We start from the raw sequence: 135,520 nt of genomic DNA on the forward strand, positions 1-135,520 counted from the left end.
GGGGGGAGAGTGAGGGGGGGGGGAGTCAGGAGATTGGGTGGCAGGACCCTGAGAATAAAACACAGACTGACACACACACACACACACACACACACAGACTGACACACACACACAGACAGACTGACACACACGCACTAAATCACACTGTGACACATACACACACACTGACACAAACACAGACTCACACACAGACACACAAACACGCACACACACTGACTGACACTGACACACACACATAAGGAATTCAGTTACTATAAATATAGGAGTGCAAATAGCTAAACCACGCTTTCTAAGTCAAACTTCTTTGCGTTTTGGCACTGAAATTGTGTTTTGATTAATTAAAAACCTTACCATTACAATTACAATTTCTGTGACAAAAGACAAAGAAGTTTCACTTAAAAAGGGGCGTGATCAGCACACACACAATTTTTTTTTTTTTTACCAAAGGATTCAAGCTTCCAACTGGGGTGTCCTTAAGAGGTCAATGTCACGGTAGACCAAACTTATTAACACTTTACCATCTGGATCCTTTGATTGAATAAAGCATGAAATAAAATAAATTTTATTTATTCACATAAAGAACACACACAGCTTGAATTACCAAATTGTCACAAATAAACACTTACTGTGATAGGCAAAACGAAATAAAATGTCCACGGAATGAAATCCACAGAAATCAAGTCTCTAGGCATCAATTCCCAAACGCGGGGTGATGCGCAAAAAGAGCCATGTTACCGTCCTTGGCTAGTGGCGCTGCCTGAAACCACTCTTACTCCGCCGAAGGTAATATTTTCGTTCCCCCAATGCAGCATTAGTTAGCAAATCCTTAGTCCTTACGACTACTGGAAGCTGGATAAAAATCTTTAGCTGCGATGAAATAGTCTCTGTACCCTCCGCTGCAGCAGATGAATCAGATGGAACTTCTTACAAGATGGAACCGAATCTGTTACATGATGGAACTAACTCCTCACTGGCTGCACAAACTTTTAAAACTTTCACATGTCCTATCTTTTCAGTCTGCAGCGAATCAATGCGTGGGAACTAAACCTCCCACCTCTGGCAAGGTTTTGCCAGGCTCTACAAAACCTGGCGGAGGGCTTCAGTATAGCCACTGAGCATGAGTGACCTCCTCCATCTTCCCTCACTTATCACTTAGCATATGGCACCCTGCTCTCTCACCGGGTGCCGCTCAGTCTCCTTCACCCCTGCGTGCCAACAAAAGGTTCAACACCTCTACTTCCTTGCTTTTGAACTGACTCTTTGAAGCTGAGAGGTGGAGCAGCTCTCTCTGCTTCCTATGCAAATGGGGTTCTTAGCCATGCTCAATGACTTCCTCTGACCTTACTTCAAACATATAAATCTTGGGGGATGGTTAAAACCCATTCTCTTTTCCCCCTTATTCAGAAAACATTGTTACCATAATTCACACAGTTAACACAATATGATTTCCTCCTGAACTCCTATACTGTATTCAGGGTACCTGGGCATTACTTGGGATGGGTCTCTTTAATCTAAGGACCCTGTGTAGAGTGTGGGGATATACATTAACCCCATATGCCCCGTGTAGGTTGTGGGTATTCATTAACCCTTAATACGGTGATATGGCCCTCTTATTCCTAGTAGGGCGCATATAGACAGTTTATACGTCTTCACAGGACTGCAGTATGACACTATACGCTTTAACTTAAAATTCAATCCCTACAACTCTCTCCACCTTATCCCTGGTGAGAGAGTTACGGAACCCCTCACTGGGTCCTGGGATTCGGGCATATCCCTGGACCTGGAATGTAAACCAGTTCCCTGCCGTTCGTACTGCTCTGGTTTGTGCTGAAGAAGGGTGATTTGGCGGTGAGATGCAAACTGCATTCAAGGGGGGATTTTATCCGGTGGTCGGTGTTCCTCATGTCTCGGGTAACCCGCAACATGGGCCCCCTTCTACCCAAACACACCTTGACAACATTTTCCCGTAAAATCATACCTGACGCTCACTCCTGGCGCATCCCTGGTGGTTGGCACTCCAGGAACAGTAAAACCACATACATCTTTATTATACAAGCAGTAATATACCACAATTGGGTTGAAGAGCTGACATTCACAATTCCTCAATATAGCTCAGGGGCACCCAACTGGGCATAATACCTTTATTTATGGCGTTGGTACCCATTCACCGTCACAGTGATGTAACTACTGCCCGGGATGCCCAGGCACATGCTGGGAGCCTCAGCTCGAGCGAGGGGCCAGAAGGGAGTCGGGACCCTTCTTCCGGACTTGAGATAAACCCCTCCCCCCCCTAGCGGTTACAGAGGCCCCTCGCTCTTCCCCACAGCAATTAAACTGATTTGCCAGGGGAAAGCGGGGCCTCTGTAAGACAGCAGCCCTCCGTCGACATCGCAGTGCCAAGTGACGCTATGACGTCATGTGACACAGCAATGTCACATGGCGACACATTGCCATGACAACGCATTGTCACGTGACTCAGCGATGTCATGTGACACAGCGATGTCACATGGTTACACGTTGGCATGACAACGCATTGTCACATGACACAGCGACGTCATGACGTCGCAGGACGAAGGCCGGCAGGTAGGTGAACTGCCCAATGGCTCCTTACACTGAAGTTATGCCATTGAGCAGAACCGTTATTTTCAGTTTGGGTTCCTGAAATATAGCTTTAGGTTTCGGTATAAAACCCCCAGGAATGTGGCGAGGTGGATCATCCAATAGGAAGCCGCAACAGCGGTTTGATTTTCCCCGGCATGGGAGGAGACCATAAAACATACGCTCTCAGGAACCCCAGGAGCTGCGTCACATCATAGTGACTGGGGGCCATTGTGTCAATGTCTGGTTGCTACTAGTTTATCTGATACACACAAAAACAAGACTTGCTTTGTCCCCAAAGCTCTTGTACAACTATGTGAATGTGAAAAAGCTGGGGCACTAACGTGAAATATCTCAAACAATGGAAATAGTATGTAGCCCTGATAGGTTTGGGGCTATAGGTCTGTCCTCCACCTGGCAAATAATTCCTAGTAAGGGTAGGTTTGCCAGGAGTAATCTTGGGTTTAACCCACACATTATCTTCTCTGACTCACTGCACTGCAATCAGGCCTTGTGTCCAATTAGAAGCACAGGGGTGGTTCCTACTGGATCTGTACTTAATGCACTGTACTTTCTGTATTTAGTCAGTTGTCTCTACATACAGGTTTACCTTAACCAAGCTGTCAGGGCTCTGGCAGTTTGAGGCCCTCCCTTAGGGGAGAGGAGGGAAACCGTTTCCTCTTATTCCACCAGGGGATAAATGAAGAGCTGGGACCGCTCCTGGTGGCCAGTGGCTGGGAGTGAGGTCCAGGGAACTCCTGAGGGTGGACACTGTAGAGGGAGAGGGGGGTTGGCCCGGTATTAAAGGGGTTGCACCCCATATGGCCACCCCCTGACCTCACCAGGGAGGCACCAGTCCTAATTGGTTTTGATTGTGTTGATGTAAAAAGTGATATGATACATTGTGTGTTAACAGGCCATTGGAACTTTTTCCATACACATTTGGAGAGAATAAGCTCTATGTACATATACCTTTTCCAGTTCTATCTTCATACAGAGAAGAATTGCATTTCCAACAAGTATAGGACATTCGAGTGTTTTGTGGTTTATATATTGATTACGCTTAATCAAGGTTCAGGCTATACACACGTGTTTTATGTTATATTTTGTATTTTAATAAATGTGTATTTTATCATTTATATTCATGATTCATATGCTTTGTCATTAGGTATCTCGGTATAGCACTTGGGTCAGTAAGTATTAACATTTAATAGCCTTTCGATTTCATGCACCAGAGTTTTTCTTCCTTCCCATCTTGTGCAACTATGTCCATGAAGAACTATCACGTTGTTCCATGTAAGGCAGCAATACTACATCCCTCCCTTTTGTTTTCTTCTTATTTTAATACGTAAAGCATATCACAATGTATAATTCTACATTCTGACCTGAGCTGGCAATCGTTTGGTGCTCCTGTTATAAATCTGTCAAAATCCTGATTGTGTGCCTAACAAAATGGCCACCTTCTAACTTTGTGCTACAGTCTGTAAAATGCTGCCGCTGATATGTAACATTATATTACTATGTGTAACACATTATTGTTACAGCTTTCAGAGTAATAGCAGACTGTCTATTTGGAACACAGCAACAGATCTGTTTGTGATACTTTGTTGCCAAAGGGCAAAGCTCAAAAAGGTGTGTGTGAGAGGAAGTGAATATGACTTTATAAATGGTTGCTCAGATGATCAGTACATTAAAAAAATCATTAGAAATTGCATTAGAAGTTGAAAAAATATGCAGACAGTATTATCTAATACTACTTAACTGATTCACTTACATAAAATATATAGGATTTTTCACGTTTTGCTTTAAAGCCAAATAACCAACAAGACGCCTGCACATGGCTCTCACAAGTAGGGCCCTCATTACCTTGTGCATTCATTCCCCCCTCCCAACCCACCCACCACATTGTACCGCACTGCTGAATATGTTGGTGCTTTATAAATAAACAATGCTAATTATAGCATTGAATACATAGCAAATCAGCGGCAATCTGTTTTCCATCGGCAGGGGACAGCAAAGGACGCCTCAATCCCCTACCCGAGCCCTTCCGAAGTGTGCCGAACCTTTCCTCATGGCCACTCCCCCTTCCACCGACCCGAGCATCCCCGTCCCTGTCGTGACTCCGCCCACTTGCTCCGAAGCCCCTCCCATCCCCGACTACTTCCGAAGCTTTCCGAAGTTTCCCGAGCGGCCGTCCTGCCGGGCTGCTGGAGGCGGACGCAGCGCCATGTTGGATGCTCCGCTCGCCGAGTGAGGGAAAATCCACCGGCATCATCACGATTCCCCCTTACCGAAAGCGGCTCCCGTTACCCCGGGGAGGGGGGTAGCGATATTCCCCGCCGCTCACCCATAAGGATTTCCTCCCCTGAAATCTCTGTGGTTCCCGCCTCACCTCTTCGTGTATCCCCTTTCTCTCCCCCCCCCCCCTGGCTCCGGTCCTCACCCCCCGGCTCCGGTCCTCACACCCCTCTCCTCCGGTCCTCCCCACCCTCTCCGGTCCTCCCTACCCCTCCGGTCCTCATCTCTCCACCCCCCCTCCGGTCCTCATCTCTTCCCCCCCCTCCGGTCCTCATCTCTCCTCCCCCCCCCTCCGGTCCTCACCTCCCCCCCCCCCCTCCGGTCCTCACCTCCCCTTCCTCCGGTCCCCCCTCCCCCCCGGCTCCGGTCCTTCCCCCCTCCCCTCTCTGGTTGTCACGGAGACCAGTCGGCCCTGGCTGCCATCCCTAGCCCCCGCCGGCTCGGCCTGGTCTGGTGGTCCCGCTCTCCGGCTCCGTCTCTCCTCTCCCCGCTTCCTCCTGCCCGCACAGGGGGGGGCGCCCTCTGCCATGAGTTTACCGCAGAAACCGGCTCTGAAATCGGCCGCACCGACTGGAGCCGGGACCGGGGCGGCGGTGGTGGTGGTGGGGGGGCCTCCGAGTGCCGGGCCTCCTCCTCCGTCGTCCTCCTCCGCCGCTTCCATCATCGCCTCCTCTCACCCCGGCGTCAGGGCCCTGCAGCCGCCGCCACAGTATCCTTTCCGCGGGGGCTCACACACAAACACACAACGTGACACACAGCCGCAGCCTGAAACAACTGTGAGCTGTCACATACGTTTGCCACCCTTGAGCTGTCACCATGCATGCACCTGACACATGTCACATACACATTGTCACACTCAAGTGGGAGCTAACACACACACACACACACATATACACACACGCTGGCTGACACAACTGGTAGCTGTCTCACACACTGCACTCACAAAGCCTTCCATAAAACCCTAGCATGTGTGTATGTAAGTGTGTATGCAGTACACACCCGGGTGGTTAATGCATTCTACCTGTGCTATAACTTGTGTGGTTAAGTACACAGTAGTACAACCAGCTTTCTGCACACAATTAGTGCATTGTTACATTACTGCACAGTTGTATTGACACTGCCCTGCCACACCGTTTCAGTGTATTGCCACACACAACCCAGGGTCACTGAATAACCTTTGTGCAAACAGTGCCACTGACACCGCTATACTGCAATCCGTCTCATTTTGCTGCTCTGCTACATCAACTTTGCAACCTGTCACATCACATGAGATTGTCCTTAGACGCATACAACATTGTCACATGCTCTCACACAGACTCTACAAGGACATTGTCACAAGAACTTTACATCCTGTCCCAAGCTCTGACACTGTCATGGGAACTCTACCACCTGCAACAAACTTTGACACAGGAACATTGCAACCTATTTAGAGCTCAGACAGGGTCGTAAGCACTGACACCGCAACTATACAGCCTGTGACACAGCAACTCTACGTGTCATAACAGTGTCATTTGTTTACCACCACTGTGCAGATTCTCTATGATAATCCCTGCCAGTGCAACACTGTGATCCATAAATGTGCTATCTGGCACATCGACTGTGACAACATACGATAGTAATGCAAATCTACAACAGCACTGCTGTTAAAAGACGCAAGACTGCAATGCAGTCTGCCATAACATTGCAACACAAACTGCTGAGGGCAGGTGCACTCATACACAACCAAGCACAGCATCACTGCTACACACGATCACTTCATTTTGATTTAAAGTTATTATTTTTTTCTGGTGTAATAATTCCTGATTTGGCTTTGGGGTATCCCAATCAAAGCATTGTTTTATCCCCATAAAAGTAATTGGGGACAAAAAACTTTGCTTCTGTGACTTTTTTATGTTTGGCATTTTGCATTGGTTAAGAAATCTTGTTTAAAGGTAAGTTAGATCTATTTCCCCCCCACCCCCCTCAACCCTCGCTCATTACGGTCTGGGTGCATAATGTGTTTTTCTGCGTTGTGAATTTATGGGATATTGCTTTGTCACTAAAATCACTGGATAATGCATTCTCAGTCTCTAATAAGTTGTCTTTTTCGTGTTCGGCCTAATACATAATGCTGAGTCCATGGTGTTGGAGACCGCGCGGACGCGTCCGCACGGGGCGCGATCAGATTGGCTTAAGGCAGTGATCGCGCCCATAGACCATGCTGGCGAAGGCTGGAAATAATTTATTAATTGTGTGCTGACATTCACATTATTCTCAACTTTCCTGCTAGAGGAGCAAGCTAGCTAACAATAAGTGCTTAGCGGGCCCATCCAACAGCAATGGAGTTGGTTACACAGGGGTGGGCAACTCCAGACTTCAAGGGACACCAACGGATTGGATTTTCAGGATATCCCTGCTTCAGCACAAGCTGGCTCAATCACTGGCTCAGTTAAATATTTAGCCACTGATTGAGCCACCTGTGCTAAAGCAGAGATATCCAGCAAACCTGACCTGTTGGTTGTCCTACCCCTGAGTTAGTAGGTATGGAAGCTTATTCTCTTTTATATCAAGGACTTGGTGCAAAAATAGATCCTAACTTTTGCACTAATCTGCATGATATACATGATTATTGTTCAGATTATCTCAACAAATTCTGAGGCAGTGAAAATGTAAACATTTTTGGGGACCAATTGACCTGTTTCCACGTTATACACTTCCTGTAGATACATGAGGTTCTGTAATATCGGTCTCCCGTCATTTGTAGTGCCATGGCCCGTGTATTTAAGTGCTTTTATTGTCCAAGTACAAGCAGTAATATACTAATATAATTGGCACTGACTATAAAATGAAATCTAGACTTGGTCTTAAGGTATTTATCATTAGAGAAGAAAGGGCTAATAAGAGACCAACAACTCTTGGCCCAATCTAGAACATATAAATCGTTTTTATATGGTCACACGGAGCAAATTCTTTGTAGATTGTGATACATGTTAGGCGACCTGCACAAGATTTCTACATACTGTAGTAATAATTATAGTGCACTGATCTTATAAACTCATACTGATTTACGCTCCCTTTTTGTATTTCTTTTGCCAAATTTAATGCAAATTGGTACAGTAGATTTAAGAAAGTAACTCATAGAAAGTAGTAACTCTCCCCCTGTGTGTGTTAGTAAATTGTGATGATACTGTAGGGATGTACCACGCTAATGATGTTTATTTGGGCGGTAGGGTATTAGCTGTAGCAGTCATGTGAAGAGGAGAGAACCATATTGTTGACATGCTTGTAACAGTTTGTTAAGCTGTAGAACATTTAAACACGATTTGAAGTTTCTGCACATAATTTCCTGTTGCCTACATTTAACAGGACTTTCATGTCCACCACTAAGCATTTCAGACTGGCCTCTCGTGTTGATTGTAATAGATGAGACGATCTGTCATTGTCCTCCAGTGCCTATTTGTGTTCTGTCATGCAATGCTCCTATAAAGTCCCATTCCCACATATTGTGACATTTTAATATAGTGAGGGCACCATAACATCTACCACTGCGCTATGCTTTCTAAAACCAATTTTAATGGCTACAAGTTTTGCAGATTTAGGCCCAGGCTCTGAAAAGCACAAGAACAAATCCCACAGATTGTACTAGTATGGAATATTTGCAGCATAGACAAACTGAGGGAAACCTGCAGCAGCAGTTCCAAGTTTGCTCTGTGTTAATATAAATTGGGACTTATTTTGTCTTGGACTGTGTCAAGTATCTGGGGAAAAGGGAGTTCCTGCTGACCTACAACCCAGTGTGTGTTTGCAGCTCTGCTGTTCCATTGGAGAGCCACATAACATTACTAGAGGGTAAAATACCGTACATTGAAGTATGATTCAGCCTTTACCCATGCTGCGTCACTTATTTTGCTCAGCATACAATAAAACCTGCTTTGGAATAGATGTCTCGTTAATAAAATGTGACTTTGTGCAAAACTGGCAAATCCAGTAGCATATTTCTAGGAAATAATGTCAAATATTTTTAGTTGGCCTGTTAAATATGGCAGACATTGTTCACATTTTGGCAAATGCCTTGTAACTCAGTCCAAATAACTACAACTTTGAAATTCCTGCGGCATTATTACCACATCTAGGTGTAAACCCTTTACGTAACCCCTAATAAACATTTTACGTAACCCCTAATAAACATTTTATGTAGTGTATCTTCCATGAAGGTGTTGTTTTTTGCTTATTGGGGATATATTTTTAGTCTCATTATAAACACTGACATTTCCATATGTTATATAGATATTTGTGTTGAAGTGGAACTGGTACGTTTAGAATATATCACGTCTTTTTCACAGGCCACACCAATGTTAAATTCCTTTGTTTTTTTGGTTTGGTTTTTTTTTTTACATATTTCAGAATGTTTGCTAATTTCATGCTCAAAAGTTATGGTAGTAGAGAAATGCTTATTTAAAAGGGTGAAAAGTGTATAGGATTTTAAAGAACAATATACATGGCATTGACGTCCAACTCGTCATGCCGATTTTATATCTTCATTGGAATCCTCATGAGGATTAGTGACCAGCTTGAACACTTTTTTACATATGCTAAATAGAGAGGGATTTGCACACTTGTTTGAATGCAACTTTCCCCACTTGGAGCCGTTAAAGTGCGATCATCGGTTCACAGTTTTCATTCTGTTTTAGCTGACTAAATCCTTTGTGGACCCTGCTTTGCATGTGGTTATGGTTTAGAAGGCCGCCCTTGGCTGCTTCTTTCCACTTGCTGTGGATTTCATGCCTTTTTGGTTTTTTGAAAGCCGGAATATCCTGTAGATTGTGCCATCAATTCGAAACCCTTGTGAAAGCAGAAATGTTAACCCTTTAACTGACATGAACATTAACACGCAGCATGAGGTGCTGGTGAATACATTTTGCTGGAACTATACCATAAAGTGCATTGCTGGTTTGTTTCCACTTCCTCTGTGTTCAGGTCATTAATTGTAATCCATTTTGTGCCTGATGGGCTTGTAATGTGTTGATGGCTTCTCTGGCCGTTTAAAGGTGAAATATACTGTAGACCAGAAAGCAATAATTATCATATAAAAAGCATCTAATACTTTGGCAATAAAGCATTGTATGTATTTGGCAATAGCAGCATATGCAACTGAAATGTGAGTGGATTGTTGGGAGTGCTCCATTGTTAAAATAAACTACGTAAGAATCAATGTAAGTGGTACAAAAACGGTTTGTTATGTGACATTTAACACAATTGTGTGTCTGGCGTTGTACTACAGTCCCATGCGTGAGTTTTTGCGTAGCGTTGTTTAGTGGTTCAGCTTTAAATAGTGTAGTGCTCTGGCTTTTTTGTAATATATTTCCGATGAGATGAAGTATCCTCTGACGCTGCATCGTTTTGATATCTAAGAGGACAGGCTTTTTCTACTGTTGAACCAATAGGAGGTTAGTTAGGGTGAACTGCTACTTAAACAGAACTGTGACAGTGCTCTTTGCAAGCAATGGTTTGTACACCTAAGGCTACACTTATATTGCCGACGACGTCGGGCTGCGGTCGCTGGAAAAATCAAATAGAGATGACTTCCAGCAATCGCGACCAAGCCGTCGCGCTGCGCTTACTAGAAGCGCACGCAATGGCGGCAATGCATTTGTTTTGACGCAACGTTGCGTCGCCGTCACTACAAGAGCAGCCTTATACTTCTTATTTCAAGTGCTGTATGCTTCGCCATAGAAATGTTTATTCGCCTTACTCCATGTGAAGTGTGCATTTCTGCGACATTGGCACTTTGTAACGGAGTCTACCCAGAAGATGCAAGAATAAAACTAAGCTCCTGTTCATCATCAGAGATGGCCTAACTCCAGTCAAGCGCCACCAACAGCTCAGGTTTTAAGAATATCCCTGCTTCAGCACAGGTGGCTCAGTCAAAATGACTGAGCCACTGATTGAGTCACCTGTGCCAAAGCCAGGATATCCTTAAAATCTGGCCTGTTGGTGGCCCTTGAAGACTGGAGTTGGCCACTCCTGCTATACAGTAACAGCAAGACAAACAAATGTTTCATGAAGGAATGACATTATACTAGTACCTGTATTATGCAACTTGTGTAAATTACTACATTTATTTTATTGGATGCAGCAAGGATAAATTCAACTTGTTTTCTGTTTGTATATTACATAGACGCTGCAGCATTGTTGTTGCATAAGTCGCTGTGGTTAAGGCCTCAGATGTGGGATTGCACACTGTGTTTTGCTTGACTTTAGGCACACTGTTAGTGTCTTTTGGAAGGCACTTATTGTTCCAGTATTCATTTGAGTATACACTGGGAATCTTGTAAATATAATTCCTTTTGGAGCCTGAAGGGTGTATTGTCCTAGTAGAGGTTGTTTTTATGTGCTTATTAGCTGCTCTCTGTACTTGCTATGTAGTTCTTGCATGGATCACGCATTGAGCAGATTCAGCCTTCTTTCAGATAGGTAAAGGGGGAGGAATGTGCAAGGAAACCCAGACACCGGGAAAGCCCCCAGTGTAAACTTGTTAAAGCTGATGATTTAGCACATAACACCGCATGTGATTCAACAACAGTCAGTCTCCTTCCCTATTTCGGGTGTGAGCTCATGTGCACAGAAAGGGTGCTTCATTCTTTCAGTGCTGGGAAGGCCACCAATATAATATAGGCCTATTCAGCAGCAAGGGTCACCCCTCCACTTAAAGGGGCAGCTGCCCCTGTATGTGTGTATGTATATCTTTATTTATATAGTGCCCACAGTGTAGTCGCTGCTTTACAAAGAGACAATACAGTACATGGAATTAAAAATATGTGCAACACAGTCGGACAATAGGAAAGGAAATCCCTGCCCTGGAGAGCTTAAAATCTTAAGTAGTATGATGGGCGACTTGGAGACAGCAGGTGAGGGAATAAGTGCAGTAGATGACAGTGCTCGGCCACAATGGTAGGTAGGAGTGATTGTGTGGGACAGCAGCCATGAGTCCAGGCCATTGTGATGCTTCATTTAATAGATTCGTTTTAAGGTTTGTCTTGAGCGTGAGGAGCGAAGGAGCTTGGCATGTTGACCATATTACAGAGGAAGACGTGACACATGTTAGCCATGCTGAGAATGTTAATGGAAAGAAAAAGGAAGTCAAATGTCTACTAAGCAACATGCTTTGACAATTCGTTCTAAAACGGCTTCTGTGATAAGATACTTTGTATTCTGCATGGTAAACAAGTCAGTGCTTCCCATTTCACCCACTTTCAAGAGCAGTCATTTTTGTGGGAAACCGCACCCTTTTGAACTATTGGCAGAAGTGAGGTACCCTAGTGCCGTGACCATTGTGGCACTGTGATCAGTTGGGCAGCGATCAAGACTTTTGCAAAGTGTGTGTGTGTGTGTGTCTTGGATCAATACCACATGGTTACATGAAGTCAGGATGGCAATACTAGATATTAATAAATGTGGCTGCTATTCCTCCCATCAAAAGGATTGTTTCAGAATTTGTGAAACCACTTTCTACTTTTTGCTAGACCTAGAGTGGGAAAGCATGAGAGAACATTTCCATTATGTGAGAACTTTCTGTGCCTGCTTTGGAGAGAGGCAGAGGCTTGTGACATGTTTTTGAAAAGCCTGAACCTATATACTTTTTTTGTATATATTAAAAAATAAAAACAAATGGCAGAGGAGATGTGTTTATAATGGACAATTGTTCTCATGTCTGAGAACAATTCCAGTGCAGCATGCATAGTAGGGTTGCAGATTTCATTAGTGAATAAGTCTTTGGAACTGGATATGTATGAATTTACACAGTACTCGAGCAGAGGCTTAGAGAGACAATGTTATATCTGTGTATGTGTAATCATTGATGTTTTGAGGGTAGGATGCTGATGGTACCATTTTCTAACTGCTAGTGAATCATGCTTTTGTTTCCTTTCTTGATAGAATGTTTAATGCTATTAAAATGGTACTCCTTACTATTTCTAATATTACTTTATGATTGAATTAAAAATATAGTAATCCCATCTCGGGGTTAAGAAGGTTTCTGTTGAGGTGGTTGCCTGAATCACTTATTTTGTTACTAGGTTTTTGCATAAATCTGTTATGCCCTTTGGATGTTGTCCGTTTTATTTTTTCTGCATCACGTTTCTGAGTTTGAGCTGTCATATTGCCTCCTTCCTGCCATGGTGCATTAGTGCTATACTGTAGGTAGATTATGTTGCCTGTTTATTGCTAAAAGTGATGCTGTAGAATTTTGTCTCTGTGCCATGGAGATATCAGAAAGCCTTGGCTGCTGCCTGCTGCGTACTGAGGTGATTTAAGGCCAATACAGCAATAGGAAAACAACCTTTCTTTTTTCTTTTTGTGGGGAGGAGGGGGGTTAAGGAACCCTATAATTACATTGTAAAATTCTGCGGAACCCCAACCCTCTGTAATAATGTGTCTGAGATCAGATGCATTGTAAGGAACCCCATCCCCTCTCAAATTTGCAAATGACCTTAAAATTGCTTGGAACGTTTTTAGGGATGCCCGCGGAACCCAAGGGTTCCTAGGAACCCTGGTTGAAAAACACTAGTTTGGAAGAACCATCATGATGGGAAGCCATGAGTTTGTTTGTAACTAGGGTACTGTATATGTGGAGACTTGCTCTCTGCACAAATCAAAATAAAGTATAGTTGGCAGAACACTTTTGTTGTGATGTTGTAGAAATGTATTTTGCTAGGGAAAGGTGTGTTTTAGATTGAGCATTCGGGAACACTGTGCTCTATATTAAATTTTAGGCCCCTCCAGTTATTCAGGGCTTGGTTAGGGTCCCTCTAATCCCGGACCAGTCGGAGTTTTCCAGAAAACAAATGTGCTTGTAAAACAGTAAATACAATAATCAGTGAAGCTTGCTTACCCATGGTTTGTCGCCAATAGAATGAAATAATTTATGAAACTATCTAATATATTTTACTTCCAAAATTCTTTATACCGGTGGTGCTTAACTCTAGTCCTCCAGGGCCACCAACAGGTACGTTTTTAAGGATATCCCTGCTTCAACACAGGTGGCTCAATCATTGGCTCTGTCATTTGGATTGAGCCGGCTGTACAGAAGCCGGGATATCCTTCAAACCGGACCTAGTGGTGGCCCGTGAGCACTGGAGGCACCGTTGATTTATACCATTTAGTGTTACTTGATTTTTATTCTCTTGTTCCTTTATAAAAAATATATATTTCCCCCAAAGTTACAATATCTTAAATATCGGTAAGAAACAATGCAATGGTTTTTCATACACACAAAGTGCCCTACCTTCCCAGGACAAGAATAAGATGCTACTTGTGGCAAGAAAGGCATACTGACACTCACTCTGGTTTAAAGCCACAACATCTATATCTGAGCCAGTCCTGGATTTCCAGCATATCCTGAGGTTTTAGGCTCAGGAGTACTGAGACCCATGTGTGCTAATTTCCTTGATTACGGGCAGAATATGCAGCCCTACAAAAATCCATGTTCAAGACACCCTCTGACCAACTGAAGGGCCCTTCTGTGTCTTCTTTCTTTTTTTCCTGAACGAATTGCTTTAAGTTGACTGCATTGCTGTCCTGTGCCTCACTGTGCCATGAGCCAACACCTATCACCATATAGGATCATTATATACATTAAATGGATCACACTGCTATTCAGTAGGGAGCTCAAATTTGTCTTTCTCCTTACCACGCCACTTAAAAGCTTGCAATGCATTACTAGCAGCGAAGGGGTTTCATTTGGGATTCATGTTCTTAGTATGCAGTCAAAGGAATTGATGAAGGGACTTAACTGCCTTTGACAACACCTAGAAATGTGAACACTGGGCAGAATTCCCGCCACTGGTTGTGCACCTGACTGGCTGCAGCACAGAGAGCAGCTAGATGAAGCCCCCTGACACAATACAGAAATGTGTGTTTCTGTTGTAGTCCCACTATTCATCCAGAAAGTGCTGCTGTCACAAGCTGGATATTCCAAAAAGCAACCCGCTGCCCCATTTACAGTAGGGCCCGCTTCTCGGTGATCCGCCAATACGGCGGCACCGAGAAGGGGGACGGCCGAGTTGCGCATGCGCAGAAGGGGGGACTGCAAGTGTGCGCATGCGCAGGGTAGGTGACGCCGAGAATCACTGGTTCAGCTGTTTGGCAATTTTCGCTTTGCGGTGGCGCCATGGAACGGAACCCGCTGTAAGAACGGGGCCCTCCTATGTAGCAAAAGGCCAAGGCTCATTTAGGCCTATTTTTTTTATTCTTTCAAAGACTGCTTTATAAAGTTGAGCTTGTTGCTGTCGACGGGCACTGGAGAGTATAGGTGGGGTTTTTACATACCACAATAAAAGTCAGATATTCTCTTTTTAGTCTACAACAGTGGAATCAATGTACAGTAGGTACAGTAATCGCTGTCCTATCAACTAATTTCACATTCAGCACTTTGTTTCACAGCACAAGAGTTTAGAAGACCAATTTATAGGAAGAAAAGCCTCTAGAATATGGGGAGGAGGGGAGCAAGAAGCACATGGTTTTGTATTGATTGTTTCTCTGGCATTTGTTTGGAGTTTTTCAGACCTGCAGCTTCTTGTTCACTGTGTTCTCCATTCACAATATTTGCTGAGGATGCGTGAGGCAGTTTCAAGGCCTTATCTCCATTATACAGAGCTGTTTCCTGCCCTGACGAAGCGTTGGTTTTAATGCGAAACAGTTGTTGGCTGATGTCTGCCTGATCCCTGGTCTCCCCTCAGCAGTGGAAAGTACTGTTTTGAAGATTTTTTTTACATGGCACATGGAGGTTGATTTATATTTGTATCTGTGTATTTTTTTTTATGCTGCTGCAGTTTTTACTTTGGTATGCATAAAATGATTTTTTTGGGAACTGATGCACCCATCCTCTCTTGCTTTCCTCTTTGCACTTTAATATGGATTTATTTGATGGTTGGCGCACAGAAGAGCGGGATTTCCCGTTAAATAATTGGATACAATTTTTTTAATTTCATGGGCAGTTTTTGGTGCCCCAAAGCAGTGTGCTCTGGTTCTTCATTAAGATCTTGTTTTAAAGATGATATTACCGTAATAAGAAAGCAGCAGCCCCTTCTGCAAAATGGCGCCGAGATGTTGAGCGTCAGGCTGTTGAATAGAAAGATCATGTATCACGAGACTGTCCTGCAGTTATCCCAACTCGAGGCTTCGTGTTGCAGTTTGTGAGCTCTGTGAGCTATCCCGGGAAAATGGCATACATTTCTTTTTTTTTCATTTTGTTTGGACGTTTACCTCACATACTGCAGTCCATCCAAGTCAGATTGTGTACAGACATACCCCGGTTTAAGGACACTCACTTTAAGTACACTCGCGAGTAAGTACATATTGCCCAATAGGCAAACAGCAGCTCACGCATGCGCCTGTCAGCACGTCCTGAACAGCAATACCGTCTCCCTACCTGTACTGAAGCTGTGAGCAAGCGGAGAGAGCCTGTTACACATGCGTTATTTACATCAGTTATGCACATATAGGACGATTGCAGTACAGTACATGCATCGATAAGTGGGGGGAAAGGTGGTGCTTCACTTTAAGTACATTTTCGTTTTACATACATGCTCCGGTCCCATTGCGTATGTTAATGCGGGGTATGCATGTATTGTTTTTTTCCTGTTCAAATGCTGCGATATGCGCATGTCGGCACAGTACTGAGGGGTAACTGGTTTATATATGTGGCGGTTGGGGTGCTCAAGTCATTGATGTGTGGTTTTGTTTATGCCAGGTGTGCTTATAACTGTGCAGTTGAAGGGAGAAAATCTTTAATGACGGACAATCTGTGTTCAAGGGGTCATTTGCCTACCTTCTGGAAATAAGCGTGCAGTAGCAGTTTGAAGTTTAACTTTACAACGAATGGCATATCCAACGCTTTACAATGCAGCCCAGAAGGCTGTTTTTTGACACCGGAATGTGTTATCCATCCAACGCTCACCGCTACTGATTTAACATTTATTTATTTATTTTTATTTATCAAATATTTTACCAGGAAGTAATTAACATGGGACTCACTTTACAACACTTTCACTATCCAACGCTACTTCCAGAACGGATTCCGTTGGATAACCGAGGACTGCTTGTACTACCCATGTGATCGGAGGCCACTTTTTGCATGAAAATATGCACTAGTTTAACTTGACTAGGTGATCTGGAAACATTTGTAGCCGTTAAGAATACTAAATTGATAATCTGGCATTAAATGCATGCCAGATGTCATAGATCTTGAAAATAGACCAAGTTATAATGTTTCTCATTGCTTAGTAAATTATATTTGAAGACAGCTCCCCTATCTCAACTTTATCTCCGAGCCAAGACGGTGCTGTTTTCTCTGAAAGAGCAATAGGGTAAGAAAGGAAACAAATCCCACTGTTTGGCAGTGCAACTGCTGTTGCCTAATCACTGACATGGAGCGTGACTCAAGCTTGTTACTTGCTTTCATTTTCCCTGTCTGACCTTTTTGAAAAGTACAGAGACTAGAAGGAAATACTTTATTTCCTTCTGTACACAGGATGCAGGAGACTTTGCAATAAAATGCTGCTACATATGCAACCCCAATAAGGAGCAACCAACATTTGTACCATTTGCTTCATGTAAAGGCACTACAGTAAATATCAAGAATTACAGACTATACAATACACATTGTGATGTGTTGGAGCAGGGGTGGGCAACTCCAGTCCTCAAGTGCCACCAGCAGTTAAGGTTTTCAGGATATCCCTGCTTCTGCACAGGTGGCTCAAAGACTGCCGCTGATTGAGCCCATCTGTGCTGAAGCAGGGATATCCTGAAAACCGGACCTGTTGGTGGCCCTTGAGGACTGGAGTTGCCCACCCCTGTCTGAGGTTTGTTAGGGACTCGTTCCAAATTGATTGTGGTAATTCTAAAGTTTTTTTTTTTTATTATTATTTTTTAATAAAATCCTGAGTGTTCGTTATTGAACTTCTAAGTTGTTTTACTTTTTGACCAAAATTAAACTCCACAAGAAATTAATAATTTGTGAAAAACAAAACTTTGCTCGGGTTGAACCATTCAGAGTTGGGCAAATTTGAAGCAGAACTCCCTTTTGGGGTTTTCAGTAGCTCTCCGAAATGTGCCACTTAGCAAAGTATATACGGCAGTTACTATAAATGAAAAGCATTCTGCAACATCAAATCTTCTGGCATTTTTACTTACATTTAAAAAGGAGCAGTCGGGATTGCAACTTAAATGTCCTCTGAAGTTGAACATTGTTGGTTTTAGTTCCAGATTCACAGTTTAAGGTGCCAGTGTTTTGGCAAATGAAAATGTCCACCAAATCTTACGGGTCCAATAGGAAGCTGCAACATCTGGGGGATGACGTGGCTTCCTATTGGAGGACTGTGAAAATGTCCCAGGAAGTATCTAGTGAACCAGGGGGGTCCTGGAGCTAAACATATCTCCTGAGGACCTCTCTGGATTGAATGATCAATATTGAAATTCGTCAGACTTGCTGCTTTAAGATACATTGAACCCCCCAGCTGCCACAGGGTGCTGTACTAAGCCCCTGTAGCAGACAAATGGCTAATGGCTTTGCTAATGGAGCTTTTCAGGCTTTTGGAGCTAATTTACAAATATTATAGAATATGTATACAGTATGCTGTTTTCTCAGGGGACTTGGTGCATAGCGGAGGGATGAATACAGCATTGAATTTTACCAATACAGTGATGAAGGCTGATTTATAAATCTTTTAATTTTTCGCGACCACAACAAAGATTATTTCATCGCAAAAATAGAAACCTACCACAGTATTTGACAGAGATGTGCTACATGATTAAAAAGAACAGGGTAGGCCAGTCCATTTAAAAACTAAGCTGTCCCACTACAATATTATTTTTACATGCGTAGGATAAGGGATGTCAGGAATACCGCAAAGTTAATAATAGATTTTGTAATGGTTGTGAATTCTTAAAAGGTTGAGAATCATTGGTATAGACGGCCACCAGCCCGTTATGGTGAGTAAATAAAGTAACAAATCTTCCACCATTCATTGTACAGAAAATAAATATACCACTTGTGAGCACATTCACATCTCTGACAGGTCTGCAACCCTGTCTTTCCCCATTACTTCCTGGTAAAACATGTTTTAAATAAATAAATTATCTCTTAGTGCTTCCACTGCAGCAAGGGATTCTGGGTAAGGACACAATTTTTTATTCATATCAATTTTAACACACGGTATTTTTTATTTGCTGGTTTATGCAAATAATAGAAAAGGGGAATGTTTAAGTACAGCTCTGATTTCTTTTATTTTTTTTCATTCTGATTTCATTAGCCCTTTTACAGATTTATCAAAACTGACAATTACCTTCATTTTAACCCAAATCGGAGCTTGCGGCTTCAAATATGTGAAACTTGTATAGTAAGTTCTGGAGCTGTTGCCCTTCCAGAGAGTGCTGTGCATTTTATTCCAGCCCTTCATCTTTTCATTGTATGTCTTTTTAATAGTCCTCTTAATGCCTGTACAACCTCGACTCCTTTTTTTGGAGGCTGGATTTTCACTCTTGAGGGGTGGGCTTTATCTGCCATCCAAACTCAAAGCTGAATCGCCTTATCAAGTTGAGCCAAAGGCACTAAATTGGGGCATTCCTTTATAACCATGCCAAATGTTTCTGGAAAAGGCTATAACATGCCAAGCAGTTTCTTGTGAGTCTAAAAGTATTTAACAAGAAACTTCTGGGCGACCCATAGCTTTTGGCAGTGGCAAAATGCAGACATTTTTATAGGTTATTTCATGTAAACACAGATCTGCTTATTTATATGCCTAGAACTTCAATCTTTCCATGCTAAAAAAAGAAAGCTGTAAAGGATAACACCGGGCTATGTAATACGTCATGTGAAGGGAATGGTATCAGATTGCGCTCAATGATTGTGAAATCTGGCCTTCTACTTTGTAAACAGGAAGCCAGATAGCTACAAAGCATTGCTCCAAGGTGTTTAGCTTTTAAATACAGTTGGGTCCGGAAATAATTGGACACTGATACAAGTTTTGTTATTCCGGCTGTGTGCAAAAATAAATTAAAGTTACAGTTAAATAATGAATATGGGCTTAAAGTGCAGTATATCAGCTTTAATTTGAGGGTATTCACATCCAAATTGGAGGAAGGGTTTAGGAATTAAATATCTTTAATATGTAGCCCCCTCTTTTTCAAGGGACTAAAAGTAATTGGACAATTGACTCAAGCTGTTTCATGGACAGGTGTGGGCTATTCCTTCGTTATTTCATCATCAATTAAGCAGGTAAAAGATCTGGAGTTGATTCCAGGTGTGGCATTCGCATTTGGAAGCTGTTGCTGTGAACCCATAACATGCGGTCAAAGGAGCACTCCATGCAAGTGAAACAGGGCATCCTTAGGCTGCAAAAAAAAGAAAATCCATCAGAGAGATAGCAGGAACATTAGACGTGGCCAAATCAACAGTTTGGTACATTCTGAGAAGAAAAAAAAACACTGGTGAGCTCTGCAACACAAAAAGGCCTGGACGTCCACGGAAGACAACAGTGGTGGATGATCGTAGGATCCTTTCCATGGTAAAGAAAAACCCCTTCACAACATCCAGCCAAGCGAAGAACACTCTCCAGGAGATAGGCATATCATTATCCAGTCTACCATAAAGAGAAGACTTCACGAGAGCAACTACAGAGGGTTCACCACAAGGTGCAAACCATTCATAAGCCTCAAGAATAGATAGGCCAGATTAGACTTCGCTAAACAATATCTAAAAAAAAAAAAAAAAAAAAAGCCAGCCCACTTCTGGAACAGCGTTCTTTGGACAGATGAAACTAAGATGAACCTGTACCAGAATAATGGGAAGAAAAAAGTATGGAGAAGGCTTGGAACGGCTCATGATCCGAAGCATACCACATTATCTGTAAAACATATTGGAGGCAGTGTGATGGCATGGGCATGCATGGCTTACAATGGCACTGGGTTACTAGTGTTTTTTGATGATGTGACAGAAAACAGAAGCAGCCGGATGAATTCTCGGGTGTATAGGGATATAATGTCTGCTCAGATTCAGCCAAATTCAGCGAAGTTGATTGGACGACGCTTCACTTTACAGATGGACAATTACCCAAAACATACTGCGAAAGCATCCCAGGAGTTTTTTAAGGCAAAGAAGTGGAATATTCTGCAATGGCCGAATCAATCACCTGATCTCAACCCGATCGAGCATGCATTTCACTTGCTGAAGACAAAACTTAAGGCAGAAAGACCCACGAACAAACAACTGAAGACAGCTGCAGTAAAGGCCTGGCAAAACATCACAAAGGAGGAAACCCAGCGTTTGGTGATGTCCGTGCATTCCAGACTTCAAGCAGTCATTGCCTGCAAAGGATTCTCGACAAAGTATTAAAAATGAACATTTTATTTATGATTGTGTTAATTTGTCCAATTACATTTGAGCCCCTGAAATAAGGGGACTGTGTATGAAAATGGTTGCAATTCCTAAACGTTTCATACGATATTTTTGTTCAACCCCTTGAATTAAAGCTGAAAGTCTGCACTTCTATTGCATCTCGGTTGTTTCATTTCAAATCCATTGTGGTGGCGTACAAAGCCAAAATTATGAAAATTGTGTCAGTGTCCAATTATTTCCGGACCTAACTGTATGTATTATCCCTATGAAATGTACTCGTGTATAGTGAGGACTATATCATTGTGGGGGAACTCATAGGTCTGCCATTTGTTTTTATTGTCCAAACGTAAACACCATACAGTGAATATTAATGTGTGCAAAATGCCCTGCATTTTCTACCACTTTTTTTTATTTATTTTTTAATGTTGTAGTTGACAAAAAAATTTCTTTGCTTGTGTCTTTCCTCAAAATAACATGACGGTTTCTAGTTTAACAAGGATGTTCAATGACATCTACTTATGTACCTAACCAGTAAGTGTGTAAGTGTCATTGTATCTGCATTGTATGAGTGTGTTTTTATACAGCGCCAACCCCGTACTCGGCACTTTACAGAACAGACGTTAAAATACTGGGAATTTGTTACAATAACGGCATACCTGCCTTTGAATGAATGTCACAGCCATTTCAAGCATTGTCGAGCTGTTTTTGTAGTTGTCAAGTATGTGTCAGTTTTGGCATAAATTCACAGCTGTCCTAAGTTACACTTACCGTGGAGGTCTACTAACACAGCGGTGCTCAACTCCAGTCCTCAAGCCCCCCAACAGGTCAGGTTTTCAGGTTATCCCTGCTTCAGCACAGGTGGCTCAATCAGTCCCTCCTTCTGCACAGGAGGTGCAGTCTTTGACTGAGCCTCTGATTGAGCAGCTGGGATATCCTTAACTCCTAACCTGTTGAGGAGCTTGAGGCATGGAGTTGAGCACCACTGTACTAACAATAACATGAGTCTCCCTGGTTTCCCATGCAGGCTCCTCTCCTAAATCTGGACTTGTCAAGCCTGAAGTGTAGAAATCTCAATTGTGTCGAGGCAGTAAAATCTGGAGGTATACAAATATGAAACCTACTCTTTTTAAAGGGACAGCCCCATGTAGCAAGCCAAGAAAGTAAACTGCTCATCAGTATACAGTATGTAGGTGGCTTACTTAGGAAAATGTTATCGCCTTTTAAAGTACACATTTTACATGTGTTCTCTAAAGAAAAGTATGAATTATTCTAAGGTCTGCAGGGTTCATGTTATCATCCTTCTGTTTACCTAAGAATGTCATAATGACTTATTGGGGACAAAACACAAAAATAATTTATGTATAGAATTGACGATTAACAATTGTCTCCAGCTACATTCAACCTATTAATAAGCGCAGGTTCACATTGTTATCGATTTTGACATGTAAAGTCCCAATAAAAAACATTTTTTTTTTCATTTGTTTGCCATCTGGTTGTATTTTACATAAGCTGTATTAAACGAGCATTTGTTAACCCCTTCATGGAAGACTGTGCCTTAATTTCCAGTGGCGTACACTGCAGCTGTTCCTGCAATGAATGCGTTTGTAGGAATTGCTCCCTTTTTTGGATTTTTCAAGCACTTGTTTTGTTTCAGGGAAGCAGAATGTTTCCTTTAGTGAGCCTTTATCGTCTCCGCAATATTTATTGGATCATCATTTTCTCCGTGGTGAAATTATGCAGTCAGTATTCGAGTTCATAATCTGGTCAGCGCAACTAAGCATGTAGGGATGCAGATGGCTCTGGCGGGAGGGGCATGGATGTGTTTTTAATAAAGAGTTTGCGTCATTACCAATTTGTATCCGTGCCCTGAAATATCACACAATTCCAAAAGAAACGTCGCCACGTTAATTTCCTATTCATGTATGGAGCTGTGGGTAGGACTGTTGAGGTCACAGAAAAAGTAATTAAGTTAATTATTATTTTGTGTTAAATTCATTCACTTTCTCTCTAGTCCTTTTGTAAATCTGCAAACATGGTTATTGGTGGCAGATAAGGACACAGTGTAACCGAAGTATTCTTCTCAATTTTCCCTTCTCTAAAGCATTAGATTCCCTTTTAATGGCGACTCAAACATTTTAATTAATTTTCAGTAGCAACAATATTGTTCATAAAAGGTGTCGGTGGACCGAGAATACAGTATACGATATAATTTGTGCCTCATTGAGGGATTTCATAGAATAGTTTTACCTTTGACAGTGCAGACAACGGAATGGGACACTTGGTCACGGCCGTTTCGCCGCAAGAGTCTTCCCTATAGCATTAGTTTTATTTTAACCCTGTATATGCAGTGATTTGTATGAATAGCTATTATCGGAATGAGCCAGATTGCATGCTGAGGTAGCTGACTTTGTTCCTCCTGGTAACACCAAGGAATTCCTGTACGAATTGCTAATAAGAGCCAAACGGAGAGCAGGAGAGTGTTGTAGTAGTTGACATGTTGACTGTGGGGGATCCCAGTCAGTACACAATGAATGGCTTGAAAATAGCCGTACTTTTCTGTCTTCTCTTCTCTAGAACAAGGGGGTGCAGTGGTTACAGACGTCTCGTGCTCTTCCCCAAAGCATTTAAATTTAATCCGGGGAGCGCACAAGGCCTCTGTAACCTGGTCTCCGACGACTTCGGGCGATGCGGCAACGTGGCATCAAATGATGCTGCGGAGTCATTTGATGTTGGAACACCGGGGGTGGGGCGGGGGGGGGGCACGAGCACTGGGGCAGAGCAGGCAGGGGGCGCAGCACCAAAAGTTTACGCACTCCTGCTCTAGAAGAAGAATTAGGCCTGTAGATGTCGAGTTGAGAATTTTTATGTTGCACCATATTGGTTTTCAGGAGATTTTAATATAATCCATTTTTTATTCAGATTTTGCTAAGAACGCCACTAAATTGCATTCTCCTTGTTTCAATTGTTAAACCCGAGCTGTATTGGTTAACAAACATGTAATATGCATTTCAAGCCCATATAATAGAGAGAATTATCTAATGTTCAGTCAGCATCTGCAGTAACAAAGGAGATTGTTGTAGTAAGAGGTGGTAAGATTATTTTTTTTCCCCCCCCCGCATTTTTTGGTGTGTACACATCTCTAAAAGGTGCAGAGAAACAAGGTGATTTGAGGCAGCGGGGTAAAGAACAGTCTGTCATATCACCCTTTCCTGTGTTTTTTTTTCTGGTGCAGCCGCAGAAGACCAAAGAACTTGGTGTTCTGCCGCCTCCGTGCACTACGTGCAGGGTCACTGTCTTGAGATGTGTGTGAGAGCAGCCTACAGAACCTTTGCTTCAGAGACACAGGAACAAGATGTCTTTGGGAAGCTGGGGGGGGGGGGGGGTGAGACATGATGAATCAAAGCAAACAACCCCCTGTGTTTCAACTGTTCTCAGAGAGGAGGGAATCGTTGCACTTGGGGACATGCTATTTTTTTTATATGAGAAGCTTTACGCAATGCCTTGTAGCTCCTATAGCTGAACATTCTATTGCTAAAATGCAGATGCAAGCATGATACTATGCAAATCGTGGCTTGCCCAGTGTCCGAATACAAATTAAATAATACCTGTATAAAGGGCAACCCTTGGGTTCTGTGCTGAGACTGAAATAACCTGTATTTGCATACAGTAGTTCATTTCATCCCAACTAGAGCAAGGAATACTTTGCAACTTTATGACAAGATGCGCTCATGCACCCATCTGAGTTGTATTGTATTGTATGTCTTTATTTATATAGCGCCATTAATGTACATAGCGCTTCACAGTAGTAATACATGTGGTAATCGAATAAATAACAGATAATATAAATAACAGATCATGGGAATAAGTGATTTAGACAAACATAACATTAAGGAAGAGGAGTCCCTGCCCCGAGGAGCTTACAATCTAATTGGTAGGTAGGGAGAACGTAAAGAGACAGGAGGGAGTTCTGGTAAGTGCGTCTGCAGGGGGCCAAGCTTTATGTATCATGTGTTCAGAATGTTCACAGTGCTATTCGTATGCTTCTTTAAGCAAGTGTGTCTTAAGGTGGGTCCTAAAGGTGGATAGAGAGGGTGCTAAGCGGGTACTGAGGGGAAGGGCATTCCAGAGGTGTGGGGCAGTCAGTGAAAAAGGTTTAAGGCGGGAGAGGGCTTTAGATAAAAAGGGGGTAGAAAGAAGACATCCTTGAGCAGAACGCAAGAGTCGGGGTGGTGCATAGCGAGAAATTAGGGCTGAGATGTAAGGAGGGGCAGAAGAGTGTAAAGCTTTAAAAGTGAGGAGAAGAATGGAGTGTGAGATGCGGGATTTGATTGGAAGCCAGGAGAGGGATTTCAGGAGGGGAGATGCTGAGACAGATCTAGGAAAGAGTAGAGTGATTCTGGCAGCAGCATTTAGGATAGATTGTAGGGGAGACAGGTGAGAGGCAGGAAGGCCGGACAGCAGGAGGTTACAGTAATCAAGACGGGAGAGAATGAGGGCCTGAGTCAGAGTTTTAGCAGTCGAGCAACAGAGGAAAGGGCGTATCTTTGTTATATTGCAGAGGAAAAAGCGACAAGTTTTAGAAATGTATTGAATGTGAGGGGCGAATGTGAGAGAGGAGTCGAGTGTGACCCCTAGGCAGCGTGCTTGGGCTACTGGGTGGATGATCGTAGTTCCAACAGTAATGTGGAAGGAGGTAGTAGGGCCAGGTTTGGGAGGAAGTATGAGGAGCTCTGTTTTAGCCATGTTGAGTTTAAGGTGCCTGAGGGCCATCCAGGATGATATAGCAGAGAGACATTCAGAAACTTTGGTCTGTATAGCAGGTGTAAGGTCAGGTGTTGAAAAGTATATTTGTGTGTCGTCAGCATAGGGGTGAAATTTAAACCCAAAAGATGTTATTAGGTCACCTAGAGAGAGTGTGTACAGAGAAAAGAGAAGAGGTCCCATGACAGAGCCCTGGGGTACCCCCACAGAGAGATCAATAGAGGAGGAGGAGGTGTTAGCAGAAGAGATACTGAAAGTACGATGGGAGAGGTAGGATGAGATCCAGGATAGAGCTTTGTTCCGAATACCAAGAGTATGGAGAATGTGAAGGAGAAGAGGGTGGTCCACGGTGTCAAATGCTGCAGAGAGGTCGAGTAATATGAGCAGAGTGTAATGACCTCTGTCTTTGGCAGCATGGAGGTCATCAGTTATTTTAGTGAGGGCTGTTTCCGTGGAGTGAGCAGTGCGGAAGCCAGATTGTAGAGGGTCTAGGAGAGAATAGGTGTTGAGAAAATGGAGCAAGCGAGAGAATACAAGACGTTCAAGTAGTTTAGAGGCAAAAGGCAGGAGGGAGACAGGTCGATAGTTAGAAAGACAGGTAGGGTCAAGCTTGCTGATTTTGAGTAATGGTATGACTGTTGCATGTTTGAAGGAGGATGGAAAGGTTCCAGAGCAGAGGGAGGAGTTAAAAATGTGTGTGAGCGTAGGGATTATAGTAGGAGCAAGAGGTTTTAGGAGATGGGAGGAAATGTGGTCAAGAGGGCAAGTGGTAGAGGGAGAAGTGGCGATCAACAGCGACACATCCTCCTCTGAGACAGTGGAAAAAGAGTCAAGGAAGGCAGGAGGAGAGTTAGGAAGAGGTGTAGGATGGGAAGAAGAAACAGAGGGGATGTTCTGACGTATGGAGTCCACCTTTTCCTTAAAATAGTCAGCAAAGTCCTGAGCGGAGATGGAGGAAGGAGAGGCAGCTGAGGGTGGTTTGAGTAGAGAGTCAAAGACAGAGAACAGTCGGCGTGGGTTAGACTTGTGCATGTTGATTAGTGCAGAAAAGTAGGCTTGTTTAGCTTGCAGAGTTGAAACAGGATAGCATAAATTTGTAGTGAAGGAAGTCTGCGAGAGTGTGAGACTTCCTCCAGAGGCGTTCAGAGGAACGAGTGGAGGAACGCAGCATGCGTGTGTGGGAATTTAGCCAGGGTCTAGGGTTAGAAGGGCGAGTGCGGCAGAGAGAAAGTGGGGCATGTAGATCAAGAGAGGAGGACAAGACAGAGTTGTAGTTCCTGACCAGGTTTTCGGGGTCTGTAGCAGAGCTGAGAGAGGAGAGGGAGGAGCGTAAAGTGGACTAAAAGTCAGGTAAGTGAATAGAGCGCAGGTTTCTGCAGAACCGGGGTGTAGATGGAGGTGGCGAAGGGGAGAAGCGAGATAGAGAAAATGAGATGAGATGATGGTCAGAGAGAGGAAAAGGGGAAATGGAGAAATCGGAGAGAGAGAAGTTCTTAGTGAAAACCAGGTCTAAGTAGTGGCCATCCTTGTGGGTGCTGGCTGCAGTCCACTGTTGAAGGCCAAAAGAAGAGGTTAGAGAAAGAAAGCGGGAAGCCCAAGGGAGAGAGGGGTCATCAATGTGGCAATTGAAGTCCCCAAGGAGAAGAACAGGGGAGTCTGAGGAGAGGAAGAAAGAGAGCCAGGATTCAAAGTGAGAGAGAAAGGCAGAAGGGGTATGAGTAGAGGTAGGTGGGCGATAAATGACCGCCACATGAACAGGGAGAGGAGAGAAAATCTGGACAGCGTGAGCCTCAAAGGAGGGAAAAGCAAGAGAGGGAGGAATAGGAAGGTTTCGGTAACGACAGAGAGAGGAGAGCAGGAGCCCCACGCCTCCACCCCTGCCATCAATGCGCGGAGTGTGGGAGAAGGAAAGGCCACCGTAGGAGAGGGCAGCTTCCAGAGCAGAGTCAGACTGAGTGAGCCAGGTCTCAGTTATAGCAAAGAGAAGCAGGGAGTGAGAGAGAAAGTTGGAATCTTTCGTTTTACTTGGGCCACGGTTTTAGTGCATGCCACGCGTGAAACATGCACTAGGGCTGGAGGCGTGGCGTACGCGTCTGTTTCATCCTCATTGGCTGAACCGCTCACGTGACGTGGCCGCCGCGCAAAAAAAACTATTTGAATTGTATTTTCAAAATTCGCTGTCGCTCATCTGTGTTTGTGGTGCGCCTGCACTATAATCGCAGCCTTAGGCTGGTTGACTGTGGCAAGAGGAGCAATGTTGTTTAAAACATGTATTTTCTTATAAATAAGCAATATACATTGTTTCTATTTTAAGGTTTATATACTTTATTTTCCACTAATACGGTACCTTCAGTGTCGCAGCGCTGGGATGCTACAATAACCCATTCAAAATAAAATTAATGAAAAATCAATAAATATGGTGCGAAGTGTCTAGGTGGAGAAAACCCTGCACTGCCTCAAACGTGTTATGCACAAGAAATAAGACACTGTGCTCCAAATATAATTTCGAAAAAATAATTTTAGTGGAAACAAGATAACATTGATCATGTAACAAGTGGTACAATATACAAGAAAAATCGGCAGAAATAATGACAGCGTTGCAACATACTAATGGGGTGTGGTGTAGGCATAACGTTTCAGGGAACAATCCTTGTCATCAAATGCCACCCACCATTTTACCTTTTAGTAATCGTAGTTTAAAGAGGCAATACAAGCCTTTTTTCTAAATACAGAATTGAAGCAAGGGGTCTCTGGGGCTGAACACCATTAATTTCCGCTCTGGGTGGTAGCCACTCCCGGATTCACTATATGTCTGCTTTTCAAAGCTCCCGTGCCCTGCGGGACAATAGGAAGCGGTGACGTCATCCGGTACAGCTTCCTATTGGCCCATGTGCCAAGGAAGCGGGAAAACTTGCAGGAGATACCGGCACCCCCTTCGGAGGTAAGTATATCTGGAAGTAGGGGGTCTCCAGAGCTGAAATGAATGGGGGTAAGTTCCGGAGACCCCCTTGTTTCAAACCTGTTTTAAAAATAAGGGTGGGGGGGGGGGGAAACTGCTTGGATTGCGTCTTTTTAACTTGTGCCCAGTGTGGGAAAGACGCTGCTACATTTCTGCATGAGAATACATGATACATTGTATCAGGGGTATCCTAAGACTATTACATTCACTTGTTCATGTGTAGGAGCTCTTATTCTATAATACATCCGTTTCCAAAAATGAGGGGGCTTTCAGATGTTTAGCTAAATATGGAAACATGTACAGGATACCAGTATGTGTTCAATCTGGTTTTATTTCTTTTTGTGGGGTTTTTAAACTGCAAACCTGTTGATATTTAACATGTTATACAGTGATATTGCTGTGCTTGAGGATGGTTCCATACTGGGATGAGGGCAATGTAATCTTAAAAGCTCATGTACAGCGCATAATTATTTCCTAACCTGCATAGATTCTAGTTTTCTCCAGGACCATTGTGTCTAGTAGATTTTTATACTTTACATTGATTCTTTGTAAAGGCCCCATTGAATACCAGGACAAAGACCCCTTTCAGCACGGGGTATTTTGCCACAGTCTGTGTGCTGGGTTATTGTTGCTGCTTTCTGTCCTCGCCACCCCCCCCCCCCCCCACCCCTCCTGTTCCCCACTCTCTCTCTCTTCCCATTGTCAGCTTTCCTGCTGTGACATTACTGGATTTATCAGACTTCATGTGTGTGTGGGTTAAGGAGGAGAAGAGTGATACGGGGGAAGGGGGGGGTAGGAGAACCCACTAGGTGTGTATACTGTAGCTGTTTTTTCAAAGTCTTAATGTGTTTCTTTGGAGTGGAGACTTTGAATGCACGCCACCTCCAATTAAGTAAGGGAACAATGATAAGGGAGAGAACACCGAGATAAGGAAGGTAACGCCCACCTTACCTACCAGTTACAATGCTTATAAACACTGTCCACATACATATTCAATATTTTTGAAGACAAACACCTGCAAAAGGGCCTCAGACCTGCATTTTAAATCTATTCAACATCTCTCATTAGGCCTCGGATATAGTGTGCGTGCGACGGAGAGCACAGCGTCGTGCCTGCTGCAGAGGCAGCGTCTGGGATCTGGAGGAGGAGACTCGATGTGGAGGCGTGCCCGTGATGTCACGTGAGCTGTACGCCCCCATTGGCTGAACCGCTCACATGACCCGGCCTTCGCCCCAACAAAATCAAATTATTTTGTTGCGTGAAATCGGCTGCGCCGTCGCTCTCGTGCACGCGCAGACTATGGACTCGGCCGTAGTCCACTTTGATCCAATGTTTGAACTGTACATTCTCCCCGTGGTGGTTACATGAATTGTGGTTATTGGAAAGTCAAACTCGATCCTTTCGCTGCCATTTTCTATTTTCCTTGTATGCCATTAAGGACGGGCATGCTATTTTCCTAACGTGCACTGTTCTATCACAGCGGTGGATCGGACCATGAGAAGCAGAACCCCCTTTTCTGTGCACGTCACTGGGAGCCAGTTGTGACCATACAATTCCTACCACAAGCGACCACATGGCAGCAAAGGTGTTTGCTTGCTTTTCTTTAACGAAAATTTGACACAAGTATTTTTAAATCCTTTATCATTTTGTAATTGTAGTGAGCAGGCTTGGAGTGGGAGGGGTTTGGTTACCTGTGACTGCTCCCTTTTGTCTGATATCGCCGTGTCCAAGTTTATACAGGCAAAGCCCCTTCTTTCCCACTTCCGACAGTGTGAGATGAGGGTAAATAAAACTTAATTAACAAACACTACCTCATTCAGAGGACCCAAAGAATTTCAATTAATAATTTCCAGAGAGACAGAAGGAGCCCAGTATTTGCTGTTGGCATGGATTGGTTAGTTTAAGGAAGCAAATGAGAAGGTTGTGTCTTGGCTCACTACGTGGTTTTGCACTTTTTTTTTTTTTTTTTTTTTAAAAGCTGAAGATCAAGCAATATTTTACGTGTGTTTTTTTTAAATCAGAACTATGAGAAAATACTTGTAGCATTTTTTTAAAACAACTCTGAATTACATTTTTTTATGCATTATAATGCAACAAACATTTCTTGTTTATATAGCAACCATTTACAAAGTCAGATCCCCTTCCTCTTCTGAAACATGCTCTGACACACCCCTTTTGAGCCCTGCCCTCAAGCAGTGCACCAATTGTATCTAATGACTGCCTGGTCACATGATCTTCCCCACAAAACTTTGTTTGGTCCTCTTCTGCTGCACTGACCGCCATTTAGTGAACCCCCGAGCCGAACCTTTGCCAATGGATCTGCAACTTGGCTAGTTACTTATTGTGTGGATTGTATTGATGCACATATTTAAAGGGGTTTTTTTGTTTTGTTTTTTTTAAACGGCAGCTTGACTTCTGCTTTAACACCTTGCAAAATGAACTAACATCGAATTTAATGTTTCCAACACACTCCTAAAATGATGACAAGTAAAACAATACTGATCATGAGGATAAACATCAGACTGAAGTGTTTTTTTATCCTAGGGAAGGTACTGGTATTGGCATTGGAGTTGCTTAATCCCTTGAGTGCCCACTGGGTGTACGTCCTAATGACTGACACCCTAAAGCAGGGGTGTGCAAACTGGGGGGAGAGGGGGAGGGGCGCTTAGTCTCTACTCTCTTCCCCAAGGCATTTAAGTTAAATGTCGGGGACCGCGCGATGCTTCTGTAAGTATCTCTTACCTTGACTCGGATGACATGTTGATGCAGATGACGTCACCATAGCAACGCAGTGTCAAATGATGCCGCGTGTCACGTGACTGCTCCCCCCCCACCACGGCATCATTTGACGCTGTAGGTGGGGGGGGGCAGTGCCAAAATATTGTGTGCCCCTGCCCTAAAGGACCATATGATTGTACCGTATACGTTCGACTTTTTGCTGGGGGGTTTTAGGCGATAACGCGATCAACAATCCACAGTAGAGCTGAATAGAAGATTATGCTCCGTTCACGTCACCGCAGTGATGTAACAATCACATGATCTTGATTTACCGGATGGGGCGTTGCACTCTGGTACCGCAAACCCACCAGGGGTTAGGGGGCAGTCAAGGACCAAGTGAATTTAGGGCAGTGGCATATTTAGTGGGCTAAATGTAGGTGATCCCTTTAATTAATTTATATTATATATCGGATATGCATACCAAAAACAGGCAAAAAAATATTTTATTGGTACTATGACAGCAGTACTCTCTCCCTCTCCCTCTTCCTCTCTCTCCCCCCCCCCCAATAGTCGGGTCCATACTTTCTAAGAGTGTTCCCCAAACCCATATAGCAATTATTTTTTTTTTTTAAGTTTTAATGTCTCATGCTTTGGACTTTTTATCTTTACCTAGTCACTTTTGTGGTAAATCTATTTGTAAAAAGTTGAATATCCAGCCTAATTGTACATCCAGATTTTTTCCTTTGTTCTTTTGTCTGGCAAATGATGGCAGCATAATGGCCAGATACAATTAAAATAAATCAGAACCCCCAAGAATAGAAACCTACTCCTGTTTTTTTCACAAGAAGCTTGCGCTTCCCATTTTAACCCATCTGCATTAAGGGTAGCGTGTATTTTACACTTGAGGAAGATTGTCACCCTTAAGGAAGACTATTTTCCTTAAATTGCCTCAAAAGAGCCCCAATTCAATATAACTACTGATTCCCACTGCCTGCCCTAATGCCTGTGAGATGCCAGAAGAGAGAGCTCTCCATTGTGTTGGGTTTCAGGGGATTTACACACATCTGCCTATTTTTATTTATTTTTTCCCCCCCAAGTAATTTGGCACCAATCCTAGAAGGCATGTGTATAGATTCCTGTACACGGGATCAGCTGCTTTTTCAAGGATAACTCCCTCTGTTGCTGTGTAGATTATAAGCCCTGCCTACTTTGTCTTCAAGTAACCCCATCCAGATCTATTCAGTGTTTTTCTTCCTGGTCTGGGATTAGATGTCCTTTCACTGCTATTGCGTGTGGCTGGTGTTGCTGGGGCATGTGTTTTTCTGACAGGCTACTCTTCCACCCTGCTTAATACCAAGCAACAGAGCAGGGCTCAAGACAGGCGTCTGTGCTGCCGCTTTCACAGAAGCTGTGATTGGTAGCGCTCATGTGATCCTTGTACCTTTGAGTTTACATTAGCACAAACTGCCGGAGCACATACGTGCTCATTATCCTCCTGCATCATAACAGGCAAGCACGCTGGAGCGGAGCGAGCCGGGAATCACAGCTGTCTGTAGATTCATGTTGTCATTGTCGGGATCCTAGTCGGTCTGTGCTCGCTTCCACTGCACTGAGAGAGAGGGAAAGGAAAAGGTCACAGGGGCGAGTCTTCTTCCTTGGGGGGTGGAAAGAAAGCAAAAGCTGTTGGGAACCTGTTTGATGGGAAAAGCTGGACTGCACATACAGGTATGCAATAACATTTTCATTATACCACTTCTGGGATAAAGCAATTAGAGTGAATTAAGTGCTTCAGTGTCCAATTGCAGTGTTTACCACTTTGTGTGTGTGTGTGTGTGTGTGTGTGTGTGTGTGTGTGCACACTATTCTGTAAACACATTTTGGATGTGTGTATTTGTTATGATTGTCATTGTTCTATTTAGCAGGTTCTTTTTAAATTATGATTTGTATTTTACTATTATTTTGCATCCACAATGGTTAATACAGATATGGTGAAAGTTTCATTTATTGAGGATCAAAGGGTGGCCTGTTACTGAGATAGTGAGGTAGTTACACTTTATATTGTTGACGAAAGAAATTAATACACTTGGCAAATGACTTGTAGTGATACAGCACAGGAGACAGTAGGGTACTTTTATATAAAAATGACATTGTACATTCCTACAAGTACATTAAGGTATAAGATTTGAAACAGTTTATCGAGAAAGAGAGCTAGAAAGCAGGATCTTCTCTGAAACTGGCAAGTTGTGGCTTTAGTAGAAATGAGGAAGTTCTTCAGTAAAATCTATAGCAGAGGTAAACAAAAATCTTGCACCAGAGAAGATTGAAACTAATACAGTATAGAAAACAGAACTGTCTGCAGCAGCTTATGGAATGGGGCAGGGAACAGTCCTTTTTTGTATTTATTGTTTTATATATAACTTGATTTGTGTTAAAGTTCTAGTTCCAGTGAAGTGCAGATTTGGTGCAGGCTGTGATTCCTTTTAAAGCTGCAGTTCAGTCAATATCCTGCATGTGTGTTTCTTTTAATAAATCAGTTCTGTAGTAAGAAAAAATACTTTTAGCATTTTCTGTTTTTAAAAAAACAACTTTGAAAGACCAATTTTCGTGTATTCTATTTTAACAACCATTTGCTAAGGCACTGCCCCTTCATGTCCTGTCACAAGCCCTGGCACACCCATTTGTCAGCCCTGCCCTCCCTCTAGCACATGTCAGGGCAGGAGTGCTCATGAATATTCATGAGCTTCCACTGAGAGAAAGAAGCAGAAGAAAAACAGATCCCTTCACTAATGATTTCACCAAATTTCGCCGATCAATACATGGGGAACGAATTGACCTGCAGCTATACAGTTCTTTAGGTAGAGATTGCACACATGAAACTATTGAAGTAAAAAAAAAAATAAAAAAAAAAAAAAAGACTGTACTGCAGCTTTAATAGACCAACAGGTTTCTTTTTTGTAGGTGAAATGGTGTACTGAGCTTCCTAAACATTACACATCTCCTCTTCAACCCCGTTACAGTGACACTGCATCACTAATGAGCATTATTTTACTTTATCTACCCATTTTGCTGGAAAACATTTATTAGAGAAGTGACGGGTGCATGGAATAAATATCTTCTTCGCGTTTCCCCCGAGTCTATCACAGCTCACTATATATGAATTCAACTGGTTGGTTTGAGAATTACACCCTAGGCCTAGATAGAAGGGCTCAATGTACTTTATTATGTCATGCTTTTATATAGAGATGTTTAACTCTGCTACTAAAAAATAACATAATAGTCAGATTCACAGTGTTCCTTGTGTGATCTTTGAATAGACTTTGGATGCCATAGGCGTTTTATATCTCTGCTTCATTAGAGCTTTCATGTGGCCCAATAATGAATTGTATTCCCCGTCGCCTGCTATTTAAGTGTAAATACAACCTGTGGAATGACTCAGCCAGTTTCCTCGCACACCAAGAGGCTTCTTCCATCTTGCAATATTTGTTTTGTGGCAATCCTTCCATTGTTTTAAAATGTTAGAGGCAGCCTGCGCAGCACTTTTTATATAGCTTTTGATTTCAATATAGGTAAACTAATTACCTATGCTGCCGATAATGAGTTCTCTCATCATTGATCACCAAAGATCCTGCTTCTCGGGGTTCACTAAATGGTTGCCTTTCAGTTTCAAATCAATCCTTCAGTCAGAGTAACTCAGCAGCTACAATGTATCCTCATATTCCTACGGTAACATTTACAGTTTGCAGCTCAAACAGCTGGGAATTTTGTTAACACATTATCACAAACAGGAAAGTGTTACACAGATCCTGCATCCGCTGGGAAAGTGTTAAAACCTGCTATAGAAATCAAAGGATGCTCAGTATATTAAAACTCATTAAAAATGTCATTAAGCATGACATTTCTTCTTTCTTTTTTATAAAGTAGTAAATATTATCCAATACTACAGAACTGACTTATTAAAAACAAAACCCACATATGTAGAATGGGTTACTCCTTTAAAGCTGTGTATGCCCTCATCAGTTGTTTCATTTTTTAGGCTGTGTCCCCGCTAGCGCTGAGCGGGCGGCGGTTACTTACATATATAGCTATATGTAAGGCTCACACGCACTCTGTGCTTAAGTAAACAAAAAAAACGATACTTTCCTGTGCGCTTAACTACCCGCAATGCTTCCCCCCTCCCGCGTACATGCAGGACACTAGGCCTCGGGCATGGTCAGCGCATGAGAGCGGCTTTACCAGGGGCTCGCGCACGCTTCTGCACGCCTGCGGAAGCGTGTGTCTTAACAAATGTTAAGATTCTTCGCTCGCCGGAGCGCAGGGCCAGTCACGTGAGCGGTTCTCCCAATGAGGGCGAACCTGCTCCGTGACATTACTGGCCCGCCCCCAGACACGCCCATGGACGGCGCACTCTCTAAGGCCAGGGAAAGCACCGCTTTCCCTGAGCCTCAGCACGCCTTCGCCCGGCTTAAGTTTCTATGGACTAAGCCTAAGGCCTCGGGCATGGTCAGTGCTTAGGCGCGCTGCTGCTCGGCAGTGAGCCCCTGCAGCCGCAATGAGAGCGGCATTAGCAGGGGCTCGCGCACGCTTGCGGAAGTGTAGGTCTTAGAAAATTTTTAGATTTTTGCGCTCATGGGAGCGCAGGGCCGGTCACATGCGAACCAGCTCCGTGACGTCACAGCCCCCTCCTCCACCCCCCCCCCCCCCCCGACGGCACGCGATCTAAGGCCAGGGAAAGCACCCGCTTTCCCTCAGCGCGCCTCCACCCAGCTGGATTCACCCTGGACGCATGCTTAGGCCTTGGACATAGTAGGTTCAGCCTCGCTGAGTCGCGCTGAGCAGATGCACTAACCCCCTGCATCTGTCATCAGCACGGCTATACTATCAGCTTCCGCATGCGTGCGGAGGCTCAGAAAATTTGCCGAGACACGCAAGTTTAACATTTGCTGCTCGGGGAAGCGGAGGAGTGGTCATGTGACCGCTCACATCCAATGGGAGCTAGGGACTAGCCCCGCCTCCCGCTCCGCCTCTTGACACGCCTCCGCCCCGAGAGCGCGCTCACTGCATCGCCTGCCAGGACAGAAAACAGCACCATTCTGAGCAGGCGAGGCAGAGCAGGAGCGCGGCTCAGCGCGGTTGAACCTGCTATGTCCCAGGCCTAAGTCAGCAACACATTTTAGCAGCACTTTTGGTCCTGGAAACCCGTATAATTATATAAAAGCCCTTCTAATATTTTTAGAAAACATTGACGTAATCATTGTTTTGGTTGTTGTTTATTTTGCACTTTAACTCGCCCCACGTTATCCCTCAATATTACATGATGGAAATATATTAGTATCTTCCCATGTTTACACGTGCATTCCCTTTATGGAGGAATTCTCAAACGCATTGTTTCTGGTATCTGTTTATAATATGGACAAATGTCTGGACAATTCTCACACAATACTTAGGCCTTTTTAGCCGCAGAAGTTTTGCTTTTATTGTTCAGTCTCACAAAATACAAGACTGACTTGTTACTTTTTTCTACCTCAGAATACCTAGTACAGTACAGTCTTATGAGAATTTGTGCCCAGATAGTTAAGAACTCCCTTAAAGTCCTACCAGTAAAACCTAAAAAGGAAAATGACGAAGATTGCACAAATGCCAAGCTCTGGAGTTCTTTCAAATGTTGTCACTTTGTTTTTCCTCCATAACTTATGTAATGTGCACCTATCACCGCTTCAAATTGCAAAGCCAGTATAACCAGCCCCAAAAGGTCAACATAGCTGTCTGTGATGTGGTTTACTGGCTCTGTACTTTAACCCAGGGTGTGCTGGAAAGCTGTGGGGTCCATGTTAAAATGATTTGAAGCAAAAGGTGACTCGTGTGCTCATTTGCATGTCATTTCCCAGAATCCTTTGCTGCAGTGGAAGCACTGTATGCTAAGCGATAATGGGGAAAGACAGCTTTCGATAGAGCACAAAGTTTCTGTTCTGTAGAAATGAAAGCTGCGATTTGTTGAGCGTGGAATTGGAATGCAGCCAGAACTTTGTTTCAAAACCCGTCAGTTTATCTGCACTTCTTGTTAGTGGCGCACAGTGCTCCTGGATTCTGCTTGTAAGTGAGCAATATCAAATGAGCTGATGTAGCAATACCCATTTAGTTTTAAACACATAGATCTCTGGTACTGTTCAGTTTTCAAGGAAGAGGACTGCGTATTACTTAAAGCAGGGGTGCGCAAACTGGGGGGGCACGAGATTTTATGGGGGGGGGAGGGGCGCGGCATTTGCAGAGTCCCTGCGCTCTACCCCAAGGCATTTAAATTAAATGCCGGGGGATCGCGTGAGGTCTCTGCAGCTTCCCTTGTTTTCGGCAACGCAGCGTCAAATGACGCTGCGGGATCACGTGACGCCACGATGCCATGGCAACATGACGTCGTGACCCTGCAAAGGCAAGGTAAGGAGGGAGAGCAGGCCGGGGGGCGCAGCGGGGAAAGTTTGCGCATCCCTGACTTAAAGGATTCCCCACCCCCCCACCCTTTTTTTTTTTATATAAATAAAGGTGGGAAACGGGGTGTCTCCGGATGCTGAAACACGTTAATTTCAGCCCCATGGACTCCTGTTTCCGAGAAACTTCCCGGTGCCGCTTGTACTTCATGGAGGTTTAAAACCCCTGCTTCACGCGGGGCCAATGGGAAGCTGCAACCTATGAAATTGGGACTTCCTATTGGCCCACATGACGCAGGCGATTTTAAACATTTTGGGGTCTGACCTGCCGCACCGTTCCGGGTAAGTATCTCGGGAAGCAGAGGGTGGGACGGTACGAAGACCCCCTGCTTCCAATCTGTAAATAAATGTTGTATAAATAAAAAATAAAAAAACTGACGGTTGAACTGCTCCTTTAATTTCCATTCATGGGCCCTACAAATGTAGAAAAGTAGCTTCAACCTTAGAAAACACGACTTTTAGGATCTATGAGGCTACGGACGGTCACAAAAGTGAAGTTTATATTCTGTCATTCAAAGCAAGAAACTCAAATTTAATAGGGGGGGAAAATGCACTACAGTGTTTTTTTTTTTTTTTTACCACGTTTTAAACCAGGATCTATTTATTATCGTACCCATTCAGTGACCTCGTTAAATAGATATATTTGATAAATTATATCACTGACGTTTCACTTTAGAGGTCCACACGAGCTGCAATGAGCAATTCTTGATCCTTAAATAGTAGACCATGTTGAACTCCAATATATTCAGTTTTTCCAACTTGTATAAAATGGAACATTTTAATAATGTCTTCGGATGTCATGTAGCTGTAATCTTTTGAATTTAACGATCGCAATAATCTAAATCCTGCAGTGGGCAAATATACAGTGTAACCTTTTTAGTTTAAAGAAATGTCTTCTCTCCAAATAGTCAATCTTTATAACCGTGTAGAACTGCCAAGTACTTTGACCTGCATTATCCTTCCTGTGGTCTCTGGGGAGAATTGCAGCTATCCGCTTCTTTTCATAAATTATGCTGCTACAAAGTGCTAATAAGTCACAAGTAGTCGCCCTTGAAACAGCCTGCTGCCCCTGACAACCTGTTGCAGCTTCCTTTTAATAACCGGTGCTCTTCTAGGGCCAGCACTTTTTTTTATTTTTTTGACTTGCTTTGCTAGTTTCATGCTGTGCTTAAAAGCTTTGTGAACGGCGAAGCATCTGCTTAAATGGGCTCCATGTGTATGGATATTCCAGGCAAAAGGTGACACGTGTGCTCATTTGCATGTCATTTCCCAGAATCCCTTGCTGCAGTGGGAGCTCTGCTGGGTGATAATGGTTGAAAGGCAGGGGTGCAGACTTGTCTAAGACATGTGAATGTGCTCACAAGTGGTATGTATGTATGTATACCTTCTGTTGCCTAGAGCAAGGGTGGCCATCTGGTCAGGTTTTCAGGATATCCCTGCTTCAGCACAGGTGGCTATCAGACTGAGCCAAAGATTGAGCCAACTGTGCTGAAGCAGGGATATACTGAAACCCTGACCTGTTGGTGGACTTTGAGGACTGGAGTTGGCCACCCCTGGCCTAGAGCATTGTAGAATCCTTTTGTTGCATTACCAGTAACATTTGGGCTATGTTCCAAGGACTGCCGACATTCTCTTTGATCTTCCTATGGCTGCTTGTAGTGCATCATTACAGAGATGTTAGCTCTGTTTTGTATTGTGAAGGATCCTTCTCTTAAAACTGATACTTGTTCAGTTTTTGAAGGTCAAGAGGACCGAGAAGTAAAAGTCTGTAAACCGCATCATATTTAGCCTTTGAGGATAATTATTGACTGTTACAGAGCTTACAGTACGTGCTGTGCTTGCATAGCGCAAATGGATCTGCACAAGAAATCTGTGAGAAGCTTACAACCCAACTGTGAATAAAGGCAGCACACCGTAATAAAAGTATGGAGTGCATTCATTGGTACAAATGACCTTCATTGTTTTTATTGATGTATAGATCTGTCCTGCTATATAAAACACACAAAGTAATTACCTTACATAAATACATTTAGATTAAAGTGTTGCACTTCATTGTGATGCAGACTGCCTTATAAGCAAAATAAGACAAGTCTGGAACCACGTTGCCCTACATAAAGTAACGTATTACATGTGCTTTTCAGCACATACGGATAGTATATTCTATTATTCCCCCAGATAACCCCACAAATCCCAATATAGCACTGAATGTTCGTTTCCATAGTATCCATTAGCAGCATTGGCACCACATATCACAATATATCTAAACATATCACACCAGAGAGTTCATGTACAAGAGTGCATGCATCCTTCTTGCTGTTTTCAGGTTAGTGAATCTGCCACAAACCATTGATCAGACCATTTGAACCTGCTCCTTTGAGGCAGTGCGCTTTCTGGCCGCAAGGCTCAGCCAAAATCTTTTTACTGAGAAGCGAGGAGTGTCTTGGCACACACGCTGGCGGCTGAGAGAAAAGCAAGCACGGAGAACAACAGATAACATCATGCTTCCTAACACCCACATGACGGCACCCTGCTGGGACAAAAGGACATTTCTGTTCAATCTCTGTGTGGTGTCTGTTCAGAGAGAAATAACTTGGAAGTCCTGGTTCTTTTGGGGTTTTTTCCCCTGTCCGCTCTTCTTTCCTTTATAACATTTTGCTCTTGCTGTCTCAGCACACGTAGGTAACTGGTATTTGTTTCCGGATGTCATGCTCCTCATGCCAAAATGCAGTTCTCGAACTAAATATTGCACTTCTTTGTTCCAGTGCCAGATAGACAAACATTATAACTGGCTTAGAACTCTTTTCTTACATTTTAAGTAAGCTCCAAGCTTGACCCAAAGGTAGCTCCTATGCTCTCCTGAAATTTTCACACAAACACAGAACACCTTGGCCATTAAACTATGATGGGGAGACTGACAATACAGTCAGTCATCTTAAAGCAGCAGTCTGCACTGCTCACTATTTAATAATAATAAAAAAAATATTACAAAAAAGTGTATTGGCCCTGTAGACCCACAATGCCACACAAGTCAGGCTCACTCCGACGTGTGTGTGTGTGTGTGTGTGTGTGTGTGTGTGTGTGTGTGTGTGTGTGTGTGTGTGTGTGTGTGTGTGTGTGTGTGTGTGTGTGTGTGTGTGTGTGTGTGTGTGTGTGTGTGTGTGTGTGTGTGTGTGTGTGTGTGTGTGTGTGTGTGTGTATTTTATGACAACCAGTACACTGATGCAGACAGTTTACAAAATAAGCAGAAAACCCTAATTCATTACCAGGAAATAATATTAGGAACTTCAAAACACCATGAAAAAGGAAAATCCACTTGCTTATAACACTTCTGGGTGATTCCTGTTTTAGGGATTCAAACCCCCACTTTTTAAACCCAAGTCGTGGTTTTTATTAATGGTTGTATTGCCACTCCAGCCAGGAACACGTGACATTCCATGTTAAACGCACAAGACACACAAATATCGTTCTTTTAATATGACGGTTAACCCCTTGGTTGTTGGACTGCTGACTTTATTTTTCGCTTGGCTTTATCGTGACATGGCAGCTTTCTATTCACAGTGTCATCAGTAGTTAACGTACAATTCCATAGTGCGGGGGAAACAGTTTCAGACGAGGAGAATCCTGCTTGTGCAGCCAACACAACACAAACCATTCCTTCAAAGTGCAGGTCTCCCCTAAGACAGAGGTACAAAGCAGAGCTCTACTCACAAGTTCATAATGAAGTTCTCCATTTAATGTGACAGCCAAGAACAGTGGAAAAACAAAGTTGTTTTGTTTTTTTAAACAAATTGCGGGCAGTGTAGATTGCTGCTTTAAGAACAGACTTGTCCAAAGCAATATTAAGTGTGAGTAACTTGTATTGTCCGGTTAAACCCACTACCAACTTCGCATTACAAAGTCAGTGTAACGAACCTCACACTGATGAGACTCAAAAGGTAAAATTAGCTGTCTCTGAGTAGGGTTACTGGCTCTGCACTTCTTTAACCCAGGCTGTGCTTAAAAAAACCGGCTGTGTAATACGCAGGCATAAGCTTATAGGGGTCAATGTTAAAATGGATAAGAAAAAAAAAGGTGACACACAGAGTGCTCATTTGCATGTAATTACCCAGAATCCCTGGCTGCCGTGGAAGCGTTGCATGTTAAGAGATGGTGGTGGAAGGCAGGGTAGCAGCCCTGTCTGAGACATGCGAATGTGCTCGCAAGGTGTATTTTTATTAAGTGCGAGTATAAGGTTCCAGATGCCACGTTTTTGGCCCCTGTAAAAAAAGAAGCGTTGAGCACACGTTTGCGTGACTTGACTCCAAAACATCGAAGGAAATGCCAGTTCATATCTTGGAAATGTAACAGCATAAGGCTTGGGACATGGTGCAGGGAGGAGCGCTTGGCAGCGCTGACGCTCCTGCTCAAGCAGGAGATTTTTCTTGTCCCTGCATGAGCGCCAGCGAGCGCACTTGTGTGCCGGGTGGGAGGCGGGGCTAGCGCATCACGGCGTCGACGTCAAGGACTGCCATTGGCTTCTGGCAGTCACGTGACCGGCCCTGCACTTCCCTCAGCGGGAAATCTAAAATTGGTCTGTCGGCTGAAATTACACACACCTGCGGAAGCGTGCGGAAGTGCCGTCTCTAGCCGCGCTGATAGGGATAATGTTTCCCCTCAGCGCGGCTCAGCACGGTCTTTTTGACCATGTCCGAGGCCTAAGAAGTCATTGAGGGTTCCTGTACAAATCATAAAACTGACTCGTGACAATGCGTTGTTTAAAAACGAACACCCAGGCAGTGAAGTCATCTATGTGTTTTACATCTAAATGTTCTCTTCACAAAAATCTACTAAATTTCTCTTTCCCCCCCCCCCCCCCCTCCAGAAACTAACCTGTTCCAATTTATGTATTGGATGTCTTTTATTTTTATAAGTGTGTACTCGGCGCTTCACAAAGAATACAGTACAGGGAATTATAATACAATTAGTGCAGCAAAATCAGACGATGGGAAAGGAAATCCCTGCCCCGAAGAGTTTACAATCTAAGCTCTCTCCAGTTTCAGAGGCAAGCAACAAACATTCTCTTTTTCACCATGATTTTTGTTTTGTTTTTCACAAACCAGGGAATCTGCAGTATATTCGGCCACACAGGCAAAATAACAAGTCAGATTTCATACTAATTACGTTTGTGAGTTTAATTTATTTGGAAATTTTAAAAATGGTTTTGATTTGTACTCCTTCATAATGGTCTGTAGCCTCCAGGGCAATATATTGCTTGATATTTCATTGAACCCATTCTGAAAATGAATACTTTTATATAATAACCCGTTAGTTCTAAAAAAAAAAAAAAAAAAAACCTTAAGCGTATTGTTGTGCATATTCACCTTCATCTCTCTATTAACCCCTGCTGTGCTTAGCAGAAATACACACACAAAATGAGGCATTTAAGAATTGCTGAACACAGTGAGGTTAACCTGCGTGTTATTTAAGTTCCTTGAGACGCTGCATTGCTGTGTATCCACTTTACAAAAACCGAAAGGAGGGGAATAAATAGTCTGAGGAAGTAATTCAGGCCAAACAAGGCATTCATTGTGTCCCTGTCCAAGAATGGTTCGCAAACAGCTTGGCTATTGTACAGTTATTCTAGTACTTACTGTATGTTGGAAAACAGAGCATTGCTCTGTGGCACCTGTGTCTTGCGAGTGTGTTCATTTGGTCTCTTTTTGAGTGATTTTACAAATCCGGAGACCCTGAAACACATCAGGTTTTAGGCACAACTACCAAACTTGCTAACATAGTTTACAATATGAATGGGTTCTTCATTGGTTATTCTAAAACGCCCTCACCAGAGTGCCTAGGTGCAAACCTTTCTGGCACTGCATGTGGCGTTGTATTTCGGGTGAAATGGACTGATAATAGAGAAAGCTAAGAGTAATCTATTTGGGTTGTTAGTGGACCTGATCTACTGCTGTTCTATTGAAAACCTATTTCCTGCACTCCTCACATTCCTTCAGCTGTGTATCGGGCAGTAGGTCTCTTTTCAAATGAGGGTTTTTAAAAGGCACTTCTGTGTTCAAGCAGAGGCAGTGTATTTTTGTTGCCTTAACCAACTGGTGCATCTTTATCAGCCTGTTCTAACTCTTCCAGATATTCATCCCAGATTTTGTATGGGCTCTTCTGACACCTTGCACAAGTATTTTTCCCAAAACACGGTTTACTTTCCTTCCTTAACCTGCATTACAGAATTCCCCGGGGAGCCCTGCAGCAGAGCCTGGATGATCGCATCTTCACTTCCTCTGCTGTCTACAGCACTGTAAGTATGTCTTGGCCCTGCTTTGTCTCTGCTATGCTGCGCCCCATCCACAAACAGATGAAGAAATTATTTGAACTCTTATGTGGCAGGATTGTCACACATTGCATTCGTCTGCTCTACCGTCATTTGAGAAGCCTGCAAGACGTTTCTGCCAGCGGACTAATGTAGAGTGCTGAAGCAACAAAACTGTATGATCAGCACTTGTAAAATTTCTATAATTTTACATGTTGTTCACGTCTACTGGTAACGTAAATTTGCCTCTATAGAAAGACCTCTTTAACACTGATAGATACAGGCATACCCCGGTTTAAGGACGCTCACTTTAAGGACACTCGCGAGTAAGTACATATCGCTCAATAGGCAAACAGCAGCTCACGCATGCGCCCGTCAGCACGTCCTCAACAGCAATACCGGCTCCCTACCTGTACCGAAGCTGTGCGCAAGGGGGGAGACTATAGAGCCTGTTACAAATGTGTTATTTACATCAGTTCTGCACGTATAGGACGATTGCCATACAGTACATGCATCGATAAGTGGGGAAAAAAAGGGTAGTGCTTCACTTTAAGTACATTTTCGCTTTACATACATGCTCCGGTCCCATTGCGTACGTTAATGCGGGGTATGCCTGTATATAGATAGATATAGAGATATATAATAAGACTTATATACAGTATTTTACATTGTATTCTTGCCACATGGTGCATTCTAAAAGCTTTGAAAGCCTGTCGCTATGTAAACCTCACATTGCCAAATTTCAAATATCGTCCGCTACATCTTCCAGTTTTAGTTTTACTGGTAAGTAACACTTTTTTTTTTCCTTTTTATTCGACCAGTTACTGCTGGCGTATAGATATCCAGATGTACAGATATAGCAGGAGTTGATGCGTCCGCTGTTGTGGTTAAACGTACGATATTGCGGTATTTTGTAACTTGCGGCTTCATGTAGTGGTGTTGCAAATCGCACGTTACAACTCGTGCCTGCAATAACGCATTATCGTACGATAAGATTCAATAACGTCTGCTACATCTGTTGTTTTTTTTTGCATACTCTTTCTTTGTCCGGTCTTGTCCACTTAAGGTTTCTTATGACATCAGTTCAGGAAACAGCACACCATCAGAACTGTGTGCTTCTTGCATTTTAGGGAGTATAAAGTCAGTGTAGTAACATGTAACTACTGATACCTTGGATCAAATCAGAAAATTGTCCCAGACTTCTGACTGATTAATGATCACAGTGCTGAACAATGCCTGGCATGCAAGCTACCCGTTTCTTGGATTTGTGTGGACACCAGCAGCATTTGCAGTATGTGTCTCTTGCTGGGGTCAGCAGAGATTACTGGGGATTAGCTAAACCAGTGTGTTTCAACAGTGTTCCTAGGATTCCCTGCAATTTCAAATTTGTACCAAATACTGAACAAAAGAATTTACAATACATCTGATCTCAGACGCGCTATTAGAGAGTGCTGGGGTTCCTTACAATGCATCTGATCTCAGACTCGCTATTAGAGAATTGGGGTTCCTTAGCCTGCGGCCAAGCTAGGAGTGTGCGTGCTGGCGATCGAACGCCGTGACGTCATGCGCTCTGCTTGGCGGGCAATTCCTGGCCAGCTAGTTGTGCGCGTGGGAGGCATGTTGAGGGCGTGGCCATGATGTCATGGTGCTGGTTCGCCCTCATTGGGCGAACTGCTCACGTGACGCATCAGTGAGCAGCAAAATCAAATTTGATGGTCTTGACAAGCAGCAATCTCAGGGCACGCACCCTGGACAAGCGCATTCAGTTACCACTCTGCGCCGAGCACGCCCGCTTCGCTTAACCCTGGCCGCAACGTTACAATGCATCTGATCTCAGACGCACTATTAGATGGGGTTGGGGTTCCGCAGAATTCCACTGGTTCAGCATGAAAGAGGTTATGATTTGGCAGGCAGTGGTGAAGCCTGTAAGGCACATGTACCATATGAGGATTTTGCCTGCTTACATGATTTAGTAATTATGTCGGATTGATCCGTCACTTTACAGGCGAGATTTTGGGAATTATTGTACACTATAGGAATATATACAGCAAACCTAAGCATGCATATTGGTAAAAGGGAAACCCTGTCCTGCAGAGGAGTGTATACAAAGCCTTAGAGTCTGTAAAAAAGTGTGTAGTGCAGTGATTTGTAGTGCTTTCCCAGTAAGGTGACTAAGATATATATGAAGGACTGCATGGTGTATTGATTTTGAAACTGTATAAATAACGCTTCATTAACAAGGTTCAGACGGTACTTGAAGGCTGGAAAGGGAGGTGTTGGGAGAATATTCTGTGGGAATGGAGTCCCAAAGGAAGAAGACAGTGGCGGAGGTTTCAAGCGTGAGAAAGCAGTGTAGACAGGTGGGGTAGACAGGATAAATCACTGAGCATATTGCAATAAGCAAACCGTAATATAGCAGAGACTAAAGCAAAGATTTAAGGACAGAGCAGAGACTTAAGATGAGGTGGAGAATGTTGTAGTTAATATGGAATTTAATGTGAAGGCAGCAAAATGGGCTTAAAGTATCAATCCCGCCTATTTTGTGTCTAGGCTGTTTGTAGCTCTGGGAACCTCCCTGTTTCCTCAGATACTTGCTGGTTTAGTTGCCATTTTACTTCTTGACGTTTAAAGAATTGTGCCCACAGTAATCTAGTACAAAGTCACAAGAGTGTGAATTTGAGAGCAGGGCAGGGAGGATTTGAAAGTGAACATGTTGTAATGCCACTGACTGACCGATGAAAGGAGAACGACACAATGGGACCTGGCTTTGATTTAAAGTATGAGGAACTCCGCTTTTGTATATATTAAGTTTGGGGTGCAAAAAGGCCACCAGCAGAGCACACCCATCCCTCAGACATTGCTGCATCCACATACCAATACGCAGCACTCTGCTCACCCAAAGCACATGAAATGTCTATCATCAGCTATGCCTTGAAATCACATGGGGCCGATTTGTATCTCTCACTAGCTCATGTTACTGCTTGCATGGGAGAAACTGCTGCTGATTCTGGCACTAGTCTTTCAGACTGCAGGAGTTTTGCAGCATCCACTGCGACAGTTGCTACAGAGGGAGCAGGCGGTACCGGTAGCTGCACAGGGGAGCAGGCGGTACCGGTAGCTGCACAGGGGAGCAGGCGGTACCGGTAGCTGCACAGGGGAGCAGGCGGTACCGGTAGCTGCACAGGGGAGCAGGCGGTACCGGTAGCTGCACAGGGGAGCAGGCGGTACCGGTAGCTGCACAGGGGAGCAGGCGGTACCGGTAGCTGCACAGGGGAGCAGGCGGTACCGGTAGCTGCACAGGGGAGCAGGCGGTACCGGTAGCTGCACAGGGGAGCAGGCGGTACCGGTAGCTGCACAGGGGAGCAGGCGGTACCGGTAGCTGCACTGGGGAGCCGGCGGTACCGGTAGCTGCACAGGGGAGCCGGCGGTACCGGTAGCTGCACAGGGGAGCCGGCGGTACCGGTAGCTGCACAGGGGAGCCGGCGGTACCGGTAGCTGCACAGGGGAGCCGGCGGTACCGGTAGCTGCACAGGGGAGCCGGCGGTACCGGTAGCTGCACAGGGGAGCAGGCGGTACCGGTAGCTGCACAGGGGAGCAGGCGGTACCGGTAGCTGCACATGCCAGCCTGCATTTAGAGAGCGTCACACTGTATTAGAGAGAACAAGCCGTTCTGAGATGTGTGCAAACTTGCACCAATCCATGTCACAGGGCAGTTTTACTTAAAGTTGCAGCACCCTGATAATAAACTCAGATTATTATTTCAGACTTATTAACCTCTTTGCTGCGTTAGTGGTATTTTGTTGTATACATGTGATCGGTGATGACTTTTTGGCTTGTTGACCCGACCACCTGTCTGTGATGAGGCACTGCAGGCATGCAATTATCACATGGTTTTTGCTGATGACAAAACTCCAGGGAGTCCATGTAATCCGCCCTCTGAGCTCAAATGTTGCATGTGGTTCGAGGCGATCACTCTTCGAATATCATGGCCTCGTCCATACTGTTAAATCGGCCTTGATCAGTGTCGTGACATGACGGGGACAATTCAGTACTTCTATAAAAAAAAGTTCCAATAAGTGAGCGTGTAACAAACATTGACTGCACAATGCTGAGATTACAGATGTGTTACACCTTGTGACACCTACACAAGGAACATTAAAAAATATGGTACTAGCATTTACATTTGTCATTGTCGTGCTTTTTACATTATTTTAACACTGAATAATAATTGTGCATATACAGTACTGTAAATCTGTTTTCTTTAGAGCAGGGGTGGCCAACTCCAGTCCTCAAGGGCCACCAACAGGCCAGGTATTGGGGATATCCCTGCGTCAGCACTTATTAAGCCAGATGTGCTGAAGCAGGGATATGCTTAAAACCTGACCCGTTGGTGTCCCTTGAGGACTGGAGTTGGCCACTCCTGCTCTAAAGAAAACAGATTTACAGTATATGCACAATTATTATTCAGTGTTAAAATAACTTTTACACGTTTTTTTAATACCCACTTAGCTTAGTCCTCCCTACTAACTTTTTTTTACATTTTTTTTTTTTCATTTCAACCCCCACCACCCCCCTCCCCGTCCAGGGGTAATCTGGAGACACCCTGACCCCTCTGATTTCAGAGATTTGTTACTGGTGAAATGACTAGTATCTATGGCAGTGATTCCCAACCAGAGTTCCGTGGAACCCTGGGGCTCCTTGAAGCAGTCTCAGGGGTTCCTCCTATGGACCACAGACCCCCTCCCCCCCCTGGGCTGTTTTTTTTTTTGGTATGTATTTTGTAGAGTGGATTGAGAGTGGGGTACTTGACGGAAGGTAGGGGCGAGTGAGAGAAGAGAGGGGGCAGGAGGGAGTGAGTGAGGAAAAGAGGGAGTAAGAGTGAGACGCAAGGGATAAATACATGCGAGGCAGGAGGGGGGGAGAGTTAGTGAGATGGATGGGAGAGAAATACATGGGTAAAGGGTGGGAAATAGAGGTGGCTCGTGAGGTGTGAAATGTTGTGACTGACCCCTGTCGAACCTAATATGTGTCAGCCAGATAGGGGTTCCCCGAGATTTTTCGAAATACTTCAAGGGTTCCTCCAAACAAAAAAGGTTGGAAATCACTGCTCTATAGTACCAGGAGGTTCCGAAAGCTAAAAAAAACGCAGCACGTCTCTAGGGACCCCCTGCGTTCCACCAATGTAACAAAAAAAGGGGGGAGCAAGGTGTGAATTGCTTCTTTAAATGTGATTTTAAGGAGACTGGTAATTTAAAAAGAAAATGTTTTTAGAAAGTAGCTTTTCATTCTCCAACATGCCAAATGCAGCCTGATGTGCTCCTTGGACGGTTTGCTCATGCAAGTTGTGTAGCAGTTGCTCAGTCAGCCAAGTGCAATGTTTTTATATTGAATCTCGCTTATAATGTCATATGTAGGGTACAGATCTTATAAATGCCTGCATAATGTTCAAGAATAACCATTTTAAAGTCTTTAAATTAACAACAATTACATGACAATACTCCTTTTTATTTTCCCCCTGCAGGTTGCGGCACAGGTAGCGAGGCAGCCGGGACCTCCGGCCCCATCCCCGTACTCTACGCATGACATAAACAAGGTGCACCCAAATCTGGCTGCAACCCCTCCGGGGCATGCCTCGTCCCCGGGGCTATCACAGGTAATGATTACCTGTGAGCAACCACAGACCCAAAGTCGTGAAGTTCACCATTGAGTAATTATATGTCCTAGGACTTGGTAAAGTGGATGGCTCTACATTGCGTGCTGGTTTAATCCTTACTTTTCCATTTTAAAGCAATAACCACATTTAGATAAGAGGCACTACTGTATGCAGGTACCATTATTGAATTGTTCATGTTGATTCAGTACTAAACAGAGATTAGCAATAAACCAGCAGTCGGCACATGAAAGGCTCCTCGGGATTTTTTTTGATTGTCTGGCAGAGAAAATTGGGATGTCAGTTTTGCATACTTAATTATATCTGATCGCAATAATTAGCAGGGATTGGTTTCCAGTGGTGGTTAACTCTTTTTAGTAGTGCTTCCGTGATCATTGCTGAAAGTAGTTACTTGGGACTGCTCCCACAATGCAAGTTTCCATGCTGCAGCGAAACAAATAACATCATTACTGCTGAGCAAACGTGATAGTTTGGGCTCCTGCGCAAGTTGAAGTGGTCACATTCAGATTACTTGGCAGTCATCATAATCCTTTTTATTTAAATAATAATAATCCCTGAACTGGGCATTACTGGCCAATAATGCCCTGTTCTTCTGGGATTATTACTTAATATTAATGTTGAGATTTCATATGTAAATTTTTCCACAAATATTTGTACTTTCCCATTTTTTTCATATTATTTTTTTTACATTTATAGCGCCACCGAGGAGCATGTTTATGCTTCAGTTTCTCATTGCCAGCAGTTTTCTCTCGTACACATCGGGTGTTTTAGATTTCCTGTTACTCTGCTGACCGGCTAATCCCCTTAGAATCCTAGATCATTTCATTAGTAACTATGGCTGGTCTAATATACTAGGTTTGCCACATTTGTTATACAGTATTTGTTCTGGCAACATAACATAGTGAGGTTTAAAAATAAAAAAACCTGTCCATGGAGTTAAACCTTTGTTAAACTATAATTTACACGGGATTTATGGAACTCAGATATGGGTTATTGCGCTGTGATCCCACATTAGCGGACATTGACTTTAATGGCAGGGTTTGTGTGTGATAAACTGTATCAGAGCTGCGGGAATCTCTGCCATAGCGAGACACTCAAACTCTATTTATATTTGTGTTGATCAAGAGGTCAGGCTAAATAACCATTGAAACGAGCAGGAAAAAAGCATCCTTCCGGATTCCCTAGCTGTTTTAACCTGGGGGGGGGGGGTTGTTATTATTTTGTCATTATGTAGAAGCTATGTCAAGTTGGCTTCCTATTGGCCCACCCCTCACGCCAGATTTTAATCTCCATTTTGTTTCCCCTGGTGGTCACTGTACCAGCAGCTCGGGAACCAGGGCATCTTAGTAGCTGAAATGAACACGGTTCAGCTCCAATGAGTCCCTGCTTCCTATACTTGTAAAAGCAGGACAGGCAGAACTGCTCCTGTAACTATGCTACCCAAAGATCATTGATTTGTTGCAAAGTGGTTAAAAAGTTGGAATGTAGATACCTAACTGGTGGATTAGGGGTTAGAGTTGAATTGGTTAGCTGGATAATTACTATGCCCTCTGGTTGTTTATGAAATGATGAATATTCTGATTGGAACAGCACTGTCATGCCAATGCTTTCTTTTCTTTTTGAGAACAGTTACAACGTTTGCCAAACACAAAACCTTTTTCTCAGAGGGAGAAAAGCCTAATTAGGGGTAATAGAATCCTGAATCTATGTGGAGTGCCAACCCGGCCCTTGGAGCAAGTGAAACTGTAAACACATTATTTAAGTCACAAATCAAAAAGCACATGCCAGTGTTTCCTTTCTCAGCGGTACCTCATCTACATAGTCCGTCCTCCCCACACTGCTCAATTTAGCACGAGTACAAAAGGCAAGTTTATTTTTAGGTCTGCGACTGCGTAGGTTAATAACACTGGATGGGCCCGGCTGCGCAGAACTCTCGTGGTGCCTGGAATAAACACCCAAAGTGCATACTCATTAGTCACGTCAGCCACTTCTGGAATCAGAGCAGAAAGAGATGAGTCACAGTGTCTGGCTTCCTGCTCCCTGTGTCAGCAGCTCGGCACAGCAAATGTTTTCTTAACTGCTTTGTGGGCAAAAGGTTTAAGATGTCAATATTTTGTTGCAGCAGAACATTCAAGCATATTACACTCACCCTTTTGGGTGGCAGCTGGACTAAAAGTGCCCGCAGCATTAACTAATGTAAAGAGAAATCTATTTTGATAATATCGTATTTGAACATATCAGTATTTTAAAGCAGCGTACTGTGTTGGGTCCGTCTTCTTCGAAAAAGAACATATTGCAGATAAGGCAAAAAAGCAGCACCCTGTTACTGCCAGTCTATTACTGTCTATTACTGTCTATTACTGTCTATTACTGTCTATTGTTGTGTTCTAGAGCAGGAGTGCTCAACTGCAGTCCTCGAGCCCCCCCCCCCCCCCCCTCAAAGGTCAGGTTTTAAAGTTAATTCTGCCTTGGCACAAGTAGCCACCTGTGCTGAAGCAGGGATATCCTTAAAACCTGACTGGTTTGGTGGTTTTGAGGGTTGGGGGGGAGGGGGAGGTCTTGAGGACTGCAGTTGAGCAGCACTGCTCTACGGCGGTCTTCAAATTCCAACATAGACCTATAGAGAAACCATACTGCAGGCAGGTCGTCACTGCTGGTTGTCTAAATTAGAAGGCAGAAGGGTGTGTCGATTTTTTTGGCTATTTTTAAAAACCTATTTTCCCTGGGAAGCTTTTAAAGCCGGAAGTGTAGAAAGATACTCTGCTTTCTTCAACAAGCGTATCTTTGGGAGAGCATTTTCATTTTTAACCTAAAACCAGAAATGCTTTCAAAAGCGGACACTGATGTTCTTATAGGCCACCATCTTCTGTGCTCTTGTTGCATCCCCACCTTGGTTAGGCTTTTTTATCAGAGCTGGTTTATAGTACCCTTCTCCGCATCATTAGGCTCTCACTTGCTGTGCAAATGTCATATTCCCTGATATTTGCTACTTTTTGAGTATAAGTCCCAAATGTAAGGATTGTGTAAACATCTGCAGAGCATTGCTATAGCAGACAAATTAGGCTTCCATCCCTCTTTGGCACTATAGGGGTTAATCACTGCTTCCTGCACAGCTTGATGTTGATTGGATGCAGAGAGGCACACAGAATGATAATTCTACACAGGCTGTTGGTGGAAGCTAGTGGGATTTCACCTGCAATAATACATAAGGCTCTCTATCCCAGCTCTGTCTCTTTGTGCAATGGTTGTTTACACGCTTTCTGTGCTGGAAGCTGGTACTGCAGGGGTTGCTCAGCTGTTTGCTGTAAGAAGTAGCTTCAGTCTGTTCTGGCATGCCTCCTACAGTATGTTGGCAGTTTTAGATGTGTGCAAATAAAAGATAAGAGGAATGGAGACAGAGGTGAGCTGCAGTGCAGAAAGAGGAGGCTGGGATTAGAATGAGACATAGGGGAACGTGACCTGTTACGGGTGAAATAGAATATTTTTCTTTTGGTTTGCTTGGGCTAGAAGCACTTCACACACTTCTACTCAATCATGCTATACAAGATCATGCACCGTATAGTATTTTAGGACATATTGCTGTATTTCCCAATCCAATTTTCAATTAACCCCATCCAGACCTGATTATAAAATGAATCAATGTATTTGCAAACACGTTTATATAATGCATGCGGTATGTTTTTTTATATAATGAATGGGAAGCAAGCCAGCCCATGCTTGAGGCATAGCATCCACAGCAAAGAGGGCAAAACCATACATTAGCCTCTGTATTTTACTGGCGATTGGACAAACTTTGTCTAAATTGATTTGTAAAAATATTGCCTTACTTTATTACATGAAGTACATAATATTGCATGAGGGGTTATTTTGTATTGTGTTTAAATCTTCAGTATAAAAAGGAAACATTTTGCAGGTGTTGCTTTCTTCTAATATTTGGGACATATTGCATACATACAGAATTGGAAAAGGCAGCTGTTGTACCTGGTTAATACAGGTATCCAAATCCATAAAGTAATATCTATTAACAAGTCTTCATGAAAAATATTTGAACTCTACGGTTTAAACAACCGCTGGCTCCCACCATCCACCCATTTATATCCTTTTAAATATCTTCTACGAGTTGCTTGGTTGTAGCTGGTGAAACACTACACCAAGTAAATATGATGGGGCTCCAGCTAAGGGTTTATACCTTGAAGCCCCTTTGTTTGTGTGCTTGAAGGATAATGAGAAATTCTCTTTATCGTGCAGTACTGAATGTCTGTATGAGATCTAAAATGGTCTGACAACCCCTCGTCGGTTGTGAAACTGTTGGGATAAGTGGACATTGTATGGTGTCCTACATTTGTGGGATCATTTGCGGTTGTAGCAGGTGCACTAATTGTGTACAGCGCACCCCACATCACTGCACATCTACGTTCACATAATGTACATGCATAATTTTCTTGTCTTTCACAGGCCTCCTATGTCTCAGGACAGAATGCAGCAGCAACCACACTGGTCTATCCTCAACAAACACAGACAATGAGCACTCAGCCTCAGAACCGATCTCCGGTAAGGACACATCTACTACCTGCTACATACAGGGGGTGCTCAACTCCAGTTCCTCAAGCTCGCACCCCCATCCCTCACCCCTCCAAACAGGTCAGGTTTTCAGGATATCCCAGTTTCAGCACAGGTGGCTCAATCGGAGGCTCAGTCGAAGACGGCCTCTGATTGAGCCACCTGTGTTGAAGCAGGGACTGATGGAGCCCCACCTGTGCTGAAGAGACATCCTGAAAACCTGACCTATTTGGGGGGGGGGGCGCGCTTGAGGACTGAAGTTGAGCACTACCGTGCTACAATATCAAGGTGTTTGCTCTATCCACATGTTTTCTTCCTTTAGGCCTGGGAGCAGCAAGGGCCCGTTGGGGCTTTTCAGTGGAAATAGTTCTCTTGTTATCCGCTATTCGTGTTGGTGGTAACTATTCATTATGCAATATTCTGGTTCTCCCCTCCAGCATTGAAGACTTTTTCTGCAAATATCGGTCTGTTAAAAAAATGAAAACCAAAATTTAAATAAAATGTGCCTTGCGATTAATAATGCTAAAGTGAAAGAAACCGGTTTCCACTAATCATACAAGAGAAGCCTTAGCATTAAAGTACCATGGCAAATTGTAATGATTATCCATGCATTTTGTATCTTGCCTTTTCCTCCTTCAGTTGATGATTCTCCTTGGGCTGTAATGTATATGTTCTAGTGGCATTGTCCCTTTCATGCTAAAATGAGAGCATATTAAACTAGTCTGCTTGCGTATGCCTTTTTGTTCTTGGTTCCAGGAATGATCTGCTTTAGCTATGATATTATACCGATCAGGCTTTCACCTGGTAAGGATAACATAACAATAGTATACTTATTAAGAAAGGTCAGATTAAATGAGTATTTATGATTTGTTTACAGTGTATTTTAATTTATAGTTCATGACCAGTAATGGTTCCTAGATGCTTATCTTGGGCTCGCTCACAACTACAACTCCTCCACCTCCTGCACTTAATTAAGGGTGGTTGTATCTTTTGTGCTTGAATCAAATGTGTAACAATGCTGATTTATTTTAATGAATAAGAGAACCATGATTACCTTATTCTTCAAATTACAACTAAGAGCTATAAACCAGCCCCATCTGCTTTCTCATTACATGCCATCTCTTATCAGCCAAATTCTTCCAGCTAACCCGGGTGAAAGTTACTAAGATTTAGGTGTCAATTTGAAAAACTGTTAAGCATGCTTTATTACGTAAATGTTAAAACCTGCATGGATGGTCAGCTCTTTCGCTGTGTTGGGACCCCAGCATATATTTGTAATTGGGCTTTGTAATCGAATGGGTCCAACCTCAATGGTAAGGAAGATGTCTTCATTTGAAATTCCATAGTAAATTGATTATATTTCTGCTGTCACGTTGACAATTCCTTTCGCCATTACTGCCCTGAGCTCCCAGCCAACATACAAACAGCAGGCAGCAGAGCAGAGGTTAGGGGTTGTGTATTTGAAGTGTCTAATCTTGATGTTAACCTCTCAATCTTATACTATATTAGTGAAAGCACTGTATGTTTGCCTGCCTGCCTGCCTGCATGCATGCCTGCCTGCTGGATGTCCGGTGTCCCTAGCGGCAATCTCATTGGTCCCTTGGCCCGCCCGCCCCCGCACACCTCTCATTGGCCTCACACACTCACACCACCCCCTTGGCCCGCCCCCCACACCTCTCATTGGCCTGAGGCGGAGTGACGGGCCAAAGGTCCAAAAAAATAAATAACACACACACACACACACACACACACACCTCTCTCCCCTCTCCAAATCACCTTTTCCCCCTCCCCAGCGGCATCACCTCTTCCCCCTCCCCAGCGGCATCACCTCTTCCCCCTCCCCAGCGGCATCACCTCTTCCCCCTCCCCAGCGGCATCACCTCTTCCCCCTCCCCAGCGGCATCACCTCTTCCCCCTCCCCAGCGGCATCACCTCTTCCCCCTCCCCAGCGGCATCACCTCTTCCCCCTCCCCAGCGGCATCACCTCTTCCCCCTCCCCAGCGGCATCACCTCTTCCCCCTCCCCAGCGGCATCACCTCTTCCCCCTCCCCAGCGGCATCACCTCTTCCCCCTCCCCAGCGGCATCACCTCTTCCCCCTCCCCAGCGGCATCACCTCTTCCCCCTCCCCAGCGGCATCACCTCTCCCCGCTCCAAATCACCTCTCCCCGCTCCAAATCACCTCTCCCCCCTCCCCGCTCCAAATCACCTCTCCCCCCTCCCCGCTCCAAATCACCTCGCTTCCCGCAGCTGCCACGCGGCGCGTAAGATGGCGGACCCCCTTCCTCCCTCGCGGCGCCGAGTCAGACGGTGGCGGCGCCCGGAAGTACAGGTAGGTGTCGCTCCCCACCTCCGGCGCCAAACGGAACTGAGAAAGGGCGCATCAACTGAGGTGTGTGTGTGTGTGTGTGTGTGTGTCACTGTCCACTGCCCCCCCCTCCTGTCCACTGCCCCCCCCTCCTATCCACTGCCCCCCCCTCCTATCCACTGCCCCCCCCTCCTATCCACTGCCCCCCCCTCCTATCCACTGCCCCCCCCTCCTATCCACTGCCCCCCCCTCCTGTCCACTGCCCCCCCCTCCTGTCCACTGCCCCCCCCTCCTGTCCACTGCCCCCCCCTCCTGTCCACTGCGTCCCCCCTCCTGTCCACTGCGTCCCCCCTCCTGTCCCCCCTCCTGTCCACTGCCCCCCCCTCCTGTCCACTGCCCCCCCCTCCTGTCCACTGCCCCCCCTCCTGTCCACTGCCCCCCCCTCCTGTCCACTGCCCCCCCCCTCCTGTCCACTGCCCCCTCCCTCCTGTCCACTGCCCCCCCCTCCTGTCCACTGCCCCCCCCCTCCTGTCCACTGCCCCCCCCTCCTGTCCACTGCCCCCCCCTCCTGTCCACTGCCCCCCCCCTCCTGTCCACTGCCCCCCCCTCCTGTCCACTGCCCCCCCCTCCTGTCCACTGCCCCCCCCTCCTGTCCACTGCCCCCCCCTCCTGTCCACTGCCCCCCCCTCCTGTCCACTGCCCCCCCCCCCTCCTGTCCACTGCCCCCCCCCCTCCTGTCCACTGCCCCCCCCCCTCCTGTCCACTGCCCCCCCCCTCCTGTCCACTGCCCCCTCCCTCCTGTCCACTGCCCCCCCCTCCTGTCCACTGCCCCCCCCCCTCCTGTCCACTGCCCCCCCCCCCTCCTGTCCACTGCCCCCCCCCCCTCCTGTCCACTGCCCCCCCCCTCCTGTCCACTGCAGGAAATGCAGGGGGAGGAATCCATGCCTTTGAGGCGCCCCCCCCCCTCCCTTTGACGCCCCCCCCCTCCCTTTGACGCCCCCCCCCTCCCTTTGACGCTCCCCCCCCTCCCTTTGACGCCCCCCCTCTCCCTTTGACGCCTCTCCCTTTGACGCCCCCCCCTCCCTTTGACGCCCCCCCCCTCCCTTTGACGCCCCCCCCCCTCCCTTTGACGCCCCCCCCCCTCCCTTTGACGCCCCCCCCTCCCTTTGACGCCCCCCCCCCTCCCTTTGACGCCCCCCCCCTCCCTTTGACGCCCCCCCCCCTCCCTTTGACGCCCCCCCCCTCCCTTTGACGCCCCCCCCCTCCCTTTGACGCCCCCCCCCTCCCTTTGACGCCCCCCCCTCCCTTTGACGCCCCCCCCCCCTCCCTTTGACGCCCCCCCCTCCCTTTGACGCCCCCCCCCCTCCCTTTGACGCCCCCCCTCCCTTTGACGCCCCCCCCCCTCCCTTTGACGCCCCCCCCCCTCCCTTTGACGCCCCCCCCCCCTCCCTTTGACGCCCCCCCCCCTCCCTTTGACGCCCCCCCCCTCCCTTTGACGCCCCCCCCCTCCCTTTGACGCCCCCCCCCCTCCCTTTGACGCCCCCCCCTGCCTTTGACGCCCCCCCCTGCCTTTGACGCCCCGCGCGCACACACTGACTGACGCGCACACAAAGCCTGACTGACGCACGCACACACTGACTGAGGCACACACTGACTGTGTGTGCGTCAGTCAGTCTGTGTGTGTTTGTGTTTCTGCCTCAGACTCACTGACGCGCGAGCAAACACACAGTGACTGACGCACACACGCTACATGAAGCTGTAAAGGAGGGAGGGAGGGGGGGGACTGGATTGATGTGAATGGGGGACAAACAGAGAGAGGGGGGAGGAGAGAGAGGAACGGGAACATTACATCCCGGGCAACGCCGGGTCTCTCAGCTAGTGGAAAATAAAAGGTTAACATTTCAAACATCTTACTTCAAGTTGTTGTGAACCAAGCATGGTAATTCAATACATGTATCTGGTATCCAATGGATCAATGGTCGGTCCTATATGTTGAAAATGGTTTCAGAAATACAGAGTAAATAATAAAAAAATGTTCAACTTTTTTTTCCTTGTTAAAAATCGTATAATATGTTTGTGATCAAGGCAGCAAAACAATGTTATTCTAGTGAGGTAAGAAGTGACAGTGATTTGTACACATTATATAACCAACATATGGGGACATGAGATGTGTATGTAATGGTTTCAGCCCGATGCGTGTATTTCGCTGTACCTTTCATCTGTTTTTGTTTAGTCTGAAAGAAACTTCTGCACCATCAGTTGAGTTCAAGTGAAAATAAGACGTATGCAGATTGTTCAAATATTTGAATGTTTTAATAGGTTGTGCTGTGCTGTGCTGGTTTGGAAAAGAGAAAAGCGCAACTCCATTAGTCAAAAACTTTGTTACACAATGAGATCTTTCTGTTTCGTTCAGTAGGCTGGTTAATTACTCCATGGTCCTAATATTGTTTATTGTATGATTGCTGGTGGGTTCGTCTGTTTCCAGTGAGCTGCTATCGGATTTAGCTGCTGATAGAAATATGGAGTCACTAATTAGACACATTCTATTTATGAATCGATATCCTTTCCATGTTCCAAGGGGGGAGCAGACCTGTAGTTTGCCTTATTATAATTTTTTATTTGTTTCCAGAAAAGGGAATGATCTTGGGTCATGACCACCATATTTTGTTTCTTTTGTTCTTTGGACAGCGCTATTAATATTTGGTATAAAAGTGCTACCGTGCGCTTATGATACTTAGCCCTGAAATAAAGATTTTCTGTTTTGGTCAGTGGCTTGTAAAGCTCATTCCTCGCTTGATGTGAAGCTACGAAATGTTGTAGCTGCAGGTATTGGAACAACTGTTTTTGAGGAATATTGTGTTTATTCTGGATTGCTTGGAAGGGTTTAAACCCATCCTTCCCTAGGAAATCCTTGGCTTTAGTTAATAATAATAAATGCGCTCAGCTAAAGATCCAGAAAGGAATGAGTCCGCAGATAGAATTCAGGAAGGACATGGTGTACCGGGTCCCTGGACCACAACTCCAAGCGGACAGCAGCGAGGACACAAGCCGCGTCACAGCATGTAATGCACGAACGGGACGACGTATGACTTAAGATATGTTAAGGCTAGCAACAATACCTCCATCGGTTTTGCACGTACTCCATGTGTGTGTATGTATATATAGATAGATAGATAGATAGATAGATAGATATAGATATTATTTTTTTCTTTCTTGGAACTTCGTGGCACATACAGCACGGGTCAGTGTTTTTTATTTGTGCATTCTCGTTCTTACTTTTTCTAAGGGTTCAAAGTACACACCCGCACCAAAAGGTACAGAGATACATGCTGAACATGAGACTTAAAATATCTATAATATACAGTTGTGTGAAAAAGAAAGTACACCCTCTTTGAATTCTATGGTTTTACATATCAGGACATAAAAACAATCCTCTTTTCCTTAGCAGGTCTTAAAATTAGGTAAATACAACCTCAGATAAACAACACGTGACATATTACACCGTGTCATGATTTATTTAACAAAAATAAAGCCAAAATGGAGAAGCCATGTGTGAAAAACTAAGTACACCTTATGATCCAATGGCTTGTACAACCACCTTTAGCAGCAATAACTTGAAGTAATCGTTTTCTGTATGACTTTATCAGTCTCTCACATCGTTGTGGAGGAATTTTGGCCCACTCTTCTTTACAACGTTGCTTCAGTTCATTGGGGTTTGTGGGCATTTGTTTATGCACAGCTCTCTTGAGGTACAGCCACAGCATTTCAATCGGGTTGAGGTCTGGACTTTGACTGGGCTATTGCAACACGTTGATTCTTTTTCAGCCATTCTATTGTAGATTTGCTGGTGTGCTTGGGATCATTGTCCTGTTGCATGACCCAATTTCGGCCAAACTTTAGCTGTCGGACAGATGGCCTCACATTTGAATCTAGAATACTTTGGTATACAGAGGAATTCATGGTCGACTCAATAACTGCAAGGTTCCCAGGTCCTGTGGCTGCAAAAAAGCCCAAATCATCACCCCTCCACCACTGTGCTTGACAGTTGGTATGAGGTGTTTGTGCTCATATGCTGTGTTTGGTTTTCGCCAAACGTGGCGCTGTGCATTATGGCCAAACATCTTCACTTTGGTCTCGTCTGTCCAAATGACATTGTCTTGTGGTTTGTTCAGATGCAACTTTGCAAACCTAAGCTGTGCTGCCATGTTCTTTTTAGAGAGAAGAGGCTTTCTCCTGGCAACCCTTCCAAGCAAACCATACTTATTCAGCCTTTTTCTAATTGTACTGTCATGAACTTTAACATTTAACATGCTAACTGAGGCCTGAAGAATATGAGATGTAACTTGTTTTTTTTTTTTTTTTTTTTTTTTTTTCAATTTCTCTGAGCATTGCACGGTCTGACGGACCTTGGGGTGAATTTGCTGGGACGTCCACTCCTGGGAAGATTGGCAACTGTCTTGAATGTTTTCCACTTTTGAATACTCTTTCTCACTGTAGAATGAAGGACTTTAAATTGTTTGGAAATGGCCTTATAACCCTTCCCATATTGATGGGCAGCAACAATTGCTTCTCTAAGATCATTGCTGATGTCTTTCCTCCTTGGCATTGTGTTAACACACACCTGAATGCTCCAGACCAGCAACCTGCTAAGACTTCGGCTTTTATAGAGGTGGTCACACTTGCTGATGATCAATTAATCAAGGGCATTTGATTAGCAGCACCTGTTTGTACTTAGCATCTTAATTCCTATGGAAGCAGTAAGGGTGTACTTAGTTTTTCACACATGGCTTCTCCATTTTGGATTTATTTTTGTTAACTAAATCATGGCACGGTGTAATATGTCACGTGTTGTTGTTCATCTGAGGTTGTATTTACCTAATTTTTAGACCTGCTAAGGAACAGATGATTGTTATTATGTCCTGATATGTAAAACCATAAAATTCAAAGAGGGTGTACTTTCTTTTTCACACCTCTGTATATAAGCACTACAAATAATGTATGACCAGCCTAGGATCCCCAGAACTGGGGTATTTTTAAAACTAATCTCCAAAGATTGGTGCTCACTAAATCCCAAGGTTTCTGGCTGCAAAAAAGTGTTGTAGGTTGATCATAGAATCACATTTCTTTCCACAGGATTCCCCTCTCTATAAATCTTGTACTGATTTCTGCATCAGGTTTGTCCCGGTTGTGTAGCTGGGGAACTTTGTAAAATAGACCCCTTAGAACAGGGGTGGTCAACTCCCGTCCTCAAGGGCCATCAACAGGTTAGGTTTTCAGGATATCCCTGCTTCAGTGCAGGTGGCTCAGTCAAAGACTGCACCACCTGTGCTGAAGCAGGGATATCCTGAAAACCCAACCTGTTGGTGGCCCTTGAGGACTGGAGTTGGCCACTCCTGCCTTAGAATCTACTTTACTGTACTTATATGCCAGATGTACAGTATTTAATATCTGTGGGTTGGCTTTTGATAGAAGTCGGAGGCCCATAACAGGTCATTTCCTGGATTTCAGTCCTGTAACAGTAGCCTGTATCATATTTCTTACGCGTGACTTCATGTAATGCATCTTGTTTGAACTGTTGAGCCTGACCTGTTACAACTTGTACTACATAGGTAAAAAAGTGTTTACTACTTTCATTGTATTTTCATGGAAGTCTTAATTCTTCATTACCAGTCTATGCACAAGCCACTGGGTGATTTTACTAAGGTTGGGTCCACGCTGGCGCTGAGCACGTTTGACACATTTACCTCTTTGAATCTTTATCTTCGCGTGTGCTTGGGCATGTACGGGCGCTAGACGCTTGCCGAGACAGACAAAATTGTGTTTCAGGTGCGCTGAAGGGTCACATGACCTCAGCCAATCAGCGCCAGTCACTGTTCGGCCATGCCCCCAGCTACGGCCCCCCTGCTCACGCTTACAAAAAAATTTGCCCGACAGCCGAACACTCATGCTTTGGAGAGTTGGTGATGTCACCACTCTCAAGCATGAGCGCGCACAGCGGCAGCATGGCCGCAGCCTAAGAATTAAGTGGCATTGCTGCTGCCTGTGACATTTCTGTTTTGTGTATAGTTTCAGTTCCCATGGAATTGAGATTCCACTGGGAAAAAGTGCAGAACTTAACCCACAGCCATGGAACACAGCAGCTGTGGCACGGTGTTCTCAAAGAAAAAAAAGTGATTATCCTCAGGAAACCCTTGGAATTGTACCTTGACGGCACTAAACCTTTCTTTTTTTCCTTAGCGCATCTTTGCGGTCTTATCTCACCTCCCTCCCTCCCAGCATTTCTTCCTTTATTGTGATCTTGGTATTTTCTTGAAGATTCCCTCTAATATAAAAAAAATTTCTGCAGGATTTCTGAGTTGCTGAATGTTCACGGAAAACTCAAGCAGAATTTAGAAAATAAGTTGCAGAATTGGGGGGGGGGGGGAATGGTGGCCTTTCAGGCTCCTAATTACAATGTTAACTACGTTTCTGTATTTTCAATATAAAAACTGAGGATGATCAAAAAAAAAAAAGAGAGTTCTCATTCTCAAGGTGACCTCCAGATTTAGCTGTCCCTTGTCTTTCTGAGATCTCATTCTGATCCTGCCGTGGGGTGAACCTGTTGGCTCTCGGTGCCTGTCTGTCACTATCACTTAGCAAAGCTTGGAGTGTTTGTGGATATTTTTATTTTGCATACTGTGGAAGTCTTTGGCCTGCTTCTTATTTGTGGGCATTGTATTTGTGTGTGGCATTTCTGCCTCCGTGCCTCTCCTTTTGTGATCGTCTTTCTTGCTCCTTTCTTTAGTTTGCAGCTGGACCCCGACCGACCCATCACCAGGTATTGTGCCTTCTGTTGCCCTTTCTCCCTCCCATCATACTTCACTCTATCCCTCAGTGTTCCGCTGCTCCACCCAGTTGGGGATTGGAGTCTCCGAACATTCTATATTGCCAGCTGTATGGAAAGCCAGTGGGAAACCAGTACAATGGGGAAATCGGTAGAATCGAGTAATGGCATCAACATGATGTGGAGCATAATAATACTGTAACAATTATACATATTTCCCTTAGACGCTGGGTGGGGGGGGGGGGCATTAATATAAAGTGGTTTCCTATTGCCCACTGGAGCCAGGCTGACCCTGGCAAGCATAGATTTACCCAACACAACTGATTATTCTGAAGATTTGACACTCCAATATCTCTGGTACCAGAGTCCCCAGGACTCGGAGTACTGTGCATTTCAACTCCAGAGGACACCCATTGCGGGTAAAAATTATGTATATAATATAATTTATTGTAAAGTAAGGGGTGACAATTAACCCCGGATTGCAAAGCAATAAAAATTGGTTAATGCCCAACTAGAGCTGTGCAAATTGTAAAGATAACCAATGTTGCACCAAATCTTGCTACAAAAATAGTTGTGTAGGTTTGCTGACAAAGAAATTAAATACACACACACACTGTGTGTAAATCGCAATCCCTTAATCATGCTGATTTCCCTTTCCGTGGTCTCCCATTAACTTTGTATGGAAGTAGAAAACTCAGTATTTTAAAGGTGCATTCACTGTTTATGTTGGAATTAAATGCACTGCTCCTATAATTGTATATATTTAATACTTTGAAATCTTCAAGTTAAGTCTGTATGGAAAGCCCTTCCCGTTCCTGCTGTCAGCCAGTCGAGTTACTGCAATGTCTGCTAATCAACAAAGCAGCGAAGATTGGAGTTTGCTGGTGGATGTGGGGGGAAGTTTTATAGGGGTTGGTATTATGAGACTTGCAGCAACTGCCAATATATGTTGTAAGTTTTACAAGTCGGTCCACCATGACTGACATAATTACTGGTATTATAAACGTTGCTTGAGCTCAAACAAGAGAACGCACCTTTAAATTAGTGTCTGGCTTCCTAAACCTCCCTTTGTTGCTTGGGCTCCCTGCTCTGTGCCTTACCTTCTGCCTCCTGTGCAGCTACTATGTTTCTTCCCTACTGGTGAGATCTGTGGAGTATCAGTCCATGAAGGGTTAAGAATGAATCGGGGGCAAAATCAGGTCAAATTTGTGATTGGGCGACATTTGTATGTAAAGCCTTGGTGTCTAGAGACTGGACGATGTGCCAAGCTCCATTAAAGCGATGCCAATAAAATGCTATTAAAAAAAAAAAAACCTGGTGTATCGAGGTACTTTATGTTGATTCTGACTGCTTTAGCATCCTGTGCATCAATACGTGATTTAATGAGTTACTCGGTCAGTATTCTAATGGCGTGTATCAAATTCTGCAACTCTGACAGCCCTGTTCATCTCCTCTATTTATTATTGTTTTTTTTGCCATTTGTTCAGATGTATATGTAGAGAGAAATATCTAAATTTTACCGCCCAATTGCGTCTGTCATGGCAGTATGCTTTCATGGACCTTCATGTAACATCATAGTCCATCACAGAAGTGGAGTGAGCAGCAGCTTCTCACGTGCAACCAAGATGTATAATAAATCTGCAGGGTACTCCGGTTTTTTTGCCTCTTTCAGGAAGGGTCACATTACACGTCCTGTTTGTTTTGCAGTCAGTGTTGAGTGTACCGTGGTTCCCCTTGGGTTTTCTACATGCAGTATCAAAAGCAGAGTTTGTCATACTTATGTTACTAGTTTTTTTGTTACCCGATCAGAGCCAGATGTTTTAGCTCATAATTGTGTAATCATTTTGTGTGCGTAGGACTTGGCAACAGGCCATAGCAAGAAATGCAGGGTCACTCATGTTCAACTCTCCCTTCTATTTTGAATCCCATTGTTCCCATAGCTATATTTTAGGCCTGGAAGCATGTAAATAGTTTGCGTGTTTGTGATGCATTTTATTAGCCCACCATGAGACGCCATGACGAACCTTATTGTGTATAAGCTGTTATGATAGCTGAATAACGTGATCTAAAGAAGAGACTTTAGATTTTGATCGTGCATAGCATTTTCACCAAAGAAATTGTCCAACAAATGTCTTGTAGGTTGTGATGCATCGTCACATCCGCTTACTTAAACATGCGTTCCTTACCGATCTCCTCTTTGATAATTAACAGGTACTGATCTTCCAGAATGTAGGTATTAGAAGAAATGCACTGTTGACCCCAAGCTTTAATTTAGCACAAGCTGTGCGGTACCATGATGTACTGTAATGTTCCAGTTGAAACTTATCTGTTGAGAAATGGTATAAAAAGCAACTGGAAGGTCTTGGAGACGTGTGGGAAAGAATAATCAAGGAATAAGAAAGTGAAAATAGTCGAGGTATGAGGAAAGTCTGTAGAAGAGCATACACTTTTCATTTATTTTTTATTAAAACACAGGGTTGAAAAAACCTTCCAAAAACCCTGCCAATAACATAGTTTGGGAACCCTGGGATATAGATTTGATAAATGCATTATTTAATCTATTTCAGATGTTCCCAGATGTCTAAACCCCTCTGCTTTAACAAAATGTGTACAATTACCATGTTACATGTCTGTAATTCCATTTGGTATGTTTCAATGCACAATTAATTTGATATAGAAACGGCCATTCATTGTACAGACTTACTCCATGAACTGTAGCTATGCCGTCTGTCTACGTAAATCTGGGCAAAGAATACCGGGGCTCTTGTCATGTAACTTGCTGTAAAAGAGCAACTCAATGGCTATAGTTCCCAGCGGATTTTGCCCTATCGCGCTACCCTGAGAGGGATACATCCAGTTGGTCATTGTGTCCATGTCTTTGTCACTGTATCGGTCAGCTTCAGAGAAAATGGATTTTAATGGACGTGTTATACTTTGTGTTGGATATATTTCAAGGAATAACAAAGCAAATGGGGCACTCTGAGCAGCTTCACAAAGCAGTTACTGCATTTATTCTGTTAATGCTGACCACACACAGAGTAAGTACACAACGCTTTAGGACGCATTGATCAGACCCAAAACCACCTCCTCGGTGCCCCCCCTTCCGCCCCTCCTGAAAGTGTGTACTCTGTATGGTCAGCATTAAGAAAATGTAATTCAGTAACTGCTTTGTATATGTGCATATCTTTTTGTATAGTACCATCTGTATACACAGCGCTGTACAGCAGTGATACACGTGACGTAACGGGAATAAGCGCTCCATACGTAGAAGTAGACCTTGGGAAAAGGCGGCCCTGCCCCCATGAGCTTACAATCTCCAAGTGCTTTGTGAATGTGTTTGTGTGGCACGTTCTTTGTTGTTCCTTGATTTATATTGAAGGCTGTTTTGGGCATGACGCCACAAGACATCGGTGCTGAGGCCAAGGTAGAGCGGGGGGGAAAAAACAAAAAAAGACTTCACCAGGCGTTTATTATTAAAATATTTTTCAAAGGCCATCCCTTGAGTTCGGAGGAAAGAGTTTGTTGCTTTAAGGGCAGTTTAACATGTGGAATTTACTACCGATGGAGGCTGTGATGGCAGATACAGTAGATGTCTTTTAAGAAAAGGTTAGACCTCTTTTTACAAAGGAACGGTATATAGAGATATATCAAATAAGTTAATAAATGAACCTGTTCTTAATTGGGTCTCTCTTTTCCGTGTAGTGATGTCCATCTATTGTGAAAGTGATGAAGTTACTGCAATATAAAAACGAGATGAGCCTCTGGTGTATTGCTTCACGTTGCCTTTCAGACTTCTCCTTCAGGAGAGATGTTTTAGTACAGTTGCAGGCTTTGGCAGATCTTACTAAACCCTACGTTTATACTGAGCTTGACTTTGTAAACTTGTGCAATGTATAATGAATTTCCTGTGGGCAGTGAAAACATGCCAATGTAATGATTGGGCATTGGATTGCTTTGTCTAGAGAAGACCATTGTGTTGGTTTTATTCACACGATTGAGGAAACAATACCTTCTGACTGCAAAGTATTGCAGTGCTCCCTTGAGTGGAGGCGTTCTTTTACTAAAATGACGATGAACCATTGTCTCCTCTGTACTTTATGGCTAGAAGATTTTACTGATAACAGAATGATTTAGAAGTGCGTTCCTTTCATTATTATTGAGTCGGTGTCTGCTCTCTTTGCAACCTTGGGCAAGTCGCTCAATCTCCCTGTGCTCTAGGCACCAACATTAGATTGTAAGCTCTTTGGGCAGGGACTTAATGTAATGTACAGCTCTGCGTACACTGTCGGTGCTACATGAGAAAATATCATTATTAATGGCAAATCAAATATTTATCAACCACTTTCAACAAAAAGCTAGCACTACCCTAATAATTTGGTATAGTGTAAACAAGTGGAAAGATGATTTAGTATACGCCTGCTATGCTGCTATGACATAAGTCTTTATTTCACCTCTTTCAGACAATGTGTGAAGGTTGGAGGGAGGCACACTTTGCTGAGGGACTGGGTGATATCAGGAATGGGTGGGCACAGGTAACACTGAAAGGGGGAATGTTTTATTTATTTATTTTTTTGTCTCGTTCATGTGTTGGACAGCATGTTTTGTCTTGTCTCTGCTATTGATCTCTGTATGCTCTTCCATTGGCTTTCTCTCTGTTTCTCTGCTGCTTTGATTCATTCTCCAAGGGAGGATTCCGACCCATCCAGGTAAAGAACGCTACAAATTTCTGCCAGCCTAATTCTGTCTTTGTCCTAATCATGCATGTTGTGAAGTGCTCAGCTGTGAGGGGCAACTGTCAATTCATTGAACATTGGGAGAGTAGAAAGGGGATTGGCTGGCAACTCCGTTTCAACTCAAGTTTGATAACCGCCTGTTTGACAGGTGACTCTGGGTGATAACGTGACCTGCTGGTGGGGAGGATGTTGAAAAGTCTTGTATACCAGTGGCCCGCTGACAACTCAATTAGGAAATGAGGTCAAATGTGTAGTCCTACAGAGCAATGAAAGCAGTCGGTCATATCCATGTTCTCTACTTTTTTTTGTGAACTTTTTATAATGCAAAAAATATTACAGTAAACACCACATCTGCTGTTTGCTTGGAACTATTTGTGTTTATTGCAAAGTAAGGTTTGTGTTTATTGCAAAGTAAGGACATATTACCACAGGTGTTATGCCTGAGCGTTAAAGCAGTTATAGTAGCGGCCATAAACAATATTTACATATATATATATTTTTTACAAAAAAAATTGTTTCTACATAGTACATGGAATTACAATTTGAACTTCCTGCCATCAGTTCCCACTTAGATGAATATAATTTTCCTTCGGTAACAGCAATGCTCCTTTCGCTGACCATTGGCGGCCCAGATCTGATGAATCCATAGCTTCAAAGCATGACCTAATGCTAAATCTAGGGCTATTTACATTAAGTGAGCCTGTCCAAGCACCTCTGACATCTGAACTCTGCAGCTCACAGAGACTGTTTGCTTTATAGATATTGAGCACCATTAACTCAATATTAGTTTGTTTCTAGGCACTATAAATTGTCTCCTTATTCTCACACTTGATGGCCTGTTAAGGAGGTCAAGTTGCCCCTCTTTAATACGAGGAAGCTCTTTAAGCATCGTACATTGCATTGTTCCAAGGTCAACAGACTCGAGCGTGGCAGGTTATTTCTCACTGCTACGGTTCAGTCCCCCTCCTTACAATAGTTGTTTGAGAACTGGATATGCTGATGCTGATTCTCTGCTTTATAGATTTGCTCACCTCTGTTCCTAAACACTTACACTTTGTCCCCCTCACTAGCTATCACCAGCTGCATTTTCCATAGGGGCTGCCTTCACTATTAAGGGAATCCAATCTGGGCTTTGTAATTTCATCACCAGCTAGTGGACACAGAGTATTGTGCACAAGACACCCAGATAATCTGTCCTGATAATTGTGCCAGCAGTAGACTGAAAAAATCGTTTGAACTTTTTAATTGAAATATTTAACTGCTTTTGAGCTTAAACAGTTCAACACATGGGTGGAACACAATTGGCAAGTTACGTATTGATGCTATGATCCTGTTAGAGCTGCATTGAACTTGTTCACCCTTCTCTCTTTCCTGCTGTCCTCTCTGCATGCAGTTTTTCCAGAGGCCACAAATACAGCCTCCCCGTGCTGCCATACAGAACAGCAGCCCTTCCATTCGACCGGGTGCCCAGACACCGACAGCCGTGTATCAAACCAACCAGCACATCATGATGGTCAACCATCTGCCGATGCCATATGCAATGCCGCAGGGGCCACAGTACTGCATACCACAGGTACTAACATGTACATACTCTTCAGTACTCTACAGGCACAGTTTAGGAAAACATCCCTGCATTTGCTGATTCTCCAACTCATGTCTATTTTGTTTATATATTTAAAGGCTGTACACTTTACAGTACAGCATAGAGGCTATTTAAAATAACAGAAGTGAAAAAATACCAAGAATGTGCTCTGCAATAATTGGGCTTCCTGTTTTTATCTTTGACTTACATCAGGTTTTTTTCCCCCGAACCCTTTGTAAACAAACTTATGGGTGTCCTTCCCTATTTAGCGATATCAGTATCAACCAGAACCATTTAATTTATCCGACACCAAACACATGCTTTGGTATCTTTAACATGTGGATATAACCAATTTCCAATTTTCCAGAAATATTTCATAGACACACACAGCCTTATTAACCAAGTAGTACTATGGCAAAACATAGCATGGGCTGCAAGTCTGTGAGCGAGCATAATGTGTCATTAACATTTGTTTTTATATTGGGTTTTTTTTAATGTAAATCCGTGGCATTATTTTTAGGCTGTAAATCGTTGGAATAAAACCCAGCACTGAGAGTCTCTTGCATTCCTGTTTTTACAGCTACCGCATTATTTGTAAAATTTCCCCGTTTTTACTCCTAGTATCGTCACAGCGCTCCTCCATATGTGGGACCTACTCAGCAGTACCCTGTGCAGCCGCCTGGCCCAAGTCCGTTCTATCCGGGCCCTGGGCCTGGGGAGTTCCCTACTGCCTATGGTAAGACCATCCCAATCGAGACAGTCTGTACGTCATGGGGCAAGGGATTTAAAGTGCAATTAAGTATTTGCCATATACCTATACCATTAGATTGTAAGCTCTTCGGGCAGAGCCTCCCTTGGCCTTATGTTGTTTACCTGTTGTGCTTATTCCCATTATACTTTATTTACCTTGTATTGTAATTTTGTAAAACACTGCATACACTGTTCACGCTATATAAATAAAATGAGACATTCATACTCTGGCACATAATATATAAATTATATATAATATAATATATATTATCTTTAAGTATGCATGCAATGTCTTGTATATAATGTATACCCTGCTCACTTATGTAACTGTATTTGTAACCATGTATTATTTGTCATTTTAACTCCTATGCCCAGGACATACTTGAAAACGAGAGGTAACTCTCAATGTATTACTTCCTGGTAACACATTTTATAAATAACATAAAATGTTAAAATATAGTGGAGAAGTTTGCAGATGTATGGACCACTCCAAATTCTACCCATTTGCTTCCTGATCAGATATATACTGTAGCTGTAGTTCAGGCTTCCCTACACAAGTCCTATGCATCTGCCTTCCCTTGCCTGAGAGCTGCCCTGGTTTCCAGAGAACAGACTGTACCTTTCCATTTCTTTTCCCTGTTTATTTGGGCATTTCCGTTTTTGCTGAGCCAGCTGGGATGGATAATTTGCAGTGCAGCCTTCCGGAGAGATGCCAGGGCTTTCTAATTCTGGGCAGGCAAACCGAACGTATAGAGGAGGATTACACGTGCGCACGCATCTGGGGTTAGCATTGCTGTTCAGCTTTGCATCGCTGGCTTTCTGAAAGCCCCTGCACTGCTGACCTTTTTTATATGGCCTAAAGCAGTTGCTACCCAAGCTAGGTCTGTGAACATGACCCGTTTCCAGTGTGTTTCTGCATGACATCCTTAAGAAATGCAGAGACGTAGAAATCAGGTTCAAAGAAATAGAAAATATTGAACCTGAAAGGTCTATATGTTTAGGGAGCAGTGCTTTTAATGATTATCCATATATCCACCTGAGTGTATATTTTCAAAAAGGGATGAGTGTTGCACAGTCAGTGCTGGCTAAGCTGTGTTGGCAGCTAGACATGGCAACATAAATACTCCTGCATCTCCAGCACTTAAGGTGTTAAAAAAAAAAAACAACAAAAAATAATCCTATTATGTACTATGTGGAACCCCTTAAAAATGTATTTCTAATTCACCGAAACTCCGCTCACTTATTGTATATACATAAAAATACTATTGCTTTACCTTAGTTTATATTTTTAAACAAACCGCTTTCTATATTATACATGGTAAAGTAATATTGGGATTTGACGTTTAAAATATCCGCCATTACCAAATTTTAGGACCGGGATTTTCCACCTGTCACAAACATTTGTGGTTTCTGAGCCTTTTTGTGACGAATTGAAATACTTAACGTCAAGTGACAACACCCTGGGAACCTCCATCCTATTTGAAGTCCCCCACTGTTCACTGCTGGCATTTTCCTTCCCTTATTTGTTCCATTTATTCTGGGTTCCAGGGACACCGTTCTACTCAAGTCAACCCGTCTACCAGTCCGCACCTATCATAGTGCCTGCGCAGCAGCAGCAGCAACAGCAGCCTCCGCCTCCCGCCAAGAGAGAGAAGAAAACGGTAACGGGTTCACCATCCTACCGTAAACATAGAGTTGCAGGTTGGGGCGTTTTGGCTTTCTTGGCCTGTTTTTGGCTTGATGCCCTAATTTAGAGATAATTATACTCATTTATAAATAAATGCTGTGTGTTTTGGTGTCTAAACAATGGGGAGGAGATATGCCTTTTTCTGTTAAGATGGTGATAAGGAAGTGGTGGCATTGTCGGGCCTTTCAGGAAGCAAATGGCCACAAAGAATAGTCAAATGTCATGATGCGATGGTGCATCAATTTATCATAATCTGAGTTGTGTGGGGGGTTTTTTTTTCCCATCCATGTTTCCAGATCCGAATCCGAGACCCCAATCAGGGAGGCAAAGACATAACAGAGGAAATCATGTCTGGAGGAGGCAGCAGGAACCCCACTCCTCCCATCCTCCGACCCAGCTCCACACCAACACCTCCTCAGGTAAGCAGTAATAGATGGAAGGTTAGAGCATAGCATAGTTACAATAGAACAAATATGTTGTTTCCAAATGTCAGCACATTGATATGTTTATAGATGCTTGTCCGGGTAAGATTATTGATATATGTAGAACTTAGAAATTTAGCATACTGTGAACTTGATGTGACGTATGTCTTATTTTCAACCTCATCTACTTTGTAGCTATGTAACTTTGCTCTAGAACAGGGGGGGCGCAAAAATAAATTTGGGGGGGGGGCGGCCGCTTACAGAGGTCCTGTGCTTTTCCCCAAAGCATTTAAATTAAATGCTGGGAAGAGTGCGTGAGGCCTCTAAGTACCCTTACCTGGTCGCCAGTGGCTTCTGGTGAAGTGACGTCGGAAGACTCCGGAGAACAAGTATGGGGGGGTGGGGGGGAGGTGGAAGAGAGCAGGCCTTGGGACGCAGACTGAAAAGTTTGCTCACCCCTGCTCTAGACGACTGTTGCTCTATCATAGAAAACTGAACAGTAATGATGGGGTAGATATGTTTATTAGGAAGTACATATTATTAAATAGAATTATTGACATAATAGAGTACCTGCCATTTTTAACTTTATTCTGCCCTAGAGGAGACTGCAATGCAATATAGCTACTGAAAGTGAATATCTATAGCTACCGTAGATTTATTTTGCCTTGAGGCCAGCTACTTAATAAAAACAACAGTTCTAACCCAGCAGGAACGTTAGTGTCTCATTATGGCCGGATGTTCTGAACTAGTGGCGTGTTCAGGCCTGATTCCTGAAGGTGAAGGGGATGTTGCCACATTTTAGGTAACAGGAATATAAATAGAAAGGAGGTGGACACGCGTCTATTTAGAGAGTCCCAAGGGAACTTTAAAAACTGTAAGTGGACAAGTCAGTTGGGCCAGACGAGATACATTGAAGCATTATCAGCACTATGTAACCAGTCACTATTAATAGGTGTAGTTCCAGGAGACTGAAGAGGAGCAAGCGTAGTCTATCTTTACAAAAGTGGAACCGTCATCCTGACAGTAGTGGGACAATAAATGCAAACACTAGCAAAAGAAAATGATTGAATATCTAAACCAGCAACTCACAAGATCCCCGGCAGTATTGATTTTGTCAAACTGAATTGATTCCGTAACAAAGGTAATAGATCGGGGTGCTGCAGTAGATGTAGCTTTATAGATTTTAGTAGGGCTGTAACACTGCCCCACATAGAAGACTGATAAACCCAATTGCAATGCTTGGGATTTGCTTTAAGGGTATTAAATGGATAATGGCTCAAGGATGGACAACATAGTTGTGGTATGTGGAATACATTCAGGGGAGGGGAACGTGACCAGTGGGATGCCTGAGGGATCACTGCTGGAATTGGTGCTCTTTAATAATAATAATAGTCTGCAACATGGTTGACACCGGGGTGACGGAGGGTAAATAAAATGTAATCTTGATTTAGGTAGATTGGAAGAATAGACAAATGTGTGGCAACTATGATTTGTAATGCCACAAGGTGCAAAATAATGCACTTTGGTGACAAAAAGAGGTCTTTGCAGCAGAAAGAGAGAAGTAGTGATGCCACTTTCTAGATCATTGGTACGACCTTGCCTAGACTATTTAATTCCGTTTTGGAGACTATGGGGTAGATTCTATGGCCTGGATACATCAAGCCAAAGCACAGTAAGCCAAAAATGCAATATTATTGCCCAAAAAAAGAGCTCTTTTTAATGGTGCTCGTTGCACCGCTACAAATTACGCTTTTTTTCTTCCCGGTACCAGTATCAACATGACTCAGTTTTAGTCATGTTGATGCCATACATCACAATTCCCAATATTTATCGAAAACGTGGTAGCACCAATAAATACCACGCTTTTTTTTTTTTTTAATCCCCTACTGCAATCTGGGGTTAGCCCTATCTAAAAATGTGGGATAAAAACGACCTGGTTGGCCGTTCTAGAATAAGTCCCTATATCTCCGGAAGGACATAAATAAATTGAATATTGGGCAAAGGGCGGCTACTAAAATGTTTCATGATCTAACACAGGGGTCCTCAAAACCTGATCCGCACTCTAGATTCACAAAGCATCCAACATCAGGATTCGCCTTATACACCCTAGCTCCCACATACTTTGTATTTTTTACTTTACATAAGATGTTCTGCTGATAAACCGTGTCTTACTGTATGTTTAGTGTATGCAAATTGTGTAACTTTATTTATATAGGGTCTCTTGCCTAATCTTCAGTATTGTTGAGATGTACTTTAGGATATTGCAGAACTTTGTCATTTTCTATGTTTAAACAATAACAACCTAATATTTGTAACCGCATTCTATTGTTGACGATTTGTGGCATTCCTATGTAAAGGAATACGTTTGGGAGTGACTGGAGAGCAGCTTGGATATATTGTGTAAAGGACTGTGAAGAATAAGCCGGAAAATAAATGTGTATTGCAAGGCACAGGAACGCCATACGTGAGCACATAAAACATACACAAACCTGATGGGATGCCCTGTCCAAGCAACGTCTGAACCTGCGAGGGTTTCACGTGTCTCCAACATCAAAGGGGTTCAAGTGAATGATAATGAAATATTAGCATCATTTAGTTAGAGAAGAGAAGAAGGGAATTGCTTTGGTTTTGAATGTTGAACTCTGTACTTTGCTGCATTTTAATGGTTGTCTTTCTTTTCCCTTTCCTGCCTTTTTTTTATTTTGTTTTATTTTTTTATTATTTTTCTCCCAACCTATTCCCCATGGGTTCTACCTTAAATTATTACCACTTTGAATTGAACGGTATACTTATTTTGCTTTGTATTTTATGCTTATGTTTTGCTCCCCTTCTTACCACCTCCTCCCTTTATCCCAACTTTGCATTCCTCCCTTCTTACTTGTTTTTTCCCCATCGCCTCCTCTTGCTGCTTTCTTTTTTTTTTAACCCACTGTCCTCTGTTTTTAACTGTTTCCCCTCTCCTTTCCCTGCCTTTTCTCTTGCTTATGTCCCACTTTTGCTAGTTTTTCTGTTCGCGCGCTCATTATCACCCTCTTTTGTACTTCAAATCCCAGCAGCTGCCTAGCCAGGCGCCTGAGCACAGTGGTGCTCCTGTGGTGTATGGGACTTTGGAGAATCCTCACCTCACTGTCAGCATCCCAGTCACTGCTGTCAGCGACCCCAAACAAGGTCAGTTCCAGACTTCCTCTTGTCTCCATGTTTCATTCCCCTCATGGGAATAACCTAAACCAAAGAGAGGCACGATTTCCTGATTTAAGTACTTCCAGGAGCCTCGGTGTGGTAATGCAATAGTGGCTTAGAAGTTGGGTGTAATGGTCTTGGGGGGTTTATTATGGCGCCACAAAGCCAGGCTTCCAGATGACCCTGTGCAACTTTGTCAATCCAAAACCGTTTAAGGAGGTACATGCGAGTCAAGATGTAGCTCTCGTCTCCGTTGTACCAGAAGTGATGACTGTAGTTTATCAGCAGACAGCAGGCAATGTATCTTTAGGAAAAGCTATGGCATCAGTCTCCACTTTCCACATTTTCTAGTTTAGCTTTGATTGCCCCAAGTCCCACTATACCTGTGCTTGATTGTAACAGAGCAATGGTTGTGTTGTGTGCAGAGCTGTTTGTATAACCCCAGCAAGCATCCTAATAAGTGTAGCAGTCACAACTCCTGTGATGTTCTCTGAGCCGTTTCTCATGTTTGGTTCCTTGTTGTGAAAAATCTTTATTCATACGCATTAACAGGTAAAGGAACCGGCTGCCTGCTGCTGGGAGAAAAGGCCTCTTCTCTGTCCCCAAAACTGATGCCTGACATGACTTCATGGACAGAGGAGCAGAGCTTTCACTTAGGTATAATAGGTTGTTTCCGCAGACTGATCTTTAGTAAGGGTAATTATCTGCCAACACAGTAAGTGTAGCCCATTATGCTTAGGGCAACTAAAAAGGTATACTGTACACATGTAAAATCTTAATGACCCATCTCTTTATCCTTAGCCCTGCTGTGCGAAGAGATTATAGAGGTATGTGTATGTACCCAAACGCTCCATTTAAGTGAATTTTGTGTGGGAAAAATGTAGTTCAACTGCAAAGAGCGGGCATATCGATTCCTAAAATGGTATTACGGTCTTTAAAAGAATCAGGTTCTTCCTCGGGAAATACAGGTAATGTACCTACAAATAGTTTATACATTTCCAGATGATTAATGTAGCCTTTGCTTAAAAATATGAACTTTTTTTCCAACCAATTTCATTGATAACATAGGGTATCTATGTATCTATGGACCCTATGTTATCAATGAAATCGGTTGGAAAAAAAGTTCATATATTTAAGCAAAGGCTACATTAATCACCTGGAAATGTATAAACTATTTGGAGGTACATTACCTGTATTTCCCGAGGAAGAACCTGATTCATTTAAAGACAGTAATACCATTTTAGGAATCGATATGCCCGCTCTTTGCAATTGAACTACATTTTTCCCACACAAAATTCACTTAAATGGAGCGTTCTAGTGAAAGGTACAGTGCTTAACATTATCTGCAGAATGTTTTGAAAATTGCCGTATATCGTCAGTCAGTGACCTTTAAATTCACTTTTAATGTTTGGGGATTTTTGCTAAATTGTTAACGGAGAATGGGGCACATTTCACCTGGGTTGTGAACTTCACACACAAGCCTTCAAGCCTTTTACAAGTGGATTCTTCACATGTGAAGGTGTTAAGACAACCAAAGGATACACTTTTGAGATCTTAAAAGCTCATATGGAAAACTGGTCGTTAAAAACACTTGTCTACATGCAGCTGCAATATGTGGAAGGGGGCACACTTCAAACAAATTACATTAAATACATTTCAAAGTTGTATTTATCATTGCCAGGCCACCGCTTGCACAATGTGTACCCTTTTATTGACATAATTTAAATTGCCACACACGTAATTTTTCCAAAAATGTAATTTATATCGCTGGATCTAGGGAAATTCAATTTGACATGGATTAAGAGGCATGCTTTCATTTGTATGACAGGAGAGAGTTGGGCAAGATTCACGGTGAATATACTCCATTCTTGTAGCACCATGCATGTAAGAAAACAAGCCAGTCAAAACCCCTAACCCTGAGGCATAAAATGACGATATTTATTGCTCATAGCCAACTGTTGTATGAAAAAAATGTAATTCCAGAATTCCCCCCCCCCCTTTTTTTTTTTCGTTAAAGGAAATGTAACCCATATGGGGGCTCTTCACAGTTTAATCACATAGTTAAGAGACACGGTTTGTCTCATGATCAAGATTCACTTTGGCGCCTGTGATTATTTTTTTTTTTTTTTTTCATTTTACCAAACATTCCTGAATTGCTTCTTAAAATGTCTCGCTTCTTGTTTTGGAAAGCATCCCCTAAGTGTCTGTGCTATTGCGATAGCCATAAAAAAATATTATAATGCAATATCACCAAAAATACTAGAGGGGATCCCATTCTGGTATTTCTACATTAAAGACGCAGCTTTTTTTCATGCATTTAATATAAACTTACCTTAACCCTTTTGCTACCAAACAAGACAGCAATGCATTGAAACATAGAATTTGACGGCACATGAGAGCCACTTGTTCAATTTAGTCTGCCCAGTTTCTGATCTGTTCTATTTAGGATACCCTTATGTCTTTCTCAAGCATTGTTTTATTCCCTTGCTGTACTACACCCTACCTCCTCTGTTGGGAGGATATTCGTGTATCCACCACCCTTTCTGTAATGAAGTGCTTCCTCGCATTTCCAATGAGCCTGCCACCCTCCCAGCTTTTAGAGCGTGACCGCTTGTCCTAGCGTTTCTCTTTCTCTGAAATATGCTTCCCTTTGTACTACAGTCTACAGCAAAAAGAGAGCCCGTTACTTATGTATTCAACCTGCACTTTAAGATTGAAACTTATAACCATAAATACTGGTAAGAGATCGCTTCCCCTTGTGAGGTTTCCCCATCTCCACTAAATTGAAATCATATTTATTAACTGGTATCAACACTCATTGGGCAACTCCTACAAGATCTTGTCACGTATGAGCACTTATGTATATATGCACTTTATCAGTTTTATCACACTTTATTACTTGTAGTAATTAACAAGTGATTTTGTCCCTTGAGGAACAATATAACACTCTATATCCTATAAACCACCCCGAGTGCACCCCTATAGTACACTACCCTTTTCCCGAGTGCACCCCTATAGTACACTACCCTTTTCCTGAGTGCACCCCTATAGTACACTACCCTTTTATGCTGAGCAGAAGCCATTTTTTCCTTCCTTTGTACTATGTTGAAACGCTTTCTGTATTTGAAACTTTCCAATTGCATTCTAGCAGTGAAAGTGTTAAATCAACCCAATTGGTGCAAATAAGTGTTCCTGGAATCATACACAATCTCTAGCTTTGTTCTGATACACACCCTCTGTGTAATAGTTTTTAGAGCCTGTGGATTAAGTATATTGTGTTTCTACCCTTATAAAGAAATCTGGATCCTCTTGTATCGTATTCTCTCACAATGTTTGGTGTTTTTGGAGGGTATCATTCCTGCTGTAAATATGCTGTTCTCGTTTTTTTTTTCCTCGCACCTTTTAGAGGAGAAGCCAAAACAAGACTCTGTGTTAAAGTCAACTCCTCCTCCATCTCTGCGGACTGAGCCCAGCGACACAGAAAAGAGAGATGTGATTGGGCAGATCTCAGAACATGCCCCATCAGACATCAGGCCTGGTGGAGATCAGGCTCGTCTTTTGCCGGTTGTAGCTGCAGCAGCTCCAGACATAGTCTCCACCACACCGGGCTTTCCCTGTGAACTGGAGGGCACTAATGAGAGTGATAGCACTGTGGAGGAGTGCATCACTCCCCCACCCACTGAAATCCTGGAAGATACAGCCACCGAAGAGAGTGAGGGGGAGCTATGCAAGGATACTGTGGGGCTTCCTGTGCCTACTGATGCCCCAGTGACTGCCAGTGCTTTGCCTGCTCAGGAAATAAATGGCATAAGCGAAAACATTTCTACAATTGACAGTGCTCTGGTGGAACAAGCTATGTTGGAGGAAGTGATTTCTTTGGAAAGTACAGAGTTGGCACCAGCGACCCCCATGGACACAAACGTTGAATGCACTTCCCCTTCCAACGTGCCTCTCTCGCCCCCAGCTTTGTCTCCATCGCCACAGCCTGACTCTCCCCCTCCTCCTCTCATAGCTGCTGCTCTTTGTTCCACACAAACCTCTCCTCCTGCCACCACTCTTCCATCCGCTGGCCAGGAGAATGTGGAAGAAGAGGGGGATGCAAGAACTTCCATCACAGAGGGTACAGGAGATGTACAAAACAAAGGAAGGGGAGAAGCTGACATTGAGTTGGAGACCAGTGTGAAACTTCTAAGCTTCACCTCAAGGAAAAGTCCTGTGGAAGGTAAGTTGACATACTTAGCACTTCCTGATTCAACAGCTGTTGCCTAGAATAATCAAAACCATGGACATTTGTCCTTGAATACAGATGTAGTAGACTCAAATTTGTAGTGGTCATGCTTTACCTTTCTATCGTACATTGATTGTCCTGTCCCCATCACTCGCCGCCCCAATTTTAATAATGTAATATTGATTGAATATTATTTAAATAGCCCCCCCCCCAGGTCTAATTTTGGTGTCCTTTAACAACTGTGTTCATATAATGTTATGAACTCCCTCTGGTTATAAAAAATGTGGGGTTGCTGTGGAGAAGTATATCCACTGTTTCTAGGAGGGTTGACGCTTACAGAGGCCCCGCTCTCTTCCCTAAAGTATTTACATCAAATGCAGAGGGACCGCACGAGGCCTCAGTAACTCTCTTACCTCGACTCGGACGGCTTCACGGCTAGAGAATGTAAGGGGGGCGCGAACACTGCAGGAGAGCTTCAATTTGTCTGTTGCAAATTAAGTGCAACACAATTGTAACAGGATTTGAACTGTGGTTGAAGTGATGGAAAAGTTCTCAAGACATTAATGTATATGTATCAAGTCAAAGAAATGTTTACTTTCATGGATTGCGCCATTAGAAAAAAAAAAGAGACCGTAATTATACACAGAATTTACCACATCTCTGTATAGATTTACCCAATGCAAATATTATACAAACTCCTCATTTAGGTGAACACGGCAAAATTGGACAAAGTACCTTAAATCCACAATCTCCCCCCCCCCCAAATAATAATAATTATAATGTTTTTATTTTTAATAATCAGTGGGTGCACTGGAGCTGAACCTCTGCACACAAAGCTCAGGGGACCCCCCCAATTGCAGAGGAAGAACAAAGATGGCTGCAGGGTCACCCAAGCTACTACATCCTCTCACGATGCGGGTCACTGCTTTCTCTTGGCCGCCGTGGTGAGGATGACCACGTGGCCATATTGTTTCTACCCCTGGCAAGAATTCTTGTAGGGGAATTTCAAAATGAAAAAACTCCGGACGCAGGGGGTCCCCTATTGCTCGGCGTGCAGCAGTTCAGCTCCAGGAAAGCCCTCGTTTCCAGCAGGGTAAAAATTCTGTTAGAAAAAAAGAGAAAAAGCAACAAAAACAGATTGCTGCACCGACGCAAAAACATGCAAGATGCAAGTCCTTCTTCTCTCGGTGTCACATTCAGCATGTTCTGCTGATACCTAGAATTCTTGGCTCCAGTTTGGCGCTGTCCAGGCGCAGCCACAAAACTGATTTTCGGTGGAAACTTTTCTGAACACCATTATATGGCTAAGATTAAAACACTCCGCCATAGAGAGCAGGGGTGGCCAAGTGCAGTCCTCAAGGGCCACCGAGAGGTCAGGTTTGAAGGATATCCCTGCTTCGGCACAGTCAAAGACTGCTCCACCAGGTTGGTGGTTCTTGAGGGCTGAAATTGGCCACCCCTGCTTTAAAGAAACCTCACAAAAGAATGGACAATACCATTTTGTAAAAAGAAAATTGGACTCCTCTGTGCTAATTACAGAAATAAATATTTGTTTTCATTTTGGAAGTGGCCTTTACTTAACTTCACTATAAACGTTCACTTCACTGTCAAATCTTGTAACGGTTTTAAAATACCAGACATATTGTAAAAAAAAATAAAAATTTGTGGGCGCTCTTAAATATGGCTACCTGTATGAATTTTCAAAGAACCTGCATCTTCAAAAACACAAAAGCATTTGTGTCCTTCCACATAGGTTCCTTACCAACCCCCTCAAGCATTCGACAACGGGTTGCTGGCCCCTCTGGCTGAGAAAGGGTTAAAACAAATTAACGTTTGCATTTCAGCCAAGCCTTAGATTATTTAAAAAGGCTTCATTTGCATTTAAAATGACAAATCTTGCTGATTTTTCTCTCTTGCTTGTGGTTACAGCATCTTACCACAATCATGTGAGGAGACTCATTTGACTGTATTTATAGAGACCGCTTTGCAAAAAGTTAAATGTTTTTCCAATTTAAATAGCACCGCACCGATACTTTTTAAGGCTTTTTTTCTTGGACCTAATCAATGATGTAGGTAGGAACAACTTATCGCTGGTGTTGTCTAGTGCAGTAGTGGCCGACTCCAGTCCTCAAGGGCCACGAACAGGTCAGGTTTTAACGATATCCCTGCTTCAGCACAGGTGGCTCAATCATTATGACGGAGCAAGGATATCCTGAAAACCTGACCTGTTTGACTCCTGAGGACTGGAGTTGGCCACTCCGGGTGTAATGAATCCTATTCCTCTTTCCTCCCGGAGCGAGCACATGCCGCGCCTGGTGCCCGGATGCCAGAAGTAGCGGGGGCTCCACGACCGTTTCGATCGAGCTGGCCAAGCTTCCCTTAGGAAACGAGCAAGTGCCTGTGACGTTACAAGACTCGCCATAAGAACACCCAAATGATTAAATGATGTTAATCTGTTTTCAGTCCAAACCCCTGTAACGGCACCAAAGATGTGGCAGAAACCAAAGGAAGGACCCCCAGACACACAGGAGATAACTCAGTCGGAGGCAGAGGTACGTTCAGCCCCGGCATGTTACAGATCAGTATAATTACAGTGGGAGGATAAATCCCTAAGGCACAGCTGATTTCTATTCACCTGTCCATTGGCTGGATAGCCCGACTCATGGACATGTGACCGAGCTTAACAGTACTTTCTATTCCAGACTCGGGCACATTACACATCTGCTAGACATAACGTCTCAGGCATGTACTGAATGGTCACATGAGACTGGAGCTGCTGCCCTGGGATCACTGTATAAGATTGTACTGCATTGCTATTTAATGAACTCCTATCCACAAGCTTGAAATTAAAGCAGCAGTTTCTCCCTGGAAGAAGTTTCCCAGTGAAGACATTGGAATAAAAGGAGCTGTGTTTTTTTTATATTTAACCATATATATTTATACAGAAACTTCTTTTTTAGAGTGAAAGCAAATAACCGTACATTTATATAATTAGACACAACTTGCTCCCATTTTTATATCTTGGATAAGCTATTTTCATTTGTGGACTGCTGCTTCAATTTGTCACGTGTGGTTTTTTGCCGTTATCAGATTAACAAGAGGCGTTCTTACTCGTGTTCATGGTCTTCTTATGTTTGACTTGTACTTCAGCCACAAGAGGAGGAGGAGGAGGAGGAGGACATATTCGGGGACAGAGCTGTGGAATTAGAACAAGATCAGACAAGCTGCAGTGATCCCATGGAGATAGAACACCCATACCTTAACAATGCCAAACCCCTGGAGGAGAACGGAGAGGCAGAGCCAGTGCGCAATGGGGCAGATACCGTTTCAGAGGGTGAAGGGGCAGACGTCCCACTGGGCCCCGAGGAAGAGTTGGCATTCCCCTATAAATCAGGTAGTGTCTACCAGCTCCGTCTCGCTTTCCCCTATGGTTTGGTATAATGCACGGTAAATGCTTTGCGTTTGCTCATAATTAGCGGACAGACCTGCAGTCTATAAGACACCTATTGCCGTTTGTCAGTCCCTTTTGGGTCCCCTGTTTCTTGCTAGTACAAAATGATCTGCAAATGAATTCATGTAACCTTACTTTGGGGCCTAGGCATAATTCTCTGACTTGAAGCAGATGTTAATGTTCAGGGCCTCTCTGAAATGTATCATGTTAATTAAATGTATAAATGCCTCTGATACTTTGAAAAGCAGAGCCCCCCTCTCCCTCCCCCCAAATGTTTCTCTCGCTAATGATTACAACTGCTTACCCCACACTTAATACTTAGCCCACTCGTAACCTCTCCAAATAGAGAAATACCTATAGATCCAAGTTTCAGAGACTTGTGGGTCTTTCAGACACTTGCATCTGGTAAATGTTACATGGGCTCCCACAAAATTGTGCCTTTTGCTATAACAATTCAGAAAAGTTTATGAACATGCTGCTTCCAATTGAACTTTCAGCTGCAGGAGAACCTGCTCCAAAAGGTTTTTGAAGTGAAGCTTCTTTAGTGGCACCTGGAAAATTTTGATGGGACAAAACTCCTTAATGGAGATGAAAATGTGTAACGGAAGTGACGTAAGGCGCGCTCGCCCCCGCTGGCTAATCTCTCCAGAAGCGGCCAGCGCTGCCTGCACATACACAGAAGCGACCAGCGCCGTAAAACAGATAGGAATGAATACTGCAGCTCTATTTTTATATTAAACAAACAATTACACTGTATAACCAATTAAATAAATATGAAAATATGTTGGAAAATAAAGCTACTAAATTGGACAACAAAACGCATCTCATGCAAACATAAGAAGCACTATATTCAATGCACTGTCCTCCAAAAAAAAGCCACAAAAATAAGATGAATTAAGGACTCTCCCTTTATTCTCTCAGCACTTGACCTTGAAAGGTATTTTTTTTAAAAAACATAAAGACGGGGTGTGTGCCGAGCGCGCGCGTTCTAAGTGAAACTTCTTTGTGTTTTGTCAGTGAAATTGTATTTTGATTATTATGTTGTAATTGAATTAAAGACTTTTGAGAGTATAGTTAAAATTTCAGTGACAAAACACAAAAGTTTCGCTTGGCGCGAGCTTGGCACACACCCCGTCTTTATTTTAATATTTGGTGTCTGAGGCATAATGTGATGGCTTTGGCTACTGGCTGAGCTAGTCCTTCCATGTATGTAACTTAATATGTGCTTTTGGTGTAATCCAGGTGTGTGACATTTTCCTCTTTTAATCTGTGTTTTCTTTGTTTTTGTTTTTTTTATATTGCCTTGCCCAGGAAGCAGCCCAGCCGAGCAGCCTACTGATGCGCCTAAAGAACCTCGTCCACCACCGTCTCCTACCGAGCAACCCGATGGGAAGAAGCAGTACAACAGAGACTTCCTGCTAGGGTTCCAGTTCATGCCTGCTTGCGTGCAGAAGCCAGAGGGCCTGCCTCCCATCAGCGATGTGGTCTTGGACAAAGTGAGGAGAGAGGGAGGTGTCTAGGTGCAGTCTCATGTGCTGGATGTTAGGAGAAATCGGGAGACCATGGGAGGTAGCAGAAATCATCGGGATTGTTTGATTGGATGTAACCAGTCACATGGGGATCTGTCTTGAAATATTTTCTTTTTCATATGATTTTGGGAGATGCCCATAAAGGAACATAACAAACAAATGATTAGAGCTTATTTTCCTGCTTTCCTATGAAAATTTCAAAGAAAAATGGAAACATATTAGCAAATAAAGGCCACTTTGACCATCGCGTGTGTCCATTCTACTGCTTTTAAAGCCCTCAGCCCCTTTTAGATACCTGGAATCTTTCCATATTTCAGATACCCTTGTCAATCCTAAGCATTCTTGATTTGTACATCTTTATTGTACAATGAAGATGTACTTCTTTGTTTCCCTTGAGGTTACCACAGTGCATGCATGGCCTTTTAATCATAGCATTTCTCTTCTGAAAAATGTTTCCATTACCTTCTAACAATTGCCCACAGAATTTGAAATGAACACAGTAGTTATAATCTGCTGTAATGAATGGTTAGCCCCGAATCTGGGAGTCCTTCTCCCAAAACTGAAACCATGATAAAGAAGAACTGGAAGTGCACTTTGTAGGGAAAAGTCCTATTTATTGATAAACTACATACAGTAAACAACGTTTCTGTCCTGGACCTGGATTGTCCTTCCTCTTTTTTTTTTTTTTTTTTTTTTTTTTTAATACCATATTGTAAAGTACATGTAGTTAGTTTCTATCACATCCCCTGCTGCCTGATTTTTTATTATTTTTCCCCCCAGGGGTATTTTGTGATGTGTTTTTTTGTTTGTGTTTTTTTTAATGCAAGCCATACACCGTTTTAGTGCCTTTTCCCTTCATCACTTCTGTTTGTCCTTATGAGGATATAGCCTCCAGAACTGAACTAATTATCATCCTTCTGTCTCCTATCACTACTTAATTTCACCGTCTGCCTGTTTTATAAGTCGCCCTGAGGTGACTCCTTTGGCTCCTTTTGTTGAATACAGTAGTAGGGTACCACTGATAATTCTGCCCCTTAGATTGTGACATATTTTTTGCATACTAGTCAAAATAATCCAGTGATCTAAAAGTTGGCCATCCCACGGTGACAGTAACTCTTTACATGAGTGGATGTACAGGTTCATGCTATCCATAACATGTGCCAGGCAACAGAAAACTTTTTTAAATGATACGGTGCAATATGTCGTCCCCCTTTTCAGAAAGCAAATAGTCTGATAGAATCCAAGCCATTTTTCTTTTTCTTTATGAACCCCAAACAGAAATGTTTTGCAAATATTTGACACCATGCTAAAACCGATGTTAGTTTCCTTAACACAAAAGCTAAGAATAATTAGTTCTGGATTGGTAGTGTTAGTCAGGATTGTAGGGGTGTCATCTTTGTCTCACGTAATTTTTTTCTAAACCATAATTCTGTCTTCTTTCGCGCGCAGATCAATCAGCCAAAATTGCCCATGAGAACCTTGGACACCCGTATGCTACAGAGGGGGCCAGATTTCACCCCAGCCTTTGCAGATTTCGGCAAAGAGTTCAGGCCGATACCGGTCGTTCGTGGTGTTCCTGTAAGTATGTGCATTTTGTATTTTCTTCCGCTCATTCAGACAGAGCACTAAAGTTATTCCTGCTACTGTTCACCATCTCCTACATAGAATGAGCATTCACAGATCTTGGAGTCTGCTTTATTACTTATTTCTCAAGTACAACATTAAGGCCATATATCTAGACTCCCTTTTTTCATGTTAAATACTTGTACTCCTACAGTATAGCTACAATAATTAAAGCTGCAGAGTTTGATGTTGGGCCAAAAACTGTATGGTGCGCAATTAACTCATTAAGAAATCAGTGGCTAGCCATGAACAGGATTTTTGTCTTTCGCTCCATCTACTGCTAAACACAGGGAACTACTTCTAGAACAAGTCAACCACTTTAATGCAATACAAAGCAGTATACCAAACATTATTTAGATGTAATATATCCAAATTGGAAAAACATACCGAGCCTTTAATCTCCTAGGGAGCTTCGTGAGGATTGAGGACCAGGAGAATTCATCGAGTCTTAGTAGCTGCAGTTTAATGTGATTTTAGTGTCTTATCCATTTATTCACTGGGTTCTAGCACTTTTATGCATTGCACTGTTTTCACTTAATCATTTTGTGCCATTTGCCACCTTGTTGTTTAGTCTTTACCATCTTTATCTTCCAGTTGCTAAATGTGGGGCCAAGGCGTGCTCAGCCCAGCCAAAGACGGGAGCCCAGGAAGATCATCATGAACATTTCAGTGACAGAAGATGTACATCTGAAGAAATCGGAAAACGCATGGAAACCCAATGTGAAGAGGGACGGCCCGGCAGATGACCCAGAGAACCTTAGAACCCAGGTGAGTACATATGCAGTTTTCTATACATCCTTTGGAGAAATCATTACAGCTTATCTAATTCTAATGAAAAAAGCTGACGAATGATAGGCGGTGTGTCTGAATAAGAACAAAATCTATCCTGAGAGAGCTGAATGAGTCATGTTTTAATGAGGGATAGCTGTGTTCTAACTAGAGCGATAATAATCTAACTTGTATCGAACATTACAAGATTTAATTGCTCAGGAACCTAGTCATCATTGTGCTACTTGATCCACAAACACATGCATTTGAGATGTTAAAAAAAAGGGCATTTTTGTAATAGTTTCCTCTTTGCTGCTGTTTAAATGTTAATTGCATTTGTCTACACTAGTTGAAATACTCTGAAGTATAGATTTGTTGGATGCTTTCTACATTAGTTCAATGGAAAACGTCACAAACCTCCAGTGTTATTCACAAAAGCGCAGAAACACTTAACAGTGGCTCTTAAATGACCGGCATCTCATAGGTTCATTACATCACCAAGGCAGTTGATGCTAATGTCAATCCATTAAGATATGTTACATAGTTGAAGATGTTGAAAAAAGACATACGGCCATCGAGTTCGGCCTATGCTAAATTTAGACGACAGATATTTCATCCTAAATTTGTACTTACAGTATTTTGATCCAGATAAAGGCAAACAAAAAACCCCAGTGATACATCATCCAATTATCTCATAAGGGGAAAAATACATTCCTTTCTGACTCCAAGAATTGTCAATCAGATTCCCCCCTGCATCTACATCCTTCCCATGTTTACGTATTTGGTATATCCCTGTATACCTTTCCTTTCTAAAAAGATGTCCAACCTTTTTTTGAACAAATCTACTGTATCTGCCATATCAGTCTCCATGGGTAATGAATTCCACATCTTGCTGTCCTTACGGTAAAGAACCCTTTCCTGAAGTCATTACTTCTGTGCTCATGTCATTGCTTCCCAGCTTTCCCTCGTGTCCTCTACTTCTGAATGGGTACAATTCCCTTCTGTCCCACATCGCTTAAGCTCTACTAGTTATAAGCTTCAATAAAACACCACTTCTTCTACCTTGATAATAACTGTAGCTGTATGTTCATTCTTTTTAATTTATATTTATTTTAAGTCTATTTTCTTGTGTTGTGCATTAACCGCAGAGCGTTGTATTTCACTGCCCCACCCCCAGCATCATGTGGGTAATGTATTCTGTCTGAAAGTTTCCTCTCCTCCTGTCCTCCTCTCCTCCTCTCCTCCTCTCCTCCTAGGCCCTCTTCCGTAAGGTCCGGAGCATCTTGAACAAGCTGACACCTCAGATGTTCAATCAGCTGATGAAACAGGTGACAGATCTGACAGTGGACACAGAGGAGCGACTCAAGGGAGTCATCGACTTGGTCTTTGAGAAAGCACTTGATGAACCCGGCTTCTCCGTGGCTTACGCCAATATGTGCCGATGCCTTGCCACGGTAAGGGAGCCATGAGGATTGATAGCTGGATGACCCCTTCCAGTGGGATTTTTGCTTGGTTTATATTGACCAAGAAAGCTTTTCCTATCACCATGGTCAAACTGCAATGGAACAAATACTACATTTGCGGATAAAAATGCACACAAATTTCCCTTTGTTGGTGCGTTACTACTTTTTAGATGCAAAACTCCCTTTCTATCCAGCAAACTGTTCTCCTCTTTTCACTCGCTAGCTTTCTGACATTTTTAGTCTTTCTCACGCTGAACGTCTACCATGTTTTTGAAACCAATGTCTTGGGTGGGACAATTGTGGTGGGGGTAGTTGTAGAGTTTTCTATGCGGTGAGGGGAATTGTGTTAAGGAAAATTCTGTGAGGTGAAGGGATATGGTGGATATTTAATTCAGTGCTGTAAATAAGTCTGGTCATGGATGATGGTGGACCTTTTATTTGCCCTCTGTGGCCAGCTTTTTTAAATCATGGTATATATCACCGTGAGAGAGTCAGTGGAAGAAAGTCATGCCTCAACCTGTAAGCTGCTCTTCCCTCCTATGGTCTCTGTACTTTCTGTCAGTAGTAACTTTACTATTTCAGTTGTGTTCCAGTGTTACACTGCACTACCCAACGCGGTAACCATTTCTATTTAACTGGGGATCTCCATGCTCTTTCAGCTGAAAGTGCCGATGACTGACAAGCCTGCGATCACAGTGAATTTCCGGAAGCTGCTGCTGAACCGTTGTCAGAAGGAGTTTGAGAAGGACAAAGCTGATGATGATGTTTTTGAGAAAAAGCAAAAAGATCTTGAATTATCCAAAACGGTAAGAAGAGAACTTACCGTACGCAGCAGCATAAGTGGTAGGGAGGATGAGTCACCTCAGCATAGGGAAGATAGTGAGGCCTAGCAGCAATGTCAGCTACTGCCTTAGATGCGTTGGGATTTAGTACTTGTGACCTTCAACAAGTCACTTTCTCTCTGTTGTGGACACAATTATTTAGTAAGTTCTGCGGGACGGTGAAAGGTTGTTCGTTAAACTGCGATCGTGCCAAACACGGCACTGCTGCTATCTCACGGACACTCCCAATGACCTGATGTGGATTTTCCATGCTATAGTGCTCAGTGTTTAATAAATAATACACATTGTATCTGAATAATTCTTTTCACCGGAATGTATTCCGTGTCAGAACTATACATGAAAAAAATGCTATTATGTATCGGTCAGGTGTGATGCTCAGAATATTACAGGTATCAGTAAAACATACTGGAGCTTGCCTGCCACATTAAAAGAAAGGTTACCATTACTGTTATAACTGAACAGTAAAAACAGTGTTGTCTATGAAGAATTGCAGATCCGTATACAAATTAAATAGTAAGATGTAACTTGGTCTGTGTCTTGGTTATTGGCTCTCTAGAATAGCCTGTAATGTTTCAGAAGCCACTGGCCTGCTTCATAATGTTCCGGTCCTGTCTTTGTAGCCAGAAGAGAAGACGCGGCTACAGGACGAGCTGGTGGAAGCCAAGGACAAGGCCCGACGGAGATCAATCGGGAACATAAAGTTCATCGGGGAGCTGTTTAAGCTGAAGATGCTGACAGAGGCCATCATGCATGACTGTGTGGTTAAACTGCTCAAGAACCATGACCAGGAATCTCTCGAGTGCTTGTGTCGGCTGCTCACCACCATCGGCAAGGACTTGGACTTTGAGAAGGCCAAGGTGAGCTTTACATTCTGTGACTAAAAGCTGGCCGGAGAAAGCCTTGGTTCAGGGGTGCTCAACTCCAGTCCTCAAGACCCCCCCCTCCCCCAATAGGTCAGGTTTTAAGGATATCCCAACTTCAGCACAGGTGGCTCAGTCGAAGAGTGACACACCTGTGCTGAAGCTGGGATATCCTTAAAACCTAAAACGTTGGAGGGGCTTCAGGACTGGAGTTGACCACCCCTGTCTTAGATGGTGCACGTGCAGAGAACACAAGTGTAATGGATATGTAGGGATACAGACCCTGCACAATTTCAAGATCTCTATAAGGGAATCAGAGCAAGAACACAGACTCATTACAGATCTGAAGTTTAACAGTCTAAGACTAAAGAATGTGGGGGTGAACACAGGACTACAGAACGCTTTACCTCTAAATACATATTATAGGGAAATAGTTCAGAGACAACCAAGTTAATTGCACACCAACTGTTGGTTCTGGACCCAAGTAACGTTTCTAATTAAACTACAGTGACTAAATTGGACTCGGCTTTTTATTACCTCTTGAAGAATAACTATTGGAAGTCTCTTGGTACTGGCCAATTTCTAACATATCTACATGTCTATGCAGCCACGGATGGACCAGTACTTTAACCAGATGGAAAAGATTGTGAAGGAGAGAAAAACGTCCTCAAGGATCCGATTTATGCTGCAGGATATAATAGACCTTAGACGGGTATGTGCACTTTCATGTGTTTAGGGGGGATTTCTGGTCAAATTGACACCATTTCTGAATGTAAAATATCCTGAATTAGTAAAGCCGCCTGCTCCCTCCACAGTGTAACTGGATATCACGGAGAGCTGACCAAGGCCCCAAAACTATAGAGCAGATTCATAAGGAAGCCAAAATCGAAGAGCAGGAAGAGCAGCGGAAAGTCCAACAGCTAATGACCAAAGATAAGCGGAGACCAGGTGAGAACTACGGGCATCTCGTCCCACTCTCTTGCTCAATTAGGGACACCTTGAAACACACACCGTCAGGCAGCGAGGCTGCTGTGCTCACAGGCTATGCTTGTCCCCAGCAGGGGTTCAGAGGGTGGATGAAAGCGGATGGAACACAGTGCAGGGGGCAAAGAATAACAGGGTGCTGGACCCTTCCAAGTTCCTGAAGATCACAAAGGTAAGACGGGTACAACCCTTCCAGTAGGAAGCGGCACATTCACCGGGGGCCCATACACAGACAAGTCGTTACATTGTTTCTTGGTTGTTAACTCCTTATTTACTTATTGTCCATTTAATTTTGGTCGTTTTTAGTGTCGCATAACAGTACAGACATACAAAGAACATAAACTGCAAACCTGTTTACCAAGAGGCAAGAGCACCAGCTCTAGCGTTAGAGAATTTTTCTTACCCAAAGAGCTTGCAATCTTTTTTTTTTTCCTTTAACATAAATATAGATATAATGCAGGTTGGGATACTTAACAAGGGGTCTTCGTCAGTCCTCAAGGCCCCTCTCTCTCTCCTTCCCCACCTACCCCCCTCCAACAGGTGAGGTTTTAAGGATATCCCTGCTTCAGCACAGGTGGCTCAATCGACTGAGCCACCTGTGCTGAAGCTGGCATATCCTTAAAACCTCACCTGTTGGGGGTTCATGAGTACTGGAGGTGATCACCCCTGGTCTACACGACCGTTCTTCAAAGAGAGCTTCTGAAACCTCGCAGGTCTGTACACACTATTAGCAACCTACGCTGATCTAAACTTCTCTGAGACCAATATACAGTAAGTACTGGCATTTTACATCTGTGTAAAAAAAAAAAGTGTCAAAGATATAGATTGTTTAAAGCGACATGGTATGCGTGTGCTTATTCAGAGCGAGTCTTCTGCATGAAGGGATCGTGAAGTAACTGTTTTTCTTTTTCTGAATGTTATTGATTAAATTCTTGATTTTACGATCTTGGGTTCATATAAAAGAAAAGGCCCTGGTACCCGATGTACATTATATCTTGACCAGTGCTGTGCTTTCGTATGTACCTTATCGAGTGCCATGTCTTTGCCACAGACCACCATTGATGAGAAGATTCAGCTGGTGCCCAAGGCTCAGCCTGGTATCTGGGGGAAAGGGAGCAGCGGAGGAGCAAAGGCCAGTGAGACGGGTAAGGGTGTCTTACAGCTTTATAGTCGCCTCTTTATTGTATGTATGTATAGCTTTATATAACGCCATCCATGTACATAGTGCTTTACAGCAGTAACATAATAGGAATAAGTACTGTGGCCATTAGAAAAAGGAATCCATTTCCCACGAACAGCTTACAATCTAAGTGGTAAGTAGGGAGACTGTACAGAGACACTAGGAGGGTGTACTGGTGAGTGTGTCTGCAGGGGTCATGGTAAATGCATATTATTATAGCACATATGCAAGAGGGACCTGTGTGTTGCAGGGAACTTTACCAACAAAGTGGCTGTTGTACATTTAATTCAGATATCTGAAGGTACTGCCACTCTGAACTAGTCCTAGTTTCGGAAATAACAAGGAGAAAAAACGGAGCACTAACCAATGCAAGAGGACAGAAAGAGAAATATCACATTTATTGGATCATGGAATAAAGGCGGTAGACCCAAACTAATATGTTTCAAGCTCCTAGGGGGTGTTTATCTAGGTAAACAAAGACATATACTTACCGGAGTTTATTTGTACCCTCTGAGCGCACTGAAGCTACCAATCCAACGCCAACCGGGTGATCCTCCCACTGACGTAACGGTGTGTGGTGTCGGCGCGTCAGAGACCACACGTTAAATTACTATTTATTTTTTTTGAATGTCAAAACTTTATTAACACTAAACTGTAAACACACTCCGGTAGTGCACAAGAAAATATTTTTGTTATATACTGTAAGTGTCCTCATGAGGAAATACATAGAAATGCCTTGATAGGCATATAAAGTACAAGACAATAACTTTGTTATGTGCATGTCTTCCGGTGTCAAAAGGCTGACTGAACAAGGGGAGAAGACAAATTTAAGAAAAGGAGAGAAGAAAAAATAACTTTAAAAACATAATACTGTATATACAATGATATAGAGTAATTTAGTTTGGCCTATAGCCTTTATTCCATGATCCAATACATTGCTATGTTTTTATCACTATTGGGATATGCATCTCTCTGTCCTCTTGCTGTGGGTCGTGCTCCGGTTTTTCTCCTTGTTATTTCCGGTTCTACCTTCAGCGGATTGCACCCCAGGTACCTCCAGGACACCGGGATTTCTATTTCAGACTCCGAAAGGTCACGCGAGTCACATAATATATCCACACTGATTATTATTCAGGACCTTGCCCTTATTATACACCCGCCATTCTTCTGGACACAAGTCTGTATTTGCATCTTCACTGAAGCATGTGGGATCATTCCAGTTAGGCGTGTGGGTTAGGATACTTGTTAAATATTGTACATCAGGTACCGGACAGGTACCATTTACTGATATCGTCAAACAAAATCCCAACTAATCTGTCCAGGGTTCTCTGAGCACCACGTGGTTTTTTGGAACTGTAGTCCTGGTTTCCCAATCTCACCCTGATCACAGTGTAAATTCACCAAGTATTTCTTTTTCTATTTCAGAGAAAATTTGATATAAAACCAGCAGGCGCCTCTTTATAACTCAGCCTGTGTCACTGAGGTGTGGAATTGATGCCGCTCTGTTTCTTTACTGAAATCTCTATATATGGGGTGATCAGATCCAGTCCTCAAGGGCCACCAACAGGCCAGGTATTAGGAATAACCCCTGCTTCAGCACAGGTGGCTGCCACCTGTGCTGAAGCAGGGATATCCCGAAAACCTGACCTGTTGGTGGCCCTTGAGGTTTGGAGTTGGCCGCCCCTGCCCTGCACAGTATAGTAAGACTTGTGGGAGCAATGTATTAAGTTTCATGAAATCGCTGCATTGTTCTTTCTCCTGTAATGTACTTCTCACCATTTTTGAGTTGGGGAGACATCTGTGAGCTCTTCACTATCCCCCAAAAACGATAACAAATGTCACAGAAATTATTGTCTGAGCACCGGTTTCTTTAATTGCGGAGGGAGATTACACCGTTAAATGCAACGTGCATTCGTGGCCACTGAGGTGTTGTAGGAGTTGACCGTATCCGTTAGCCACTTGCCCCAATGGCCTAGTAATAATAATAATAATCCGGTTTGTTGGCTGCCTTCATTTTGTCTGGTAGAATCCCTACGGCCAGGAGCCCCCGGCCTGAACAGGTTCTCCCCCCTGCAGCAGCAGCCGCCGCCAGCATCGCCAGCGTCTTCAGCCTCTTCCTCTTCCACATCCTCTGATTTGGATACCCGCAAGACATTAACAAGGTAACTGAATCTAGCGTTCTCCTATCGTGCTTTACACCCTTTGATTATGCCACTATTCCAAGGGTGCTCAACTCCTGTCGTCATTGGAGGACTGGAGTTGAGCCCCCCTGCACTAGAAAGTAACGTGTATGTGCACAGTGATGTGTTAAGACAGGCGGATCATTTTACACATTTTATTGGTGTAAATGCAATAACACTTGAATTGAGCTTATGGAAAGAGCAAGTGTTCCAGTGGGTAAGTACACTGCCTTTGAAGCTGGGGAACTTCCATGATTGCGCTTTGCAGAATAATTCGCACTGAGACTAGCATATTGGTTCTAGTTGGTTATTGGAAGGGGCGATGACCTGTCCCTGACTCTGCTGCCTTGGTGTCCACTAGCCTTGGAAGCATAGGGCGTGAGAAGAACGACAAGCCTACAGCCCCATGCTCCACATCTTCAGCTGCCCGTCCCAGCACGTTCCTGAGAGGCAGCAGCAAGGACTTGTTAGACAATCAAGATGAGCAACGCAAGGAGATGCTCCACAGCGTGAAACACATAACCGGCAGCACGGAGCAGGAGAAGAACCACGCAGGGCCTGATCGCAAAGCCAAGGAGCCTGGTGAGACACGCAAAACGTAGGCATGTGTACTACTGCTATGACCAAACACGCATGTATGTGAAGCCCTGTGTTTATGTATGTTTTTTATAGCGCCAACCAGGTACGCAGTGCTTCAAAAATTTTACACCCAAACAGTATATGTAACGTTGAGAAAGGAGTCCCTGACCTGAAGACGCAAACGCACGTTTCTTATTTAATAACATTACATGCGCAGAAGTGGAGAAGGAGCGGCTCAGTTAGTGAGACACTGACTCTGTAATCCGTGACACTGAGCATGAATTAGGGGAACCTGGGTGAAATGTCGGTGTCCGCTCCTTGTGACCTTGGGCAAGTCGCTTTACCTCCCTGTGTCTGTAACACTCCTATGTGCTGCGTACCGCTCACTATACTGTAATGGTGAAGCGCTTGGAGTCCCATTGGTAGAAAAGCGTTATAGGAAATAAAGTTAAGTTACTGCAGCAAAAAGCTCAGAATATAATTTGGGTCATGTTATATCAAAGGGAAATGCTGGCGACTACAGACATTGTTACTTATAGCAGCAGAATAGCTTCTCATAGGGAGTCCAAATTGGTTAACACAAATATTTTTAGATATTAATACAGTGACCGCAAGTGCAGCCAGAGGAACAAAATGTAGTGTTCAATGTGTCAGGATTTATGCTTCATGTGACTTACGTTGAGGAGATAAACCACACATGTTGTGTTGATAATTTGTGTGCAAATCACATTGGCATAGGATTTGCACTTAAACAGAGACACACACACACACACCTTGTGATTGGCGCTGCTTCTGTTACTAAGGCATAGCACCTTATTGCTAGCCATGCTCGTTTCTAGATATGCTATGCTTATTAAAAAGCTCTTCAGTCATAGCATCTCATTGGATGTTTCCTTTTGCCCATGTTTTTCAAACTCTTGCATGGACTTCGCTCCCTCCTCGAACAGCCAAGTCTGAGACTCCTGAACCAGACAAGTCCTCTCCATCAGAAGAGGAGGTGGAAAGAAAATGCAAGGCAATCATAGATGAATTCTTGCATATTACTGACTATAAGGTGAGACGGCGTGACTCTTCCTCATTTTAAGAATAACTCCTTAATCCATTAACTCTGCACCCAAGTATCTATGGCATTCTGGTAGAGGGGTCCTCCCCTACGTTCTACAATAACAAACATACAGGAAAACCACTTGAGTTTCTGCAAGTTGCAGGACATAGCTTGTATGGCAACCTGGGAGTGGAGTAGACAGCTGCTCCATATTTCAAGACACACCCATGTGGCTCCGTCCAAGTCTTGGCATTTTGAAGCTGGTGTTGCTTTCCATTCTGACAGATTAAAGGTCTCCAGGGTGCACTGATATTCTCCCCCGCCAGTAACATACTGTGTGTTACCCATCCCCTCCCCCCCCCCTATCCCTCCTGCAATAGGTGCACTGGTCTCGCCTATTGAAATCCACTGATATTTCCTGCTGACTGCTGTCTATTCTAAAGTTAACCGCTTGATTTCTCTCTCCTGTCCTCTAAGGTTGGTTCTACCTTTCTTTACCTTGCATCGCCCTACATCAGCGGCGGGCAACTCCAGTCCTCAAGGGCCACCAACTGGCCCGGTTTTCAGGATAGCCCTGCTTCAGCACAGGTGGTTGTCGAAGACTGAGCCACCTGTGCTGAAGCAGGGCTATCCTGAAAACCTGACCTGTTGGTGGCCCTTGAGGACTGGAGTTGCCCGCCCCTGCCCTATATCCATCGATTGGCCAACGGTGACATTTTGCATCATTTTCAAGATTTGCCTGTTTATCTCAAAGGGTTTTCACTTTTCTGCCCTTTTATACAACTCCTCTCTATTCTCTACCTCTATCAGAGCCATGTCACGCTAATGTTAAAGGGTCCCTAAAGTGTAAACTGACACCTCTCAAAAACTGGCTGAGAACATTTTGCAATGTATCGTATGCAGTTGGCGCCATCTTGTGCAAGCTGAGCGGAAGTTCAGCTAATATAACCCAGTTATTGTCACAGCGAGACCTCCTCCTCTTGGTTAATTTGTAGAGCTCCTCTGGACCAAAAGTTGTACTTCTAGTCCTAAAAAGAAACAATTGCATTCCTCCTTGGAAACAGGTCTCCCGACAGTGGGGGGAGAATAGCTTAGGAGAGACCTTCTGACTTCCAGGATTTGTTTAAGTAAATGCTCAGCATCTTTTCATTTTGGCTCTTATTTTGTAGATAATTTATACTTCATTAACTAGACTAGGGAGCCATTTTGTCCCTGTGGTAGATATGGCAATTATTTTGTTTTAAAACACGAATAATCCACTATCTATTAAATGATGCTTAACAGTCCACCATGAGCAACCTGAAAGGTCGCATTAAAATGTGTTTTATTATAATAAAAATAATTTGAACTTTTGATTTTGTACTTTTAAGTGGTATATACTTGTCACATAAAATGTGTGTTTCAGTAGATCCTATTCACTTTTAGATCAGGGATGCTAATCAGATACAATGTGTGCATTGGAACCAGTTATGTGGCGACTATATCACGATCTGAACCAAATCCCCACCATAAACACACATCCAGTTAGCGTATGCATGACATCTTCCAGAGCTTATCTGTGTATAATGGAATTAGGCCGAGACGCCTCCAGTGGGATGATAATGGATTATGTGCAAACATACACATTGATCCAGCTGATCAGGGAATCTGTTTGTGTTCTGCATGACTCCAGGAAGCTATGCAGTGTGTAGATGAGATGAACGAGCAGGGCATGCTCTCAGTCTTCGTCAGAATGGGTGTGGAGTCCACGCTGGAGAGGAGTCAGATCACCAGGGATCATATGGGACAGCTGCTGTACCAACTGGTGCAGTCAGGCAAACTCTGCAAGCAGGACTTCTTCAAGGGGTGGGTATAGACCTTGGATGGTAGCAGTGTGGGAATTGCTACTCGGTGTCGTTTTATTTCAAATAACCACTTTAAAGGCCCCTTCCTCCTAATGGGAGAACAGGAACCCCACCCAGATTGTGATCAGAATTAAGGGTTGGCCCAATGAGGGCGAACCAGCTCTCTGATGTCATTGCCACGCCCCCGACACGCTTTCCCGTCGCCTGCCTGCAGGACAGAAATCTGTCCTGCTTGAGGCGAGTGACGCCAAAGCGGACGCTTCCACTATGGCCGAGGCCTAATGTGTTACACTTGGTAATCTTGCATATCAGCTGCAGCATTTCACTGACTGCAGCACAAAGCTGGAAGGCAGCCATTACATTAGCCACACAATCAGGGTTTTAGCAAATGTATAACAGGAGCCCCAAACAATTGCCAGGTTAGGTAAGAATGTAGAATTGTACATTGTCACCTGCTTTACATATACAAATAAGAACAAAATGTAGTATTGCTGCTTTAATTTCTGCCCCGGAGACCCCTGCTTCCTGTATATGTAAGAAAATAAATGAGGCGAGGAGCTGGAATGAACGGCTCCTTTCACATAATTATTTTTTGTTAAATGCATTTATTTATTTTTATCATTCGCTGGTCATATGTCCGTTTGCAAGCAACAGCATAGTAATTATAAGCACATTAAGGCGGCACATTGCCACTGCTCCGACGTGTATTGTTCTTTATCTGTTTGCTTCTTTGCCCACATGACAGGTTCTCCGAGACGCTGGAGCTGGCAGAAGATATGGCCATCGATATCCCGCACATCTGGCTGTACCTGGCTGAGCTGGTGACACCCATGTTAAAAGATGGAGGGATCTCTATGAGAGAGCTAATAACGTGAGCGATGTTGCCGGCAGGTTTTATGTAGTGTCCTAATTAAAGCCGCAATCTTGCCCATTAATGGGAAAGGTGATCACACAAATTGAGGGAGTCTTGTGCTTGTATTTTAACTATTACAGGAATTCTTTGGTTTTATGTCGCAGCCCCTCTGACAACAAGTGGCTTAAATAAGTTTGTGACCTGCACGATTCCTGGTGCAAAGGCTGCTCTAACCACGTCGCTTCCAAAGGAGCCAAGAGGGCTGCGTAGTGTACTGTGTTTCAGATCCCTCTGCCCGTGGAAGGGTTAATGCTTGCAAAGACATTTGTGTAAATCCTTGAAGTTGAATATTTATCACTAACCTTGTGCCAATGTTATTTCAACCCGTGACCATCTGATAGCACAAATACAGCAAGGTGTGTCGTTGGGCGTCCTAGGAAAGATTGCACTAAAACGAGCGGGGCTCAGTCACGTCACTTATTTGAAAACACCCTTGTGAATATATAGAGGCATCTTAGAATTTAGCACCACATTTCGGGGAATGAATCTCCCCTTAATGAGCTGCAGCTCCTGAATGTGGTACTGGTGTATCTTCTTGCCTCTTCACTACTGAAATCCATGCACGGTGTAAAGCTTTAAGCTCCTGCTTTTTTTGTTTTTGCTTTTGCAGCGAGTTTAGCAAAGCTTTGCACCCTGTGGGACGCGGAGGAGTCTTGCTGTCTGAAATATTGCACCTTCTATGCAAACAAATGGTACGTACCAGTTTTCACCAAGAACCTCACAATGGTTGATGATTAGGTGAGCAGAAAGCTACCAAACGATTACCAGTGGTCAGTCATAGCCCATATTGTCATGTTACATTTAATCAGCATTTTGTTGTATAATTGGTATTGTTAATAATTTGTTCTTGGTGCATTGAATGGTTTTTTGATTCTGTTAATATTCTATTCTTGCAACAACCAGAAGTCACAACCTTGAAAAATGCAGACCTAGCTTTCCTCTCCGAATTGAAATACCCTAGAATGTCGGCTTGTCATAAATGTACCGTATGGAACTGCTATTGTTTTCAGAGCCATAAGAAAGTAGCAGCCTTGTGGCGAGAGACTGACTTAAGATGGAAAGACTTCCTACCAGAAGGGGAGGATGTGCAGAGCTTTGTCAGTGAAAAAGTGAGTGACAAAACATACCTGTTCACTTTGCTTCTTTGGCCTTGTGTATTGAACCTTCTCTTTGTCCAGTGTCCGAGCGCACAGTTTTGCCAAGTATTCATTTATTTATTTTTGCCCAGCAGAATTTGGATTTCACCCTGTCTGACTGCTCCAGCACCTCAGAGAATGTTTCCAAGAAAGATATGTCAGCAGAAGAGCTGAACAAACGGATTGAGCAGCTCATTATAGAGGAAAAGGCAAATGATGAACACATTTTTGACTGGGTAGAGGTATGAAAACTCCCTGTGATGGTAACGGATTGGCATGTAGATCCTTCTTTCTTATTTTTTAATAGACATTTGTCTTGTGCTTTTGTGCTCAGCACAAAGATTCATTATCTATCCTCAATCGCAATAAAGTATAGTGGTACATGCAGTAGAATAAATTGATGATCGCACTATGAGACATCACAGGCACATGACTCTCACCTCTGTCCACAGAGATGGCAGAGGCCCCATGTCCGACACACCCCTCACTCCCCCTTTCTATATACACCAGGGGCAGACTTCCTACCCTCCCAATCTTCCGACAAAACCTCACATTTTGAATGATTTTGTAGCAACAAGTGCTGACCTCCTCTGCCTTGCTCTTTTCCTCCAGGGTAATCTAGATGAATTCCAGATGAGTTCGCCTACATTCCTTAGAGCTTTAATGACGGCAGTATGCAAAGCGGCAATTCTAGGTGAGTAATACATCCTGTCCTTTCTAGTTCACATTGCAAAGTCTGCAATGTGAGTGCGTGAGAGAGACACAAAACGGCACAACAGGTGACCTCTATCTATTGCGCAGGGGACTGTTCTTCCTGCCGCGTGGACACAACTTTTCTCAAGCAGAGGGTGCCAGTCTTACTAAAATACCTTGACCTGGACACCGAGAGGGAACTGCAAGCACTTTATGCACTACAAGCATTGATAGTAAATCTTGATCAACCTCCCAGTAAGTACTTCTTCCTAGTATAACTTTGGAATGAGAGCAGCAGTTAGTTTGTAAGGCTCCCTGATCATGAATATTATGTAACATATAATAATGTGTTTGCGTGTGCATGCACTTGAGTTAAATAAGGGTGCAACCTCCCTCTCAAACCCGTTTCCAAGAAAAACACCATGCCAGAGCACCAAAAGAATAATTTTTCTGTGTGGTCTCCCAGTCACAACTACAGCATCAGCTATGTCAGATGTCCATGTTGGCCCAATAAAGGCAATCATGTGCTGCCCAACGTGGTGGTGGCTGGTCTTCTAAAGTTATTGTTGCACAAGAGTTTTTATTTTTATGCAAGGATAGATGTTTAGCTAAATCTAGACCATTAGTAATTAGAGAGAGCCCTCAATGAGTTATTTGCTGGAAATATGGTTCACCTGACTAAGGCTGCGCTTATAGTGCCGGCGACGTCGCGGCAAAACAAATGTATTGCCGCCGTCGCGTGCGCTTATAGTAGAAGCGGCGGCTTGGTCGCGATCGCTGGAAGTCAAGTCGATTTTTTTTTGTTTTTCCAGCAACCGAAGCGTGACGGGGACGGCACTATAAGCGCAGCCTAAGTATGTCCTGGCATAAGAACGGGGCCCGAAACATAAATACCCTTTGTGAGAATGTCCAAGTGTGCTGGACTTCTTTTAACATAGATATAAATATTTATCCATCTCCTTAGTCCTGAGACGTTCAGCCCAAACATACAGTTTCTGTTGATCTTCTGTTGGGGATAGATAGATATAGATATATAGTTAGATATATAATCTGCTACAAAACAGTCATAACAAACAAATTGGGTGCACATCTGGAGACTAGAGCAAATTAATGTCTTTGGGAGCAATCCATGTTGTCTAAAGTGTGACATGTAACGCACTCTTGCCAATATATGTCATTGGTTCTTGTTCTCCCTCTTTCCGCGTAGACTTGTTACGCATGTTTTACGACTGCCTCTACGACGAAGAAGTGATTTCCGAGGATGCCTTCTACAAATGGGAGAGTAGCAAAGACCCGGCAGAGCAAAATGGGAAGGGCGTAGCACTAAAGTCAGTCACCGCTTTCTTCACGTGGTTACGGGAGGCAGAAGAGGAGTCGGAGGACAACTAGAAACTTTAATGAATCAAATTACATGACACACACAGACCCTCGCACACTCTTCCGGTCAGGAGAGAAGACACAAGCAACGGACAGTTTCATCATCTTTATATACTTTTTTTTTTTTTTTTCCCCCATGTCTTTGCCAATTATGGTACAGCAAGGTGGATAAGCGCAAGAAACGTGGGAGGGAAAACAAAGGAAATAATAAACTGTGTCCACACGTGGGGGGAGGAGAGAGGTGAAGGGAGTGACCCAAACCAATAATTAGAGGGAATTATTCGAGGTGATCATGGGGAGAAAAAAAGCGCCTCGGCAAAATTTGGCCCAAATGAGGGTGTGGGATGGGACAGAATTCTCACATCCTATTTATATAGTAAATATTTTCAGTTTTTCATTTTATTTCTCCCCCCCCCCCTTCCTTTTTTTTTTTTCTTTTATTTTCTTTTAATTTTTTTTTTTTTAAACAAAAAACACAAAAAAAAAAAAAAAAAAAAAAAAGACTCGCCCTTAAATAAAAACCACAGATCATTTCAGAAGAAAAAGATGAAAGAAAAAATAATTTATTATTTTATGGACTGCATAAGCCAGTGTTTCCTTTAAATTTTTTTTTTTTTTTTTTTTTTTTTTTTATTGCTGTGTCCGTAAAACAAATCTTACTCCAAAAGATGGACAAAGAAGGCAGTAAATCTACCTCCCTTGCATTGTAGCATCCCTTTTTATAGTTGAGAAGGGTATGATCAGTTATAGAACAGGGGAGGGTCTGTGGTGGGCTAAATCCTTTTATCTGTGAGTCACTTCTCTGAAAGGTACAGTACCTGTGGTAAGGATCTTAGTCACTGGAGGTTGCAGCAGTATGGGGTCCGCAGTTGCAAAGTGAGCTTTGTCATGAGCTACAGTGGTGTTCATGTCCACAAAGCCTTCCTTTTTTTTTTTTTTTGCGCACTTTACCGGTCTTGAGCTGCTTAGCGCTTCAGTCTTCAAACGACGACCTTCAAATTACTCCTGTGGTCGTGTTGTCAGCCTCGTGTATTGTGTTGCGAACGGCAAAAAGACAGAGTAGAGGTGGTTACAACAAGTAATCGCCTCTAAACTTCCAAACTGGGTAATTGTCTGATGCTACAATGCACCAAGGCCATAAACGCAGGCACGAAGAATGGTAAAGCACCAGTGCCAACGCGGCCGCGTGAGCAGTTCTGCTGGTGGAGTCAAATGCGGCACACGGAATCCTATTACTTACGAGAAGCGAAGAGATAAAGGGATTGAAAAGCGTGTTGTGCTGAGAAACAGGCTAAAAATAAATGTCAAAAGCCTTTACTTATGTACTATACATATACCACCCGAAGGAGGGGTTCTACTTGGTCTAGCTGGGGGTAAATACGGCATCTGCCTGTGTTTTTCCTGGAGCCTTGTATTTTCTGACCCTTGGTCTCTAAGCCCTGATACACAGAGGTTCAAGGCACTGTGTTTAAGTGATCCCGCAGCCGTACTGAGCAAATCGGTGTCACTATTGAGTGAGAAGCGGGGATAAAAAAAATAGGACGGGTGTAATCACGATTCAGTATTTTAACATCTGATCGCCTTGCTCACTTCCCACTTTGGTTCCAGCAAAGAAATAAAACCAGTATAAAAAAAAAAAATATGCACAAAAAAAAAAAATTTAACTGTTACTTAAGACTCAGAAGGAAACTCAAAGGCATATGCGGGCTGTGGGCTGTAGTAAATGGGTACAATTGTACAGTGCAAATAAAACTATGGGGGGGGGGGGGGCGTAAAGAAAAAGATGAGTCTACACATTTCAGTTTATCAAAGTCAGTAAACTGTTTGCCTGCTTGATTACAGCCAACGCATACAAGTGAGGTGGTAGGGATGGGTTCGTAGCTTAGTCATGGTCCTGTTATTTACACAGAAATAGAGCGGTGTTGAAAGCAGTAGGAAGAGCTTATGTGCCTTTGGACATGTACAAGCTGCTGGCTAGAAGATGAAATGCAATTTTAACGTGGTGACATTTCCAAAATATTTGCAGGTGAGGTTGCAAGACGCGTCTTTTAAGATGTATTTTTGTGCACTTTAGCCTGGTTTCCTATGGAAAAAGGCTATTAAAGTAATCAACTATGCTTTATGCTTGTGTAACTGTAGCCCCCTTATTATCTCTTCCTAGCACCAACCCATTTTAACATGGGTGCCACAGCTTTAATTCCAGGAAGTGAACATGGAAAGAAAACGCAAAAATGATTACTGTCAACCTTGGCAATCTACCACAAAAGGAGAAAAAACACAACTTCAATAAAGGCTCTTTTGGGTCCTGTTGCCTAAGCCGATCGGTGCCAGAAGATACCTTTTGGGCCATTCACTTGAAAGTGTCTCGTGGAGAGGCAAATGATTACTGATCCAACTGACGATAGATGTAACGCCACAGTGGTATCCAAACCAGTGTTATTCGTGCAATGGTAATCTCTTTAGTGTTGCCGGCTGTCTGGTTTTTCATTGCTTTTTTTAACCCCCTTTTGTGCCAGAGGAACATACAACACATTGCAGGTTACTTCAAAGGGTTAAGAGCACCGTCATTGCCTAGGAGGGGTTGGCAGGCATCTGGTTACTACTGGCTTTCTGTTAAATCTGCGCATTGCCGTCTTGGATCCAGACCTACAAATGTCTGTTAACTCATGGCTAATAATGAGCCGTTAGCAAAATGATTAACGGACGTTATTTTCCCGGAGGTTAATGTATACCTACGAGAGATCTTTCTCTGGAACTCTGCGGCTATGGGAGGGGAAAAGCCTCTCTTGCAAATCATTAGCACTTATTACCGTTCTAGTTACCGCAGTGCCCTTACCGGCTGAAAACCGCGCTTAACGCTATGCTATTGAGCTTTGAAGATGGACACTAATGCTTAATGAGGCATTAACTTAGATTTGGACCTCTGTGGTTCTGGCCCTGGTTGCTAAACACTTTAGAATCCTAATATATATTCCATAGATTCTTCATGAAATCCTCATTTAACCAATCTGGCACTGTACAGATTTAGCAGTTAAGTCATTGGGTAGACAGACATGCACAAAGTGTGATCAGAATATATATGAAGTGGTTATTTATACCTGTGCAGCATTAACTTCTGTGGCAAGAAACAATAGCATTCAAACTTAAAACAGAAGTAAAGAGTTTAAGCAAAGTGTATTGTACCCCCAAAAAAAAGACCGTTTACATATAATTATAAAAAATAAATAAAACTGGAAAATGGCCAGCAATGGTTCTTCTGGTGACCAAAGTCACAAGCGGCACATGAGAGGCCTCCTAGTCTCCAGAGCTCTGTGCATTGAATGCAGACTTGCTTTGTTCCAATGCTATTTAAGACCACAAAATCTCACTAATATGAGAGCTACAGGTATGTACCTATATAAAAAGTGTGCACACCTTAATGCACAACCATCAGTGAAGCGTTTAAACAACCAAGTTAACCTTTAGGATTGCATTGGGAATGAAGTAAAGTTCATCTGACACGGAAGTAAAAAAAAAATAAACATTTCATCCTCTGCTGCGACTTCAACCTTTCCTCAACGAGGATTGTAAATTTGATCGTATGAATTTACCATTTCACTCGAGTTAAAACCTTGACGCCATAAAATTAAACCTGAAGTCTGTGAGTATAAAATTGTAGTTGATGCTTATTCCTGCAAAAATGTATGTTGTCAGTTGGAACATCAGATTCTCTGGTTTTGCACTTTCCTCCCACTTCGTATGTACATTTTGGGGACAGCAAAGAACTTTTCTCCTGCTGTTCAACACTCCTCTATCGTGCTGCTTTTTAGGAGTATAGACACACAGGTTATGGATGCAGTCAAATCTCTTATGTTTCCACGTTTGTTTGTTTGTTTTTAGGCCTATGTGTGCTGAGTGGCAAGGTATTCACTTAAATGGGCTGTAATATACATTGTAAGGTGCCTTAAGTATTAGCACTGCTTATTAACTATGGCTCTTCGATTAATGCAGCCATAGCACTGAGCGTTTAACATATGGCAGAGGTGGGCAAGTCCTGTCAAGGGCCACCACCAGGTCTTCAGGATATCCCTGCTTTAGCACAGGTGGATCAATCAGGCTGAGCCACTGATTGACCTGTGCTGGAGTAGGGACTTTGTGAAAACCTGACCTGTTGGTGGCCCTTGGAGGACTGGAGTTGCCAAACACTATTGTGGCAACATTTTAGCTGTAATCGCATTTTTTATATTTGCGGTTACTGGCCCAAATCTTTGGATGTTTTCTTGTTTTATCCATTTCTTAATGTTGCAATGTAGATGTTCAGCACTCACATCCTGGATCCTGTCCTATATGTCTCAGTCATGTTAAAATGCAGAGTCGAGTCCCTCCTTACAATATCCTTTTATATTCTAATTTGTAGCAGTTAGTAATATTGTGTTACTTTTCTCCCCAAAAAACAAACATGTTTTAGAGTTTTTGGATGTTCATGGTTATATTCAATACTGCTTAATATTGCAGCAGGTTCATTTTCAGCCTTATTACCTGTAAAACAGATCTGTTTGGTGATTACTGTGATATATAGATCTTTAAATCTATATAATTTTTTTTTTTTTTTTACGGCTATGAGATTCAGAAATCTTGACAGACAAGTCAGATTATGAACCCTACGTGTCTGGTATGGAGTAATAATCACAGAGCAATCTTTTTATTTTTATTACATTTCTGTAGGTTTTGCTTTCTTTAGTCACAGATGAAAAACGAAATGACTATTTTTATATGTTTTATTTTTTTAGTGACCGCAATGTACATAAAGCATCTATTCTAGATAATTTAAACAGAACTACAAATACAGTACTTGAGGTGGCAGGACTGAAACAATAAATATTTAGTAAAGTTAGTCAACATGTGTATAAAAGGTGTTCATACGAAGAGTGTTAATTTAAAGACTATTGTTATTGATTTACTGTGATAAAATAGACGTAAAATATTGGTCACGAGGTGAGAAGAGAGCAGATTTAGGACAATAAACTGTCCGTGTTGAAGGGAGAGGATAGAAAGTAAAAAAAATTAAGAACAGCAAAGCAGAGGTTCCAGGAAGAAAGGAAGTGACCAGTCAGAGTACTTCTAACTCAGAAATCAAATGCGTGGTCAGATCGAGAGAACGGAGGAGAAAGGAACCAGATCCAACTCCAGTCCTCAAGGGCCATCAACCGGTCAGGTTTTTCAGGATATCCCTGCTTCAGCACAGGTGGCTCAGTCTTCAAGACAGCCACCTGTGCTGAAGCAGGGATATCCTGAAAAACCTGACCGGTTGATGGCCCTTGAGGACGAGATGCCCACTCCTGCCATAGGGTGGTGAAAACCAGAAGCGGATAAGGCCTCGGCCAGGTAGGGAACAGACACGCTGGCGCTCATGCTCTGCGCCCTGCTCAGCCGCACGATGAGTCACAGCTGGTTCGCCCATTCAAATTTGCGCTTGCTCGGCAAGCAGCTCACGCTGGCCACACACATTGCCGCAATGTGTCTCGTTGTGGCGAGCGTGAGCCCGCTCAGCGTGCCACCCTGGACGAGGCCTCATCCAGGGTGAAAGTGGTCTCGCTGGTGCTCGAGCACCGTGACAGGTGCTCATGTTGCCCGGGCGATTCCTGGCCAGCACGTTGCGCGCGTGGGGGTGTGCCTGTGATGTCATGTGAGCGGTTTGCCCTCATTGGCTGAACTGTGCACGTGCCAGGGCAAGCGCGACAAATACAAAAATATGTGTGCAAGCATCACACCTCACGTGTGCGCACACAGCATGGACCCTACAATTTACTTTTGCTGTTTTGACCGCTCACGAGTGCGCCTTAGAAAAGACAGGCAAATAGAACAGTGAGGATAAGTACGAGTAAATTGGATGTTAAGACATTACAGAGTCATCTTTTTATTTTTCATAATGGGAAAGTTTATCGTTTCAATTCAGACAGAGCCAAAGAACATAACTAATTGTTTGGCACAACAATGCAAGGCGTTCCCAGCACGCAAATAAGTAATGGAGAGAAATGGGAATATGCTAAATCAATTTAATATATAAATGTATCAAACCACGTAAAGAAACAAAAAATCAAATTGAACACTGCGGTAATGTATAGCAAAGAAATACACTAAAGAGCTAATAAGTAGCCCACAGGGTATCAAGAGGGGAGGGAGAAACAAGGAAAACCAGGGGGGTGGGGGGAGCAACGTTTCGGGGGTGAACCCATTCCTCTGGCCAGTTCCCAAAGGTTGCAATGACCAGAGATCCTTCCCTTTATCACCCTATGTACTCAACAAACTCCCTAAAAGCAAAAGATGCAATCCCCTAAGTAGGAATCCTGGTAAGGAAAAGCACATGAATGTCTATCTGAGCAATATAAGTACAAGTAAATAAACTTGGTCCAGTGCAATAGTCAGTCAGCATTCAATAGCAAAGACTCCTGTTAGAGGAAAGCATGTGCAAGCCTGTCTGGGCAGTCAGCATGTCTGTAAACAGACTCTAGACACAAGTCAAGTGAAAGGCTCAATCGGTCACTGCCAGCGAGAGATCTATACCGCACGAAAATAGTAATGAGACATGGTTACGTCCGTTTGTGACAAGAACATCCCTGAAGACCTTCCTTGTGCACACTGAAGTCGGGATGGGAGTCAATGAACCACATAAACAATCATTCACAATCCATAACTCAACCTCATCTTTTTATTTTTTTTTGCATGGCACATGACATCCAATATCTCCTCATGCTTTCAGCTGCTGTTACTGGGTCATTTTGTGTTGACTGGATCTACTTTTGTGTTTACAAAACTGGTAATTATGGTTTAATGATGACATCAATTGTGTTCTGGTTACATTTTCCAGTTTAAATTTTTTATTTTTTTTTAACGGAACCTATCAATTTGCAATGAAGAATAATGTGGTAGAGTTATGGTAGTGACTGACTCTTAGCCAATGTACAGTAATTGTCCATTTCTCTTTTTAAAAAAATGTACTTTTTCAAGAGGACAGAGGAGACCGCATACCATAGTCTGTAAATAATTGGCTGTAATACTAAAGAACTGATCTTGACACTGACACTAAAGTTTAAGTTCTGTTTCTGAATCTCACTGGGATGAGATATTAGAAGTATTAACTAGTAGTCTTAACACTACTATTATCTAGTAGTAGTAACATTACTAGATTAATGGTTAGAGTATTATGAAGTGGACATGTATGCTCAGATGTTCTACATACAGAAAAAACAAATCCTAGGCCATATTTATTCAGCCTTGCTAAACCATATGACACCTTACAGTCCATTTAAATGAATGGACTATAAGGTGTCTGAGCTTAGCACTACTTAGTAATATGTCCCTTTATGTATCATTAACAAAACTCCAGGCGCTATTCCAAAAGTTGTGTTAATGTGCTGTTGACCATTGTTAACTCCCATTAGAATGAAAATTGATGATTGGCAATGCATTAGTTAAATAGACCCCATCTTTAAAAAGATATTTCCTTTACAACAATCAGCAGTCTCTCACAAAGTCCAGTGGGGAAAATACAAGAAGGAGTATAAGAGAATACACACACACTCACACACTCACACACACTCCCACTTTTTCCCAGTGACCCCAAGTATAGTTTTAGGAGTCGATAAACTGTAAAGGAATTAAAGTACTGCTCGTTGCCTGAAAGTGTTATAGGTGCAAAGAATAGCATTTATCTGCATTAATAAGGTTGCCAATGTTTTTTTAATGGTGCTGCCCTTACCTTTAACAATTATAATGTAACCGAAACATAACCAACCTCCAGCCACAAAAACAAGTGAGATTTTTGGCTTCAGGGATAGAAAATGGAATTGCGCTCGAAAACCGAGGGCCAGCTCAGACAGAACGCAATGTGTGCGCGCGCACGTCCGGCGCAATTTCAGGTTCGGTGGAAGTTTTCAAACTGAAAACTCCACCGGCGGCAAAGTGCAGCGTTGTCGCTGCGACATTTTGCCGGCACAACACAAAATGAAATTTGGTGCAACAGTCGCGTGACGTGAGCTGATTCAGCCTAGAGGCGAACCAGCTCCGTGACGTGTCCGTTACACGCCCCTGCCACACCGCGACCCAACACCTGCCGTCTGAGCAGAGATCGCTGGGCTGCAGGAGCGCGCGGCGGAGGCGCGAACGCGAGCACGGTCCCGCAGCAGCCTGAGCGAGCCCTGAAGGATAGTGATGCTACAGGCATGTGACTAAAGCAATCCATGGCATATGCTGAAAATGAGTATGACCAAACAAAACTGCTGTGATCAAGGTGGGATCCACGGGTACAAATTGCTGAGGCGTACTGGTTCACCATTGTATAGCGTCAAATATAATCATATACACCTGCAACGGGGGAAAACCGTTCATCAGTTTTTTGATGTTCTGAGACCAACAGGTTTGTTTGATTACCACTTAGCCACCAGATTTATTCGTGTTTCAGCGGTACACATTAAAGTACTAAAGTAGTCCATTCAAAATGAGACATTTAATGAGCTACATGAAATACAAAAAGATCATCTTAAAATTAGAGTATGGTAAAGTATTCTGATTTATCATCAAAGTGGCCAATGATTAACACTCGCCTGGAACAGCCCTTACCCCCCATCTTCATGATAGCTTTCATATCCTGTCTAAAATACTTCCATTCACCCCATTGGTAGAGTCTCCCTCTCTCCCTGACCAAAAGCAGGGGAACTCAACTCCAGTCCTCAAGACCCTCCCCAAAAGGTCAGGTTTTCAGGATATCCCAGTTTCGGCACAGGTGGCTAAGACTGAGCTCTATCCTACAGTTAAGCGTTTTTCTGCGTCTCCTCCCACACGTCTAAAATGATGAATCAAGGGTCTGGGGGCAGAATATGTGCTAATCTTCTGCCTATGGCGTCTTAAATACCTCTCAATCCCATGTGGGTTTCCAATGGGAAGGTTTGCACGTCTCACTAATGCTCATGATATGGCAGCATCCTCTCTGGCGACATGAATCCCTCCCTGCCCCTGCTGGACACTTGGGGATCTATTTACTAAAGTCTCCAGGCTGCAAAACGTAAGGCAAAAGCAGCCATGTTCATCAAAAGGAAAGGAATCCCACTGAAGCAGTGGAGTTTTTCCTTTGATAAACCTGGCACAATTCTTTTGCACAGACTTTGCTGTTAGCACAGAAGGAGTATACACAATCCATAACATTTTATGTTGACAATCTCATTGTCCAAAACTTTATACAATCTTAATATATAAAATCAAAGGTTGGTACTAGCTGCGGTGAATCTGATTGGTCCTCAGCCTGTGGCCAATCAGATTGGTGGGTGTGACGTCACCCAACTGCCACTCTCTTCCCCTCGGCTCACACACACACACCCCACACACCCGGCGCTCATCTCTCCCCTCACTCCGCTCATCTCTCCCCTCACTCCGCTCACCTCTCCCTCCGCTCCGCTGATCTCCATCCCCGGCGGGGGAACAGGCAGCGGCCAGGCAGGCTGCAGCTGCCTCGCGTCATCTCTCCCCTCCCTCCGCTCACCTCTCCCCTCCCTCCGCTCACCTCTCCACTCCCTCCGCTCACCTCTCCCCTCCCTCCGCTCACCTCTCCCCTCCCTCCGCTCCGCTGATCTCCATCCCCGGCGGGGGAACAGGCAGCGGCCAGGCAGGCTGCAGCTGCCTCGCGGCGTCTAAGATGGCGGTGGCAGGAAAAAAACCCTTCCTCCCTCGCGGCGCCTACAGCTGCCTCGCGTCATCTCTCCCCTCCTTCCGCTCATCTCTCCCCTCCTTCCGCTCATCTCTCCCCTCACTCCGCTCACCTCTCCCCTCCCCCCGCTCACCTCTCCCTCCGCTCCGCTGATCTCCATCCCCGGCGGGGGAACAGGCAGCGGCCAGGCAGGCTGCAGCTGCCTCGCGTCATCTCTCCCCTCCCTCCGCTCACCTCTCCCCTCCCTCCGCTCACCTCTCCCCTCCCTCCGCTCACCTCTCCCCTCCATCCGCTCACCTCTCCCCTCCCTCCGCTCACCTCTCCCCTCCCTCCGCTCACCTCTCCCCTCCCTCCGCTCACCTCTCCCCTCCCTCCGCTCACCTCTCCCATCCCTCCGCTCACCTCTACCCTCCCTCCGCTCCGCTGATCTCCATCCCCGGCGGGGGAACAGGCAGCGGCCAGGCAGGCTGCAGATGCCTCGCGGCGTCTAAGATGGCGGCGGCAGAAAAAAACCCCTTCCTCCCTCGCGGCGCCTAAGATGGCGGCGGACGGAAGTAGAGGTAGGTGTCGCGTGTGTGTCGCTCTAGGTGACGTGTGTGTGTGTGTGTGTGTGTGTGTGACACTGTGTGTGTGTGTGTGTGTGTCGCCCCCCCCTGCCTTTCACACCCCCCCTGCCTTTCACACCCCCTCCCCCTGCCTTTCACACCCCCTCCTGCCTTTCACACCCCCTCCTGCCTTTCACACCCCCACCCTGCCTTTCACGCCCCCACCCTGCCTTTCACGCCCCCCCCTGCCTTTCACGCCCCCCCTGCCTTTCACGCCCCCCCTGCCTTTCACGCCCCCCCTGCCTTTCACGCCCCCCCTGCCTTTCACGCCCCCCCCTGCCTTTCACGCCCCCCCCCTGCCTTTCACGCCCCCCCTGCCTTTCACGCCCCCCCTGACTTTCACGCCCCCCCCTGACTTTCACGCCCCCCCTGCCTTTCACGCCCCCCCTGCCTTTCACGCCCCCCCCTGACTTTCACGCCCCCCCCTGACTTTCACGCCCCCCCCTGACTTTCACGCCCCCCCCCCTGCCTTTCACGCCCCCCCCCTGCCTTTCACGCCCCCCCCCTGCCTTTCACGCCCCCCCCCTGCCTTTCACGCCCCCCCCCTGCCTTTCACGCCCCCCCCCTGCCTTTCACGCCCCCCCCCTGCCTTTCACGCCCCCCCCTGCCTTTCACGCCCCCCCTGCCTTTCACGCCCCCCCCTGCCTTTCACGCCCCCCCCTGCCTTTCACGCCCCCCCCTGCCTTTCACGCCCCCCCCCTGCCTTTCACGCCCCCCCCTGCCTTTCACGCCCCCCCCTGCCTTTCACGCCCCCCCCTGCCTTTCACGCCCCCCCCTGCCTTTCACGCCCCCCCCCTGCCTTTCACGCCCCCCCCTGCCTTTCACGCCCCCCCCTGCCTTTCACGCCCCCCCCTGCCTTTCACGCCCCCCCCCCTGCCTTTCACGCCCCCCCCCTGCCTTTCACGCCCCCCCCCTGCCTTTCACGCCCCCCCCTGCCTTTCACGCCCCCCCCCTGCCTTTCACGCCCCCCCCTGCCTTTCACGCCCCCCCCCTGCCTTTCACGCCCCCCCCCCCGCCTTTCACGCCCCCCCCGCCTTTCACGCCCCCCCCCCGCCTTTCACGCCCCCCCCCTGCCTTTCACGCCCCCCCCCTGCCTTTCACGCCCCCCCCTGCCTTTCACGCCCCCCCCCTGCCTTTCACGCCCCCCCCCTGCCTTTCACGCCCCCCCCCCTGCCTTTCACGCCCCCCCCCTGCCTTTCACGCCCCCCCCCGCCTTTCACGCCCCCCCCCCTGCCTTTCACGCCCCCCCCCTGCCTTTCACGCCCCCCCCCTGCCTTTCACGCCCCCCCCCTGCCTTTCACGCCCCCCCCCTGCCTTTCACGCCCCCCCCCTGCCTTTCACGCCCCCCCCTGCCTTTCACGCCCCCCCCCTGCCTTTCACGCCCCCCCCCCTGCCTTTCACGCCCCCCCCCTGCCTTTCACGCCCCCCCCTGCCTTTCACGCCCCCCCCTGCCTTTCACGCCCCCCCTGCCTTTCACGCCCCCCCCCCTGCCTTTCACGCCCCCCCTGCCTTTCACGCCCCCCCCCTGCCTTTCACGCCCCCCCCCTGCCTTTCACGCCCCCCCCCTGCCTTTCACGCCCCCCCCCCTGCCTTTCACGCCCCCCCCCCCTGCCTTTCACGCCCCCCCCCCCTGCCTTTCACGCCCCCCCCCCTGCCTTTCACGCCCCCCCCCTGCCTTTCACGCCCCCCCCCCTGCCTTTCACGCCCCCCCCTGCCTTTCACGCCCCCCCCTGCCTTTCACGCCCCCCCCCTGCCTTTCACGCCCCCCCCCTGCCTTTCACGCCCCCCCCCCTGCCTTTCACGCCCCCCCCTGCCTTTCACCCCCCCCCCCTGCCTTTCACGCCCCCCCCCCTGCCTTTCACGCCCCCCCCCTGCCTTTCACGCCCCCCCCCTGCCTTTCACGCCCCCCCCCCCTGCCTTTCACGCCCCCCCCCTGCCTTTCACGCCCCCCCCTGCCTTTCACGCCCCCCCCTGCCTTTCACGCCCCCCCCTGCCTTTCACGCCCCCCCCCCTGCCTTTCACGCCCCCCCCCTGCCTTTCACGCCCCCCCCCTGCCTTTCACGCCCCCCCCCTGCCTTTCACGCCCCCCCCCCTGCCTTTCACGCCCCCCCCCCTGCCTTTCACGCCCCCCCCTGCCTTTCACGCCCCCCCCCCTGCCTTTCACGCCCCCCCCCCTGCCTTTCACGCCCCCCCCCCCCTGCCTTTCACGCCCCCCCCCCCTGCCTTTCACGCCCCCCCCTCCTGCCTTTCACGCCCCCCCCCCCCTCCTGCCTTTCACGCCCCCCCCCCTCCTGCCTTTCACGCCCCCCCCCCTCCTGCCTTTCACGCCCCCCCCCCTCCTGCCTTTCACGCCCCCCCCCCCTCCTGCCTTTCACGCCCCCCCCCCCTCCTGCCTTTCACGCCCCCCCCCCTCCTGCCTTTCACGCCCCCCCCCCCTCCTGCCTTTCACGCCCCCCCCCCCTCCTGCCTTTCACGCCCCCCCCCCTCCTGCCTTTCACGCCCCCCCCCCTCCTGCCTTTCACGCCCCCCCCCCCTCCTGCCTTTCACGCCCCCCCCCCTCCTGCCTTTCACGCCCCCCCCCCTCCTGCCTTTCACGCCCCCCCCCCTCCTGCCTTTCACGCCCCCCCCCCTCCTGCCTTTCACGCCCCCCCCCCTCCTGCCTTTCACGCCCCCCCCCCTCCTGCCTTTCACGCCCCCCCCCCTCCTGCCTTTCACGCCCCCCCCCCTCCTGCCTTTCACGCCCCCCCCCCCTCCTGCCTTTCACGCCCCCCCCCCTCCTGCCTTTCACGCCCCCCCCCCTCCTGCCTTTCACGCCCCCCCCCCCTCCTGCCTTTCACGCCCCCCCCCCTCCTGCCTTTCACGCCCCCCCCCCCTCCTGCCTTTCACGCCCCCCCCCCCCTCCTGCCTTTCACGCCCCCCCCCCTCCTGCCTTTCACGCCCCCCCCCCTCCTGCCTTTCACGCCCCCCCCCCTCCTGCCTTTCACCCCCCCCCCTCCTGCCTTTCACCCCCCCCCCTCCTGCCTTTCACCCCCCCCCTCCTGCCTTTCACCCCCCCCCTCCTGCCTTTCACCCCCCCCCTCCTGCCTTTCACGCCCCCCCCTCTCCTGCCTTTCACGCCCCCCCCTCTCCTGCCTTTCACCCCCCCCCCCTCCTGCCTTTCACCCCCCCCCCCTCCTGCCTTTCACGCCCCCCCCCTCCTGCCTTTCACGCCCCCCCCCTCCTGCCTTTCACGCCCCCCCCCTCCTGCCTTTCACGCCCCCCCCTCCTGCCTTTCACGCCCCCCCTCCTGCCTTTCACGCCCCCCCCTCCTGCCTTTCACGCCCCCCCCCTCCTGCCTTTCACGCCCCCCCCCTCCTGCCTTTCACGCCCCCCCCTCCTGCCTTTCACGCCCCCCCTCCTGCCTTTCACGCCCCCCCCTCCTGCCTTTCACGCCCCCCCCTCCTGCCTTTCACGCCCCCCCCTCCTGCCTTTCACGCCCCCCCCTCCTGCCTTTCACGCCCCCCCCTCCTGCCTTTCACGCCCCCCCCCTCCTGCCTTTCACGCCCCCCCCTCCTGCCTTTCACGCCCCCCCCTCCTGCCTTTCACGCCCCCCCCCTCCTGCCTTTCACGCCCCCCCCCTCCTGCCTTTCACGCCCCCCCCTCCTGCCTTTCACGCCCCCCCCTCCTGCCTTTCACGCCCCCCCCTCCTGCCTTTCACGCCCCCCCCTCCTGCCTTTCACGCCCCCCCCTCCTGCCTTTCACGCCCCCCCCTCCTGCCTTTCACGCCCCCCCCTCCTGCCTTTCACGCCCCCCCCTCCTGCCTTTCACGCCCCCCCCTCCTGCCTTTCACGCCCCCCCCTCCTGCCTTTCACGCCCCCCCCTCCTGCCTTTCACGCCCCCCCCTCCTGCCTTTCACGCCCCCCCCTCCTGCCTTTCACGCCCCCCCCTCCTGCCTTTCACGCCCCCCCCTCCTGCCTTTCACGCCCCCCCCTCCTGCCTTTCACGCCCCCCCCTCCTGCCTTTCACGCCCCCCCCTCCTGCCTTTCACGCCCCCCCCTCCTGCCTTTCACGCCCCCCCCTCCTGCCTTTCACGCCCCCCCCTCCTGCCTTTCACGCCCCCCCCTCCTGCCTTTCACGCCCCCCCCTCCTGCCTTTCACGCCCCCCCCTCCTGCCTTTCACGCCCCCCCCTCCTGCCTTTCACGCCCCCCCCTCCTGCCTTTCACGCCCCCCCCTCCTGCCTTTCACGCCCCCCCCTCCTGCCTTTCACGCCCCCCCCTCCTGCCTTTCACGCCCCCCCCTCCTGCCTTTCACGCCCCCCCCTCCTGCCTTTCACGCCCCCCCCTCCTGCCTTTCACGCCCCCCCCTCCTGCCTTTCACGCCCCCCCCTCCTGCCTTTCACGCCCCCCCCTCCTGCCTTTCACGCCCCCCCCTCCTGCCTTTCACGCCCCCCCCTCCTGCCTTTCACGCCCCCCCCTCCTGCCTTTCACGCCCCCCCCTCCTGCCTTTCACGCCCCCCCCTCCTGCCTTTCACGCCCCCCCCTCCTGCCTTTCACGCCCCCCCCTCCTGCCTTTCACGCCCCCCCCTCCTGCCTTTCACGCCCCCCCCTCCTGCCTTTCACGCCCCCCCCTCCTGCCTTTCACGCCCCCCCCTCCTGCCTTTCACGCCCCCCCCTCCTGCCTTTCACGCCCCCCCCTCCTGCCTTTCACGCCCCCCCCTCCTGCCTTTCACGCCCCCCCCTCCTGCCTTTCACGCCCCCCCCTCCTGCCTTTCACGCCCCCCCCTCCTGCCTTTCACGCCCCCCCCTCCTGCCTTTCACGCCCCCCCCTCCTGCCTTTCACGCCCCCCCCTCCTGCCTTTCACGCCCCCCCTCCCTGCCTCCGGGCAACGCCGGGTATATCAGCTAGTTATTTATATTAAAGGGACTCTGGGTTATTTAGTATAGTCTCCTGGTTACAAAACTCCTGTCACTTTCAATGAGATTTCTTTTCTGTGATAAATGTGTGATTTAGTGAAAATATTTGCTCTGGGGTTGTTTTTTTTGGCTGCAAGACTTTAGTAAATAACCTCAATTTTCTTGTTTTATTTGCATCCTAAATTCTAAAGATCCAAAGCTGTGTTCGTTGGAGCACCCCTATATTTGTATAAGTATAACTTTCTTTCATATAGCACTTTTTTCCCAATGAAACTCCAAGCACTTCACGATTACAATATAGACATTTTTATCGGATGACCTTACAATCTATATTTTTTGGTGCCTGGGGCACAGGGAGATAAGGTGACTTGCCCAAGGTTGCAAAGAGCTGACACTGGAGTTGAACCAGGCTCCCCTGATTCAAACTCGGTGTCATGGTTTGCAGTCACTAGCTTTACTTACTGAGCCGCTCATTCTCCTTAATGTTTATTACCAGTGTTCGACAAACCTATACATTTGCTCGCCCCGGGCGAGTGGATTTAACCCCCGGGCGAGTAAATATTGGCCCAAGCAGCACACGTTTGGTACTAGGTGGCGAGTAGATTTTTTTGTGTGGCGAGTAGATTTTTTGGTGATTTGTCAACCACTGTTTATTACTATTTGTGTATGTGATGGCTTAAACCAATTTTTTTGCCACTCCATAAATCAAATACTCATGGCATCCGCGGTTCAAAGCAGCAATTCCCTACGTGGAACGACCTCATTTTAAATGGAGGTTCCAAACCAGCATGGCTTTTGGGCAGCTATTTTCTGCCTCTCTGGAGGCTGTCAGGAGAGGGGTTAAACAGTGCTTAATTAACTAAACAAACTTTACAGGATATTCCGCATCAACAAAAAGCTTCATGCATTTATTTTCTAATAAAACATTACTTTTATTTCCCAGGCACAATCATTAATGTTTGTTTACATCTTCTACTTGTACAAATATCACACGATCACCTGTCTGTTTCGGACAGAAAGCCCCCCCCCCCTCCCCCCTCCCCCCTCCCCCCTCCCCCCTCCCCACGCAGTGTAGCCCAAAGCTGCTTTTACATTTCTAACCACTGTCTTTCTATTCGCATACTGCCCTTATATCCACATATTGCAAGTTATGACAAACTCTTGCACAAACCCCAATGTCCAACTTTTCCAACCTGTGCCAAAGACCAGCAGCGCTGAAGTGTCGCTCAACTTCCAGGATTGTAGCCTCGTGATCGCTTGTGTAGCAATCGCATGGCCGCGTCGCATCCGCTGGAAACACGGTGGGAGAGGTAAACGCCATCTCTCTAGAAGAGGGGTGGCCAACTCCTGTCTTCAAGGGCTACCAACAGGTCAGGTTTTCAGGCTATCTTAGCTTCAGCACAGGTGGGTCAGTCATCGATGTCCACTGTGCTAACTTTTGTGTGGTCCAGTGGATAGCATAGGGCACTCAAGAAAATAATTTGTATTTGTTTTTTTTAAACATTATGGAAGGGCCTACACATGTTGAATCTTTTCACCACTACTGGGAGAGACTTAAATCACTGAAGTAATAAAATGCATCGTATTAACAGCATACACAGGACAGGACATGGCATTTCCACTTACAAGCCGCCGTTGGCAATGAAATGCTGCTGCCTGAGGAGCATGTAGAAAAGGTGACTTGCCCAAGGTCATGAGGACACTGGGATTTGACCCGGGTTCACCAATTCCAAGATAAATGTGATGGCTAGGCTTCTGTTTCTGCCTTACAACGTTGTATGTACATTTCAGAATGAGCGTGAAAAGCCTCATCATCAAACTGATGCCCGCACCAAGTGGCTACTCTCCCTTGAAGTCAGCAGGTGCCAGTCAGCAAAACTCTACACTGTGCCGCAATTAATAACTCATCTCAGAGGGTGGTCCAAAGTCAACTAGTGGCAGTGGCGTGATAAATGAGTCCACGACAGCATCTGGATCTTTATATCTGGACCTCGTGATGGTAAAGTGCATTAATGAAGGAGCGGTTACCCCCTGCACGCGTTTTTTTTTTTTTTTTAAGATTTCTTTATGTAACATGGTACGTCTATTCTACCTGTCTCTACCACTGTTACGTAAGCCCCTAGTAAGTTCAGGGCAGTAACAGGTTAATTATGTGGGTATTACACCCCCTGGAGCCTCCTCTGTGATGGACAGAAGTGAGTGGTGACTCATGACCTACGTAAGCCTATCAGGATAGGTACAGATCATGAGTCTGCCCCTTCTGGAAGAATCCTAATCAGAGGAGTGGTCCAAAGTTAGTTGAGTCTTGCGCTGCCTTCCAAGGTAGGAGCATGGGCTGTCAGACTCTCCCATGGCGTGGATGAGCTGGCTCGCTCTAGGCCGAAAGGCCTAGGGAACATAAAGACTCAAGGCCCCATACTATCGGGTGAGCACCATCTGAAGTCCTGGGATGTTGGACAGTATCACCTATGCTGTATGAAGAGTTGCAGCATGTCCAATAAAGCAACCTGTTCATTATACCTCTGCCTGGGTGTTAGTTCCTGGGCAGGAGGGGTAAGGAGTGCAGTGGTGGAGACTGACATCCATATACCAAGGATCCCATTACAGCTGGAGGTGCTGACACCATGAACCAGAGACTACCGAAAAGCCTGTCCTGTTTCCCCTTACCACCGCGGCAGACTCAACTCTTCTGTACTGGCAGGTATGCCTCAGCACCACATTAGCTAGTAATTCAGTCCTTCTCCCAGAGGGAGGGGGCACCATGGGCTACATTTACAATACAGTACATTACTTTTCACCTGGAGTTTTTTCCCTGCTCACTGATGTTTTAAACCGTGTATTCTATTCTTAAATAATTGGTAAGTTTACAAATAGGCGTGGGAATAGGAAATGAATGCGTGAGACTCCTGCATTTGACACTTGACGTGGCTGCTTAGTGTCATTAGTAGACCTCAAAAAAATGTATCTGAGAAGTGACATAAAACCTTTTCTGATAAGATTCGATGTAATCTACATGGGAAAACAGCTCTGTGCTGCCGAGGGGAGAAAGGAAGAATAAACATCAGGAGTTGCCTTGTGGAAATTAATATAGGCTTTGGGTGTTTTTAAATAACAATAAAAAAAAGCAGCTAGAGAAATATTTTTTTTACCTAAAGTTGGTGATCTGCTTAAGGCCTGGGACATAGTAGCCGCGCTGAGCAGATGCACTTACCCCCTGCATCTGTCATCAGCGCGGCTTTAGCAGCCGCTTCCGCATGCGTGCGGAGGCTCAGATATTTTGAGCAGACGAGCAAGTTTAAAATTTGCCGCCCAGGGGAGCGAGGGACTAGCCCCGCCTTCGCCCCGCCTCCAACACGCCTTAGCCCCGTCTCCGCCCCCAAAGCGCGCTCACTGCCTCGCCTGCCAGGACACAAAAAAGCTCCAGTTTGAGCAGGCGCGGCAGAGCAGGAGCGCGGATCAGCGCGGCCCGAGGCACCATGCCCGAGGGCCTTAGAGGGAACCACATGGAGCTCACTTACAAAGTAGGTCATTTTGTGGGGGAACTGCACATCTAATGGCTTTAACTCTTTGAGTGCCGTAGTCGTCGCGGCTCTAGATGCCGCAGCCCTTCTGGCACATCACGGCCATGTGCAGTAAGAGTTCACCACTGCCCTTTCTCGGCCTGCTACAGGAGCGCAGAACAAGATCTCCCCTACAAAACGAGCAGCAAGTCCACGGCGTGGCCACGACATCATGGAAATCCCTGGAGTGCCAGACCCCATGACGTAGGGGGCTAAGTCATACGGTACTTAACGGGTTAAAAGAGGACAACCAGGAGCATGGGGATAACCTGGGGGCAGAGTGAGTGACACGCTCAATTACAGGCTTCCAGTACTTGCCGCTGTGGAAGACAGGATACTGGTCTTCACTGGCTATCCTGAAGCCAGGGTCACGAATGGTGTATGAATGACTCCAGTTAGCTTAACTCATGTCTCACCTCTTCCAAAGCACAAACAAGTCCTTTTCTCTTTCTTGATTTTATTGAGGGAAATCACAGAGAGATAGGTGCTTGCAGATGTAATATGGTAGAGTGCTTCTCTGTCTGATGTGCAGTGTATCAATGATGAGACAGTGTAAAACAAAAAGGCCTTGCTGGGGTAATAGCAGGCAGTACTCACTCAGAGTCCAGGGTGAAAAGGAAATGAGGAGCAAGGGTCACACTATATGGGAAGTGGGACTATACTAACTGTCAGCAAGGACAGGGGGGTTGGAATAGCCCACTCTCAGCTAGGAGAATATGAGCTGCAGGCAACCAACACAGGCTGTGTAAACAACATGTGGCAATAATGTTGCATTTTACATGCAGCGTTGCTGCTGGGACAGGGGAAACTGACAGGCAACTAAAGAAGGGAGAAATGGATCCCATAAACTAAAGGAGAGACAGAGGAATATGGAATCTAGTTCCAGGACACACCCCGTCTGGTATCTGGAGATACCACTATTTTAGGTGTATGTGGAACATATGTGCAGTACAACATAACATGCAAAATTCGTGTCCACATAACGATGGGATACCGGCCAGTACCATCAGCTTGAAGTCCTTGCCATCTCGGTAAGGTAGGTGAATGCACAGCTCTAGGTTAGCTTGATGCACCACAATGTCTCTCAGAGTCCATAGAACTGGTAGCCAGTTCTTCATTCTTATAGTCCGATTTAGGCATTAGGAGGATAGTCTCTGTGATAGGTCTCAAAAAGGTTTTAATGACCCCATCCTGGGTCACCCGAACTTCCACTTTGCGGACCCTTTCATCTTCGCTTGGGAAGGTTTTGATTATAAGTCCCATGAGCCATTCGTTTCTTGTTAACTGTTTGTCTTTCAACAGAACCACGTCTCCTACTTGGATATCCGGTTTAACCGCTTGCCATTTATGGCGTTCTTGGAGTGTCACTAGATACTCGCGTCTCCAGCGATCCCAAAATGTGTTAGCCAAGTGCTGCACCTGTCTCCACTGTCGTTTGTACATATCCTTAGAGTTGAAACCTTCGACTGGGGTGGGGATGTTCCCTACTTTCTGGGTCAGCAACATTGCTGGTGTCAAAATACTTGGCGATTCTGGATCTGTTGACACTGGAATCAAGGCCTAGCATTGATTATCGCTGATATTTCGGCCATGAATGGGGTTAACACTTCGTGAGTGAGTCGAGTCAGGTCAGTTTTTAGCATCATAGAGTCCAAGATACGCCGGACTACTCCGATCATGCGTTCCCATGCTCCGCCCATGTGAGAGGAGTGAGGAGGGTTGAATGTTCACGTGCACTCTTGGTCGCGCAAGTATCTTTGGATACTATTGTCTCTATTGTCTTTAGTGTTTATTTGTAATTCCTTACATGCTCCAACGAAATTGGTGCCACAATCGGAGCGTATTTGTTTAACTGGTCCTCTGACTGCAAAAAATCTTCTGAGGGCATTTATGAAGCTTGAAGCATCCATAGATTCTATAATCTCGATGTGTATAGCTCACGTACTCATGCAGGTGAAGAGTACCACCCATCGTTTGCTGTTTGCTAGTCCGCCTCTAGTTCTACGTGAGATGACCATCCAGGGCCCAAATACATCGAGTCCTACATAGGTAAAGGGGGGTTCTGTATTAAGACTGTCGATAGGTAAATCTGCTATCCTTTGGTCTTGGCTCTTTCCTCGCAGCATTCGGCACCTGACACATTTGTGGAGATTACTGGCCACGCACCTTTTCATGCCAACGACCCAAATGCCCGCCGCCCTAATAGCGCCTTCGGTGAAGTGTCGTCCCTGATGCATGACTTGTTCGTGGTAGTAGCGCACCAACAAAGTAGCGATGTGATGCCGGCCAGGGATGATAAGAGGATTGCTTTCCTGCTCAGTTAGGATTTGTTGAGGCGGCCTCCTACTCTCATGAGACCGTCATTGTCGATGAACGGATTCAACTTCCAAAGTGGGCTGTTTTTGGGAACACTCTTCCCTCCACGAATGCAATTGATCTCTTCCGCATACGTTTCTGAACATGACTGAGAATGGTTTCCTTAGCCCTTGTGACTTCCTTCCGCAACTCTTTGCAGATGTGCCAGCCGTGGCAGCCGGTAGTTTTACCATCTGGTGTCTGGCGGAAGGAGGCGGCTATATGCCTGAGGTGGGCTACTGCTCGCAGAAGGGCTGTCCACCTTGAGAAGCGATGGAATCGATGTGATCCGAATGCGTTTCTGTGCAATACATTGGTGAGTAACACGGATACTTGTGGGGGCCTTATCTCCGTATCCTTCTCGGGATCCACGAGTTCAAAGTCGCCAACTGGGGTTGGTGGTGTTTCCGCGGGCTGCGCAAGAAACGTTGGTCCTGTAAGCCACGACGTGTTCTGCAGTTGAGATGCGGGTACTGATCTGGTGGCGTGATCTGCGGGATTTTGATCTGTGGGCACCTGGTGCCATTGTTCTGGTTGGGTTGTACGCCCTAGGTCATCAGAGTATTTTTCTGTCACAAGCGCGTCTTCATAGTTCCTTTTGGTCTCGAGCTTCTCGTGGACCTGGGAGTGGTTCGGACAGGGTTTGAAATGGGATGTGTGACCATTCTCCAACAAGTTTGTTCGTAGGGCGGCTACGTTGTCGGGTCCTCGTATCCTGTCTATGCATACTTCTCCCACTACCACCCATCCTAGATCGAGTCTTTGAGCGGTTGGGCCGTTGTGGTCCCCGTTTCGCTGTTCGCGGATCTTGTGTGCTCTCATGATGTCCCTGCCAAGTAGCAGCATGATCTGGGCGCCTTCGTCTAGTGGTGGGATACGATCGGCAATAGCTTTTAGATGGGGATGGTGTCGCGCCACGTCTGGTGTGGGGATCTCACTCCTATCTTCTGCCATGTGATTGCACTCGATGAGTGTGGGAAGGGGCATGTTCACTTTGCCATCTATTGAGCATATGGTGTAGCCATTCACTCTTCTCCCTGTAGTCTCCATTCGCCCTGCGCACGTTCTGAGAGTGTAAGGAGAAGCACAGTCTTGAATATTGAACATGTCGAAGAATTCTGACCTGACCAGCGATCGGTTGCTCTGGTCGTCGATGATTGCATACATCCTTCTTGCTCTTTGGGGTTGTCCCTCTGGGTGCACTGCCACCAGACATATTTTAGAGCAAGATCTGACGTCGTTTCCTTCTCCTCATACTTCTGTGCATTTGGACGCTACCAACGTCGTGGGGGGTGTATCTCCCACTTCTTCCTCCCCGCCCTGCTTTGTCGAAGGGTTAGGGACTTCGCTTGATTTGGGCTTCATAGCTTCCGGGTGTAAAGCGGCTATGTGCCTGTCGCTATCGCACTCTGTGCATTTCATAGCTTCCTTGCAGTCCTTGAATAAATGAGTTGTGGAAGCACAACATTTGAAACAAGCTCCCCATTCCCTGAGTAAGTTCTTTCGCTCCTCTATGGGTTTCATTCTGAATCCGATACACTCGTTGAGCGGATGCGGCCTTTTGTGAATAGGGCATTCTTTGTTGAGGTCCCTTGGTTTCTTGTCCCTATCGGCCGCCTGGCAGGAACTCGCGTGGGTCGTAGGGGGCACGTCCGTCCTGTGGACCGAGATGGGTGTTCTGGTGTCCTTGTATCTCGTTGTTGACCTTTCGTTCCTCGGGTGGCTGGCACTGGATGTGGTCTGCGCCCCTAAGATGAAGCTGGGGTCGTTCCTCGTCCTTGCTGCTTCGCGAATGAAGTTCAAGAAAACTGAGAATGGGGGGTAGACATGCTTCTCCCTTTTGTATTTGGAACCTTGTGAAATCCACCTTTCTTTGAGGTTGAAGGGTAGCTTCTCCAGGATGGGTCTCACTCCACGAGCTGAGTCTAGAGCGTTGAGGCCTATTAAGGAATGGTCTTTCCTTGCGAACTCCAGTTCTTGCAGCAGGTCCCCGAGCTCTCGTAACTTCGAGTAGTCTTTAGTTGTGATCTTGGGGAAGCTGTCGATTCTTTTGAAGAGTGAATCCTCGACTGCTTCGGGGCTGCCGTAGGACTCTTCTAGCCTTTCCCACACTAGGTCAAGACCTACTTGGGGTTGGTGCGTGTTGGCCGCCCGAAGTATCTTCGCGTGCTCCCTGGACGCGTTCCCCAGGAACTTGACTAACAGGTTGAGCTCTTCCCTTGCTGAGAAGTCCAAGCTGTTGATTGCGTCTTTGAACGTGAACTTCCATGTCCGGTAGTTCTCAGGGCGGTCGTCGAAGCTGATGAGTCCTGCTTGCACCAGGTCACGCCGGATCATGTACTTGGCTATGTCTGTGAGGCCTGAGACATCGGCGTGTTTGTCCCGTTCTGAGGTAGTTGCTGGGAGGGTCCGTGCGGTCGCCTCTTCCTTGGCGTGGACGCTTGATGACTGCTGGTCGGTGCGAGGGGCTGTGTTTTCCCGTGTGGGTGCACCTGGATGGCGAGCCCGTTGTAGTGCATCCGTGTGCGCGCTGGCGTGTGGATCACTGTCGCGGCTGTGGCTATCCCAGGCAGCGTGTACCACTGAAGGAACAGCGTCTCTCCTCGTGGACCTAGCAAGTCTCCGGTGTCTGTGGAGTCACTCCATCCGTGTTGAGATGGTGCGCTGGTGTTTACACTGAAGAGGCTCCTTACGTAGTCTTCAGTGCGTTGGGCTGGATCCTCTGAGGCTATCCGTCTGTACGGTTGCTCCCCGCCGTCCTGTCTCGCGGCTACTTCTAGGACTTCAGCTTGGGCTATGGCGGCGGCGGCTTCCTTCTCTTGGTTTAGGGCCTCTAGATTAACGTCCACCTCTGTCTTTTTCCGTGCAGCGGTGGCAGTGGCTGCAGCGGTGGTGGCAGCAGCTGTCTGCTCCTCCTCTTCTATTCGGGCCCTTTCTAGTTTCATGGCTGCCTCTTTCTGAGCGTATGCGGCCCTGGCACGTGCGGCCTCTGCGGTGGCTCACGCCCTGGTGGCGTTTGCGCTTGCGCTAGATGCGTGAGATTGCGCTGATCATGCTGACCTTGAAGAGTGTCTGGATGTGCTTGAGCGCTGCGATGCAGTCTCCAGGAGGAGCTCTTTTCTATCGCTTTGGGCGTCTGCGATGGCAGTCTGCACGATGCCATCGCGCTCCAGGTCAATCGCCTTTTGCAGGTCGCGTTCCCGCGTGCTGACTTCTGTGTTAGTTCTTGTCAGATAGGTGAAATATGCCTGTGACAGCGTTACGTAACGTCTATGGCTTGACTTAATCTGAGTAATAGCTTGTTTGATCTGGGTTTCTTGATCGCTAGCACTGGCGACATTACTTATTTCACGATCAGTGTCCTCCCAGGCCTTCTCTAATTTTTTGCAGTGTACGTCAATGTCAGCCTCATATTTTTCGCGGCCCTTTTGTGTCAGTGTGACTGTCCGTTTGGGCCTTGCGTATGCCTGCACCTGTTGCGGTTGTGCGGCGGTCCCTGTGTCTGAGTGGTCACTCTCCTGCGTGATATCTGGTGAGGCTCTGAGTTCTGCCATGCTGTAGGTGTGTGTAGGCCTTTAGCCAGTGCGTGTGGCGTGCGGTCTTTTACCTGTGTCAGCGATGGGCGACTATCTCAGATGAAGCCGAGCGGTGTCCTGCAGCGCTCAGCGTAGGGGTAGCTGTACTTACAGGTGTTCGGTGGCTCTGCCGGTGTCCTGGCAGGTGTCCGGTGGCGTGGCCCTTGGTGGCGCTGGCCATGGGGACGTGCGCAGGATAAGGTGAGATGGTGGCTCCTCACTATGTGGTCGTGCAGGGGGTGAACTCAGACAGAGAAAGGCAATTAGCTTTCTGTGTAAAGTACACTGTCAGTCTGCAAAGCTGCTGCCTCGTGTGCAAGGTGTATGCTGGCTGTGTCCAGTGTAAATCTGCTTGCTTATCTGAAAGGCTGCAGGCTGCGTGCAGTTTGCTGTATAAAGCTTGCTGCCCTGTCTGGCAGAGTGAAGCTACTGCTTGTCCAGAGACTATTCTGTATAGCATAAAGTCTTTGAGTAGTAGCTCCTGTGTGATTCCCTAACATAGGTCTTTGTTTTACTATCCTGAAGCCAGGGTCACGAATGGTGTATGAATGACTCCAGTTAGCTTAACTCATGTCTCACCTCTTCCAAAGCACAAACAAGTCCTTTTCTCTTTCTTGATTTTATTGAGGGAAATCACAGAGAGATAGGTGCTTGCAGATGTAATATGGTAGAGTGCTTCTCTGTCTGATGTGCAGTGTATCAATGATGAGACAGTGTAAAACAAAAAGGCCTTGCTGGGGTAATAGCAGGCAGTACTCACTCAGAGTCCAGGGTGAAAAGGAAATGAGGAGCAAGGGTCACACTATATGGGAAGTGGGACTATACTAACTGTCAGCAAGGACAGGGGGTTGGAATAGCCCACTCTCAGCTAGGAGAATATGAGCTGCAGGCAACCAACACAGGCTGTGTAAACAACATGTGGCAATAATGTTGCATTTTACATGCAGCGTTGCTGCTGGGACAGGGGAAACTGACAGGCAACTAAAGAAGGGAGGAAATGGATCCCATAAACTAAAGGAGAGACAGATGAATATGGAATCTAGTTCCAGGACACTGGCCATTTGGTCTGAGCCAGTATTGAAAGGGTGGGAGGGAGGGGGGAGAAAGAGACAAAAAACACTATTGGGCCATCTTGTTTTCTCAATGTAGATAGAGTGTAGCTGCATAGGAATTGCACTCACATTTGTAATCAATTAATCAGACATATATCCATTGTGGCAGGGAATGGGTTAAAGTTGTCTTCAGAAAGCAGATTCAAAGCATCTCATTATAAAAGATAAGAGAAGCATACAATAGGGCAGATGGGCGCATGCACAGCGAGCAGGCAAGATGCCCACTTAAGTGAAGAGCTCCTTCAATCCCGGGAGAAACAGAAGCAAAAAAAAAAAACATTGCGCAACTTGGATCGGTGCCAAACCGATCCAACAGCGGCTGCGGACCACCCGGTGAGATTAAACCTCGACTTGAGAAGAGGCAGCCAGCACAAGAACTTTTGCAATTCTTCTTAAGAAGTACTCAGTAGGGACCGACAAGATGGCCGCCTGAGTGAGGAGCCCTGTCAGCCATGGACGAAAAAAATCAGCACTATTCCACGGAGAGCATCTTGGTTCGGAGCCAAACCGCCGACATCAGCGGCGGACCACTCAAGAGGATGAAGCAGCGATTGGAGAAGAAGCAGGCAGCGCTAAAAGTATCCCAATACCTCTCAGAAGCACACAGCAGCACACAGGATTCCAAGATGGCGGCGACATGAGGTCAGAGGCTGAGGTAGAATCGGAAGCTGAAATTGGTGCTGAAGCAGGAGCTGAAGGAGGAATGGATGACAGTGCCAGACCAACTACCAAAGGTGATCTAGATAACCTATTAAAAAACATGGTGCAGAAAATGCAGATAGAAATGACCAAGGTAGTGTCTGAACTAAGACGAGATTTGCATGGCCTGGGCGAAAGAACTGACTGGACGAACTGATCTCAGCCCCAAATGTCACTGACCATGAACTGGTAGTTTTAAAAGCTCAAATAAATACCTTGACAGAAGTGGTGGAAGATTTTTCCAGAGAATGCCTCTAATTACTAATAGACAGGGTGCGCAGGGTTTTGGGGCCGAAACAATTGAACCCTAACAAGATGAGAGACGTTATACTGCGGGTTCATCATTATACGGTGAAAGAAGCTATCATGCAAGCCTCAAGGTCAAACAAAGGACCTTAAGACCAGTCCCACCCGGGAGCTGCGGGAGGCCCGTTGGACTTCGTGTGGAGCGACATAAGAGCCGACCGCCAGCTACAGCTCACTCCAATACCCTGTTCCGGAGAGGAAAAGGATTCGGGGGCTCTAGAAAGCCCCCTAAAAAGTAACTTTTGCATGTTTTTGATTCTTTTTGTTTGGGGTCCCACCCCGTTGCCCCCATCAGTCCCTTTTCTAGGGAAAAGGGGAACCCCCGCCCTCAGAGGTATCCCCTCACCTGTGAAGTCCCAGGGGGCCAGATTGTTGTCCTTTAATCTCCGGAAGGTTAAGGCAAGAGGTGGGCTGTAAATACTATAGAATAGACTTCCAGCTTATATACACAGCATCAAAAATGTCTAGGAAATATGATACGGTTTTGACATGATAAAATTGTGTACGTTGAATGTTAAAGGGTTAAACCAGGGGTCACCAAACTCTTAGTCCAAAAGAGCTCACACTTTAATCTGGTCTGTAACTGTTTCATACGCTCATAATATATATTTTCTTTAACTGTGCATGCAATGTCTTGTATATAATGTATACCTTGTTCATTTATGTAACTGTATTTGTAACCATGTATTATTTTGTTTTACTCTGTGCCCAGGACATACTTGAAAACGAGAGGTAACTCTCAATGTATTACTTCCTGGTAAAATATTTTATAAATAAATAAATAAATATGAGTAGCACAACGATTTAGAATTTTTTAAAGAGCCACAAATATATTTTTACAAGAACGGTTGATTAAAGAAGACAGCGAATTGATAACACATTATAAGTATTTATTTATTAAGTGGAGAAGGTTTCCGGAATACAACTCAAGTAAATATTAAAAAAAAATATTTCTTGGCATTGTTAACATTGTAAATGTATATAATTTTACAGAAAATAAATTACAACTTGGTTGAGGTGCGGATTCAAAATTAATGTACATATAAAATATACTCCCACCTCCCCAATACATATAAAATATACCCCCAAGCCACCCCCCCCCCCCCATCAGATCAGGCTGGCCCCCATCAGCATCTTACACCCTCCCCCCCACCCCCATCACATCAGACTGCCCCCACCCCCATCATTATTCCCCCCATCAAATCAGGCTGCCCCCCCCCATCATTATTCCCCCCATCACATCAGACTGCCCCTCCCCCCCCCCCCCCGTCATTATTCCCTCCATCACATCAGGCTGCCATCCCCATCATTATTCCCCCCATCACATCAGACTGCCCCCCCCCCCATCATTATTCCCCCCATCACAACAGGCTGCCCCCCCCCCCATAATATCCCCCCCATCACATCAGGCTGGCCCCCATCATTATTCCCCCCATCACATCAGGCTGGCTGGCCCCCATCATCATCATCTTATCCCTCCCCCCCCCCCCCATCATCTCATCTCGACTTGGCCCCTATCATCATCTTATTTCCCCTAACCCAACCCCCCCCCGTCCCCAGGCCACAAATGCTGTCCTTACCTTATTAGGCAGGATGCAGACTTCTGTCTCTGCAAGGGTGTGTGGGCTCCGCTCCTGCTCTCCTCTCCATTGGATCTGCCCGGCGAGTCTACACGCGCCATTGCCGTGCTCGCCACCGCCGCCGCCACCCACGCGCTTGCCTCCACATCATCCGCCGCCCACGCGCTTGCTTCCGAATCATCTGCCTGCTGCTGCCGCAAATTCTTAGGAGAGCCGCACGGACGTGCCCCAGGAGCTGCGAGTGGCTCGCGAGCCGCGGTTTGACGAGCCCTGGGTTAAACAATCCCAGAAAAAGAAGCACACAAAACTCAAAAGATACAGATCTGGCGAGATGTATACAGGATAAAGCATTATGAGATATTTGGCGATTACAAAACCTTAAAGGTAGAGAGTATACATTTCATTCAGCACCGCACCAGGTATTCTCAAGGATCGATTACTTTTTTTATTGAATTATCACTAATGCCAGCAGTAACAGATACAAAGATCAACGCAATTACCTGGTCTGACCACGCACTTTTAACTTTTAAAGATATCGACCCGAATATGGTGAGCCCGAGGTGGAAGCTAAATGATTCAGTGAAGCGTTACAGGATTTACAAATCTAAACAAATTCAGGTAAAAAAATTGTCAAGATTAGTGATACTGTTGTCTCTTGCCTTCCTCCCTCCCCCCTGCCCCATATTTTATTATTACTAAAGACAGGTCCTTCTCTATCTTGAAGATAAGGTGTGTCACCTTAGGCTGCGCTTATAATGCCTGGCGACAGCGACGCGACGTCGCTCCAAAACAAATACACTGACTCCGTCGCAAGCGCTTATAGTAAGCGCGATGGCGCGACCAAAAAATTTGACGTCGGGTCTATTTGATTTTTTAGAGACAGTCGCCACATGTGACTATCGCTAAACCAATCAGAGACCGCAGCCTTTCGTGACGTCACTGGCCTTGTCGCCAGTGACGTCGCTTAAAATCAAATTATAACTTTAGCTAGTGGCGATGGCGATGGGTGACGTCATCGGTCGCGTCGCCATCGCCAGCACTGTAAGCGCGGCCTGTCAATAAGTCCATGGAGCAAATTCTTTGTTCCAGTATTTATTCAGAGACAAATAGAGTACATTGAAAAAAGAAGCCGGTTTAAGCTCAAGGGCAAGCACTGAATGTTACAACAGGGCAGTAACAATTTGATTTTGAAATTATAATCGGGTATCAGCTTAGAGGATAAAGTCACTTTTGATTCGGTGTAAGAATAACAATTGCCAAATAAGTTGAATATCGGAGGAACAAGATGAGCATGTGTAGGGTATATGAATGACAGATACGGCTAACCCATGAAGGGTAAAACCTAGAGGGTAAATAAATTACCTTAACTCAGAGTTCAGCTTCCGTCTGTCTTACCCATGCCTCCAATCTTAGCGGTGAGGGGTTTCTCTTACCCCCTGTGTTGCACCGTCTCCGGTTCAACTGGCTATCTTGCAGTGTTCCGTCTTGCAACAGGAGTAGATACAACGAATCTGTGAAGCCTCAGCGCATCGCTCCAATCAGGAAAAGAGTACAGCAAGAGCACAGATAATTGGTTAGACAGCGGACTCGTGAAAAAGTTAGAAACTCACCGGGATAGTGAAAAAATGAGGAGATTTTTTGTTCTGTCCTAGTCTGTTTTGTGTTTTTTAGCATGTAAACAATAAACATTTTTTATTTTTTTTCACTATCCCGGGGAGTAACTTTTTTGCGGGTCCTCTGTCCTACCAATCATCTGTGCTCTTGCTGTCCAAATAGAGTACAGCATCACAGTATCATAGCATCATTCTTTACAGGTATCACAGCAGGCATTGCAACAAGTTATGAATGGAGAATTAGTCAGTGTAAGTTCCAAGTAATTCTAATAAGTAATTCTTGCAAGTTCCAAGTAATTCTAAATCCAATACACACATGATCACATAATTACAGTATACCAAGTTCCCGGACATCCGGACAACATCCCATATGTACTTGTTTGTCCAATTTCACTGTCATTTCAACATGTTGCATTTCACTGATATCATACTTTTTGATTCTGTTATCCTTCCTCGTTATATTTTAACGAGTATGACCTGTTCTAGTACTGTTCTTAACCCTTGTCTATTTTCCCAACATGGTATCTGTCACGGAGACCAGGACCGTTACACCTTTTTATCCAGATTATACAGTACATTGAGCAAGACAAGATAATGAAATAAATTGTAATTTATTCACTTAAAATAGGCAAACACACAATGATACACAAAATACAGGCAAAAAGACACACTTACTTGGACCTGGGGTACCAAACTATTCTTTCCTAGGTGTAGGGTTTTATCAATCCACAGCTTACTCGAAATAGTCTTGGAACTGCAAAGATTCCAGGCAGATTTTGCTGAAACAGAGCCTTGCCTCCGGAAACTGGAAAAACGTTCTTGAGAGAATCTAAAAACTTGAATCTAAAATCTTGTGCGAATCTAAAAACTTGTGCGAATCTGAAAATCTGAGCTGCATATGGGTTTTTAAAACATCTCAGTGTAACAGGGGAGTAATCCCTGTTCAAGTAATGTGCCTTTAATCTAGCAGTGTGGTGGTTAACTGCTGGTAGTCAATTAATAAACACCACCTGCCTGATTGCTTACAAAAGCCTGTCTGTTGCGACAGGAAGGGACTCCTTAGCTCTGACAGAGAGCTGACCTTTGGAGACAGAGGAGTGTTCTTGAGTCTCCCAGGAGAGACTGACCAAGAGAACACACATCTCTGGAGCTGACCGGTCTTGAGCTCTGCCCAGCATAGCTGATTGCAAGACACCAAATAAGACTTCTAAACCTGGATGCTGATATTTTCTGTGCACGCACGGGTGCGGTTCCAGGAGAGCAGAGAAGCTTACTCAACAGCAAGAAACAGATAAAACTTTCATTATTAAGAGACTGCTTACAGTATATCTGCTTATTTCATGCTATATGTTTTGGGGCTGCGAGACATGCTTGACTTAGGGAGTTGTGAATTAATTGCATGGTATTTTCACTAGAGATACTACCAAGTGAATAGAAGCTTTGTTCCCCCCCCTGTGTTTGGATGATTTCCTGATGAAAAGGAAAAGGCACAATAAAGCCTATTAAAATTTCACCTTATAAAAGCCTCCAATTGTGTACCTCTGTGAACGTCCGTCTACACTCAGTTCATTCACAGAAACCTACAGCCCAATCAAAAAGCCTGAGAAATTTCTCAGCAGCTAATCAGAGCAGGGCTCACCTGGCAGATAATGTCAGAGAAAGGGGCATGGCTACCTGCCGGGAAGGCTCTGCAGAGTCTGACAGAACCCATATGGCTGTTGGGGCCTTTTCCTCTGCCCCTCCTTGCTACCAAATGGTCTTGACACCTCCATATCCTGGATTCCCTTTGAGGCCAGAGGGCGGGGTAGCCATCATGTCCCCTATGCAAATAGCTAAGGCTGACTGCATGGATTTTTATACATACAGTATGACACCCTCTGAACCTTACTTTACTAAAGTATAAACCTTGGGGACAGTAAACACCCCTAAACAGGTCAGGTTTTCCTATACTTTACAAGGGACTTCCATAACCCACAACCCTAATACAGGTTCTGGGACACCTTGCCACTAACTGGGGTACCCCTATATTACCTAGGGATCCCTGCAGCTACAGGAACACTTCTCATCCCTGCGCCTCATTCTACTGTGCACAAAGCATACATGCACTGAACACACTTTGTTAATAAAATATACCTTACACTTTTATGCTGCTAAAATGTCTACGTCTTTTTGGTGATGAGGGATAGAATGAGAACTTGTACTTTTTATTCCCACTAGCCACCAGCACCTCTGCGCCCTGGCTAGATAGACAAAGGCTGACAACACTTTCTCCGCAAACCCCCCCTTGAAACTCATACCACAGCAATCTCTGCTTGCTGACACCCCAGGAAAGGTAAAAACACAAAATATTTTATCGCCACACATTACTACTGGTTATGCATGTACAACCCCTCAGCTCAAGAGCTGACACTCTATAACACACGGATCAGGGGTAACCAAACGACTTAAACCTTTATTGGATAGCCTGGCTAACCCCTACCGTCACAATATCCTCCCTGCCTAGTCCCAACATAGACTTCGTTCTTATTCTATTCATCTATTCACGCTGCCAAAGACAGAGGTCATTACACTCTGCTCATATTACTTGACCTCTCTGCAGCATTCAACACCGTGGACCACCCTCTTCTCCTTCACATTCTCCATACTCT

General features: G+C 45.2%; 1 protein-coding gene across 21 annotated transcripts; it reads left to right on the top strand.

Moving 5' to 3' along the window:
• The first annotated feature begins 4,785 nt into the window (after positions 1 to 4,785).
• On the top strand, positions 4,786 to 106,547 carry EIF4G3 (eukaryotic translation initiation factor 4 gamma 3). Of its 21 annotated transcripts, none has more exons than XM_075605878.1 (38): positions 4,786 to 5,605; positions 44,405 to 44,474; positions 50,008 to 50,139; positions 54,613 to 54,708; positions 63,808 to 63,840; positions 68,307 to 68,378; positions 68,532 to 68,552; positions 69,973 to 70,152; positions 70,783 to 70,897; positions 71,584 to 71,694; positions 72,460 to 72,572; positions 72,895 to 73,017; positions 76,074 to 76,188; positions 76,753 to 76,857; positions 79,607 to 80,422; positions 82,892 to 82,980; positions 83,579 to 83,822; positions 85,191 to 85,375; positions 86,858 to 86,986; positions 87,626 to 87,799; positions 89,056 to 89,253; positions 89,922 to 90,068; positions 90,725 to 90,961; positions 91,572 to 91,676; positions 91,780 to 91,912; positions 92,023 to 92,120; positions 93,000 to 93,093; positions 95,155 to 95,290; positions 95,670 to 95,890; positions 96,835 to 96,941; positions 98,605 to 98,777; positions 99,522 to 99,647; positions 100,300 to 100,381; positions 100,700 to 100,798; positions 100,921 to 101,067; positions 101,438 to 101,519; positions 101,627 to 101,773; positions 102,726 to 106,547. In XM_075605878.1, the coding sequence occupies exons 1-38, from the start codon at positions 5,424 to 5,426 to the stop codon at positions 102,905 to 102,907; spliced, it is 5,619 nt and encodes a 1,872-aa protein (XP_075461993.1). In that variant the 5' UTR covers positions 4,786 to 5,423; the 3' UTR covers positions 102,908 to 106,547. The 21 variants fall into 21 exon arrangements, with proteins under 21 accessions (XP_075461993.1, XP_075461995.1, XP_075461994.1 ...); XM_075605880.1 differs by having other exon boundaries at positions 92,026 to 92,120; XM_075605879.1 differs by having other exon boundaries at positions 76,077 to 76,188.
• The last annotated feature ends 28,973 nt before the right edge of the window (positions 106,548 to 135,520 follow it).

The sequence above is a fragment of the Ascaphus truei genome, chromosome 6 (genome assembly GCF_040206685.1).
Source record: "Ascaphus truei isolate aAscTru1 chromosome 6, aAscTru1.hap1, whole genome shotgun sequence".
Classification (NCBI taxonomy): Eukaryota; Metazoa; Chordata; class Amphibia; order Anura; family Ascaphidae; genus Ascaphus; species Ascaphus truei.

Excerpts from the sequence above, each read along its gene's own strand:
- EIF4G3 (XM_075605878.1), top strand. The coding sequence starts at position 5,424 with ATGAGTTTACCGCAGAAACCGGCTCTGAAATCGGCCGCACCGACTGGA. Across the intron at positions 70,153-70,782 it reads CACAGTACTGCATACCACAG|TATCGTCACAGCGCTCCTCC; the intron begins GTACTAACATGT and ends TTTTACTCCTAG. Across the intron at positions 101,774-102,725 it reads AAATCTTGATCAACCTCCCA|ACTTGTTACGCATGTTTTAC; the intron begins GTAAGTACTTCT and ends CTTTCCGCGTAG.